General features: G+C 36.7%; 12 protein-coding genes, 2 long non-coding RNA genes and 2 pseudogenes across 38 annotated transcripts; 7 read left to right on the top strand and 9 right to left on the bottom strand.

The window, feature by feature from the left end:
* The first annotated feature begins 20,054 nt into the window (after positions 1 to 20,054).
* On the top strand, positions 20,055 to 26,999 carry LOC112180090 (annotated as a pseudogene).
* A 772-nt stretch (positions 27,000 to 27,771) lies between these two features.
* LOC112177796 (NAC domain-containing protein 67-like) lies at positions 27,772 to 28,896 on the bottom strand. Its single transcript, XM_024316052.1, has one exon. The coding sequence runs from the start codon at positions 28,894 to 28,896 to the stop codon at positions 27,772 to 27,774; it is 1,125 nt and encodes a 374-aa protein (XP_024171820.1).
* Positions 28,897 to 39,590: 10,694 nt separating this feature from the next.
* Positions 39,591 to 42,510, top strand: LOC112178600 (protein SLOW WALKER 1). The gene is made up of 2 exons (XM_024316759.2): positions 39,591 to 41,354; positions 42,087 to 42,510. The coding sequence occupies exon 1, from the start codon at positions 39,664 to 39,666 to the stop codon at positions 41,296 to 41,298; it is 1,635 nt and encodes a 544-aa protein (XP_024172527.1). The 5' UTR covers positions 39,591 to 39,663; the 3' UTR covers positions 41,299 to 41,354; positions 42,087 to 42,510.
* Positions 42,511 to 42,897: 387 nt separating this feature from the next.
* On the bottom strand, positions 42,898 to 46,862 carry LOC112178601 (protein OBERON 2). Its single transcript, XM_024316760.2, has 2 exons — positions 46,256 to 46,862; positions 42,898 to 43,561 (listed from the first exon to the last, which is right to left on the bottom strand). Exons 1-2 carry the CDS (start codon positions 46,837 to 46,839, stop codon positions 43,549 to 43,551), a joined length of 597 nt encoding a protein of 198 aa, XP_024172528.1. The 5' UTR covers positions 46,840 to 46,862; the 3' UTR covers positions 42,898 to 43,548.
* Positions 46,777 to 49,627, bottom strand: LOC112179183 (WUSCHEL-related homeobox 8). 2 transcript variants are annotated; one of them, XM_040510148.1, is made up of 4 exons: positions 49,277 to 49,627; positions 48,168 to 48,527; positions 47,836 to 47,876; positions 46,777 to 46,902 (listed from the first exon to the last, which is right to left on the bottom strand). In XM_040510148.1, the coding sequence occupies exons 1-3, from the start codon at positions 49,467 to 49,469 to the stop codon at positions 47,854 to 47,856; spliced, it is 576 nt and encodes a 191-aa protein (XP_040366082.1). In that variant the 5' UTR covers positions 49,470 to 49,627; the 3' UTR covers positions 46,777 to 46,902; positions 47,836 to 47,853. The 2 variants fall into 2 exon arrangements, with proteins under 2 accessions (XP_040366082.1, XP_024173293.1); XM_024317525.2 differs by lacking the exon at positions 46,777 to 46,902 and having other exon boundaries at positions 47,545 to 47,876; positions 49,277 to 49,625.
* A 13,626-nt stretch (positions 49,628 to 63,253) lies between these two features.
* Positions 63,254 to 64,720, top strand: LOC112177795 (NAC domain-containing protein 17-like). Its single transcript, XM_024316051.1, has one exon. It carries the CDS (start codon positions 63,254 to 63,256, stop codon positions 64,718 to 64,720), a length of 1,467 nt encoding a protein of 488 aa, XP_024171819.1.
* Positions 64,721 to 70,603: 5,883 nt separating this feature from the next.
* On the top strand, positions 70,604 to 71,727 carry LOC112178592. The gene is made up of 2 exons (XR_002927479.2): positions 70,604 to 70,740; positions 71,317 to 71,727. It is a non-coding gene; the product is annotated as an uncharacterized LOC112178592 (long non-coding RNA).
* A 159-nt stretch (positions 71,728 to 71,886) lies between these two features.
* Positions 71,887 to 75,036, top strand: LOC121050803. 15 transcript variants are annotated; one of them, XR_005803939.1, is made up of 10 exons: positions 72,182 to 72,217; positions 72,348 to 72,438; positions 72,585 to 72,632; positions 72,739 to 72,840; positions 73,149 to 73,224; positions 73,429 to 73,482; positions 73,960 to 74,058; positions 74,155 to 74,256; positions 74,435 to 74,498; positions 74,725 to 75,036. XR_005803939.1 is itself a non-coding variant. In XM_040511983.1 (5 exons), the coding sequence occupies exons 1-5, from the start codon at positions 71,913 to 71,915 to the stop codon at positions 73,151 to 73,153; spliced, it is 411 nt and encodes a 136-aa protein (XP_040367917.1). In that variant the 5' UTR covers positions 71,887 to 71,912; the 3' UTR covers positions 73,154 to 73,358. The 15 variants fall into 15 exon arrangements, 2 of the variants coding, with proteins under 2 accessions (XP_040367917.1, XP_040367918.1); XR_005803940.1 differs by lacking the exon at positions 72,182 to 72,217 and having other exon boundaries at positions 72,226 to 72,438; positions 73,435 to 73,482; XR_005803938.1 differs by lacking the exon at positions 72,182 to 72,217 and having other exon boundaries at positions 72,226 to 72,438.
* Positions 75,037 to 79,367: 4,331 nt separating this feature from the next.
* LOC121050836 lies at positions 79,368 to 81,929 on the top strand. 2 transcript variants are annotated; one of them, XR_005804151.1, is made up of 4 exons: positions 79,368 to 79,502; positions 80,027 to 80,136; positions 81,313 to 81,400; positions 81,785 to 81,929. It is a non-coding gene; the product is annotated as an uncharacterized LOC121050836 (long non-coding RNA). The 2 variants fall into 2 exon arrangements; XR_005804150.1 differs by lacking the exon at positions 79,368 to 79,502 and adding an exon at positions 79,738 to 79,939.
* Positions 81,930 to 82,080: 151 nt separating this feature from the next.
* On the bottom strand, positions 82,081 to 85,480 carry LOC112178590 (annotated as a pseudogene).
* Positions 85,481 to 85,607: 127 nt separating this feature from the next.
* On the bottom strand, positions 85,608 to 87,378 carry LOC112178591 (HMG1/2-like protein). Of its 2 annotated transcripts, XM_024316750.2 has the most exons (8): positions 87,232 to 87,378; positions 87,104 to 87,152; positions 86,809 to 86,913; positions 86,543 to 86,600; positions 86,344 to 86,388; positions 86,163 to 86,243; positions 85,998 to 86,078; positions 85,608 to 85,920 (listed from the first exon to the last, which is right to left on the bottom strand). In XM_024316750.2, exons 2-8 carry the CDS (start codon positions 87,142 to 87,144, stop codon positions 85,903 to 85,905), a joined length of 429 nt encoding a protein of 142 aa, XP_024172518.1. In that variant the 5' UTR covers positions 87,145 to 87,152; positions 87,232 to 87,378; the 3' UTR covers positions 85,608 to 85,902. The 2 variants fall into 2 exon arrangements, with proteins under 2 accessions (XP_024172518.1, XP_024172517.1); XM_024316749.2 differs by having other exon boundaries at positions 87,104 to 87,342.
* Positions 87,379 to 100,578: 13,200 nt separating this feature from the next.
* Positions 100,579 to 103,435, bottom strand: LOC112176259. The gene is made up of 3 exons (XM_024314096.2): positions 102,246 to 103,435; positions 101,930 to 102,138; positions 100,579 to 101,044 (listed from the first exon to the last, which is right to left on the bottom strand). Exons 1-3 carry the CDS (start codon positions 102,264 to 102,266, stop codon positions 100,579 to 100,581), a joined length of 696 nt encoding a protein of 231 aa, XP_024169864.1. The 5' UTR covers positions 102,267 to 103,435.
* A 131-nt stretch (positions 103,436 to 103,566) lies between these two features.
* Positions 103,567 to 105,042, bottom strand: LOC112176258 (transport and Golgi organization 2 homolog). The gene is made up of 5 exons (XM_024314094.2): positions 104,786 to 105,042; positions 104,505 to 104,688; positions 104,209 to 104,415; positions 103,924 to 104,115; positions 103,567 to 103,841 (listed from the first exon to the last, which is right to left on the bottom strand). The coding sequence occupies exons 1-5, from the start codon at positions 104,866 to 104,868 to the stop codon at positions 103,707 to 103,709; spliced, it is 801 nt and encodes a 266-aa protein (XP_024169862.1). The 5' UTR covers positions 104,869 to 105,042; the 3' UTR covers positions 103,567 to 103,706.
* A 9,194-nt stretch (positions 105,043 to 114,236) lies between these two features.
* LOC112176256 lies at positions 114,237 to 118,418 on the top strand. 3 transcript variants are annotated; one of them, XM_024314093.2, is made up of 10 exons: positions 114,238 to 114,718; positions 115,195 to 115,282; positions 115,374 to 115,452; positions 115,547 to 115,592; positions 115,697 to 115,795; positions 116,290 to 116,358; positions 116,434 to 116,791; positions 116,882 to 117,030; positions 117,335 to 117,752; positions 117,834 to 118,418. In XM_024314093.2, the coding sequence occupies exons 1-10, from the start codon at positions 114,338 to 114,340 to the stop codon at positions 118,172 to 118,174; spliced, it is 2,028 nt and encodes a 675-aa protein (XP_024169861.1). In that variant the 5' UTR covers positions 114,238 to 114,337; the 3' UTR covers positions 118,175 to 118,418. The 3 variants fall into 3 exon arrangements, with proteins under 3 accessions (XP_024169859.1, XP_024169861.1, XP_024169860.1); XM_024314091.2 differs by having other exon boundaries at positions 114,237 to 114,718; positions 117,335 to 118,418; XM_024314092.2 differs by having other exon boundaries at positions 114,239 to 114,718; positions 115,195 to 115,237; positions 117,335 to 118,418.
* A 9,238-nt stretch (positions 118,419 to 127,656) lies between these two features.
* LOC112180972 lies at positions 127,657 to 134,037 on the bottom strand. Of its 5 annotated transcripts, none has more exons than XM_024319558.2 (7): positions 133,852 to 134,037; positions 131,547 to 131,609; positions 131,060 to 131,105; positions 130,558 to 130,635; positions 130,021 to 130,167; positions 128,499 to 129,012; positions 127,657 to 128,399 (listed from the first exon to the last, which is right to left on the bottom strand). In XM_024319558.2, exons 6-7 carry the CDS (start codon positions 128,943 to 128,945, stop codon positions 127,923 to 127,925), a joined length of 924 nt encoding a protein of 307 aa, XP_024175326.1. In that variant the 5' UTR covers positions 128,946 to 129,012; positions 130,021 to 130,167; positions 130,558 to 130,635; positions 131,060 to 131,105; positions 131,547 to 131,609; positions 133,852 to 134,037; the 3' UTR covers positions 127,657 to 127,922. The 5 variants fall into 5 exon arrangements, with proteins under 5 accessions (XP_024175326.1, XP_024175325.1, XP_040368090.1 ...); XM_024319557.2 differs by having other exon boundaries at positions 128,499 to 129,020; positions 133,852 to 134,035; XM_040512156.1 differs by lacking the exons at positions 131,547 to 131,609; positions 133,852 to 134,037 and having other exon boundaries at positions 128,499 to 129,020; positions 131,060 to 131,287.
* Positions 134,038 to 134,231: 194 nt separating this feature from the next.
* Positions 134,232 to 139,617, bottom strand: LOC112180971 (histone-lysine N-methyltransferase, H3 lysine-9 specific SUVH6). Of its 2 annotated transcripts, XM_024319556.2 has the most exons (5): positions 139,351 to 139,617; positions 137,728 to 139,061; positions 135,805 to 137,682; positions 135,140 to 135,279; positions 134,232 to 134,479 (listed from the first exon to the last, which is right to left on the bottom strand). In XM_024319556.2, exons 2-3 carry the CDS (start codon positions 139,019 to 139,021, stop codon positions 135,845 to 135,847), a joined length of 3,132 nt encoding a protein of 1,043 aa, XP_024175324.1. In that variant the 5' UTR covers positions 139,022 to 139,061; positions 139,351 to 139,617; the 3' UTR covers positions 134,232 to 134,479; positions 135,140 to 135,279; positions 135,805 to 135,844. The 2 variants fall into 2 exon arrangements, with proteins under 2 accessions (XP_024175324.1, XP_024175323.1); XM_024319555.2 differs by having other exon boundaries at positions 135,805 to 139,061.
* Positions 139,618 to 141,819: the final 2,202 nt, after the last annotated feature.

Below are 141,819 nucleotides of genomic sequence, written 5' to 3'. Positions count from 1 at the left end.
AAACTCATATACGTTAGCAATAAAGAAAGGGAATTAAAGGTGATTATACCAAAAGAAGCCAAAAAAATAAAAATAAAAGAGTACTTTAGTCAACCAGAAAAAAGAATAAAATAAAAAAAAGCAAAGTGAATTGAACAAGCTCAAAAATTGAACCTGGGTGGGGTGGCTCATAAATGCAGGCCACCACATTCCCCACTAACTGAACTACAACAGTCCATAAAGCAAGTGGGCGAAGAAAAATATATAACCGATTGTTGAAATCTATATTTATATATATAAAAAAAATAAAAATAAAAAAACTGACTGAGGCCGGAGGCCGGTGGCCTGAGGGGACCTCCTCAGGCGGCAGCCCAGGGCCGGCCTTGCAACAGACTTTCTAGCAATGTGGTTATTCATGAACAACCATTACTCAATGCATTGAGCTTTGGAACATTTAGAATTTTGGTTGTTCATGAACAACTTCCATTCTAATAATTTATTTTCTTGTTTGGAAGGTAACCACAGTTGCGCCATAAATTTGTTGATGCTATAAAATTTATTTGGGCTAAATACTGTTTAGTCCCTGAAATATGCATTCGTCCTCGTTTTAGTTCCTGCCTTTCTAATTTAATCCCAAATGTCCCTGAACTCAAAATTTTTGGTCCAACTGGTCCATTCCCTCCATTTCCTCCAGTTGCTCAATGATGTGTCAGTTATGTACTTGCTAGCTCAGCGCCACGTAAGACACGGAATTTATAAAGTGACGAGAATGCCCTTGCTTCAGTTTCTTCTTAAATTTCTTCCAAAATGGTTAAAAGTTTGACTACAAACCCTCAAAGCAAATCAAACCTGAAAGACACATCCACAAACGAAGACGACCCAGTAGCAAAGACAACAACTTTACCTCAGGGATCACAGCAAAACACGAACATGAAATCTTTTCCTTCATCTTATACGCTGGCACTGAGTATCAGAGATGCCCAAATCAAACACGGTAAGCAAAAACTCTAATTGCAATAATTAAAAGGAGAAAAGATCAAAGTTTCACGAATCAGAGATGTTTCTCACAAGAAAGACATGTTTTTCTTGAAGTCCAGATCAAGAACACTAGCGAAGATCTGTGACGATGGGGTACTCATCTTGAACTAGACAACTGCAAACACCCAACTAATTTGAGTACTCAACTTTCTCAATAAAATCAAAAAGCACTAAAATTTTGCAGGTACTTAATGCACAGGGATCAGAGAGGGGTAAAGAATTGAACTTGGACTTGAACGGCGGTGTTTGAGCCGAACAGGAAAGAGGAATCAGAGAGTCCATGGAAGAAGACGAATTTGCCAGAGAACTCTGACTCAATCTGGCGCTGGAGGCAGTCGAAGCACATTAGCTGCGCCATTTAGAGCTTCTTGATCATATCTCCAATCGCCGAACTGTTGAGCGATTACTTCAATTTTGTCGTTCCATGTGACTAAGTAGGTGAGCCGGTAGTTGATGCAGACGGCAGCCTGGGCAGCAGTGTGGCAGGCACACCTGACGAGAACTTCGGTCAGGTTTCGGTAGCCGTAGGGGTTCTGATGCATGAAGGACTGACAGGTGGTGAGGCCCTGGTAGGTGTTGTTGGCGACACCGAAGTAGGTGTTGGCAGCAGTCTTGAGGGTGTAGGAGGTATTGTTCAGATAGGTGATACCCAATGTTGGGTGGTTATGAAGGCCGGTGAAGGAGGTAGAGGTCGTGGGTGCCTAGAGAAAACTTCTGGATGTTCACTGCGACAGCAAGTGGGCTACTTCCGGGCATCGCCAGACGACGGATAGACTGCTGGTGGATCATTGGAGGCCGCTGAGCACGATGGTGGTGGAGGTGAGGCAAGATGGTACCTAAATATCCACTGGTGGAGGAGAGAGAGAAACCCCGATCTAATTTCTCTCTCCTCGAGTTCTCTCTCCTCGATCTAAAACTACCTTAATAGAGGCCATGGGAATTCTCGTCACTTTACACAATCCGTGTCTTACGTGACGCTGAGCTGACAAGTACATAACTGACACGTCATCGTGCAATCAAAGGAAGTGGAGGAAATTGATCAATTTGACTGAAAATTGTGAGTTCAAGGACATTTGGGATTAAATTAGAAGGGTAGGGACTGAAACGAGGATGAAACCATACTTCAGGGACTAAACATAATTTTTCCCAATTTATTTTCATGAACAACCATTGCTGATGCTATTAAATTGTTAGAAGACTTGGTTTATTTTTTAAAAAAGTATAGAGAATCATATGGATTTACATCTGCTATGATTTTAGCTAGAGAAATTGCACTTGAAATGGAAATATAACCTATATTTAGTGAAAAAAGTAGGACTTGTAGAAAAAAGCAGTTTGGTGAGAATGCAAATGATCAACCAACATTATCTATTGAAGACACTTTTAGGACTGAGTATTTTTTATATATAGTAGATCAAGCCATATCTTCCCTACACAGTAGATTTGAAATGTTTCAATTATATGAAAGTGTTTTTGGTTTTTTATGTGATGTGAAACAATTAAAGTCATTAGTTGATACTGATTTGAAAGTGAAGTGTCTCAAACTTGAAGAGTTTCTCACTCACGATAATGTTTCTGATATAGATAGTTCAGAGCTGCATTTAGAATTAAGATTGTTAGCCGAAATGCTAAACGGAGATTCAGAAAGAAAAACAGAAACACCAATTGAAGTTCTGAACTTTGTTCAAAGATGTGATTGTTTCTCAAATACCATGAGTGCTTATAGAATACTATTAACTATACCTGTGACAATTGCTTCGGCTGAAAAAAGCTTTTCTAAATTGAAACTAATAAAATCATATTTACGATCAACCATGTCACAACTCACAGGAAAGATTGAATAGCCATGTTATCTATTGAAAGAAAATTGTTCAAAAAGTTTAAATGCAATAACTTAATCAAAATTTTTGCATCTCAAAAGGCAAGAAGAGTGATCTTCAACTAAAAATTTCTCTTAGCTTGTTGTTTTTATCGACACTGTTACCTTTTGGTTTGTTTATATAGTATGTTATGTTTTAGTTTATGCTTGCTTTGCTGATTTCTTATTTTTTATTTTTTGCCAAACTTTTTTATTTTATTTTTATTTTTATTTGTTATTTTATTTTTTAAGGAAAGCCTTTCTAACTTTTGCCTTAGGCCTCACTTTATCATAGGACGGCCCTGGCGCCGTTGTCATGGAGATTTTAGCATTGAAACGAGGCCGTTAGTGAACAACCGTTTTGTTTCATTGTGTTAAGAATTTAAGCATTTGACAACAGCAACGTCATTTCGACGGCCTGAGGAACACTCTAATAGTTGTGGTCGTTTATGAACGGCCTATTAGCCTTGGAGGGCCACAAGACATATGTACGAATTGGAAAGGCTTGTATCAGAGAGAAGGCATACGTATACTTGTAGATTTTCTTCTTCTTTCCTCCGGTAGTGAAACTTGGTCATGTTCCTTTCCTCTTTTTATTTGCTCTGTATTTCTGCTCTGTAACTTTTTTTTCTTTTTTTCCTGCTCTCCTCCATTTCTCCATCAATTTAAGGCTATATTTATATAAAAAAAACAAATGGATGGATAGAGATGACATGACTATAGTTGGAATTTTGAAATGATTTGTTATTCAAAATCAAATCCAATCACTTTGACCAACTCCCTTATCTTCCAAGCTCGTCTTTCATATGTTTTCCCACCTTAGAGATAAGTCTAGCTTTGACTTCAAAAGACGATAGGGTGGATAGCTAGCTTCTTTATGAATTTGAATTGGAACTTATTATGCTTCAAAAATTCAACTAACCATCTTGACACCTGTATGTGTTTCCTTCATTGTTGTTTGCAACAAATCATCCATCTTGATTTAAATTGACTCCACAAGGAATTTGTTTTGATGCTTACGTCTGACACATTCAGGTGAATAAAGGCACTTATTATAATTGAGCTATATAAAAATTTTGATCTCAATAAAGAATTTATATGATGTCTTTTAATACCGTACAAGTTGAACATATTGAAAAATGCTAGGTATTAACGTATATCAATTAGCTTTCTTATTGAAACAATTTACAGAACTTTCTTTGAAATAGGTGATGTGTGTAGATGACATGGCATGACACTTATAATTGAGACCACAAATCTTAGGCCTCATTGAGGCCCCCTATCATTGTCCTTAGCAAATTAGTTTGGGCTTGAATTGTAAGTTTATCAACCATATATGTATCTCTAATGAGCTTTTCAAGCTTATCTATTTCAACACAGCCACTTCTTACAATTACCTTTATTAAGCGCGCCAAATTGAAACTCATTATGACTTTTCTCTCTGCTTCAAACCTTCTATCTTCAAGTTCATGTAATTGCTCTTAATCTATATTAATTTTATATCCAGAAGTACCCACTCGATCGTCACTTCAAATTGTCCAACAAATACTGTAGAGGTTCTATAACATCAAATTTCTTTGTATTTATATTATCCCACTCCCATGGAACGTAATATTTGATATCTTCACCAAGATTTTCCTCAAGTTCTGTTATTATATATGCCTTCAGATATAATGATGTTGTACAAAATGACTGCACGGCCAACCACTAATGCATTCTCATCTAATTTTTCACTCATATATGAGTATTCTGAAAATCAAATGCCGATCACAAAATGTTTGTTATCATTTTGTGGAAACAAGTCTTTCAGCCACGTAACTGAATTTTTCACTTGTCATTTATTGTTCGGTCGATAATCTCTTGTTGGGTTATTTTACCACCAGCTGGAATCAAAAATACAAGTTTCCATGTTCGCGCAAGATACTCCGAAAGATTAACCTCCTTTGTGATGATTTTTTTTACAAGAAGCACTTGGGCACTCTAGTGGGATTTAAAGGTCGTCATCTCGGCTTGGCTTGGGGAGACCACGCAATTTCATCATATGAAAAAAACGGCTATAGAAATGCTAAAAGTAATCAGACGTTTATATTTGACCGTATCAGTTTCCTTGTCGTGTACAATACACGTTGCATGAATAACTTGAGGCACAATCATCTTTACTATTTTGAATTATAAATCCGAGCGTTTCAGCTGTATCTTGTTTACAATATTAGAGATTGTCGTAAGCCCAAGTTTCGGATTGAGATACAGCTCTTTCAACTGTTCAGCATATAAAAGTACATCGGCCATCACATCACGTAGAGTTCCTAAATTCTCCATTTTTGTGTTTTTTTTTTTACCATTAATTTGTATCACTATAGGAATATGATATGAGATTTCTCCATCCGTTAGATGCAATACCCTAGGAGAAGGTTTTTTCTTTTTTTTCATTTCACTAAAACCAATCCTCTATCAAGCCTCTACTTAATATTATCTTTCTTCCACGTAGATCTACTACCCTCAAAAGGCTTGTCACAAAGACCACATTCTTTGATGACATTCTTGAAGGCTTATATCTACGAATTGGCCTTTTTTGGTCAGTCACTTTTCTCATGCTGACTTAAAATTTTATTAAAGTCCCTAAAAATTATCCATTGGAGATCCTTAATTTTTTATAAGTTTTGGAGCCACTCCCATGCGCAGTACTACAAATTTGGGTTCCCATAGAATCCTGTCAGCCTCTATTTCTGACCAGTAGGACTTACGTTAACCACAAAATCAAGATAATTGCTTGTCTTATTTAAAAATTCGACATTTACATTTGTTTTCAATAACAAGGCCAGACCAACACAGTTTTCTTTACCGGCTGCTTGTAGGAGAATTCTAAACATTTTGAAACTGTAGTGAGGAAGAGACGTTCATACGACAAGCGAGTCTCTATAAGAAAAATAATTAAAGGTTCATAGATGTCAGTGAGCTGTGACCTGTTGGTAAGTAATAATTCCAACATTGTAAAGGTCATGGGTTCGATTCTCACTTACATATGTAAGGGTTCATAGATAGTAATAAGAACTTTTAGCATATCTATGGCTAAGTTGCCAAGCCCTTGGCAATTCTAGAACAAAATAGTAGAATACTTTTCCAGTTCTTCTTTTTTTCTAACTCCATCAAAATATATTTTCAAAAAGTCTCATCTAACTGGCAGTTCCTCAATCATCTTTTTTACATCTTCTCAATATTAATGTTTACAAAATCTCGTCTTGTAGGCAATCTGTATGAATAATTTGTCTGAGTATTTTGATAACCAAGCTTAGATGCAATATTCTTTAACTCAGCCAAATTCGTTTTTTTTACATGAATAATGGTTATGGTGTATGCCAATGAAAAAAAAAAATCAAACTCATAATCTCAATACAACTCTTCAATCAAATCCAAAATGTATGAAAAGTTGCATTGCTTCAGCAACACTCATTGACTTCAAAAAGATACATAGCTCAAATCCTGAACTTGTTCTAACAAAAAGCTTCCAAACCAAGTACACTGGGCCAATTTCTATTTCATCTTTTTCCCTTTTACCTAGCAGATCAGTTGTTCCTTAAAGAAGAGAGCAACATTTCCATAAATTTCTTGCTCTCCAAAAGAAGCTTGTAGCTTTATCTCACTGTGTTCCTAATGCAATAGACATAGAAATTTGTAACCCAGCATTCAGGGGCTCTTCTTCCATTGTACTGACCTCCTCAGCAACTCTCAATCCACGTTGCGTATGTCTTGCAACAGTTGCCGTGATTTCTTCTCCACATAAACTGGATGTCTTCTCTCCAACTTGTAGTAGAAGAATCCATTCTGAAATTTAGTAATATATGGTACTTCTTGTGCACCAAGAATTGTGATTTTCTCAAGAGGTAAATTTTCTTCACTTCTTTGTAGACCTTAGAAAGATCCTCTTCAGAACGCAGCACGAGGTGGTGGAAACTGAAATGTCTTTTAATTGCCACAACATGGGCCGCCAATATTTTGAGTCCAAATTCATTTCAGAAGAAATCTCGATACATGTATACGGCAAAAGGTTCGCAGTACCTTGGAACAAACAAAAAAAGCACTGGAAGTTTGCTGTAAAGATCATAGTTATCAGAACGCTGCAAAAAACCCGCCATCTTTAGATCAAGATCATCAACCTAAATTATTTTTTCATCTGTATAGCCTTTGTTTTTCTACTCACCCCCATAAAAAATCTTAAGTGTGTATTTGCTAAGAGCAAGACATTGCTTGAACAAATACGTCGTAGTTAACTAGAGGCTCACAAAAAATCTTCTTTTTCTATTTTTTTTCCTTCTTTTTCTAGATGATGTAAAACTAATCGACCAAGGCTCTTATTTATAAGCCCAAAACTACAATTCTGTAGGAACAGAACATCAAAATAAAACTTTGTATTTTTGTTTCCTCATTAGGAAAGGAAAATTAGGATAAAAAACTTTCTAGATTTGTTTCCTATGTACAAAAGGAAAGCCAAGATAAATTTTTTTTTTTTTTGAAAGGCTAGATAAAGTATAAAAAGGTTCTAGTTGGACCTCCAAATTTGTTATTTGGACCTCTCCTACTTATTGGATCTCTAATTCACTTTTTTAAATACTTAAATAGCTAAGTGCAACACCTTCTTACTTTTACAAAAATATCCTTGAACAATTAAATTTATTCTTCAACAATCTTTCGTTCTTTTTTTTTTTTTTATATCTCAATTAATTCAACTAAGAGAAGAAGAAGCATAATGAATTGACCAAATTGCATATTTGGACTAGTCAAGTAAGTCAAGTTTCAAGTATTAACGCTGCTCGTGAGTCTTCCGGGTATTAACTCTCGAACTCGAAGAAGAGTTTTGATGTTGGTTCCCTCAGTTCTATGAATCAATCCAACATTTTGGAGTGTCGTAAGCCATGGAGAATTGAAGATATAAACTTTGAAGAAGGGAAGTAGCAGAAAAAACTGAGAAATTACAAGTATTTTTTGTTACTGTTGCATTCATCTATCCCTTCCTAAAGTTGAAACAAATAAGGAGTAGTTTTGCTTACAAGTATAAAGGCCAAACTTATCTAATTTCATCTTCAAAATATGGGACTTTAATAGAAAACAATAACAATTTAAAATTTTCTACAAATGTATCATCTCGCATCCAAGCATGGGAGATTGAAGGGAGAACATACTTTGAAAGTAAAAAGAAAAACGTCTTTAGTTTGTCATGGGAGGTAAGAAGAGTCTTTTTTTTTTCTTTTCTCTTTCTCTCTATATCCTTATATGTCTTTTTATATGAGTTGACAAAGTCCAATAACTATTGAAAAATGATGGAGGTTCATATACCAAATTTGGAGGTCCAACTAGAACCACCCTAAAGTATATCTAGAAATATTTCTAGATTTGTTTCCTTAATGAAAGGAACTTGTGATTTGGATTAAATCTAGGAATGGAAAATGTTTGTTGGCCTCACATCATGAAATGAGGTCTCACCTAGGTGTCATGTCATATCATAGATAATCATTACTTATTTGTCAAATCATGCCATGTAATTCTTAAGAAAAATACTATCTTATGTTTCCAAAATATAATGGCTCTAAATTGTTTTGGCTTTCTTCTAAAAAAAGAAAGATTTTTTAATTTTTTTTTCCTTTTCTTTTTCTTTCATTACACTCATGCTTAGATTTAAACAACAACTTTGTTTTTTCTTCAATTAAGAACAAAAATAATTCATGTAATTCGATCAATAGATTTGCATAACACACATATGAACTCGAAGTTTGGTAAGAACGCAAATTATGAAAAATATAATGTGAAAAACACATTTATATGGATATGTGTGTGTGTGTGTTTGTGTATGTATGTATTTCGTCCAAAAAAGAATATATATATATATATATGTATATATATATATATGTGTGTGTGTGTGTGTGTGTGTGTATAGATATGTGTGTGTGTGTATATATAGATATGTGTGTGTGTATATATATATATGTGGTTAGTATTGTGGTGTAAAAAGTAGGAGAACTTTTAATGAAAACCACTAATATGAGGACTAATTGATGATTTTTTTGTGAGACTCACTTTTAAATCACATTTTCGCAAATCAAATGTTAGATGTTTAGATATTCATGTGTAGATAATTTATGCAAGTTTTCAATAAACTTGAATTTTCAACAACAATATACGACAAATGGGTGACTCTAAAGTTCAGTACGTTTTCTTTAAAACAAATCAAAACAGTACATGAACTTGTAATCTCGACTGAAAATATGTACATGCCAATACATCCACCGTTAGTCAATGTGATTTTGGTCAAACATTGAGGGGCAAATTAGTCACTCCCTAATTTAGTATTTATAGATTATTAATATTAATAATTAATGAAGACAGAGAAATTAAAAAAAAGGAGAGGGTATTGCTCTCTCTCTCTCTCTCTCTCTCTCTCTCTCTCTACTTCCTTCATTGTACAAGAAGAAGAAGAAGAAAGCTTTTCAAAGCAACGGATTGAGGAAAAGCTCAGCTGCGAATCCAACTCCGGTAAAGACTGCTCCTTTGTAGACGAACGGCTGGAGGCGATTCAGTAGCCCAAAAGAGCTCGGTTCTAACATGTGGCTCGCTGGATAACTGGCGAAGATCGAAGGGAGAGTTGCAGCGAAGGCGGACAAGCTTGGTGCCAGTAGATACATGAGAGTGAAGTTTAGAATGTAGCCGATGACAAGAGTTGAGAAGACTAAATCTGAGCTCGTTGAGGCCTAAATTGGGCTGGGAAGCTATGTCGCCAAGGACGCAAGAGCCTACTCCGACGACCACCTCCATCAAAACCTTGAAAGGAAATTGTGGAGCGGCGGCAACTCTTGATCTCCATCCATTCATAAACATTCCCAGTAGCCCAAAACCCTGAAACCGAGATGTCAAGGGTTTCGATTCTTCATTCTCATCTCCGCAACTCCAATTGCCTCTACCTGCTTAGTCGACGCAGCCTCAGCCGGCACTGTTGCTGCCATTGCTACCATTGACGCTGAATTTTGGCTTTTGGGGTTGAGGGTGATCGGAAGTACCCACTACAAAGTTAGATTGGGGTTTTGTGTTTTGTTTTGTTTAGCTGGAAGTGTGTAAGGTGCGGTCATGAGTGAGTTGGGTTTGTGAGAGTAATGCAGACTACAGATCAGAGCTCCCACTGAGAGAGAGAGAGAGAGAGAGAGAGAGAGAGAGAGAGAGAGTAGAAGATACTAAATTACCCTTAGACAAAATGAATATTGGCATCGGATTAACGGTGTTATTGACGTCACGTACTAAAAGTGTGTCAAGATTACAAGTTCATGTACTGTTTTGATTTGTTTGAAGGAAAATGTATCGAAGTTCGGAGTCACCCATTTATCGTGTACTATTCTTAAAAATTTCCCTATCAATTATGAACATGAACAGTTCATTTTGACAAATTTGATTTGTCAATTGATTTAATATAGTTTGGTACCTTAATGATTATCAATTTGGAAGAAAATTTTCACAAGTGATCTACTCATGCATACGTAAATATATAACAGTTGATTTGTCATAATGTAATCGAACAATGGGTCTCCTAAACCATTGATTAGAAAGTCTTCAACTTGTCCTCACTAAAATGGTCCTCATTAGAAGAGCTCCTTGTTAAAAGTTGTTTGTAAATCAATTTAATAAAACTAATGAAAGGTAACTAATCATCCTTACACTAACATGTTAATTAGGAAAGTCAAAAATTAAGGTGGATCCATAAAAATGGAAAGAAAAAATATTTAAATCATAATTTTAACCTATAAAATTTGGTAATTGAAGTAATATTAAACTCTCTTAATAAATGATGAAAAAACATGATAATAAAGAGTTAAGAGTGCATTTAATAGAGTACCCAATTATCCCGCTCATTGAATATGCGGCGCTCACTGCGGAAAACCATAGATTAGTGTTCGATCTTTGCTCACCACGGCTCTAGCAGTCACCCTGACATCGACGGTCGCAGTGTTTTCTAGGTGGTGCTTGTCATTGTAGCATTTTCTGCCATCAGCTCACCATTTCGTCGGATACATCTGCTCAAATCACCAATTGTCGGAGACGACATCTGTCCTAGTTGGCTCCAGCTCTAGGTTGTAGTGTTGCCACAACTGTCATAGGAATTGAAGAGTTTGATCATCAGAGATGAACATTTTTTTCCTAAAATGTCAGAGCAACAAATGACCCAAAGAAATTCAGAGGTTTGTTCTAGATCGTGCAGCAGAAAAACCTAGGCATCTTGTTTTTGATTGAAATCAAGTGTAGTGACCGAGATTTTTTTTGAAAATTTGTGAGATGGGCTGAGGTTCCTCCATGGCATCATGCACGAGTGCTCATATACAGGAGGAGGAAGGCTAGTGATCTTGTCGATGGATGGGATTGGCCTTTACCTTCGATCACATTCACCCCACTACATCGACATGAATGTTATTAAGCTGGAGGCGGAGGGAGGATGCTGATGGTTGACGGGGTTTTATGGTCACCAGATGCGTATCTCAGGCCGGCGTCTTGGGATCTATTGTGATTTCTGAGTACTATGCCAGGCTCATCGCGGTGGTTAATGATTGGTAATATGAATGAAATCACGAATTCTAATGAAAAGTGTGGTGGTGGTTTTCATCCTGCCCATCAGATGGATGCATTCCTACACGTTTTTGAAGAATGAGCACCAGAAGACTTGGGGTATGACGGTAGTTCATTTACTTTGCAATACTCGAAATCATAATGCCAGATGGATAGAGCAGTAGCCACTCAGAATTGGCAGCTGGTGTTTGGGCAGGCACAGGTGTTTCATCTCCCACCTTTATGTTAGGATCATGTCCCGGTGTTGGTGGAGGCTCGTATTCATGCATCAGTTCACTTCCCTTGCCAAGGAGCAAGGTTTCGGTTTGAAGAGATGTGGACCAAGGATGCGTCTTGTGAGGATGTTATACATGAAAAATGGCAAACAGATTGGGTTGGTTTTGAGAAGTTCCGGCTGCAAGGGAAACTTTATAGTACTAGATTAGGTCTATTGAGTTGGAAGAGAAATGCATTCAGGGCCAGACATGAAGAAATGATACACATCAGTCGGCAGCTTGAACATTTACTTTCTCTGCTTTTTGATCCCTCTGACCTTCTCCAAAGGAAATTGCTGCAAGAGAGAACAGATACTTTGCTTGATTTGGAAGATGCTTTTTAGAAACATAGGGCAAAAACTAGGTGGTTGAAAAACAGTGAAAGAAATACCTGCTTCTTTTACCAACGTGCTTCCAATAGAAAACAACGAAATTATCTGAAGGGATTGTTTGATTCAAATGGTGTTTGGCAGGACTCTCCTGAGGGAATTGAGGAGGTGGTTTTGAAATGTTATTCTCAGCTTTTTAGGTCCTCTAATATTCCGGATGAGCAAATTGAATTGGTATTATCATTTGTTTTGCCAGTTGTTACACCGGAACTGGGCTCCTCTTTATTGCTTGAGTATTCTGCAGATGAGATCAAACATGCATTAATTTAGATGTACCCTAAAAAGTCCCCTGGAAGGATGGTATGCCTCCCATATTTTATCAAAAATATTGGCACATTGTGGGTGATGATATTGTGACTGTGGTGCGTGAATTTTTATCTACTGGTATGCTTTTAAAAGAAATCAATTTCACACATGTTTGTCTGATTTCGAAAGTGAAGTCCCCTACTAAAATGTCTCATCTTGGGCCTATTACGTTGTGTAACGTGGTGTATAAAATATGTGCTGAAGTGTTAGCCAACAGGTTGAATCCTAATCTTGATCAGATTATCTCTCCATATCAGAGTGTTTTTATGCCTGGCAGATTAGTAACAGATAATACTTTGGATGCAAATGAGGTGGCCCACTATCTTTGGCATAAGAGGGAAGTGATAGGGCATAGATGGCTCTTGAGCTAGATGTCAGTTAGGCGTATGATCACATGGAGTTGTCTTATTTGAAAGCTATTCTACTGCAGTTGGGGTTTCCAACCCAATGAATTCCAGTGGAGATGGAATGTGTAACTTCAGTGAAGTATTCATTTCTCATTAATGGAAGTCCAAGGGGTTTTATGTCCCCAACACGAGGTCTCAGGTAAGGGGATTCTCTCTCCCTATATTTGTTTTTTCTTTGCGTTGAGGGCTTCTCAGCTCTTATTCAGAGGATGCATAAGTAGAAAAGAATACTTCAATTCAGGGTTTATTCGATAAATCTATTCATCCCACAATAGGGATATATATACAAATACAAAAGAGTAGTCTAACTCTAATAGGAAACAATGTTTCCATAATTACAGGATATTCTAATTAAATAAAATCCTAATTAGATACAGATTTACAGCAATTCTACACTCCCCCTCAAGTTGGTGCATAGATGTCTATCATGCCCAACTTGTCAACCGAGCTGTCAAATACCTTCCTGGACACTCCTTTAGTAAGAACATCAGCTAATTGCTCCTCTGAGTTTACAAATAGAAAGCGAATAACCTTTCTGTCAAGATTTTCTTTAATAAAATGACGGTCAACCTCCACATGCTTTGTTTTATCATGCTAAACTGGATTATGTGCAATCTCAATGGCAGCTGTATTATCACAATGCAAATCCATAGGCTTTTTAAGCTTATAACCTAGGTCCTTCAAGACATTACGAATCCACAATATTTCACATACTCCATGTGCCATACCTTGGAACTCAGCTTCTGCACTTGATCTGGCAACGACTTTTTGCTTGTTGCTACGCCAAGTGACAAGGTTCCCTCCAACAAAAGTGAAGCACCCAGATGTAAAACATCTGTCCATTTTATCACCAGCCCAATCTGCATCTGTGTACCCAACAACTTCCAATTCATCTTTTTTCTGAAACAGTAACCCTTTACCTGGCGCCCTCTTCAAGTACCTCAAAATACGAAAGACTGCATCCATATGCTCTTCACTAGGACAATGCATAAATTGACTAACAACACTCACAGCATAAGCAATATCAGGTCTAGTATGTGAAAGATAAATCAACCTTCCTACAAGACGTTGATATCTCCCTTTATCAGTTGGAACTTGATCAGGATAGATAGCAAGTCCGTGATTCATCTCAATGGGTGTCTCGATGGGTCGGCAGTCCAGCATCCCCGTTTCAGCAAGTAAATCAAGAACATATTTCCTTTGTGAAAGTGAAATCCCCTTCTTAGACCTTGCAACTTCAATACCCAAAAAATACTTCAGTTGTCCCAGATCCTTCATTTCAAACTCCTTTGACAAATACTTTTGCAATTCATTTATCTCCTTCGGAGCATCCCCTGTAACAATCATGTCATCAACATACACAATAAGAGCTGTAATCTTACCATTCTTGCTCTTGATGAACAAGGTATGGTCAGAATTGCTCTGTCTATATCCAAAGGCTTTCATGGACTTTGAAAATCTTCCAAACCAAGCTCTTGGAGACTGCTTTAGGCCATACAAAGACTTCTTCAATTTACACACCTGCCAACATCACTTGGGTAATTCTTAACACCTGGGGGCATATCCATGTACACTTCTTCCTCCAAATTCCTATTAAGAAACGCATTCTTCACATCAAACTGGTGCAAGGGCCAATCTTTGTTTGCTGCAAGTGAGATTAGAATCCGGACAGTATTAATCTTTGCCACAAGTGTAAAAGTCTCCTCATAATCAATCCCATAGCATTGTGTATATCCTTTGGAAACCAACCTCGCTTTGTATCTATTAATAGTTCCATCTGCATTAAGCTTCACAGTAAATACCCAATGACATCCTACAGTCTTCTTTCTAACCGGCATAGGTACTAGCTCCCATATTGCATTTTTCTGAAGAGCTTCCAATTCTTCATTCATCGTCTTGGTCCATTTTGGATTCGTTAATGCATCCTGCACGTTACTAGGAATAGATACAGTAGATAATTGATCAACAACAAGTGCATGTGACCCAGAAATCCTATGGTTAGACATAAAATTAGCTATAGGGTATTTAGCTTTGGCTTTGATATCTAGTTCATATTGTTTCTTAGGAATTCCCTTGGTAACCCTTTGTGATTTCCTAGGTTCGACACTTTCTAAACCAAAAGACTCATTAAAGTTTAGGGGTACCTGGGGTGGATCATTCTGACTGGGATCTTCAGTTGGTGAGGTAGAAGGGAGAATATCTTGTGTGTGAGCTTCGGATACGTCTTGATTTTGTTTCAAACTATCCAGAAAAATCGTCTCTTCTGTCTCGGAATTCACAACGCTCTGTTCGGCAGTTTCAGCAGTTGCATTCTCTGTTTCGGAATTCACAACACTCTATTCGGTAGTCGCATTCCTTGTTTCGAAATTCACAACACTCCGTTCGGCAGCAGCATTTTCTGTTTCGGAATTTACAACACTCTGTTCGGCAGTCGATTTTTCTATTTCGGAATTTCTACCTTCAAATTGTTCCTCCAAATCTTCCAAGTCTTCAAAGACATCAAAATCAAAAATAGAAATTCCCTTCATAACCTCTCTCCCCTTGAAGGGAAGACTGAGAAGCTCCCCCTGAGTAATATGGCTCAGATTCACGGAATGAGACATCAAGAGATATATGTATAGTGCCAGTAAGAGGATCATAACATTGATAACCCTTCTAGAAGTCAGCATAACCAACAAATATACACTTACGGGTAAGGGGATCAAGCTTGCTACGTTGAGACTTGGGAATATGAACATAAGTTGTGCACCAAACACCCGGGGCTCCAAATTAGGCATAGAAGGGATGGTCAAAAGTGTACGAAGCTTCTGATGAGGATTCTGAAACTCAATCACCTGGGAAGGAGTACGGTTGATAAGATATGCGCTGATTTCACTGCTTCGCCCCAATAGGACCGAGGTACATTCATGCCAAACAAGGAAGCACGAACAACTTCCATCAACTGCCTGTTCTTCCATTCTGCTAAACCATTCTGTTGAGGAGTATAAGAATTGGAGGTTTGATGACGAATTCCATGTGATCGGCAAAACTCAATCATAGGGCCATTCACAAACTCTCCACCATTGTTAGACTGAAACACTCTGATGGATTGTTGATACTGAGTTGCCACCATTTTGTGAAATTCGGTAAACATTCCAAATACATCACTCTTATTCTTCAGTAATGACACCCATGTCATGCGGGTGCAATCATCAATAAACGTTACAAAATACCAAGCTCCAGAAAGAGAAGGAATTTTCATAGGACCCCAGTCATCGGAGTGAATCTTCATAAAAGGAACATGACTTTTATTAAGACTTGGTGAATATGAAATACGGTGACTCTTGGCCAGTTCACAGATGTCACAGTGGAAATCCAAATCACTAACAACTGAAAACAATTGAGGTTGCAGCTTCTTAAGATAACGAAATGATAGATGACCTAAACGGCGATGTCATAACCATACAGCTTCCTTCGCATTCTCTACCCCGTTGATCTGATTAGCTTGTCCCAAAAGATGCTTCTATTTCTTGCCAGTCTCTATCAGATCCAGATAGTATAATTTCCCCCTTCTAACACCATAACCAAGAATCCGTCGAGTCAGAATGTCCTGAAACACACAGAAAGACAGATAGAAGGTCACAATACATGCAAGAGCTAAAATAACTTGACCAACAGACAGGAGATTATAAGCTAGTGATGGAACAACTAAGACAGATTCAAGGGTTAAGGTATCAGATAAAGCAATAGAACCTTCTTCGGTGACCGGAGTTGGAGTACCATCAGCAGTAGAGACAATGTCTTGAGGGGAACGTCTAAGGTTTTTCACAAGACTTGGGTCATTGGTCATATGGTCAGATGCACCTGTATCAATTATCCATGTACTATTAAAAGTAACCTTACCCTTCATACCTGACTGCGCTACATTAGCGGAGGCATTGTCTTGGTAAACTTCCTCTTTAGTAGCAACAGCAGCCTTGCCCAGATTCTTTCTCGGTTTCTTAGTGAAGTCCCACCAATCAGGGTAACCAATCACTTCATAGCACCGCTCCTTGCTATGACCTAATTCCCCACAGATAATGCACCTTTTGTTTGCATATGGATTTGGTTTACCTAGAGGACGGTGTGGAGAAGGTCCTGAGAAGCCTGGAAGAGGACCCTGTTTGTGTTGGGCCATAACAGAAAATTTGGTAGTTACCGAATGCCCCATAGCCTGTTTCTCTGATTGCATCATTGAGGAATTTATGATTTTCATAGGATTGGATTTTCAAGGGTTTCAAGATGGATATGAATGTTTTGGAAAAAAAGGTAGGGAATCTTTCCATAATTATAGGATATTCTAATTAAATAAAATCCTAATTACATACAGATTTACAGCGATTCTACAACATAGTACTGGATCTTTGGTGGGTATAAAAGTGTGTAGACATGCTCCTGTCCTCCACCATGTTTTGTTTGCTGATGATGGTTTTCTCTTTGCTCAAGCCACCCTTGCCAGCTGTTTTCAGCTTCTGGATGTGTATGTTACTACCTCAGGTTAGTTTATTAACTTTGGGAAGAGTAGTGTCTGTTTCAGTCGAAATTTATCTGAGGATGGGCACCATAATTTGGCTAATTTATTGGCTCGCTGGTGCCATATCTGAGAAATATCTTGGGTTACCTATTTTGATGGGCTGATCAAAGAAGAATACTTTTTCTTATTTGAAGGGTTAGTCAAGAAAGAGATTGTCAGGATGGAAAGGGAGGCTACTTAGTGGGGCGGGAAAAGAATGATTGATTAAATTGGTAGCCTAATCTCTTCCCAATTATGCTATGAGCTGCTTTTTATTACCCGAATCTTTTTGTAATGAATTGCAGCAAATGTGTGCTAACTTCTGGTAGGGTGATTCGGAGAATGAAAGAAAAATTCACTGGTGCTCTTGGAATAATATGTGTGCTCCTAAGGAACGAGGGGGTTTGAGTTTTCATAATCTCTATGCTTTTAGTTTAGCCATGTTGGCCAAGCAAGCGTGGAGAATTATTCAAAATCCAAACCCTCTTGTTGGAAAAATTTATAAAGCACGATATTTCCATTCCAAAACTTTTTGGGAGGCTTCTTTGGGGGGTGCACCCTCTTACTCTTGGAAGAGCATTTTAAGGTCACGACCAGTGATTGAATTGGGCTCACAGTGGCAGGTGGGTAATGACAAATCAATAGCTATCTGGGAAGATAGATGGATCCCTAGACCTCACTTGTATCGACCACTTTTTCCTCTTAGTTATCCTACCACTTTAAATGTATTCTTTCATATAATAACAGTTGGAATGTTCCTTTGCTTTAGAGATTATTTCCATTGGAGGATGTGGAGATTATTACGTCTATCCCTTTGAGTTCAAGAAGACCAGAAAATAAATTGGTATGGCATTATGATAATAAGGGTGTTTTTTCGGTGAGCAGTGTCAACATAGTGGCTAAGGATAACTTGGTGCTTCCTACTACGGCAGTCTCTAGCTCATCCTCCTCTGATTCTGTTGATCCATTTTGGAAGAGTTTCTGGAAGAGTAAGGTGTCGGGTAAGGTGAAGTTATGTTTGTTGAAAGACTGCCGTGATTTCCTTCCAACATGAGCAAATCTGGTTAAGAAGCATGTTGATATTGCTCCTATTTGTCCTTTATGTGAGTTTGAGGAGGAGACTACTCTCCATTTGTTTCGTAGTTGCCCAATTGCTATGCAATTCACTCATCACTTAACAAGCATGGTGAGTCATTCATCATCTTCCCCTCTTAAGGAATGGTTGTATTGTTTTTCTGAAACGCTGTCAAAAGACTCTTTTGTCGTCTTTTGATTAAATTGTGGTTCCTTTGGAAAGCATGAAATGACAAGGTTTGGGAACACAAAGTGTGTCACCCTCAAAATGTGCTACTTAGTGCCCAATTTTGGCATGCCAAGTACTTTCAAGCCACTGCATCTCCTCCAAAATCTCCTTGCCCAACGCATGGGTGGAAAAAGCCTAATAGTGGTTGGTTTAGTGTTTGTATGGATGGTGCTGTAGATGTGCCTTCACGTTTAGGTGGTGTGGGTATTGTGATAAGGGATGAGTATGAGTATTTTATCTGTTGGAGGGCTTTGTCTTATGCACAAGTCTTCTCCCTTGCTCAGGTTGAAGCTCTAGCTGGTAGATTTGAATCAAATTCCCTTCTACTTGTGCAAGGCATGCACTCGATTCACTAGTCTACTATTCACTTGAGAGTGGTTTATGAAAATGACCTAATCCTCTTTTCCTAGCTACGAGGAAGTACCTTTACTCATCTTGCTAGGGAGGGGAATCATGCTGCTCATAAACTTTCTCGTTGGGCTTTTAGTAATAGACCTTGTAATGTCTTTTTTAATTATACTCCTCCCATATTTTTTTTTTTTTGGGTTCAAATACAACAAATAGTCTATTATAAGTCGAATTCACGATCTCCACTTATAAAGGAAAGACTTATGTCATTAGACCAAATGGTACTGGGAATACTCCTCCCATACTTGAGGAGATTATCACTAGAGAATGTAACTAATATCTTTGATTCAAGAAATGTAATTTCCTCTAAAAAAAAAAAAAGAGTACATCTAACAATGAATTATTTTCACTAAACTGTTTCTCTCACAATTGAATATTAAATTAAAAACGTGAGGAATACGTATTAATTGAAAGTGTGCATTAAATAATTAGGGATATATCGGTGAGCTGTGATTTGTTGGTAAATTATAATTTCAACATTGTAAAGGTCATGGGTTCGATTCTGTAAGGGTGAGGTGAGCTAAGAGTTTTTATTTTTATTTTTTATTTTTGAAAGGGATATATATTTAAAATTTCTCCAGTCTTTTTGTTGTAAAAAAAAAGTTGGTAACATACTAAAAAATTGAAAATTGAGGAGCCGATCAGTTTATCGTAGTTATAAAAGTCATGAGGTCAAATTCGATAGTTATCGAAAATATTGGGGTTTAATGCTTCAACAGATGAGCTTGACACTCTGGCAACACAACTGTCTCTGGTGTATTCAATTAGGAGTCTATTAGATTATTTTGTATTTTAAAATTCTTTTAAAATTTTGTGATATTCAATTCATATTTTAAAAAGTCGTTATAAATCTGGTGATATTTAAAAGCCGATTGATTTTGAAGGATTTTATTAAATACTTTAAAAGCCCATTGATTTTGAAGAATTTTATTAAATACTTGAATGTGAGGGTCTAGAGTGTCTGGTATAAAGTAGACGTGAGATTTTGATGTATTTTATTTTATTTTTTGTTTCTGAAAGCACCTCACTCAAACAGTAGTAGAGAACGAACTGAGCTCCACCTCTGACCGGCAACTGAACTCCATAGATGATCGTCGGAAAGCTCAATTATTTGAACCACCACCGTCGTCCTCCACCACAGATACTATAATAAATAAGCTCGATCTCCACTCGAGGTTTTATTTTCATTTGATTATATTAATTTCCAATTTTATAATTACGTGCTGCTTGAGATTCTAGGTTTTTTTTTTACTATAATCAAATTTGACGATTGATTCAAAATTGAAGGCTTATTATCTCCCATGGAAATTAGTATGCGATTTCTATATATTGTAACCTAATCGTTTACTATTGGTTAAATTATCAGGAACAATTGGAGAATCAGACGACTGTTTTTCGGTCAGCTCTCTCTCTCTCTCTCTCTCTCTCTCTCTCTCTCTCTCTCTCTCTCTCTCTCTCTTGTGAGTATAACGCATTTCGTATATGTGTTAATAAAGTTTGTTCAGAAACTTAACCATATGTGAATTCTGGTTGGGTGAAATCAGGAATGGAAGTAGATGTGATTGTTTTTTTATTTTATTTTATTTAATGTTAATCGCAGTTAGATACAATTCTGTTGGGTTAGAATTTGTCTTTTAGAGATTCAAGAGCTTCAGGACTTGATTAGGACTGATTAGAACCAATCCGAATGAGCATTGGTTTGGTCGGAGATGACACAGAATTGGAAGACTTGTGTAACCTCACTTTCGCCATTTTTAGATTTCCGACTTTTTTTATAAGTTGATCATGCAATGAGGTCAATACCAACATAAAAGTTTTGATAATGATTCTGATTTTAAATCTGATCGTGATTTTTCATATGGAGTTTTGTGAAGTCAAAGGTTTTTGAGGTTCTCCCATATTATATTAGACTCTGGGAATTCAAGCTTTTTAGAATAACTGATTATTCATCATGGATTAGGGCTTTAGGCTATGACTCTGTGGCTGTACATTTTAACCTGGCACATGTTTATAATCTTTTGAACAGTTCTATTCTTTTATCTTGATCGCTATTAGATGCATTGTACTCTTTTGCTCTGAAGAATTGAAATTGATAGGCTCAGATTTAATCTCAGGTATTCCCAATACCCTTTCTTGGTTGTTGGTCTCATCCTTTGTTTTCATGGGAACTATATGAAGCCCAGGTATTGTGGTCCTCTAGTTAAGCTTCTAGGATTGGGACAAAAACTTGGCGCTATATGCAAGAGTATATAAATATCTTAATCTGTGTGCCACAGTTTTGTCTCATATCTACTTCTTGTTTGACACTTCTTTTTGTACTAAGACTGCAGACTTCATTCCATACTAACAATTCAGCCGCACACCCAAAATTTCTTATATTATTCTTGTCAGCTACTACATAGTTTGTTGATTTTCTCTTTCCAACTTTTTATGTCTTCTATTCTAGGTTTTGCGGAGCAGCAAATTAGTTTTGTGAGAACTGACCAACTATATCATGATTAGGTGTATGGAGTTCTTTTTATATGTTTGTCATTCATGCCACATGATTCTTAGTTGTGGATTTGACATGATGCCATCTATGTTTGTACTTGAGGAATTAAACAACCCCTTGGCTACTGTTACTTATCATTCTTCTGATTCTTTTTTTTTATTATTTTTTAAATTGATAGCCTCAGTCTTGTGTTAGTGGTATTGTAGACAATGTCTTTTTGTTAACATAATCTCTCTTACTCCTTCCCCCTATGATGTTCTTGCAGGCAAAGTTTGCTCAAGATTTGGAAGGTTTCCTGGACTGATTTTAGAAAGAAGGATGATGACACAGTGGTAGAGAGTTACACATATACTACTGATTCCTGTTGTGAAATCAGTGAATCACTATAGACCTTTGGAAGAAAATAGTTTATAAGAGAAAATTTACACTTGAATTTGGTTAGTCTGAGTCTCTCTTTCTCTCTCCGGTCCAACTTCCATTTTCATGGCGTTTCACAGCGCTTCACGCCCTGTCTTATCATCACTGCCGTCTCTCAGCAGCAGAGCCAGGTACTACCCATTGCTTCACCTTCATTCACCAATTTCTTCGTCTCTCTTTTCAACTCTTAATGCTCAATCCCAACATGAATATGTCAAATTCAATCCCAACCAGTCTTCTTCTCTTGACGAACCTTCTGTTCTTCACCAGCTCTCTGTTCTGTTACCAATCCCCCATCAAATTTCACCTCCAAAACAATTTGGCCCCACTTATTCGAATAAGAAGGTAGAATCTGTTAGGGCTGTGGATGGGTTTTTAATGCCCGACCAGAAATTACGTGGGGTTTTTCTTCAGAAATTGAAGGGTATAGCTGTAATTGAGCATGCGCTCGACGATGTTGGTGTGGATTTGAGCGTTGATGTTGTTGCACAAGTAGTGAATAGAGGTTGTTTAGGCGGTGAAGCAATGCTTGTGTTTTTTAATTGGGTGATTAAGAAGCCAAATGTAGCTAAGCATGTTCATACATACCATATAATCCTCAAAGCATTGGGTAGAAGAAAGTTCTTTAATTATATGATGCAAGTTTTGAATGACATGAGGAGCCGAGACATACGTCTCGATTTGGAGACTGTGTCAATTGTGATGGATAGTTTTGTGAGGGCTGGACATGTCTCGAAAGCAATCCAAGTGTTCCGAAACTCGGCAGAGTTCGGGTGGGATTGCGATACTGAGTGTCTGAATGTGCTTCTGCAGTGTCTGTGTCGGCGGTCTCATGTAGTGGCTGCAAATTCATTTCTTAATTCTGTGAAGGGGAAAGTGCGATTCAATGGCACTACGTATAACATTGTTATTGGTGGGTGGTCGAAATATGGTAGAGTTGGTGAGATGGAGAGGACTTTGGAAGCAATGGTAGCAGATGGGTTTAGTCCTGATAGTGCAACTTTCAGTTACATTCTTGAGGGTCTAGGAAGAGCTGATCGGATTGACGATGCAGTTGAGATTTTTGAGAGCATGAAGGGGAAAGGTTGCGTGCCAGACACCATACATACAATGCAATGATCTCTAACTTCATCTCTGTTGCGAATATTGATGAATGTGTAAACTACTTCAAGAGTATAATGTCGAGTAATGCTTGCGATCCAAATGTTGATACTTATACCAAATTGATTACCGGTTTCCTTAAAGCCCGGAAAGTGGCGGATGCACTGGAGATGTTTGATGAGACGTTAAGTCGAGGATTTGTTCCTACTACGGGGACTATAACCTCTTTTATGGAACCCCTATGTAGCTATGGTCCACCAAATGCTGCTATGATGATTTACCAGGAAGCAAGAAAGGTCGGATGTAGAATATCATTGACTACTTATAAGCTATTGCTTATGCGCCTTTCTAGATTTGGTAAATGTGGAATGTTGCTAAACATTTGGGAAGAGATGCAGGAATGTGGTTATGCTTCTGATATCGAAGTTTATGAGTATGTAATCAGTGGACTTTGTAACATTAGGCAGCTTGAAAATGCTGTACTTGTCATGGAAGAGTCTCTACGAAAAGGTTTTTGCCCAAGCAGGCTTACCTATAGCAAACTAAGTAACAAACTTCTTGCTTCAAATAAGTTAGAGAGGGCTTATAAGCTATACTTGAAGATTAAAGCTGCTCGTTGCTTTGACAAGACACAGAGAATTTGGCGTGCTAGGGGATGGCATTTCTGAACTGACATCTCTTTTGTTGCCAAGATATAATCTTTCTTTGCTTCGTACAGCAAGTTGTTGACTTACTCGCTAGAAGAGTCGTTGTTCTAGTAAGTGCATGTGTGACACTCCTAAAGTTTTGGATAAATGCCTGCTTGATACATAAAAGTTCTTATCTTGAGCACTCACATATATCAAGCACTGTATTAGTCATGTATTGCACATAAGCTATAATTTCTGCATGCAGGTATATTTCTCTAGGTTTGCAATTTTGTATTAACTGGCTTTTGACTTTTGTAGGACATTTCATCAGAGATTGGTTTGATAATAGAGCTGTCATCTTATTGGGTAAGATCTTCTTGTATCTTTAATCATTGGTAGTTTTCATAGCAGCAACTCGTCTTTGCAAGTTTCTCAGATGGAAATAGATGGGGGCCTCAAGTTTGTTTAAAATGTCTGGGGCAACTCAATTTTATCTTCATGCAAGCTGTTTTTGAAGCTCCGATTTAGCAAACTTCATACTCAAGTTTGATTTCTTTTGCTATCAACATATACCAAGATTTCTTTTGTATTTGGAGTTCATGAGTTGGCATGAATGGATGAAGATGCCAACATGGAATTTATTAATCTAGCATGCTGTCTTTAGAAAATATCATGGTAAATGTTGAATCTCTTTTCAATGTTTAATAAATGTCATTTTCCAGCTAAAATTGAAGTCTGATTATATTGCATTCCTGTAGGGCAAATGGGAAAATGAACTCTTGTAATGGCAGCAACTTAAATCAGAATGACAGGTGATGATGAACATAGTATCTGCTTTACGACTTATGAAGAATTTACCAAGACTTTTAATGTGTGGTCATTTTGATGAAGAAATTTCATTTGCCTATCTTAATTTCTTTGGTTTCTGATGTACATGAAGTTATATGTGATTTGCTGACCCTGACTCCTCAGATGGTTGGTCATCTTTTCTTTTTTCCCCTTAACACATGTAAACTCCAGCATTCAGGATTGCATACCTGTACACCATCCAGATGTTGCCCGTTCCATTGATGTTACCATAATGTGCAAAACTGGATCAAGGTATCTATCTATTCTGTTCTCTTGCTGAAGCAAATAAAATAGCTTTTGGTTTGGGGTTTATTTGTCGGGTATGTAATTCTTACGAGTAAAAATAATAATTCTTTGCAAATTTTTTTTGGGGTCCCGCTTTATTTGCGAGTATATTTGTGTAAGTGCAACCCATATGCTATATATTGTTAAAAAAGAAAAGAAGAAAGGAATTCACACAATTGATAGGATTCAAGCATTAACCAACTCCAAAGAGACATTCATGCTTAAATCTGGCTGGCTGAAGATGCTTCCATTCATAACCTTGGATGGGAACTTTGTTGCCGATTTGCACCGTTGACTTCCTATACAGAGATTGCAATATCATGGTATCTGTAATGATGGAACGTCTGAGTAAATCCTCAACAACCGATACCTCTCCTTTCAATTTGGAGTTGGCCGGTCTTAAGCTCTTAACCAGCCAGGTTGTTGGGTGTACGGTTGTAATAAGCCTTGTGGCTGAGCTATGTTTCCAAAGCTTCATATCCCATAGCAATTAAAGGAAAACCAAAAAAAGTCATTGAATAGGCTTGTGAATTTTTTTTTTCTGTTTTTTTTTGTCACTTCTTTTTATTTACTTATTAATGGTATTATCCCCTGTAATAAGTCATTATCAAGCAATGATGACCTGAACTGATACTAGTTTTGCTTGCAGACCCAAGGATTCTTGGTCGTTGGACGTAAAACCTTGACTGAGTTGAGGGATAAGATATACTGTTTAACAGATAAGGTGATGGAAAAAGATGGCCAGCAAAATCATTCAGGATGTTTCCTCATAGAAGTAAGAAGTTGAATCTATTTAATGGTTAGTTTCAAATGAAGATGGTCTTTCCACTTAATCCTAGTAAATTGCTTATCCTATGTAGGATAGATTCTACAAAGATCTGAGGATTCCTTCTGCATTATATTATAGTCAATCCGTATATGACTAGCTTAGAAATTTAAGAGATGATGCTCTAAAAAACTAAAAGTGGAGTGTGTTTTAGCTGGAAAATTGCAAAAGAAGGAAAAAAGCAGTTGTATGCAACATAACTGGCTAAAGTTGCCTCTGTTCCAAGCTGATGATATGCACAAGACACAGTTTTGCAACTTGAAATTTCAACATGCTGATATGTCACCATGTACACACCTCTATTGCTTTTTCATGCCCTATAATTTATGCAGTACTTACATTATTGGCTCTCTGTGAAAATCTTCATGATTGATGCATTTTAAATTCTCTTTGACTGCCTTAGGTCAATTTCTTATAGAATCTGTCAGTTTGTCAATAAACCAATCCCCCCCTCAAGAGTGGTCGAGTATGCAATTTATTGTTAGCATTTATGTTGTTCCTCTCTTATGGTGATGCCAATGGAAATGTGGTAGGCAGTCAATATTATACATTTAACTGTATAACAATGTACAATTTTAGATTGTTAGGAAAGAGAACATTACCTACTTATACTTTTACCTTTTGGGTTGTTGCATTGTTTATGTTTCTATGGAAAAGCATAAATAAAGGGTGTAGACCAAGCAGCATTTGAAGTGATATCAGTAATAAGACAATGAATATAACGAGCATGAGAATCAATAATAATTAAGAAGTCTAGATTTCCGACACAAGATAATACCATACACTGACCATGGTTTAGTGCAATGCTAACTTGTGGTAACTAACAATGATCAATGTCTAGTTTTCTTTATACACAATTCCTCTCACTTGTGTTTATAGTTCTGTTCTTATAATGTGGCTATATAACTAATTGATTTCGGGACTTTTACCAGGGTGACTACAGACACACAGTTGTGAATTGTGATTAGAGACATAAGGTTGCTTCATCCAGAGGATATACAGAACAGGGCAGCTTATCAATTGCTCCTATTCCAATTGAAGCTACACGTACAGAAATATAAAGTGTGTTGGATGTATAGTGCAACAAAGTTGACTGTCAATGACAATTGGATATCGGAGAATCCCTGCTACTTCTCCGATAATTGCTACTTCCTTATCAATGTAATCTGAAAACCAAATGTTGAGGTTCGTAGTTATGTTTAATCAAGAGAGATTGTGAGAACGTAATTTGGATTTGTTTAGAAAATGATACAACCGCATTATGTTGTTGTCCATGTAAGGTTGGGAAGTTTTTAATCTTCGATGTTTCCATTTGGGAGTTTTAGTTTTATTAATGAGCAGCGTATGAAGAATCCGTACAAAATGGGAGTTTTCTATTCTAGCCAATGTAGAGCTCCATTGACTAGGCACCCACGCTTATGCAATCTAACAAACTTGAAGTCTTCTACAGTCCTCTGTAAACCCGATTCAAGTGTAAAGATTGCATCAACCCAAAGAACCCGAAGACAGGGAAGTGAAGAATGTAAACTATTACAGGAATGGGTTTGAGAATTTTACTTCTTTTATCACCTTCCAGTCCAATTCCTTTAGTAGTCCATCAACAGTAGTCTAATACAAGTACTAGGTGATGTCAGTTTGAATAATCTTTTTAAGACTAGCTGCATAAATCTTCAGATTAGTTACCATGCCATCTGCTAACTTCTTGAGGTGACATCAAGAGAACAAAACATAACAAAACATTTCCTCTCAAATAATGTTGCACGGTTGCACCTACTGAATTTAGCCAATGGCAGATAATACTATTTGGAGTCTAATAAAAGCTTTTATCAATTTAGTTGAATATGAAATGTAGACTTTTTGTTGTTTTTTATGAAGGTCTGAAGATTTCATTAATACTAGACTTTCTTACAAAAGTGAGAGAACGCAAATATATGTGGCCTCGTTAAAACCTTTTCCGGGTAAAATCCAATTGGGATAAAACCCCGGCCGAAGGAAAGAGTACCACGCGTTCATACATATAACAAATTAAAACAAAATTTACTGACATTGTTGTCAATTAATCTTAAACAGCTAGGCAATTTTCATGCCAATATCAGCTACGATCACCATTGCATTTCACTGAAAAGGTAGTTGTTCTCCTCAGGATTAAAATTGATTGACTCCAACCAATCAGACCAATCTTCATCAGCTGTCTGCTCAACAGTACTTGAGACCTCCACCAAAGACATGGATGATGTGGGAGCAGAGAGAAGGGTGCTGTTTTCCACGTTTTCTTCAGCTGCCACATCTATATTAATACTCTTACCATTAATAAGAACTAGTTCTTCCATGTTCACCATACCCATTTCTTCTAACATTTCCGCCAAGAGAAAGTCTTCCTCCGGCAGCGGATTAAATATTCCATGATCGTCTACAAATGAAGGGCCTGATTGCACCTCGGCTGCTAATTGTTGGAGTCCACCATTCTCCCCACCTTCAAAGCCAAAATCATCTTCAAAGCATTCCAATGACTCTTCTAGTTCAGCTGCGAATGCAGCATCATCTTCTGATGGCATTGTTAGTGGTGCATTACCAATGGATGGCACCGTTCGTTGCCGCTTCGCTTGTGGCTCAAGCAACTCTTCTTGCTCCCTTTTCGATTTTTCTCCATCATCAAAGGCATAATTGTTTTCAAGAACCTCTTCCTCTTCACGTTGCTTTCTTTTCTTTTCGATCTTGGTTTTGGGTTCACCATTCTTTCGTAGTAGACAAAGAACATAGTCTTCCAGCTTTTGTTTATTGTCTCTGAGTGATTGATCAAGGTAGAACTCATACAAGATCCAACAGCCGTTGTGAACCGAGTCATCGTTCTTGTAAGTATATCTTTTCTTCAAGCCAACAACACGACCAGTTTCAACAGATCGTACTGGCTTGCCGGCGTCGTCGCCCTTCCAGGTGCCACTTCCAACATTCCGGCGTATGCGCTTGGCTGTGGAACTCATCTTCTTGTGTTGGGTGAAGAAGTAAATGTCCTTGTTGAGCCTCAAGTCGTGTGGTCTTTTGGTCTTGAAGGCCTCCCATATCTCCCAAGGTTCTTGGTGACCGTAGAGGTCGCAGTCGAACACCACGCGGTTTCTGCCGGGCACGATCTGTCCGCTCAACATGGGCTTGAGGTAGAAGAGAACTAGTTCGTCTTCCATGGGGCAGAACCTCTCGCCAGGAAGTTGATTGCCTCTGCTCTCCTCCATCGGAAATACTTTCTGCATGTTTCTCGATCTTCTCTTGCTTTTCTTGGTTTCGGAAAGATTTGTTTATGGAAAGAAGATGAGTAGCTAGGTTTTGATGGATAGAATTGTTTCTGGAAAGAAGACGAGCTGGGGTTTTGATGGGTTTGGAAACTTAGGGCTATAGTTTATAGAAACTTAGGGCTTCAGTTTATATAGAAGAGGATTATAAGCTTAGTTTATAAGGAAGGTTTCCTCTGGAGCACAACACCAGCCTATGAGCCAACACGTGTCCTCGTCCTGGCCCCAGAAGTACTCGTACAAAACGACGGCGTTGGGGCACCTTGCAACTCACCGCCTAGCATCTACCTATGAGCCAACACGTGTCCTCGTCCTGGCCCCAGAAGTACTCGCACAAAACGACGGCGTTGGGGCACCTTGCAACTCACCGCCTAGCATCTAAAGATTCCTCCAGCTCACTCCTACCCACCCAATGGCAGAACTATTTGGGGCCGGAGTGGGCCCTGGCATGCAGGAAACATGGTCCTTTGCAATAATACCTCCTAAACTGAAGATATTTCTTTAGATTATTGTTTAAGCAAGATTGTTAACTAATACTCACAGAGTCTCAGGTATATATAGAATACGTACATATTGGAAACTCTCCTAACTCTAGCCTTTGTCCTGAGAACATGGAAAACATGGACACTTTCTGCTTGATTTTACAAATGATCAACAGGTCTAGAATGCTGTTACCATTCCTATTACAATGCAGAATACTCTTTCCCTGGATTGGAATAAGAGGTGGATTATTGCTAATTTGAAGCAAAAGAGGTGCTTCTCTAGAAATAGAAGTGGAATACTTTCTCTGTTTTTTGCTGCTGGTATATTTGGAAATGGAGGTGCAAGAGTATCTTTGACCCTGATTTTCCCTCATATATATATTTCTGAAGTCATTATGAATTATGCAATTATGCAACTGAATGGAAGAACATAAATTGTAGACCTGTAGGGCAAAAGAGTTTGCTGTTAAATTGAATTGTTGAAGTAAGCCTGGGGTGGGAAAGTTTTAGCTGAATGCATATATATGTTGATGGCTCTAAGTCTGCTACTGTTTTAATTAGTGCAGGTGGTGTCATTACTCATTAGAGACGAAACAGGAGAGTGGACTAGTGGTTTCATGGCCAATATTGGTGCTGGGTAAGTTATACAGGCTGAATCTTGGGGCCTTTACTATGATCTCCAACATCTTGAGGTGGAGTCTGACTCTGCAAGCTTGATTCACATTTTGCAAAATGAAGATGTCAATCTGCATCCTCTAGGTACCTTGCTTCTTAACCGTAAGAAGTTGATGAATCAGTTTGCAACTCTGCAGCTCAGGCACATTCACAGAGAGCAAAATGTGGTGGCATATGTAATGCTGAGGCCTGAGGGTGTATGTACTTTTAGTACCCTCCGACTCTGGTGATTGAAACTATTATGGATACATTTTTGGTGTTGCCAGGCAGGTCAGTTTGTTCTCTCTCTCTCTCTCTCTCTCTCTCTCTCTCTCTCTCTCTCTCTGCTGGGATTTTGGGAGCATTGTATGTGGGAGAAAAAAAAAAAAAAAAAACTGATGTTGATGATTACAAAATTTCATTTCCACAAATATAATTCAAAGATTGAGAGGAAATATTTTGTTGCTCTTGATGTCAGTTAACAGATGTTAACCAATCTCAAGAAATTTATATATGCAGCTAGAGTTAATTTCCAGTCTTAAAAAGATGTCATTTCTAACATTATTCAAAACTTACATCACCTTGTACGTGTATTATACTACTTTTTGATGAACTTCCAACCCTCAATTATAAAAGAAACAAAAAAGGGGTATTGGAAGGTGACAAAAGAAGTATAAATATCAAAATGATACAAAATATAATTCAGAACATCAAAACCATTCCTTGGGTTGGTGCAAGCATCTAATAATTTCCATTCTTCGCTTCCCTCTTCCCGTTTCTGCAGACCAACAACAAGATCTACTCCCTCAATTATAAGTCAAAACTTCAAACCGTTTCAGTACTAAGAGTATCAGGCAGAGAAAACCAGGAAGCTCATGGTCGTGTTCCCACCATGCAAGCAGTCAGTGGAAGAGAGACGAGAATACTCTCGATTCAACCTCCTCTCTTTACTGTTTAGTCGAAGATTTGTTCCACAATCATAAACCTTTTATCTACAAGAAAAAGATCAGTCAAACCTCATTTACAAAATTATTGATGATATAATTTTTTTTCAACATTTCAGGACTAGTTTCCATACCAAATTGAATGCAACATAACGACCTCTCCACAATTGCTGCCATGCCTTATGGTCTTCTGTAAATGGTATATCCTTCCTTTTTCTCTATAATTGGTACGTGAGAAGTGACCACAGAGTTGGCACATTCTGCAAGTCTAGGCAGTAAGAGAATGGAGTCACTCAACTAATATGAAATAATTACTAGAAAATAACCAAGAAAAAGAAAGAGCATTTCATGTTTGCAACCATTTACCAGTGGCAAAAGAAAGAAGCATCTCCTGGTCATAGTCATTTTGATCATCGTGATTGCGATGCTGCATATATATATATATATATATATATATATATATATATATATATATATGATCATAAAGCAAAACAGTATCAGAGAACTCCTTCTGCATCTTAACTGAGAGAATCGAATTGCATAAATAGTTATGTCCATTTCGTCATGACTAAAAAGAAAACACCATTTTAAGAGTAATGGATGCATTGGTACATGTTCAAGCCAAACCTCTGATGATTTAAGCAACCTAAAAGTAAAAACCATCCTACACTTCATTGTTTTTTTTTTAATTTTTACAAAAAACACATATAGATGCATGCTTTGTAGTTGATATACTACAAGCATATAGTTAATATATATGTAATGTATAACTACAGCCCACATGCATGCTCAGGCATGAGAGCTCATATGAAACATGAAAGAGACATTTTATCCTTAGTTTCAGTACTTCATGTTGATACGTCTATAGGGAGAAGTTTATAGGGTAAAGTAAACCATATTGAAATTGTGACAGGTTGAGTCATTTGACAGGACTTAATTTATCACCGATTCACAACACTACTAAAGAACAGGCCTATGGGGACACACTACAACTGTTTCTAATCCAAGATTAATTACATAAAAGAGTAGCCACAATGCCACATACCCATGTAATAAAAAAATCAATAGTTAATAAATTCTGGAATAAAACAACAAAGTAAATATTCATGCACTTAGCACCTAGGACGACATTACCTGTTTATTTGAATTCACAACTTCTTGTGCCGTTTTGATCATTAACTAACTTGTTGGTTTGAATACAACAGGCTGCACAAATACATAAATGATAAGATGGTCACTATGCAGAGATTAATTGCTTCAGCAATGAACCAATCTCAAATAAACTAATTCCGGAATTGAAACAACTGTCAGATTCTGGCTCATCTGGCCAGTAACCAGTAATCATAAGTCAAAAAATAGAATCAAATAAGAGATCCAACTTTTCTTACTGCATGTCAATTTACCAAGACATGCATTTTCATCATTCAGTAATTCACCTAGATCTATCATGAGGATTGTAATCAATGAGCAATCCAAGTACAGACAGCAAATAATAATATTATCCAACAGGAAACAGAAGAAGAAATGGTAGGTAAAGGAGGAACAAAAGATTATGAGAAAGTAATCTTAGAAGAGAAGGACTCTCACTTTCAGGTTTCAGCAGCAGCTGCAGCATTTCCCGCATTGTTTACAGCTTTTGGGTTGCAACTCTCTGATACTAAATCTAATTTTTCTTCTCCTATAGCTGTTTTCCATGTGAAAGCTTTACTAATTTCAGGAACACTGCACTTCCTGCAAGCAACCATGATTTAAATATTCACAAAATTTCAAGTTAAGCCAAGTGTCTAAGAAGTACTTCTTGGAATCATGGCATGGTAGACATTAATCATCGCTTTAGTGCAGTTACCATGTACAGGTTAGCAATGCAATAAACCATCACCAGTGTGGTGGTGTTATCTTCTGTCAGATATCCAGACTTCTTAGTGTTAGTATTATTGATTCTCATGCTCGTTATATTCATTGTCTTATTACTGATTGACCTTCAAGTGTTGCTTGGTCTACAACCTTTATATATGCTTTTCCATAGAAACATAAACAATGTAGGTAAACAATCTAAAATTGTACACTGCTATACTGTTAAATGTATAATAATAGACTGCCTACCTATTGAACATATATGTCCATTGGCATCACCATAAGAGAGGGACAATTAATATAAATGCTAACAATAAATTGCATACTCAACCACCCTGGAGGGGGAGAGTGGTGTGTTGACAAACTGATAGATTCTGTAAGAAATTGACCTAAAGCAATCAAATAGAATTTAAAATGCAAACAATCATGAAAATTTTCACACAGAGCCAATTATGTAAGTACGACACAAATCATAGGGCATGAAAAAGCAAGGTTTGTACCTGGTGACATATCAGCAGGTTGAAATTTCAAGTTGCAAAACTATGTCTTGTGCATATCATCAGCTTGGATTTGAGTCAATATTGAGCCAATTATGTGCATACAACTACTTTTTTCTTCTTTTGCAATTTTCCACCTAAAACACACCACTTTTTAGTTTTAAAGAGCATCATCTCTTGAATTAGTAAGCCAATTAGATATGCTGGAGTTCTAGTTCATTACTTCGTTTACTAGGAAATGAAATAATGATCAGGACTTTATTGGCTGAAGCTGATTAGCCAATAATACATCCATTTGAAATGTTATACCCAATAGTGACCCAAATATTCAAAATCCCTTTTTGTTTCTTTCACAAAAATAAAGATTGACAATGAATATATGCTTGATATTAATGGACTATAGAGTATATAGAACAAAGGTCAATGAGGTTTTCTTTCATGCAGGCGGGTCTGCAGTAAATCCAATACAACTTGACTCAAACCTACATATATATATATATATATATATATATATATATGACTGAAACGATTAATGGTGATACGAAGAACTAAAACAAAACAGCTTAGCTATATCATCCCTCCGTTGATTTTCTATTTGAACAGATGGAATCTAGGTTTGGAGGAGGAGCAGACCTCCTCCATGAGCCCCGAAATCTTGCAGGATGGTTCAAGAGGATATGACCTCCTCGACGAGCTCCTCCGTGAGCCCCGGAATCTTGGGGCCAGTGAGGCATTCCCAAGGCCAGTGACCAGCTGAATGACAAAATATACAAGACTTGAGAATAGCATATCCTCGCTTGGAACCTCTCTTGGAACAGCACAGCTCACCAATCTGGCCACAGCCAATGCAAACTATGTCATAGTAAGGGCCAACAACAGTTTTGTGTGGTGGGAGTTTATCTAGCCATGGGCACTCTCGATCATCGTGATTCTCATCCATGTTACCACAAACACCACAGCCATATTCATAATCCCTAACTTCTCCATCTTCTTTTATTGTAAGGTTAGAGCTTGTCTTTCTTTGAAGCCTTTTCCGAAGCTCCGCGACTTCGGCTCTGTTGTTCAGATTCGGTATGTGGAACTTTCTATTTTCCTTCTTCCATCTCCTTCTCGCTTGAGCTGCGAACTCGACGGCTTCGTCCTCTGGTATAATCAAGCGCCTACTTGCATATTCCTCGTCCATAAAATATAATTTCTCGTCGGTTTTTTTCTTTGGTTTATATTCGACTTCGACTTTGTCGTTCAGATTCAGTATCTCGAGCTTTCTTCTTTGTCTCTTCAGCTCCGTTCTCATCTTAGCGAACTCGGCAGCTCTGTGCTTTCGTACTAGGGATGTACTTACCATTGCGCTTTGAGTTTTGTCAGTGTGAAGAAGATGCACGGCAGTTTTTGATAACTTAAGCAGCGGGTTTGGCCCTTTATACTAGGACAATGCAAACCTTTTTCACTTTTTCCAAGGTAAATAGAATTAGTGTCTTAATAGGATTGACAATCCTATTAGTACAAGGAAGGAATATGTTTCCTAATCTTATAGATGTAACTTACCTATAATCTAGTTAGTAATTTCGCAAACTGATGTATTTTTGAATAAAACATCCGTTTTTCATTCCAAATCTAAAGATTAGGAATAAAACACATTTTTGAATAAGGAATATGTTAGTCCTAATCTTATAGATGTAACTTACCTATAATCTAGTTAGTAAGTTCGCGAACTGATGTATTTTTGAATAAAACGTCCATTTTCCGTTCCAAATCTAAAGATTAGGAATAAAACACATTTTTTTTATACTAAATGTATCAAACGTGAATTTTATGTATTTCCATATTTTATAATTGAAAAAAAAACAGACATTTAGCTTTTCAAGGCATTAGATGTTGAACTCTCCAACACGTTTTGGGTTTCCCAATTGTACATTTTAAAAGACTCTACGAGTCTAGTACTCTAGGTTTTAGTTTCCCAACTCATTTCCTCAATTAAATAGTTGAATATATTTTCAGTTATAAGTTTTAGTCATTCAATCAATCATCTTAATCCTCTAGCACTACACCAAAAACCTCAACAGACGATGCTTCTCACACAACGAAAAAAATATTTTCGTCGTCTATTGATGGAAATTGCTTCATACAACACGTGTGAGAAATTTTCGTTGTACAAGGATGTTATAATTCAAAAAATTTTAGATAGAAGAATTCTTACAAAGAATGTTATGTTGTCTGAATGAAAAAAAATAGTGGGACATTTTGCCCCTACCGGCCAACTTATGTCCTCATGCTTGCAGAGTGGCAATTTGTAGGCAGTTATCTTATAGCTAAGAATGTGAGGTTGTTTAACAATGTAAATTAACGATGCTTTACTATCAAGCAGTTAAAGATGCAATGCTCATTTTTTTCTTTTGTAGGTCTTTGACTTTCAAGCATGCACCAAAGGGACAACATTAATTTTTTCTTATAAAAATTATAGTTTTGTTGTCGAGATGGAGTCACGGGAGATGTTTGAAGCTGATTCAAAGACATATATCGCAGGTGAACATTTGAAGAAGTTTGAAGTGTTTGGCGACCAAACCTGCGTGGCTTACATTGAGCATGTCCAAATTGGCAAAGAGTTTATTGCCCATGTTCGTGGCAGCTCAAGGACGTTAAGCGGAAAGTGACTATTCCTGAAGTTGTTACATTAGGGTATGATTTTCATCCCAAAAGTGAAAGCAAAACTGATATATTTATCAGAGGATTGTTGAAAAATGGGGTAATGATTTTAACTCTGATTTTTATTTTTTCTTTTGTTGTGATATACCCGAATAAGCGAATGTTTTCTCTTTCAATTCTTTCATGTTATCACTAAACTTTTTTTGTTGGACTTACTGATTTGCTGCTTATCTTAAGGTCAATGCTATATTTTTTTGGTAGTTACCCCTTGTGCATCGATTTTTAATCGACTACAATACGAAAAAAAATCAAAAATGAAGAAGACATGCGTGATTTTCAATTCACCAGATGGTTTCTTTGCAACGGGCTCTGGGCGGAAAAATGCAGAAATTGTCTTTGCTGATGTCAGGAACGCTTCATGTTATCACTAAACTTGTTTGTTGGACTTACTGATTTGCTGCTTAGGGTTAATGCTATATTTCTTGGTAGTTACCTTGTATGCATCGATTTTTAATCGACTACAATACAAAAAAAATCAAAAATGAAGAAGACATGCATGATTTTCAATTTACCAGATGGTTTCTTTGCAACGGGCTCTGGGCGGAAAAATGCAGAAACTGGATGTGAGGAACGCTTCATTCTTCAGAAACAATTAGTCAAAAGGGGTATGATTGAAGCGTGTGTTGTAAATGAGATGACTGGACGAGTTATTTCAGTAATTCATCTTCAAACAAGTAAAGCAAGTGATATACACTACTACACAAAAATACATTAATGGCGTTTGAAAAACGTCATTAAATCTATTTTTAATGGCGTTTTTAAACTCTATCCCCAGACGCCGTAAATACCTTTGATAGCAAACACAATTACTCATAATACCTTTCGAGTTCCAGCAGGCTCTCGGTCAATCTCTCGATTTGCACTTGTATTACCATTTACTTTATTCTATGTAATCAATGGAATCTACATAAGCATTCTAATAATGCCCCTAAAACATAAGAATTGAAAAGAAACATATACATGAATATATACCTTGGAAATTTCAGCTACATTGTCCACACTTACATCAACATGGTCATTTGAGTTCTACATAAATAGTAGTCATTTGTTGATTAGCCATTTGATTATTAAAAAAATGTAACATTATTTTGAGTAACTTTTTTAGCAAATTTTCTACCTAAAGACTTACCAAGTTTATCCCCAACTTGGAAGTTATTATACTCTCCAACATTTTTGTACGCTCATTCATAGCCTTTAGTACGTGTAGCCTCTAGTTTTTGATATTTTGCAACACTTTGTGGTTAAGCATCTACCTTTGAAGGTGTAACCCCTGCTCCAAAACCCCTAACATGACTAGGGCGCTCCTTACCAAGCACTTAAGTCAATATATCCTCTTTTACAGGAACTGGTTCATCACTAGGTAGATTCTCATCAATCTTAGCTTGTATCTCAGCCTACACACAAGCATCAAGACATGAATCATGTATTACTATTCAGAAGTATGCAAGTAAAATTTAGGACGATGAATATTATTATATTACATACAATTTTAGCAGCAACAGTATCATTTTTGCTTTTCTTCTGCTCATGTCCCTTAATCCATAGTTCTGGCCTCGTCAAAGGCTTATTAGGATTTTGCTTGTTTTGAACAAGAAACAAATAGCAACATATTCCAAAAAGTAAGAATGAACTCTATAAGGATTGTTAATTTCAGACATATTATTTGCTAAATGAGTCTAAGCCTGACTTACATATTCATCTTCCAACCGTGCATACCATTTTCGACTCATTGTGTGGGTTAGAGTCTGCTTTGACCTTATTGTTCTCATTTTCTCTTTTTTTTTCCTATATTAATATGTATATCATGTAAAGTTCATATGAAATTTAAGCTTAAAAACTATCAATCAAGCAAATTGCATATAATCACTTATTTGACATGTGTTCCCGCATGAATTGATCCCACTCTTCTAAGTTTACATCATTGGATTTAAGTTTGGCAAATAGATGTGTTCTCTCTATGGATATCACTAATTTCCAAGCAGCAATCGAGGATTCAAAACTCGAATATATGGACATACATTTTCGGCACTTGTGCCATATCTATTTTATTGTTATGAATAATGCTTTTAATTTGTTGGATTATCTTTGGTGAGTTATCAACAAAGTTATTTATTTCATACATGTGATCCATTAAATTAATTTTATGATTAGGCATGTCTTGTGGGGAAGCTTGTTTGATGATAATGCTACTACGCACACCGCACTCCGAGACTGAAAATATTTTCCAAATTTATTGCCTACTCATACTTCTGTGACAACAATATCAGGCCAATCTAACCTAATAGAGGGTCATGGCAAGCCCACTTTATGGTGTCCAATGCTACTGAATTTACCATTAACGAGACCTTGTACCCTCCACTTTCCAGACAAATGTTATTAATTTTAAGGATATTCGAGTCAATGGTTATCATGTTGAAACCATAGGAAAAAAAAAAGTGGAATATCTTTGGATAAACTCCAACTTGTATGGCCAGAAGCATACATTAGAGAAACTAAGATGCCTCTTGAGAGGTTTTCACATAACCTCAATTAGACCGATTGAGGCAAATGACATAGTTAGCCAGAAGCTATCTAATTCGAGCAACTACTTGCTATGCTATGACATGACCTTTTCAGACACCCAAGTTAAAGTATGATGCGCCATATATCCTAAATTCATCCCACGAGCATTCCCTTACTAATAAGAATCTTGTGTTTAGCAACACACTATGCCAAGCTGTTTGCTGAGAAAATTGAATGTAAGATATGCAAAGACTGTATCACCTCTATATTTTTGTATATTTTTCCTCTCATTTTCTCTTTTTTGTTTATGAAATTTTTATATACACATCCCAATTTGTTTAATACACACCCCAGTTTTTTGAACAATTTTAAATCTCAAATTTACCCTTTTCTCAACTAATACAAAAAATAAAAAATTATCTAGGTTCACGAGAAGAACACAGCGAGTCCACCAACAAGCAATCATGCCAAAATTCATTGTCAAAGAAGAGATTTAAAAACCAAACTATTAGCATCTAATAGAAACCCAAACGGTTTTTAGTTTCCTCTACGCAGCAGTATCCATCTTGAAGAGTTGTAAATGTTGTTGTCTTATTGATCAAGCTCAAACCTTCAAAACTCTTTATATTACAGTACATACAAGAACATATAATGTTCGGTCATAATTTCATTTGGAATAGTGGCAAAAAAACAAAAGTCATGCACTAGGAACTTGAGCATTGGAAGAACTTCAGATCACAGGACCAAAATAATAGTATTGAATTGGAAGAAATTCAATAATCAATCATTAATCAAAGAAAAATAGAAAATAGGCTGGGATGCAAGAGAAAAAAGGAGAGGAAGAGAATAGGTTGTTATTAATTGCAAAGGGAAGGGTTCGGAGCAAAAAATGAGATGACGGGTGTGTATTAAGAAAAAAAGGATGTGTATTTATAATTATTTATTTTGGTGTAGCAAGGGTATATAGGACATGTTACGGCGCCGTTTGGTGTATCTCCCATCTAAACTCCAAAACCCTAACAAAGAAAATTGCTTAAACCCTTCAACGCTGAAAAGCCTAGAGAAGCTTGTTCAATGGCGGAACCCCAAATCTCCAAGACCTTCCCGGTGAAACCGAAGCAAAAACCCAAGCCTCGCACCCCAAAACAAACCCCAGAATCCAAGTACTGGTCCTCCTTCAAAACCAAGCAAATCCCTAATCTCATCGCCTCCATAAACTCCCTCACCTTCTCCCCCACCGCCCCTCACTCCTTCGCCGCCGCCCACTCCACCTCCCTCACCCTCTACAACCCCCAAAGCCAATTCTCCCGCTCCTCCAACATCTCCCTAAACGACGTCGTCTCCTCCGCCTCCTTCCGCTCCGACGGCCTCCTCATCGCCGCCGCCGACCTCTCCGGCCTCGTCCAAGTCTTCGATGTCAAAACCCGAACCCCCCTCCGGAGGCTCCGGTCCCACACCCGCCCCGTCCGCTTTGTCAAGTTCCCCGTCGCCGATAAGCTCCACTTGGTCTCCGGCGGCGACGACGCGGTCGTCAAGTACTGGGACGTCGCCGGCGAGACCACGATTTGCGACTTTCTAGGGCACAAGGACTACGTGCGCTGCGGCGATTGGTCCCCAAATGATTCCAACATGTTCATCACTGGGTCGTATGATCACACAGTGAAGCTCTGGGATGTGAGGGATAAGGATTCGAGCTCCGTGACGGAAGTGAATCACGGTAAGCCGGTGGAGGACGTGATGTTCTTGCCTTCCGGCGGGTTAATTGCGACGGCCGGAGGAGATTCGGTGAAGATTTGGGATTTGATTGGAGGAGGGAAGTTGGTGTATTCAATGGAGAGCCATAACAAGACGGTGACTTCGATTTGTGTTGGGAAAGTTGGGAAGCTCAGTGGGGAAGAGGCTCAGCAGTACAGGATTTTGAGTGTGGCATTGGATGGTTACATGAAGGTTTTCGATTACGCGAAAATGAAGGTTACTCATTCAATGAGGTTCCCTGCGCCGCTCATGTCAGTGGGGTTTTCGCCGGATTGTATGACTAGGGTTATTGGAACTTCGAATGGGATAATATATGCTGGGAGGAGGAAAAACAAGGAAGATGTGGAGAGTGGTTCTGATGAGGAGCTTACCAAGTATGAAAGGAGGTTGAAGAAGTTGGGTTCCGGGAATGCTTTGGGTTTGGGGCCTGTGGCGGAGGAGCCACGGATTAGGGTCTTGAAGCCTACTAGTTTTCGGTATTTTCGGAGAGGGCAGTCAGAGAAGCCGTCTGAGAGAGATTATCTGGTGATGAGGCGGAAGAAAGTGAAGTTGGGGGAGCATGATAAGCTGTTGAAGAAGTTTAGGCATAAGGAAGCTCTGGTGTCTGTATTGGGGAGGACTAAGAATCCGGAGAATGCTGTGGCTGTGATGGAAGAATTGGTGTCGAGAAAGAAGTTGCTGAAATGTGTTTCGAATTTGGATTTGGAGGAGCTCGGAATGTTGCTGATGTTTTTGCAGAGGTACTCGACCATGCCAAGGTACTCGAGGTTGTTGATGGGGTTGACAGAGAAGGTTATTGAGATGAGGGCTGACGACATTAGAGCTTCTACTGAGTTGAAGGGTCTTATTAGAAACATTAAACGTGCTGTCGAGGAGGAAATACGAATACAACAATCTTTGCAAGAGATACAGGGTGTTATTTCTCCTTTGTTGAGGATAACTGGAAGAAGATGAAACTCTCTTCTCAAGAACCATTTATGAGGCGGCTGCTCTGTGTTTACCTGCTTCAGGTGTCTTTATCTATTCTGTTTCTCTAGAATCTAGTGTATTGCAATTTTGTTTCTTTAAAATCTAATGCACGTTTATCTTCTTTCTTAGTTTGAATCTGGGTTATCCAGATAAAGAAATTGTGAGCTCAATACTTCCTATTCTCCAATGCAGTTTTGCCCTTGAAATGTGCTCAGCGAGTTGTGTATCCTGAGAATGTTTTGGTTTACCAACCTTTATATGAAATGATACGGGTTTTGTTTCATATTTTGCACTCACAATTGTTATGATTAACTGTCTGTCTGGTTCTTTGGTCGTCAAAGAATGGTACACATTTTCATGTGAAGTAGAGACATGGTTGTAGTTCTGTTCTCATGTTTCCTCTTAATTTTTGGTAAATAAGATGGCCAAAGTCCAAAAACAATAAAACTACAACTTGGCTACAACACTATGAATCCTCGAAAACCCAGAAGCATCATATAGAGACAATCATCATCTTTGCAGCTGCCCATAACTGTGGTAATTAAAGTTGATCCTCATAAAGAGGAATTTAGATACTCAGAACCACATTTAACCTCAGGAGCATGATCACCAGTTGTCCAGGGAAGTAACCCCACTTCAACCACAGAACCAATCCAAACGTTAGCAGAAAAGCCTAGAATCCAAATGCCATTTGAATCCATAATACCACCCCAGCACCAATCCAAACATTCCCCAACTTCTGTAACATTAATGGCATTCTTTTTGTGCTGCAGATTCCTTGATTCCTTGATGAAAGTAAATCTTGTCAATATTTCATTCTAGTTGAAGAGTGCATGGTCCCAGACAGAGAAGGTTTTTGAGATGAGGGCTGATGTGATTACAGCTTCTAATCCGTTGAAGGGTCATGTTAGAACATTAAACGTACTGTTGAGGAGGAATTACGAATACAACAATGATTGCAAGAGATACATGGTGATTTCTTCGTTGTTGAGGATACTGGAATAAGATGAAACTTTGTCTCTCTTTGTTTATCTGCCTGAGGTGTCTATCTATTCAGTATACTGTTTCTTTGAATCGTGTATTGCAATTTTCCTTCTCTAGGATCTAATGTATGTTGTTTCATTCCATCTCTTTTTCTTACTTCAAATCTCGGTTATCCAGATCAACAATGTGAGTTCAATGCTTCCTATTCTCCAATTCGGTTTTGGTTTACCAACCAACCTATATATGAAATGAATCAAATAATACAGGTTTTGTCCCATGTATTGCACTCGCAATTGTTTTGAGCAACCATCTGTTTGATTTTATTTTATTTTTTGGTCTGAACCTGTTTGATTCTTTGGTCATCAATGAATGGTACATATTTACATGTGAAGTAGAGACGGTTCTAGTTTTGGTTCAGGTTGCCTCTTACTTTTTGCCATTTTGGTACATAAGATGGCCAAAGGCCAAAAAGAGCAGAGCTACGAGTCTACGACTTAGCTACAATAATGATTTCTCAAAAACCCAAAGGCATCATCTTTGCAGCTGCAAAGCAAACAGAATCACATTTAACCTTAGCAGCATGAACACCAGTTTTCCAGGCTAAGTTTAATCCTTGAAACGACCCCCACTACAAGCACAGAACCAGTCCCAAAATTAGCAGAAAAGCGTAGATTCCAAATACCATTTGGATCCCTAATAACACCCCCAGCACTAAGAGATTCATCCCCTGAACTTTTACTTTCATCAGTATTGAGCTTGAAAGTATAAATAGTAGGAGGGCACCAATGCAAAACAGTGGTCATTTCCAATTTTGCCTGGGAGGAATTTCCATCGTATTGCATTGCAGCCAATTGGGCAGGTGAAAAAGCAGCACCAAACATAAGTTTACATCTCCACTTCCAAATATACCACAAGCTGATGCAGAAAGTAAGAAACCAAGGAGTAGATTTAGAGTTGTGAGCTTTAGCTTTCAGACAAGCAGCTAGCCAGCGAGGCCTCAAAATCTGAAGATAAAGTAGAGAAAGAAACATTATAACCAAGCCTGATCCAGATTTGTAGAAAAATCTTGCATCCTCGAAATAAATGATCAAAAGACTCAATGTGCAGCTTGCATCTTGGAGAACTAGGATCACTGGATAAACGTCACCGGATCCATTTCCATTTTTCAGAACCTTGGAACAAAGAGAGGTAAGCATTTTTCACAGAAAATTTACCATAGGCATTCAAGTTCCATATGGATCAATAGAACCGCTACCACGGAATCCTGCATGAGCATAAGCAATTTTGTAGATGATTTCTTGTGGATGGAACTGAATCAAATTACTAAGATTGCAGCCAGAAGAAGTATCGTAATGCTGAACAGGTAGCATAGTGTCACTCGCGGATAGTTAATAGTTGATAGTCAACTGTTAAAGTGCACAGGCAGCCCAAGTGTCATGCCAAAAAAAAAAGCGCAGACTTCCCTTCACCTATGCTGTGTACTTCAAATTTCATACATTTGATAAAATACAGACCCCATGGACACCTCTATACTTTGAGGAACAAGAAGAGTTGGAATATTCACCTGCAACAGGCTCTTGTCCTTCAAATATTTGGAGAAAGAATTTCATGCCATAACTCTTTCTCCTTTTATAACATTCTCCAGCAGCTGTGTTTCTAGTCTTCTACACCCTAAGCCCTTAGGTCTACAAACAGCATCCCAATTGACTGAATGCACCTTGGCTTTTCTTCAGCATGTCATCTAAATGGGAAAGTATGGTGACCTTATTGATGCTACTGTCATTATAGTATGCGTTTTCTGCATTAACCTGCATGGCTGAATTGCCAATATAAGGGCATTAAGTTTTTTCATGTCTTCAAATTAGTTAATGTAACTTACGTCGGTTGGGCTCTTGATCTTTTACGTTTCATTTCAACGAGTCTTGCTTTTAATATGGCTGCATTTTGTGCTAGACATTGTTCCATACTAAAGCATAGTTTCTTGTATCTGTAATAAATGGATGCCCCAATGTTTCTATAGTACTTAGAATCTTAACATTCGTTTCTCTGTTACCTGGATGTGTTCCTTATACATTAGCCTAATTTCATGTATCTTGTTATTAATTAGTGCCACTCTAATACACCGATACTAGATTTCTAATTCGACCGTTCTATCCACTCCTATGCTTATCTTAACTTTACTCTTTGGTTTATTTGTTATTCTTTTGAACTAGGTAAGTATTTGATTTCTGTATCAGTTATTGACCATGACAGACCTTTAGATAACAGGTTTTACTGAATATGTATTTTAGCATCGTTTGTTACCTCTGGAAGTTGAAAAAATATTGTGTTTAAAATTATATATGACTTCCTCAGAATCATAAATTGAAGTAATGTTGCTAGGTATATTTCCACATGTTGGGAGTGAAGTACATTTCCAAAGTTCTTGTATATTTCGCCCTTAGCACAACATTCTCAATTAAAATGAAGGAACAATCGAAGACATGGGATGGAAGCAAAGTTATTTATAATGTTCATGGGGAGAATCGGGATCTGTCACTGGGTAGACTTGAGTCTACACTTTTTTTTTTTTTTCTTTGAAACAAAACTCTAGTATTTCAAATTTGATGAAATGTATCTCTCACAAGTCACAATCACAATGCTGTGTCTTGGATCACTGGCATAGCCTAATTATGCTATTTGCTGAGTTTCCCTGTATAGATTTTTACTGTACTTTGACCATCTTAGTTTCGATCTTGACAGGATATATCAGAACCCTGTAATCATGTTAGGGCTACCAGAAAAGCCTTCTGGACATCTCCAAGTAATATCAAAGCTTCTTTAGTGTTCAGGATTGACATGTTCAATTTCTAATTAAGCTTTTTACTGTCAATATGCCTTTGTGTTCCCCAAGTTCTGTAGCATTACTGGAATTCTTTTCGTTCTGTAGATGCCTTGATTCCTTGATGAAATTCAATCTTGTAAATATTTCCTTTTAGTTGAAGAGTGCAATTCAAATACAATGGTAGCACGGTATTGAAATGCTTTTGGTGATTGTATTAAGATGCTTAGGCAAGAATGTGATTACGGTGAAGAATGTTGATTGTTGTGACAATTGTGAATTTTAGCATGATGCGCAAGTAAAATGTCAGGATGATTTTGCTGGTGGTGAATTGGCATGAGTGGAAAATGCAGACAATTGCAAGAAAGTTATTGATCTGAAATGCAATCTACAGAAAAAGTCGAGGTAATATTGATTCCCTGATCAATGTTTTGTAAATTTTGATTGTGGATTTCCAACTCAAGTTGAAGTCTGATTCTAGTGCTTTGTTCTTGGGCTTACTTCCTTAAGCAGAGGGTTAATGACTGGACTTGTGTGCATAACTTAGTTGCACATATCTGCCTGTTCATATTTGTTATGATGATGACTGACTGCTGATCGAAGTGTGGCTGCTTTCTAAATCTGAGGATTAGTGACAAGAATGTGGACATATGATCGTGTAGCACACATATCAGCTTGGGGAGACGTCAAAGATGAAATGCTGTTGAAGTTAAAGTCTCTATAATGCTGCATAATGCATAATAACGGAAGAGGCTTATATCTAAAGCAGAGAGTTGACTCCACATCTGATTCTATTCTACATTTCTACATAGATGCAGATGATCATGTGCTGTTTTAAACTATTTACACTGCGATTATGAGGAGTCATTACTAAGGAGGCATCAACTGGTTTACCCTCTGCTATGATTTCTGTCTTCTATAGGCTTTTAAACTTGAGGTGTAATATTTCAAACAAGATTCCTGAACTCATTTGGCATTTTCATCACCTTCATTATTTGAATAGTTGATCGATGTTCTTTTTAGAAACCATAAATATTCCTACCAAGTCATTAAACAAGAGTCACCACATTCATACTAGATCATCAAAGCAAGTAACAATCAAGACAAACAACTGCAGAACATACTAGAAAGCATTACCAATTAAACTCCGTCTTAGGAGTGTCACTGTAAAGCAGATCATCCATTTTCGAATGAATCAATGTCTGAGCAGGACCACCACCACCACCACAGTTGTTGGATGCCTGTGAATGTTCTTCGAGTTTAATCTTCTCAATTAGATACTGCTTCTCTGCCGCGGCTTCCCTCAATTGTTGTTTCAGGTGGCTGTTAGCATATTCTTCTTCCGACACAAGAGCAATCTTCTGGAGCCTCAGCACCTCTTGTTTTGCCTCATTGACCTTGAGTTGGAACATATCAGCCTCTGCAAGTTTAAGCCTCACAATCTTCTCCAGCTGTTGGACTTGCATCTTCTTTTTGTGCTTCTCCAGCATTAGTTCTTCATATTTCCTGGTCTTTTCCAGAAGTTCCCTGTCACAAGCCTCAACAGCCATTCGTGCTCTCTCGTACATTCTCATCTTCTCATCATCATCAGCTACCATTTCCATCTTCACCGTGGCAATCTTTTGCGGGGCCATCAGCTGTTCACCCACCTCATTTTCAAGGATCTTTGGAGACTCTACATGAGGCTCAAGCTCTTGGGGAAACATTGAACGGTTGATCATGGATGCATAATAAAACTCCTCAAAAATGTGATCCTTGTAAAGTATGGTAGAAATTTATTCCTCCTATCAAAATGATACTAGTTTAGATACTAGTACAACTGTATAAGGCTAAACTAGGAAGGATATCCAATACCATAATGCATTGAAAAATCAAGGATTACAAATGTTTTTCCTAATGTATGCCTAGTCACTTAATCGACTCCTGATTACATAATCAAAGGCCAATTAACTCATCATTACATAATCAATGTCTCATCCCCTTATAGACACGTTATTGAGTCATAATTGCATAATCTACTCCTAATCTCCCTTTAATCAAAGCATAATTACAGAGTAATAATTGGTAAATTACTTTAGTAACCAAATGCATACTCTGTACTTCTATAGTTCATCCGGCTTTTAACATCTTACTTCTATAAAAGTTTAAATGTTTTGCTTGAATGACCATGGCAGTTTTGTTAATCCCCATGTTTCAGAAGTGGAAAAATAGTGGTCTACAAGTCATTTGCAGTTGGCCAAGTGTTTATTTATTATTTGATGTTTGAATTCATTCTACTTTAACATAAATTTGAAGTCCTGCATCACAATATTATAGCTTGTCCACACCCCATTAACATACATTATGCAAAATGTATACTAAAAATTAACTTATTTTGCTGCACTATCTGAAATAATATCAATGATTTTGAGAAACCCAGTTCACCAGAACCAAATTATAAGGATAATACATTACACCAACCATAAATTTAAATCTATCTGCCACCTAAGAGCTAATGAATATTACCAAAGAATGGAACTTATATTCTTATTTGTATAAACGTAATGTTTGCAAGTAATCTGTGGTTCATAAGTTTAATATTATAAAAGTCTGCTCTAATATAGCTACTGCCCATTAGCCTCAACTTTCATAAGCTTCAGCTAAAACACAGAAACAGAAGAACTTCAAAACGATATCATCCAACCACGTCAACTCTTCAACCACGGAAATAACTGTACCTTGGTCAAAATTCCACATTACCATTTGAGATTCTCATATCCTGCAAAGAAAACCATTTGGAATATAAGAACAATATGTGAGTTTGCATCCAACTGTATTGATGCAGACATGCATCTATTTCATATTCACACCAAACAAATTCAACGGTCAATATCGCTTGCAACACATTGCAAACAACAATTAAAATGAAAAAAACAAAAAACAAGCAGTAGATGTAGAGTAATGATGACACTTTCAAGACTCAAACTGCTGGAATCTTATACTACAATGTGAAGGGAACGTGGATTATTTTCTATATGTCTGCGCATCTAAGTAAAGAAATTTTCAATACCTGAATCAGGACTTTGAAAGTACATGTCTTCCGGTTTTGTCTTCTTATCCTTGGGAGAAATAACTTCGGGCTCTAGATCTGATTCTGTAATGTTCCGTGCTGGCACCGATTGCTTTCTCTTTGAACGAGCTCTTCTGTTCTGGAACCAATTGTAAACATTAGTTTCGGTAACTTGGCCATGTTGTGAGAGTTCTATGGTAATCTCTTTGACCCTGTGCTTTCCTGGAGTTCCATTGGCTTCATCATAGATACGCTCAAGGATTTCAAGTTGCAAACTTGTTGGCGTCCACCGCTGCCTTGCAGTTACCTTGCTGCCACCAGATGCCATCAAATCGCCATACACACTTCCCATCTTCATTCCTGGACCAGAAAGACTGATGAATATGACAATATATTTGACAAAACCCTTCACAGATATGCACAAATTATGAAATGAAATTAAAGCATATCACAACCTAAAGAGCCACCAAACTCAGTAGTCCAAACAAAGTGAATCAAACAACCTTCATTAGAACTTAACTTCACGAAATGTAAATGTAAAATAAATAAAAGGATGGCTCAGAAGAAACATGGTCCCAATGCCAGAAACGCTTCGGCCTACAATAGTACTTAAGGAATGGGAAGAAAGAGCGGAGAAACAAGAAAAAGAGAATGCAGGAAATTAACAGCAAAGAACAGAAAGTGCAAGTGAAACCAAAACCAGCAAAGTCCAGAAATCACAATACAAATACATTGATTTCCACCCTTACCACATGAGTACATGACTCATGACTCTAGATTCAAAATGGACATCTTCTCTTCTCTCTAGGACAAAAAAAACGACATTTGGTTTACGATAGAACAGAGCAGAGCCAAAGCCAACCTTAACAATTGCTTATTTAACATGAAAGTCGATATAATCTTTGCATGCTTCACACAATTCCCAGAAAGCTAAACAACATAGCAAACCATAAACCCAATGAAAACCAAAATAAAAGGTCCCCATTGTGCACTTCCACTAAACCCATAAAACCCTGTCTACAATAACACTAGGCATAAACTGCAAAACCCAGAAACGTAGTTGACTTAATCAAAGGTATAGTTGTTGAAAGTTTGAGTAAGAGAAGAACCAGAAAGATCCTGTTGGGCAGTGAAGGCCTTGTGCATATCAACAAGCTGCTCACAGATGACGGCGTAGACGGCGATCTGTTTCCGGAGTTGCTCGACTTGGTCGTCCGTCATGACCTTCCTGCAAAACCCATCTGGGTTCTGAGTCTTCAGCTTCTCCATTTTCATTGCCAACACTCTTCTCTGCCCCTCCATTCTCGCTTTTGCTTCACCTTACTTAGAAACCCATTTTCTATGCGTCTGAATTGGGTCTCTATTTATCTAAAGAGCGAGAGAAATGTAGAATGCAAGTAATGTGGGATGGGAGGGAATGTTTTTGTTGAGGAAAGTACCAAAAAGGTCGAAGGAAAAGCGTAAAGAATGGAGTCTGTGGTGTTTTGACCGGGAGTAATTGTTGTGGGCTTTGTAAGATATGACTCATATGACAGCTTCAGACCAATATTAGAGAGGAAAGAAAAAAGAAAAAAAATATTTTGATTGGGATTTCGTAGTGGTTATGGTGATATTATTGGCCCTCGTGACTCGTAGTGATTTTTAATTGGTCTCTTAAATTATTATTTTTTTTCTTTTTTAACTCCCTCTGCATGGTCCTCATCACATTCGAGTAATATTATTGGTTGAGACCACCACATACCAGTGCCATGTGATACTCCGCGACTAATGCTCTGATCGATTACAGGCAAAATCTCCTCATAAATCTCATTATTATACACAAAATCTGTTTGATTAACTAAGAGGATTGATTTTTTTTTTTTTTTTTTTTTGTTACGTACGGAGGGCTAAAAGCCCAAAATACTTGCAAGTAATCTGTGCCTCTGTGGTTCATAAGTTTAATATTATAAAGGTATAGCTACCGCCCATTAGCCTCAACTTTCATAAGCTTCAGCTAAAACACAGAAACAGAAGAACTTCAAAACGATATCATCCAACCACGTCATCTCTTCAACCACGGAAATAACCGTACCTTGGTCAAGCTTCCACATTAGAGTTAATTTGATTTAAGTACAAAACTCACACTTCATATTAGATATAGTTCAAATAAATTTTTTTCTTAATCGCGGTCCTATAACTCACCTGCCACGTTGGATTTGTTTCATTTTCTATCTTGTTGATTCAACGCCTAAATTTTCATTCCTAACATACCCTTATTTAATATATTCTACATAATAAACAGTAAAAATCAATTAATCCTAAATTATTGCAATCTTGTTAATGTAAGATTAGCAAATTTAATATGTTGACTTTAATTAACATTATTAGATCCTTGATTAAATTCAAAAGAGAAATCTTTATATATTAAGACATTATTTTTTCTTGCTATTGCCTATTACATATTGTCTCATTCTCCTTCTTCTTCTTCTTCTTCTTCTTTTCTATAGAATCATCTCTTTTTTCCTCTCCTTCTTCCGTGCATTTCTTCTTTCTAATACATACTTATGATTTTTTTGTTTATTTCTTTTTCTCTCATATATGTATTTTTTGTGTGGTCTCTCCCTTCTTAATTCGTTTTTAGGTCTTACTAACATGATTTTTTCAATTCACAGCTACCTTTATTATAAGTTTGGTAAAAAGTTTTTGCTTACGTTTGATATGAATCGATTATGGTGTAATATGTAACATTTGCCATAGAATTTGATCAGACATTTTTATTTCACATTTACATACCTTATTTATAGGTAAGATTTCACAAGTTTAAGAAATTTCCAAGTTTCTCTATATCTCTATATCTAAGGTTCTCTCATTATCTCTCACTTTATCTTTCATACCTTTATCTTTTAATTAGGTATAGATTTTTAAGTACATATTTGTACCTTTTGATTAGATTGGTAATATATTCTAGAGTTAATTTGATTTAAGTACGTCCAAAACTCACACCTCAAATTGAATGTTTTTGTTGAGGAAAGTACCAAAAAGGTCGAAGGAAAGGCGTAAAGAATGGAGTCTGTGGTGTTTTGACTGGGAGTAATTGCTGTGGATGCTCATATGACAGCTTCAGACCAATATTAGCAAGGAAAGAAAGACAAAAAAGATATCTTGATTGGGAAATTATAACATGGTTCCGGATGATAGTACACGTGGTGGTCAGGGTGATATTATTGGCCCACGTTACTCGTAATGATTTTTAATTGATCTCTTAAATTAATTTTCTTTTTCTTTTTTAACCCTCTCTGCATGGTCCCCATCACATTTGAGTTATCTTATTAGTTGAGACCACCACATGCTAGTGCCACAAGGTACTCGGCAACCACAGAATAATTACTCTGATTGATTATGGGCAAAATCTCCTCGTAAATCCCATTATTATACACAAAATCTATTTGATTAATTTAGAGGATTATTGAGGTTTTTCGATCCAAGTCCTTTTTGTTATATAAAAGTTGGATGTAGTCAGTGCATCTTTTCTTGTTAATTGCGGTCCATTTACTTTTTTTAATAGTCTATTTTACCCACAGAACCACATAAGGTAAATAATTCAAAATTCACTAATTAAATCACAATTTTAGCTCAATTTTAAATTTCAAATTCAAATTCCAAAATCTAGAATTCATCAATAATAATTTTCAGACATATAAGATTAAATGCATTTCTATGAAATCAATATATACCTAAGATATAGGTATCGAATACTTATGTAATAGACAATATGTAATAGAAGAAGAAGAAGAAGTAGAAGAAGAAGAAGAAGAAGGAGAATGAGACAATATGCAATAGACAATAGCAAGGAAAAATAATGTCTTAATATATAAAGATTTCTCTTTTGAATTCAATCAAGGATCTGATAATGTTAATTAAAGTCAACATATTAAATTTGCTAATCTTACATTAACAAGATTGCAATAATTTAGGATTAATTGATTTTTACTGTTTATTGTGTAGAATATATTAAATAAGTGTATGTTAGGAATGAAAAATTTGGGCGTTGAAACAGCAAGATAGAAAATGAAACAAATCCAACATGGCAGGTAAGTCATAGGATTGCGATTAATAAAAAAATTCATCCAGACTACATCCAATATTCCAATATGGGGTGTGAGTTTTGGACTTAAATCAAATTAAGTTTTTTGATCCAAGTCCTTTTTGTTATATAAAAGTTGGATATAGTCCGCGCATCTTTTCTTGTTAATTGCGGTCCATTTACTTTTTTTAATAGTCTATTTTACCCTTAGAACCAAATAAAGTAAATAATTCCAAATTCACTAATTAAATCACAATTTTAGCTCAATTTTAAATTTCAAATTCAAATTCCAAAATCTAGAATTCATCAATGAATAATTTTCAGACTAAGATTAAATGCATTCCTATGAAATCAATACACCTAAGATATAGGTATCGAATACTTATATACCTACATTATAGGATGAAAAACTTTAGAACAAAAATTCAAACATTATTACTTTAATTGTGTCTATATAATAGGTATGTATTTAAAGTTGTATAGTAGAGATTTGACCTACACATAAGAAGCAGAAAAATTAAACATAAAATATAGGGTTAAAGTCTATTTAGTCCTTGAAGTATGGCTTCGTCCTCATTTCAGTCCCTGCCTTTCTGATTTAATCTCAAAAGTCCCTGAACTCACAATTTTCAGTCCAACCGGTCCATCTCCTCCATTTCCTCTGGTTGCTCGATGACGTGTCAGTTATTGGTTTGCCAGCTCAGCGCCACGTAAGACACTGATTTTGTAAAGTGACGAGAATGCCCCTGTTCTTCCTTCATTCTCTTTACACCCAAAATCCACCACCACCGAGTTTTCCACCACCACCACCGAGCTCTTCACCACCACTACCAAGCTCACCATCCAAAAACATCCTCAGATTAGCCCCAAAACCTAAGGTCTTGTTCGGATATGGTGATTTGGGGTTGATGGTTAGAACAACGATTTTACGCCAAAGATGGATCCAAATCAAATTTCAAAAGAACAAAGCAGAAACAAATTTGAGTGTTTATGAAACAAATGGAGTAAAACGCTGTGAAAAAATTGAACAATCGGAACAAGAAGATGAAATCAAATAGGAGACTCAATCAAATAAGAGCAGCAGTGATTTGTGCCATGTTGAATACCCAGATCGTTCAAAAATCAAACAGAAAGGAAGAAAGACGAAGACCCAGATCGTTCAAAGTGCCATATTGAATATGTCAAATCTGAAGCTTTTTTCTGATATAAACAACAAAAGCCACAAGAAAATACTTCACCTTTTGCAACAAAAAACCAATTTCTTGAATCAAAATCCCTCAATTCTTGCATAACCTTGATCAAGAACTTGGGCTTTTTCAACAAAAATAGGAACCATTTCTTCACTATTATTGCTGCAGAACAAAGAATGATCAAGACAGCAAAAGAAGAAGAAGCAAGCTTGAATGTCGCCGTAGCATCATCAGAGATTAAGGAGCAGTCCGGGCACTCCCACCGCGCCGTCAAGGCCTGGTGCCTGGCAATGTGACACAGAACCTGGAAATCAATCTTACTATATGTGCCTCACCTGCACCACTATCGTGCTCAGCGGCCTCCGACGATCCACCAGCAGCTTCTCTGTCGTCCGGCGATGCCCAAAAGTAGCCCACGTGCAGTCGCGGTGAACACCCAAAAATTTTCTCTAGGCACCCACGACCTCTACCTCCTTCATCGATCCCATCCTCCCATCCTCTCTTCTCCGAGTAATCATCATCATCATCACACATCTTGGTCTCTGGACTCTTTGTGATTCTGGGTTTGTTTACAAGAGGGATGGATGAGAGAGAAACTGAATCTCAGATTCTCTCTCTATGGTCGACAAACTTCAACAATTGTCACGGCTCACCACTGTCACCATCATACTCGTCGGCGTACCCACCGACTAGCACCAATCAAACCACCGCCATACCATCACCCCTCTCCTTGTATCGAAGACCTGGATAGAGGGAGAAAGAAGATAAGAAAGAAGAGAGAGGAAATTTTGGAAGAAACTGAATGAGGGGCATTCTCGTCACTTTACAAAATCAGTGTCTTACGTGGCGCTGAGCTGGCAAACCAATAATTGACACATCATCGAGCAACCGGAGGAAATGGAGATGGACCGGTTGGACTGAAAATTGTGAGTTCAGGGACTTTTCAGATTAAATCAGAGAGGCAGGGACTGAAACGAGGACGAAGCCATACTTCAGGGACTAAATAGACTTTAACCCTAAAATATATTACCAATCTAATCAAAAGGTACAAATATGTACATAAAAACCTATACCTAATTAAAAGATAAAGGTATGAAAGATAAAGTGAGAGATAATGAGAGAACCTTAGATATAGAGATATAGAGAAACTTGGAAATTTTTTAAACTTGTGAAATCTTACCTATAAATAAGGCATGTAAATGTGAAATAAAAATGTATGATCAAATTCTATGGCAAATGTTACCTATTACACCATAATCGATTCTATATCAAATGTAAGCAAAAACTTCTTACCAAACTTATTACCAAATGTGAAATAAAGGTAGCTGCGAATTGAAGAAATCATGTTAGTAAGACCTCAAAACGAATTAAGAAGGGAGAAACCACACAAAAAAATATAGATATGAGAGAAAAAGAAATAAACAAAAAAATTAGAAATATGTGTTAGAAAGAAGAAATGCACGGAAGAAGGAGAGGAAAAAAGAGATGATTCGGTAGAAAAGAAGAAGAAGAAGAAGGAGAATGAGACAATATGTAATAGGCAATAGCAAGGAAAAATAATGTCTTAATATATAAAGATTTCTCTTTTGAATTCATTCAAGGATCTAATAATGTTAATTAAAGTCAACACATTAAATTTGCTAATCTTACATTAACAAGATTGCAAATTTAGGATTAATTGATTTTTACTGTTTATTGTGTAGAATATATTAAATAAGGGGTATGTTAGGAATGAAAAATTTAGGCATTGAATAAGCAAGATAGAAAAGGAAACAAATCCAACGTGGCAGGTGAGTCATAGGACCGCGATTAATAAAAAAATTCATCCCGACTACATCCAATATGAAGTGTGAGTTTTGTACTTAAATCAAATTAACTCTTAGGTTTTTTGATCCAAGTCTTTTTTGTTATATAAAAGTTGGATGTAGTCCGCGCATCTTTTCTTATTAATTGTGGTCCATTTGCTTTTTTTAATAGTTTATTTTACCCTTAGAAGCAAATAAGGTAAATAATTCCAAATTCAATAATTAAATCACAATTTTAGCTCAATTTTAAATTTCAAATTCAAATTCCAAAATCTAGAATTCATCAATGAATAATTTTCAGACATATAAGATTAAATGCATTCCTATTAAATCAATATACCTAACATATACATATTGAATACTTATATACCTACATTAGAGGATGAAAAACTTTAGAACAAAAATTCAAACGTTATTACTTCAATTGTATCTATATAATAGGTACGTATTTAAAGTTGTATAGTAGAGATGTGACCTACCTAGACGTACGAAGTATGAAAAATAAACATAGAATATATTACCAATCTAATCAAAATGTACAAATATATACATAAAAACCTATACCTAATTAAAAGATAAAGGTATGAAAGATAAAGTGAGAGATAATGAGAGAACCTTAAATATAGAGATACAGAGAAACTTGGAAATTTTTTAAACTTGTGAAATCTTACCTATAAATAAGGCATGTAAATGTGAAATAAAAATGTCTGATCAAATTCTATGGCAAATTTTACCTAAACAAAAAAATCAGAAGTATGTGTTAGAAAGAAGAAATGCACGGATTAAGGAGATGAAAAAAGAGATGATTTGGTAGAAAAGAAGAAGAATAAGAAGGAGAATGAGACAATATGTAATAGGCAATAGCAAGGAAAAATAATGTCTTAATATATAAAGATTTCTCTTTTGAATTCAATCAAGGATCTAATAATGTTAATTAAAATCAACATATTAAATTTGCTAATCTTACATTAACAAGATTGCAATAATTTAGGATTAATTGATTTTTACTGTTTATTGTGTAGAATATTTAAATAAGGGTATGTTAGGAATGAAAAATTTAGGCATTGAATCAGCAAGATAGAAAAGGAAACAAATCTAACATGGCAGGTGAGTCATAGGACCGCAATTAATAAAAAAATTCATCCGGACTACATCCATTATGGGGTGTGAGTTTTGGACTTAAATCAAATAATTTTTTTACATAGTACCTATGAATATGCTATAAATAGATAGATAATGTCAAATTTATTGATTTCCATTTTCAATTTAATAGGGAGCTGCACTTGCATGTTTTCTGGCGGTTTCAGGATACGGTGCGAAAGAGGGTAGGTTTCTTCTTGAGATTGGCTTTAAGGATGATTCGAGACTCCTGGAGTAAGATAATGTTATGTAGCCCAATTACAACGGCGATTAGTGTGGTTAGAGGTTGGGCTCTATCAGCTCATGGTTTCTATGACTGCGCCGGTTATGCATTTGGGGTTTGAGTAGGTCATCTTCTCGATCTAGTAGTTGAGGTTTTATGATGTCATTATCATATTTGTAATAGATTGAATTTGGGACAACACTTTTTTGAGGAATCGCCTGATTGTATCAAGGGAAGACTCTTAAAAGATAAAGAGGGTCTATTGAAACCGAGAATTGTTCTTACTTAGTTAGTATTTCAGGCTTTTGGCCCTTCGTAACAAAAAAAAAAAAATAGATAAGATTAATGAAAATTTTTCTCTTCTCTTCTCTTCTCTTCTAAAATAAAATAAAATAAAATAAATAAAAAGTTTTCTCTTTTCTTCTCTACTCTTCTCAATAAAAAATAAAAATAATGTTTAAATTTTTGTTCTAAAGTTTTTCATCATATAATGTAGGTATATAAGTATTCAATACCTATATCTTAGGAGAAAGGATGAGAGGGCCTCCAAAACTTGTGGAGCTACCCGAGCAGGCGAAACTTAGGTTTCACGTTGGCGGCTGGGAGCGTCGTGCTCTCCTGACCAGACAGAGGCGGGTGAACGATGGCGTGGGCTTGGAGAGGTCGTGGTCTTCTTTGCAACGACGTTGGAATCTCGAAAAATCTTTTCGAAGGCTCCAGTTGAGTCAAGGCTCGACTGAGGGTGGTTTTATGAATGTGCATTGCTGGATCGGGTCGAAGCCGCAGCGTTGGTATCGGCGCGACTGGAATCTGAGTTGGTGTGGCGGCTTCAGCTGACCAAGATTGAACTCTCAAGTCGGGGCTACTGATGTGTTCAGTGGCATCGTGCTATGCGGCTATGCCGCGCTTCGTAGAGGCAGCAGGAGAGCCGGCTATGACTGGGCTGGTCATTGGGACTAGTATGTTGGAGATCAGTGTACGTCGAGAGGAAGAAGACGATCCGGAAAAAACGGATGGAAGCCCTAGTTTTGAACTAGGGTTGACTACTAGCTTGACTGGACTGGCTTCTGGCCGGGTCGAGGACTGGGCCTAGGGCAGGAAATGGGCCAAAGGCAAGGACTGGGCTGAAGGCAAGGAATGGGCCTATGTGGCTGAAATCTGAAGCTGAGGGCTATATGCTGCAGGTTCTCAAGAAGAGATCAAGGAGCAACCTAATGCCGAGGTTGTTGGCTACTGAGGAGGCTGCAGATGGTGCTGGTTCCAACCCTACGGGGAAGGTACTTGCACTTTCTTAAGTCCCCCAAGCTTCTAGACATTCTGGACTCAAGCCTTTTAAAGTTGGGGTATTTTCTATAAGCTTTTCTAAGATGTTTCTAGTTGATATTTGTACCACAATTGCGTGACTGACAGATTAGACTAGATGAATATTTATTCCTTAGAGAGTGAGACTATTCTTGCTTAGCTTAATTAGGTTTGTTGTTCAGCGAGCGTCCCTTTAGATCTTAATGAGTTTAGAGTGGCTTAGATAGGTTATCCGGTTTGTCCTGGTTTTTCTTATGTAAGTTCTGTTAGACTCTGGTCTGTTTCCTATGGCTTTGATATCTAATAACATCAAATCCTTTAAAAAAAAAAAAAATTTACCTATATCTTAGGTATATTGATTTCATAGGAATGCATTTAATGTTATATGTCTAAAAATTATTCATGGATGAATTCTAGATTTTGGAATTTGAATTTGAAATTTAAAATTGTGATTTAATTAATGAATTTGGAATTATTTACTTTATTTGGTTCTAAGGGTAAAATAGACAACTAAAAAAAGCAAATGGACCGCAATTAACAAGAAAAGATGCGCGGACTACATCCAACTTTTATATAACAAAAAAGACTTGGATCGAAATACCTCAAAAAATTAATTCGATCCGCAGTCATTTCGACATCAAACAAAGCGGTCAACCCCTTATTTTCTTATACTTCCCAAAGAGGAGGTGAACCATGAGGAGATAAACTTCTCAAAATTTTTACATTAGTTGATACAGCTCATACCCCCAAAAGTGTGAGAGCTGACAGATCGAAAAAAGAAGTTGCAAGTGAGCGGTTATGAGAATATTAGTTTTATGTGATATTTAGGGTTTAGGGTTGACCTAGAATATCGAGACCCAAACGAAGACGAAAATAGCTAAAATTTTGACCATAACCATTTCTTCTTATCATGATAACATCTAACTGTTGATTTTGATAAATTCTATTTCCTACACATTGATCATGGAAGGTATACCTTTTTATACAACTAATAATTAAGTTAGACCACAGCTATAGACATATAAAAAAAATTTGCAATCCAAAAAATCGAAGTTGGAAATCGATAAATTTAATTGACATTACCCATCTATTTATAGCGTACTCATAGATACTGTGTAAAAAAATTAATCCGATCTGCCGTCATTCGAGATCAAACAAAGCGGTCAACCATTTATATGCTTATAATTCCCTAAGAGGAGCTGAACCATGAGGAGATAAATTTCCCAAAATTTTGCATTAGTTGATATAGCTCATACCCACGAAAGTAAAAAAAATTAATCTGATCCGCCGTCATTTCGATATCAAACAAAGCGGTCAACTATTTATATGCTTATACTTCCCTAAGAGGAGTTGAACCATTAGGAGATATTTTGAGAAGTATTTTTACATTAGTTTTATGTGGTATTTAGGGTTTAGGACCTAATAGATTGAGGGTCAAACGACAAAGCAAAATAGCTGAAATTTTGACCATAACAACTTTTTTTTATCACGATAACATTCAACAGTCAATTAATTATTTCCTCCACACTGTTGCTCAAGGAATGCATACTTTTCAACATAACTAATAAACATGTTGGACTATATTATTAGACATATAAAGATTTTGTGCGATCCAAAAATCGAAATTGAAAATCGATAAATTTGATACTACCCATCTATTTATAGCGTACTCATATGAAAAACGTATATTCCTTATATTTATTTTCTGTGGGATCATATATTACAGAGTCCTTTCCAGCCGGAATCACACGATGAGCTAAGGCCTACATTAGAGAGATCTTGTAAGGTATAATATTGGTATAATGTTCATGAGCTTAATCCAAGGTTTATCGATCCCATATTAATCATCACCCATATTGTTATTGGCATAGATTTGATTGTACTGACAATATATTTTTGATAGTTCCAATTATTAAACATTACTCCGTACACAATATGGATAACTTCTCAAATTTTTCCTCTGCCAAATCAAAAGAAACGATTTCTAGTTGAGATGTATCATTGGCTATTAAATCAAGAAAAGAAAGAAACATGCAGCAAGAGTTTGCACGAGAAGAAAAATAGAAACTGTCTATGTCACGTCCCTGATTTTTAATATAAATAAAAATTGATATATAATCCCATAATTATACATGCGCGATCGTTCAGCAATCAATACAAAATACATGGAGACATCTTCCCTTTACAGCAAGTACATATTGATGCCCTGAACCCACAATTTCAAATATTGACCCGCTCCACAGAGTCACATATTACACAACTTACGAATTAAATTGTCATCACAAAATAAAACGTAGATGCTCCTCAGAGCTTACTACATAGCGGAAGTCATAACAATGGCAAATCCAACAAAATTTGCTTCTTACCCGTTCAGCTGCCAACAAGCTACCTCAGCTTCAGCCACGATTACCCTAACCTGTAGGATTAACCCCTACACCATAGAATGGTGCACCGGGTTTCCACACAACAAATCCGGTAAGCTTATGAAAGCTCATATGAATAACTCATGAACATCAATCAACATCTCACACAAATCAGCTTAAGGAAACCATGCAACCATGATTCATTCTAACACTCCATAACCTTTCCATCGAAAAGACAACATAAATCACCGTTGTGACAATGTTCTATTTGCTAACTTAACCATTAAGAAGCAATTCAAGTCTCATCTAGACAATAAAAGAAGAATACTCTCGGAACTCTCCTTTAAACTACATACTTATGAGTCTCCAGCAACCTCGACCGTTACCCCCATAAGCTATAATGGCAGACATACTATAGCTCTACTGAAATAGTAACCACTTGTCCAGCCACAAACATGATTACTTATTTCCTACCTTGGTCACCATCTGTGACATGTGATTTTCAGACCCCGTCTGGTCTTAGAATCAACATTAAGGTCACCATCTGTGACATATGATCTTCAGACTCCGTTTGATCATAAAATCAAACATCAAGGTCACCATCTGCAACCTGTCACCATCAGTGAAATATGATCTTTAGACCCTGTCTGGTCTTAAAGTCAAACATTAAGTAGGTCACACCCGACCTAGAAACGTTACAAACATCTAGTTTCGGCTTTCCCAATCCTTGCTCACCATCTGTGACCCTTGGTACAAAGACCAATACATCTAAAATGAGTCACGCTTGACTCAAAAATGTAACATCAAGCTCAATACTTTTCAAACAATAGAAAACAACTTTTTCCACAATATTGTTTCCTGAAAAGTCACATTCAACAATAATATGAACACTATCATGCATATTATTCATCACACATCATCCACCAGAATACACACACACACACACACAGGGCCCTTCTAGTGAGGGATCCCTTTTTTTGGTCTTTTATAGGGATAGGCATTAGACCAACTTTTTGATCATATTTTCATATCGTAACCGTTCAGTTTTTAGGTCCTAATGTATAGATCACTTCTGCAAATTTTCAGCTAATTTGATGATCGTTAAGGCATCCAAAACTGCAATTAACCATTATAAACACGAACAGTTCCGGTTCAACAGATTCGGTCCGTTCGTGTAAATTGCAGTTTTGGATGCTTTAACGATCACCAATTTGGCTAAAAATTTTCAGAAGTGATTTATACATTAGGACCTAAAAACTGAACGGTTAAGATGTGAAAATATGATCTAAAAGTTGGTCTAATGTCTATCCCTATAAAAAACCAAAAAAAGGGATCCCTTAGTGGAAGCCCTATATATATATATATATACACACACACACACACAGAGTCATTCGCTAGGGAATGCCTACTAATACTAACTATAGTTTGCAGTTAAATAAATAACGTCAAAACAATAATGGTAACTCCGTTCGTAAATGAACTTTGTGAGATTACTCACCTCGAAACTCTTGTTGCGTCTTCAATATAGAACAAAGCAGTCAATCCACAAAATAACCATCCAAGATACTTCATTAAGTACCTAATCACATACGGTTCCAACTTAGTAACGATTCACATTTGATTTAAGTTCGAAACCCCTGTTTTGAACTAAAATCCCCAAAGTGGCGCCAATCGAGGAAAAACCACATCCGAAACCTCCCAAAGTCTCCGGAATACTTCCACAATCGATATGAAACCGTAAAAATCATAACAAATCCATACGAACTCCAAAATTTACATATTATATATCAAAACGCTTGTATCAACGAGTAGAACATATACAACCCAAAAACAGTTCCCTACATGGTCGGAAAGCCATCAGAACGCTGCCACAGACAGTGGCGCACCGCCGCCGGCCAAAACTCAATATTTCACAAAACTCCCAACATCAAAGCTATTCATCTAAGCATGCTTGTGAATTTTCATAACTAGCTCGGAGTCAGAAAACAAGCAAAAAGGGTCGAAAACTACCTCACAAGCTTTGGATTTTTGCTCAATCCGAGTTGAACCGATTTCCACGTAAATCGATCCAAACAAACACCATAGATCGATCCAGAAGGCTCCCACGAAGCCAAAGAACTTGAAGCCGTGCCGTTGCCGGAGCTACGTTTTCCAGTCGGGTCCGAAAACACCAAACTGCACCGCCTTGCTATGCCGTACACGGTGGATATCGCCGCTATAGGATGTCACAGAGACGACCAGATGGAGGAGACGAATCTGCTGACCAAGTTTCACAGCTAGAGTTCGCCTGAAAAGTCGGGTCTGGTCGCCGGGTTCGGGTCGGGTCAGACTGAAGGTTTAGTTTCTGAAGGAGTCAACCGAGAGAGAAAAGAGAGAGAAAAATGGTTTCCGGAAATGGAAAGTGGAATTATGAATTCATTTTCTGATTTTCCATATTTATACTAAAATAGAAACTTCTTCCGATAGCCATAACTTTCTCATACGAACTCCGATTGATGTGAACCACATGTCCATGAACTCGTATCAATGCACTCTACAACTCTCGAGAAGGAAGTTTTCCTAGAATCCCAACATATAAAAAGTCAAACATCACACGACCCCCTAAACTGTGAAATTCGAATAATTATATGTACGAAAACCATTCCACTTCACATAAAACTTACGAATAAAGCACAATAAAAATTATTCGTACAACTGGTCTATTATTAATTACCAAATTAAATAACAGAAATCCAGGTCATCACAGTCTATGACTTGGAAATCCAATTGGCCCACGTAATATAATATATGAAAGAAACGCTACTTTCAAGTAGGTTCCTTAGCGTCCAAGCCATTTTCTATAAATTGAACCATCTGAAACCTACTCATATCTTCTTTGTAGCAAAAGTCATCTGGATCCCTAGCCATAAGTTTCTATAAACCGATTCATTAAAACCCCAGCTAGCTACTCGTCTTCTTTCATAAACAATTCTTTCCGAAACCAAGAAAAGCAAGAGAAACATGCAGCGAGAGTTTCCAATGGAGAATAGCAGAGGCAATCAACTTCCTGGTCAGAGGTTCTGCCCCATGGACGATGAACTAGTTCTCTTCTACCTCAAGCCCATGTTGAGCGGACAGAACGTGCCCGGCAGAAACCGCGTGGTGTTCGACTGCGACCTCTACAGTCAACAAGAACCTTGGGAGATATGGGAGGCCTTCAAGACCAGAAGACCACACGACTTGAGGCTCAACAAGGACATTTACTTCTTCACCCAACGTAAGAAGATGAGTTCCACAGACAAGCGTGTACGCCGAAATGTTGGAAGTGGCGCCTGGAAAGGCGACGACTCCGGCAAGCCAGTACGATCTGTTGAAACTGGTCGTCTTGTTGGCTTGAAGAAAAGATATACTTACAAGAACGAAGACTCGGTGCACAACGGCTGTTGGATCTTGCATGAGTTCTACCTCGATCAATCACTGAGAGACAAGAAACATAAGGTGAAAGACTATGTTCTTTGTCTACTACGAAAGAATGGTGAACCCAAAACCAAGATCGAAAAGAAGAGAAAGCAACGTGAAGAGGAAGAGGTTCTTGATAACAATTATGCCTTTGATGATGGAGAAAACTCGAACATGGAGCAGGAAGAGTTCCATGAGCCACAAGCGAAGCGACAACGAACCGTGCCATCCATTGATAATGCACCACTAACAATGCAATCAGAAGATGATGCTGCATTTGCAGCTGAACTAGAAGAGTCATTGGAATGCTTTAAAGATGATAATGCACCACTAACAATGCCATCAGAAGATGATGCGGCATTCGCAGCTGCACTAGAAGAGTCATTGGAATGCTTTGAAGATGATAATGCACCATTAACAATGTCATCAGAAGATGATGCTGCATTCGCAGCTGAACTAGAAGAGCCATTGGAATGCTTTGAAGATGATAATGCACCCTCAGAAGCTCACGCAATTGGCTTTCAATTTGAGGAAAATGGTGGACAGCAACCATTAGCAGCCGAGGTGCAGGCAGGCCCTTCATTTGGAGACGATCCTGGGATATTTAATATGCTGCAGGAGGAAGATTTTCTCTTGGAGGAAATGTTAGAACAAATGGGTATAGAAAAGGAAGAACCAGTTCTTAATGGTGTGAGTAGTAATATAGATGTGGCTGAAGACGTGGTAAACAACACCCTTCTTTATGCTCCCACATCATCCATGTCTGCGGCCTATGATGGTTGCAATGATATTCCATATTTATCCTCGGAAAATGGTTGCATTATTGATCCATCTGGAAGCAATAATGTTTGTGGAGGATCGATTGGCTTTCAGGATGGTGCATACTGGGTTGAGTCTTTGGTGGAGGTCCCAACTGATGAGCAACAAAAGACAGCTGATAAAGATTGTTCAGGTTTGTTGGAGTCGATCAATTTTAGTCCTGAGGAAAACAACTTCTTTTGGAGTGAAATGCAATATTGGTGTTCGTAGCTGATCGACATTGGCATGAAAAACTCTTAATTGCCTAGCTGTTAAGGTGAATTGACAACAATGTCAGTCAATTTTGTCTTAATTTTCTGTATATAAAACACGTGGTACTCTTTCCTTTGTTCGGGGTTTTATCCAATCGGGTTTTACCCGGAAAAGGTTTTAACGAGGCCACATATATTTTGCGTTCTCTCACTTTTGTAAGAAAGTCTTATATTAATGAAATCTTCAGACTTTCATTAAAAATGAAAAAAAAAGTCTACATTTCATATTCAACTAAATGGATAAAAGCTTTTATTAGACTCCAAATCGTATTAATTACATGCAATTGGTTAAATTTGTGAACCAGTAGGTGCAACATTATTTGTGAGGAAATGTTTTGTTCCTCTTGATGTCACCGCAAGAAGTTAGCAGATGCATGGTAACTAATCTCAAGATTTATGCAGCTAGCTAGTCTTAATTATTCAAAACTTACATCCTTGTACTTGTATAGTTGTATTAGACTACTTTTGATGGACTATCAATTTCTAACCCTCAACTATCAAAGGGGGAAACAATTTGGATTGGAAGGTGATAAAAGTAGAAATCTCAAAATGATACAAAGTATATTTACGAACATTAAACCCATTCCTCTCGGTTGATGCAATTAGCATGTAATAGTTTCCATTCTTCAGTTCCATCTTTTCTGGTTCTTTGGGTACGTTGATGCAATTTTTACACTTAAATCGGGTTTATGCAGGAATGTAGAAGGCTTCAAGTATGTTAGATTGCATGAGAGTGGGTGCTTAGTCAATGGAGCTCTACATTGGATAGAACAGGAGAACTCCCAAGTCCCAATTACAGTTGCACCTTCAATTTGTACAGATTCTTCATACACTGCTCATTGAAACCAAAAATCCCAAATGGAAACTAGATGATATTGAAAACTTCCCAACCTTACATAAAAACAATACAATGCGGTGGTATATCATTTTGTAAACAACTCCGACTTATGCTCTCACAATCTCTCTTAATTAAATATAGCTATGAACCTAGACATTTAGTTTCAGATTACATTGATAAGAAGGAAGTAACAATTATCTTAAAAGTGGCAAGGATTTGCTGGAATCCATTTGTCATAGACAGTCATCTTTGTAGTACATGTAGCTTCAATTGGAATAAGAGTATTTGATAAGCTGCCCTATTTTGTATGATGCAATCTCATGTCTCTTATCACAACTGTGTGTCTGCAATCACCTTGGTCCCAAGTAGAAGTCTTGAAATCAATTAGTTAAATAGCCACATTATAAGAACAGAACTATAAACATGAGTGCAGGGCCGGTCCTGAGATTCTAACGGCCTGAGGCAAAGAATTAAAATGTGGCCTCCTATATATATGTGTGTGTGTGTATTTTTTTTTTTTGCGCCAAATAACAGTATAAAATTATGTATTTTGAATAAAAGTAAATATGAAATCAATAACAATACAAAAGTATATGAATATTTATTCCTTGCATAAAATTCTGAATTACAAAACTAGGTAAACATAATTTTTTTTTTGATGGCTGGAACCCAGTGGGAGGCTAGGCCATCACGCCTTTAAATTTACAAAGCATCACTTAAACCTTGCTCTTCTCGAATTTTTAGGTTAGTTTTCCATAAGAAGAAGGAAAAGGAATAGTTATTCATATGGAAGAAGGAAAGGAAAGGAAAAGTTTATATGGAAAAGGAAAAGGCCAAAAAAAACAATTACTTTCCCATAATTGATTGAAAAAGAAAAAAAGACAAAAAGGAAAAAAAAAAAAAAACTGAAAGTGAAGCGGCTGGGAAGTGGCCAAGTGGGAATTGAAAGGCCCCTTAAGCTAAAAATTTTAAGAGAGAAGGCCAGACCGTGATTCGAACCTTGGTGGACAAGGGAACAGTTTGGCTTCCCTTCCGCTGGAGCAACGCGCGGCTTTGTGCTTATTACAGCAAATAGTAATATATATACTATTTTTAGCTTATATACAGAAAATCCAAATTCTGGAGGCCCCCGAGAGCCGATGGCCTGAGGCGGCTGCCTCAGGCGGCAGCCCTCAGGGCCGGCCCTGCATGAGTGGAGAGGAATTGTGTATAAAGAAAACTAGGCATTAATCATCGTTTTAGTCCAGTTACCACAGGTTAACAATGCAATAAACCAAGGTCATTGTGGTGGTATTATCTTGTGTCGGAAATCTAGACTTCCTAATGTTAGTATTATTGATTCTCATGCGTGTTATATTCATTTTTTTATTACTGATATCACTTCAAATGTTGCTTGGTCTACAACCTTTATTATGCTTTTCCATATAAACATAAACAATGTAGGTAATGTTCTCTATCCTAACAATCTAAAAGTGTACGTTGTTATACTGTTAAATGTATAATATCGACTGCCTACCTATTGAACATTTCCATTGGCATCACCATAAGAGAGGGACAATAAATAATGCTAACAATAAATTACATACTCAACCATCCTGGAGGGAGAGATTGGTTTGTTGACAAACTGATAGATTCTATAAGAAATTGACCTAAAGCAGTCGAATAGAATTTAAAATGCATTAATCTTGAAGATTTTCACATAGAGCTGATTATGTAAATAGATACAAATTATAGGGCATGAAAAGGCTATAGAGGTGTGTACCTGGTGACAGTATAGATATCCAGCACCAAGTTAAAATTTCAAGTTGCAAAACTCTGTCTCTTGTGCATATCAGCAGCTTGGAACTCCTGAATCAGATCATTCGAATCCTGACCACCAGAGTAAACAAGCAATAGTTCCTTGGGATAGATGGGTTTGACGTCAGTGTTTTCGCCCTCGAAACTCTGTTACTTTTTGGAAATTTCTTCATGGTAAGCTTTTAACAGATGATCTCTTGCTTCAGCGAGATGCTTTTCTTTTGCTTCTATGTGCTCTCTCTGTCATGCATCTGTTAAGACAGCCCACCACCTTTTTTTTGGGTTATGGTGGTTTCTGCTGCATGGTTGCTAATGAACTATAGGTGTGTTCCATATATGTCCCCTCTCTCTTCTTGTATTTTCTTTTCTTTTATTAATAACATAACATAGAGGGATGGGCGGTGGGTTCCCGGTTGCGATAGCCCCCTTTCTTTCGAGATTGTGGGTGGGTGCCAGTCACCCCAAATTGGCTATCGCAGAGGAACTAATATCACATAATCCTCTATTTAATTTTATTAAAAAAAAAAAAAAAAAAAAAAACAGCTTGGAACTGAGGCAAGAGCCAGTTATGTTGCCTACAACTGCTTTTTTCTTCTTTTGCAATTTGCCTAGCTAGAACATGCTCCACTTTCTAGATTTTAAGAGCATCATCTCTTGAATTTCTAAGCCAATCAAATATAGATTCACTATAATAATATATTGGAGAATGATCCCTCAGGTCGTTGTAGAATGTGTCCTACATTTTTCTTTTTTTTGGTTGAACAGATAGTTCCATTAAGGGACGAGCTCGGAGAGCCAAGAAAAAGCCCAAAACAGTTTTACAAACAAATTAGAAAAGAGTTGACGTCTCCACCTAATTCAAACTGAACCAGGTACCAGAGAGTTAACTGGACAAAAGCAAGATTGAAACCAGCTGATTAATTGCCTTCTAGCGGAGGGCATGGAAGGCCATCAGTCTTCAGTTCAGTACTCGAAGTAAGGATGGTGGTGGCGTATTTGCCCATCTGTTTAGACCCACCATCCCTTTGGCAAGCGAAGCCGCAGTGTGACCGACTGAATTCGCTTCTCCGGGGATCCAATCCCAGCATATTTCAGAGAACTTGAGGCTTCTTCTTCTAATCTCTTCAATTAATTAAAGGGTAAAGTCTTCCAAACTCTACACTTTTTTCTTTGATTTGATGTCTGTGATCACTCCTAGTGAGTCCGATTCCACATTAACCTTTGTGAAATTGTGCTCCAAAGCAGAATTGATGCCGTCCAACACAACCATTGCCTCTGCAATAGGGACGGAGCTGCAGCAAAGCCACCCATCACAGCACACTGATGGTGTAGATACTAAATTGTAAGAACTCAGTAGCCATTTATCTATTGTTGTGACACTTCTTTTCTCAATTTTGATACCAAGTGGTGACCCAAACCATAATAGATCAACCCAAGAACATAGAAGTAGGATATATGTTCAATAGATTCTTCATGATCACCACAAATCGGGCAGAGAGGTGATGAGGAGATTTTCCTTCTATACAAATTTAGAAGGGTGGGAATGGCCCCGGATATAGCTCTCCAGAGAAAATTTTTGACTTTTGGAAGCGTATCAATTTTCCAAATCACTTTCCATACATTTCTGTCCACTATGTGTGAAGAGTGACTAGAGCTAGGGATGGCTCTGTGTCTATTGGAGTGCATCCAATGATAACCAGATCTAACTGTATAAGCACCATTCTTGTTCCATGGCCATATGAGGCGATCAGAACCTTCTTCATTTGAAACTAAATAGGATAAGCATTTTAATATAGGATTAAGTGGAAAGACCATCTTCATTTGAAACTAAACACTAAATGGATCCAACTCCTTACTTCTATGAGGAAATATCCTCAATGATTATGCCTTTCCTTCGCCAAGGTGAGTATCAGTAATTCAGTACACAATCAAATATGAATAGCAAAACCAAATCACTAGAAGTAGAAAGAAGCCACATAACAATCAGAGAGTTTTAGGGGGTATGTTGTATTCAATATGGAATTCCAGACTTCATATGAAATGTTTTCAAGTAACAGGCTCTGAGAGTTCATGAATTTTTTTATTTTCTATAGGAAACTCGTTGAGTCCTACAGAGTCTCCTAGAGTTAAATATAACTTTTACAGATCGAAGTTGTGTATATTACAGTCAAAAAATCGATGTCACATATAAATGGAGAGACTGTGGAGAAGTAGTTATCCTCAAGCTTGTCAGATGCACTTGCCGAGCACAAAATCTGATCATTGACTATATCAATTTGTTCCGCATGCAAATAGTCTAGATTCTGTATTAAAACAGCATATATGGTTCGTTTGATGAATGATTGGCAAGATTTCAATTTGAACTTTATTTCCAAAATACTAATTTCTCTTCAAACATTATATGTGATCCAATATCCAACCTAACACAATATCTCCTTATCACATTGCAGACTAATTTACTTCTGCAATCCTGACATTCCGGATTGCAGAAGTAAAAAGCATATTTATTTATATCAATAAATATTTATGGCACATAGTGAATGATTGTATATATAAAAAAAAATGCCAGATTGTATTTTTTTTCTTTGCTGCTGTGTCCATTAGTTGGTGCTAGCATTAATGGCATATTACTTTGCTTTATTGAAGCATGTAGATTGCTTCTGCAATCTATATCAGTCAAGTTTCTTGGTATTTAGTTGAAGCTCGTTTTGTTTTAATGCACAAATGTTTTCTTTTAAGAAATCTGGAAATTAACAACATGTCAGAGCTCTACTAAGGTTGGTTTTACTACTAAGGAGCCTCATTGTAGCTGGTATACATTCCTATTCCATTAACACACTTGAAACCCAAAGCCCTATTCCAAAACCCAAAACCCTTGATGCTGTATCACAGGTTTACTTACTTTGAGTTTGTTGGTTTTGTTCTGATCTGTTCCCCAAGTATTCATAAACTCTTCTCGGATATTGCTTCTTCATATTCGTTTGTACTTGCAGTCAATTTTCGTTTCTTTTTCAGGCTGAATCTAATTCATCCGTGTAATTTAATTTCTTGGGAAATTTTCCTTTTATTTTTCCCGTTACATGCTCTTTTGGGGTATTTGTTCTTAGTTTGCTGGGATATTCCGTATCTTCTCACGTTTTGGAAGTCTATGTCATATCTATTTAGTTAACATTATACATTGCTAACTATTTTTGTATCAATATCCTAGCTTTTGGAGACAGCACTGGAAGAATGTGGTGATGGTTTGGATTTAGCAATAAGAAGCTTGAATCAGCTATACTTTTGTTTGGCTGCAAATAAATCTGGTGTGCTGTCAAAAGCAGGTTTCCAATCCCAGCCTGGAGGTATGGATAGTTTCTTTTCCTGTTATCTTTAGTCAATGAATTGCTTGCTTTATCTTTTTATCAATCTCGGTGCTCATGTGAATAGACGTATCTACTTAATTATGCATCCCATCTCCATGAACTGATGTAATTGCATTGAACTTTTTTTTAATAATGCTTTTTGTTTGCTTAGGATAGTGTAAATTGAGAATAAGTGTGAAGGGTAAATTATTGTGTACTGGTCTACATATAACTATATATGCATAAAGAACATTTCGTCACTTCATTTACAGTTTGAGAACAAGGTTTTAAACCAGCTTTGTCCATATCTACCTATATGACAGTTAATGAAAATATATGATATCTCTTAAATACATCAACACTAACTATATCCTGCATATCTACCTCATTTGTTCAGTCACCGTGTTAGAAGGAAAAAGAAGCAGTTAATCCCTTTTTACATACACCTATTCGATTATACACACTCTTGGCACATGTAGAGGGTCAACCGAAGGTCAGCATATTTTCATGATTTTTAAGTAAATTGCATATGAATTCATGAGTTAAATTGATTGTGGCATACTAGCATTCATGCAGGGTGATAAAATGTCCAAGCCTGAACTATTTGTGATAGCAAAACATCCAGGTCAAAACCAACCAAGAGATTTGTTTGGAAAAAAAAAATCCATAAATACCAGTATATGCAATGGTGTTCATCATTCAATTGCAAAATATAATTTAGAGTCCAATTGCAGTTGGCTGCAAAGATGTTAGTTGGTTGCTTGGCTTATCAAGTTTATCTTTCGATGTACATAAATATCTACTGTGGTTAGCATATCTAACTTTTGAAATCTAGCTAACTTATTACCAGATTTTTGAACATGTAAAACAATATATAATATATAATGTAGCAATGTATATAAACAATGTTTCTAAATTTAGTAGCATTGAATCAAATGATATCGCTCATATTCCCGCAGCATCGCGCGGGTTCACTTTCTAGTTATACTATATATGAAAGATGAGTTTACTATTCACAACTATTCATGTAACAGTAAACTGACGATTTTACTCTTGCTATGTTCCATAATTACGCGCTGCCATTTGTCTTCTCCCCAATTCCAGATTCGTCCAAGTATAATATCTCCATTTGTTTTCTTCCCACATTCTGGATTTCTCTACACTTCTATCATATGTCCTCATCATATAAAGTGGCTCAATCAGTTGCTGGTTTCTTCGGGAAGCGTCGGCAAACACAATTTCTGCACTGTTTCAGATTTGCAATCACCATCAGTTGTGTCATTCATCAAATAGAGTTTGGCTTCCTTTCGATAACATTAAGTCGTCAAGATTATCAAGTTGAGCTATCGACCAAAATTCAATAAAGTTTGGGTTTCTATTTTCAGATTAGAGCTGATGAAAATTTTTTTCTTTTGGGATTTTGTTGTTCGTCGCGGGGGGGGGGGGGGGAGAGAGAGAGAGAGAGAACAGGGGGAAGGTATTTTTTGAATCTCGAATTTTTTTATTGAAACTAATTCTGGGTTCTGTATTTTCTCTTCACCCGTATCAGATGGGTTTTGTATTTTCTGGAGCATAATAGGGTAATGTTCTGATTTCTGTGATTTCAGGAGTCTATGCAAAGGAGTATCTGGATTGTTCTTTTGCCTCTATTCCTGGTTTTGTTGCTTGGTGTTAGTTTGGTGTCCTATTGTTATTCTGGTATGTAACTTTTGTGTTCAGATTATTGATTGCCCCGTTATTTTTTTTCGGTTTATTTGAGGTTATGCATTGTTATGCTTGATTGTCAAGATTCGTGCTTGCTTGATTGTTGTTTATGTTGTGGTTTGTTTCATTTTGTTGTGCAGATATTGGGAACAGTGAGCGATCAAAATCTACAAATTTTCTGGACTCAGGTATAAATGTTTGGTTGAAGTTGTTAATGCAGTTTAAAAAGTTTTGTTGAATGTTATTTCAATATGATGATCTAAAAATTTAATTGGATTACATATATTGTTGAAGTGATGGCATCTACGAGCACAACGAAACTGGTTAAAAGATTGTTGGAAGGAGTATGTAAATCTAATCAATTTGATCAAGTTAATTCAAAGAGATGGAAAAGAAGTGGGTATATTTTCTTATGTTGTTTTCTATTTGAAAGCAGCGTATTTACTTTAATTTTGTTCTTGAATGAATGAGTTTTTCTCCTTTTAGCTATTTTTTGTTGTATGAAGGTGTACTGCCTATATATTGTTTTGTTGTGGTCATGGTTTGATCTCTGTAACGTAATTAATCTACATTGAGGTGAGTTAATCAATGATCGTTGGCAGGTAGCAAAATCATTGAATTTTTGTTTGTAACTTAATTTGTAGTGTATAGGTTTGAATTGTACCCTGTTTTATACAAATTATAGCTGCTGATGTTTTTTACAGTATGAAGCGAACTATTGCACGATACAACAAGGGTGATGAGTCTTCAGAGACCGCTCTGGTAGAATCAAGGGCCGAGGTATTGTTCTGAATTCTTTTTTGAGGTATCTACAATTCTACATAGTGATCTGAGGTTTGGTGCGTCTATTTGAAAGCAGAAAAAAAGGTAGATATATAAATAAAAATAGCTGAAATGACTTGCCCTTTAAAAAATATATATATACTACAGCCGGCCCTATGTGCAGAAAAATTTCAAGACATTTGACAAAAGCATCATTATTAGGTGCAGGAGTGTCTGCAGTAGCAGCTCTTGCCATGATGTTTTTACTTTGGAATGGTAAGTAGTATCTTTTTAATTGGTTATTTATCACTTGATATTACTCAAATTCAACTGAATGGGCATGATGTTAGTATAATGTTCTGTAGAAAAGTCTTTTTGTTAATTTCCTTTTCTTTTCTCTTTTGACAGTTTTTTTTCCTTTCCTTTTCGACCGTTCTACATTTCTTTAGTTGACATACATTATCAAATTTTATTTCCAATCTTTTGTGGCCAATCTGATGATGATTATTAGTTGGGAGCTTCTCAAGTATTTTTGTTTGTTAATAAAGGGAAACAAGAACTTCTAAAATCCGAACATAAGTAACAGCTGCATAAGACCAAACACGAAGAACACAGCGATACTAACTAAGCCATAGCTATGCAAGCATTTTGGTTTGCTATTGCAATAGCCAGCAAATCACACAAAGCTACATTAATGCCATGCCTTACATGACAGATTTTGTAGCCTTACCACTGTGGTTGCAATTTTTGCAGCCCTTGGATTTTCAGTTAATGCCATGGAGATTGGGGAATAAGCTTGAGCTTGAGCTTCATTGAATTGCTATGTCCTGCTCATGATGAGCTCAAGTTAGAGTGAGTTTTAGAATAATACTGAATGTCCAATTAGCTTGGCAGTATTGGTCGTTTGGTGCAAAAGTAACTTTATTTGTTCTTGCCTCACCATCCCAGACATCATTCACCATATGTATGAGTTCAAAATCCCTCTGCGAATTTCAGCATTGGTGGATAACACACAGTCACATCATGAAAAGGAAATTAAGATATACTAAGGTAATTATAGAGAAGATTGAGTTAGTGAACACTATTTCAAAAAACTTTACTCAGTGTGATTTTATGCGTTACACTAAGTAGTAGCTATGTTTACCTTAGTAGTTAGTACTGATAGCATCATTTCAAATGGGAGAAAATCATGGATTAATTTCATGATTTTCATCGTCTGTGTTTGCAGGGATCCATTCACTTCCCAATTGTCATGACTGAGACACAAAGAGGAAGACTTGAGAAATACAAAGGTAAAGTGTGCTTATCCAGATTGCACATTTTACATGAGTTTCCAGAACCTTCCTACACCATTCATCCTATGCAAATAGAAGTTGTCTATAGATTTGTAAACTTTGGCATTAATAGTACAGGATGTACTCCTTTTCTAATGATTGCTATTGTATAGTATATTTTTGGAGGATTTATTAACGAGGTATGTTCAGAACTCTAATCTACATGCCTTTCTTTAAAATACAGGCCACTTGAATAGATGATGATACTTGGAGCATCTGTCAAAGATCTGAATGCCTTTGCTTGGCTATCAAGAAGCTTGAAAATACCTTTGCTCTCCCTTTATATATGCTCTCTCCGGTTAGACAGTAAAAATTGAGAGAGAACCACAATTTGCTCTTAAAGGCTTGAAGAGTTGTTGATCTATTATTTGTGCTAATGAACTAAAATGCTGTTACTTGAATCATAGAAAGTGAGGCCAATGTTCCTCTCTTCACTTCTGTAAACAATTCACTCACAATTCTAACTCCCGCAGCAATGCGCGGGCAAACATTTCTAGTGTATAATAATAGACTGCCTACCTATTGAACATATGTGTCCATTGGCATCACCATAAGAGAGGGACAATTAATATAAATGCTAACAATAAATTGCATACTCAACCACCCTGGAGGGGGAGAGTGGTGTGTTGACAAACTGAAAGATTCTATAAGAAATTGACCTAAAGCAATCAAATAGAATTTAAAATGCAAACAACCATGAAAATTTTCACATAGAGCCAATTATGTAAGTAAGACACAAATCATAGGGCATGAAAAAGCAAGGTGTGTACCTGGTGACATATCAGCAGGTTGAAATTTCAAGTTGCAAAACTATGTCTTGTGCATATCATCAGCTTGGAACTGGGCAATTTTGAGCCAATTATGTTGCATACAACGGCTTTTTTCTTCTTTAGCAATTTTCCAGCTAAAACACACTACACTTTTTAGTTTTTAAGAGCATCATCTCTTGAATTTGTAAGCCAATAAAAAATGATGGAGTTCTAGTAAATGAAATAATGATCAGGACTTTATTGGCTGAAGCTGATTAGCCAATAACGCATCCATTTGAAATGTTATACCCAATAGTGACCCAAATATTCAAAATCCCTTTTTGTTTCTTTCACAAAAATAAAGATTGACAATGAATATATGCTTGATATTAATGGACTATAGAGTATATAGAACAAAGGTCAATGAGGTTTTCTTGCATGCAGGGTCTGCAGTAAATCCAATACAACTTGACTCAAACCTACATATATATATATGACTGAAGCGATTAATGGTGATACGAAGAACTAAAACAAAACAGCTTAGCTATATCATCCCTCCGTTGATTTTCTATTTGAACAGATGGAATCTAGGTTCGGAGGAGGAGCAGACCTCCTCCATGAGCCCCGGAATCTTGCAGGATGGTTCAAGAGGATATGAACTCCTCGACGAGCTCCTCCATGAGCCCCGGAATCTTGGGGCCAGTGAGGCATTCCCAAGGCCAATGACCAGCTGAATGACAAAATATACAGGACTTGAGAACAGCATATCCTCGCTTGGAACCTCTCTTGGAACAACACAGCTCACCAATCTGGCCAGAGCCGATGCAAACTATGTCATAGTAAGGGCCAACAACAATTTTGTGTGGTGGGAGTTTATCTAGCCATGGGCACTCCCGATCATCGTGATTCTCATCCATGTTACCACAAACACCACAGCCATATTCATAATCCCTAACTTCTCCATCTTCTTTTATTGTAAGGTTAGAGCTTGTCTTTCTTTGAAGTCTTTTCCGAAGCTCCGCGACTTCAGCTCTGTTGTTCAGATTCGGTATGTGGAACTTTCTATTTTCCTTCTTCCATCTCCTTCTCGCTTGCGCTGCGAACTCGGCGGCTTCGTCCTCTGGTATAATCAAGCGCCTGCTTGCATATTCCTCGTCCGCAGAATATAATTTCTCGTCGGTTTTTTGCTTTGGTATATATTCGACTTCGACTTTGTCGTTCAGATTCAGTATCTCGAGCTTTCTTCTTTGTCTCTTCAGCTCCCTTCTCATCTTAGCGAGCTTTCTTCTTTGTCTCTTCAGCTCCCTTCTCATCTTAGCGAACTCGGCAGCTCTGTGCTTTCGTACTAGGGATGTACTTACCATTGTGCTTTGAGTTTTGTCGGTGTGAAGAAGATGCACGGCAGTTTTTGATAACTTAAGCAGCGGGTTTGGCCTTTTATACTGGGACAATGCAAACCTTTTGACTTTCTCCAAGGCAAATAGAATTAGTGTCTTAATAGGATTGCCAATCCTATTAGTACAAGGAAGGAATATTCCTTTTTTGAATAAGGAATAAGTTATTCCTAATCTTTATAGATGTAACTTATCTGTAATCTAGCTATATACTAAAGATGAGTTCCACTGTGCCACTGTTCCTAAGGCAACAGTAAGGAACAGTTCAGGGGCTTAGGAACAGTTCGTGGGGCAGGAAAGGACGGTTCTGCCCTCTTTGGAGATATTTTTTGTTCTGCTGTGCATCGATCTAATCTTCTTCTCTCTTCTAGAGCATCTACTGGAATCTCTGACCTCAAAATCCAAAAATCACTCCTTTGAGTTTGGAGATACAGCTGTGGCCATCAAGCTGTCCGATAGAAGCGTAGCATCAGGGTCAAGTGTCAACCCCATCAATCAATCAGCCTTTGAGATACAGAGATTGGGTTGAAAACGAGTACGAAATCTCACCGTCTACGGGTACTGGGGAATCTCACTGTTTTTGCTTCTTTCATTGATCAATCTGACCAGGTAATGGTCTTCGTTCTTGATACTGCTGTTTTGGTTGTTTGGTTCAAAATATCAACTTGATCTGACCGTGTAATTGAAAAAACTGAGTGTTCTATCAATTTATCTCTTTTTTTTTTTTTTTTTTGGAAATTGTATGAATATCAATTGCATCCAATTGTTGATTGTGAAAGTGATATTGGCTTAATCCTTGATTCTTCTTCGTGAGTGTTTCCGAAGAGTTAAACATGAGCAATAGAGAGAAAGAGAGAGTGAGGAGAGGAAGAGAAAGAAGATGCTCGGTTTTTTTTTTCCCTTTCAGTACTAAAGGGTACAGTGAAGATTAAATGTTTACAGAGATTAGGGGATTTACTAACCTTCTTGATGAATCCTTGAACTGAAAAGTAGATCTTCACAGACTTTTGGTGTGGTTTCCTGATTCTAAACTTCATGGTTAGCTTGGAACACTGCCAACAGTTGAGATGCATTCATTCTTTTGTCTGCTAAGCTCACTTTTTTGTATTTTTCTGAGGGCCCTCCAGTCACAGCTTGACTGTTGTTTATAACTGGGGCATAGTAAGATAGTGCCACTCACAGCCTTGCCATGTGATAAGAGGCTCTTCCCTTTTTTGTGCTGCCTTTCTACTGGGGATTCTATTAGGAATTGTTTGATTATTGGAGCACAAATTATTTCATTTATTTATTTTTCCTTTTCTGGTATTGGTTTATTAATGTGCCTTTCTACTTGGGATTCTATTAGGAACTGTTTGAAATTGTTGTTTAGTTTGTATGAGTTGTTTAAAATCATGGTTTTGATTGAGTTTTGTGTTTCTAAATTTGGTCTATTTTGTGTATTAGCATGTAGGTCAAAGTAATTTGGGTTTGAGTTTGCGTTTGAATGAGTATGTATATATTTGTATGGATGTGTTCTATGGAATGAGTATCTATATATATGTGTTATGTTCTGTATATATATGTATTTAGTAATCTGCAAGTAATGATTTGATTGTTTGCAGATTGTTCCTATTTGGTATAGGTTGTGGTATTGGTTTTTTTTCTAACATTAAGATGATATAGCTTTTTGTGCCATGAGTTGATTCTGTAGTTTTGAAACAAAATTTGTGCTGTGATGCATATGTCAGTAAGGAGAAGAAATATTGGTTTTGAGGTCTTGAATATAATTTGATTCACAGCTAAAGGGTTTTATGGGAAGTTGCTAGAGATTAAAGAGGTGGCTTCTTAATAGGTGTAAAATTTGCAATAGTTGGTTTTCATGAATTGATCATTACGTACAGAACTATGCATAATTTTTTTTTTTGCCCCCCTTTTTGTTCTTGCTATATAAACTTTATATAAACTGTGATCAGATTAATTTTATTAGTTTTTTTTGTTCCTCTTTTGCAGGTTCTATGCAAAAAAGTGTTGCTGTCATTTTTTTGCCACTGTTTGTTTGTCTATTAATCAAGACTACCTCAGTCTACTATTGTTATTGAGGTAGAAAATCTAAAGTTTATTGGATTATATTGAATAACTGTGGTAATATTGAATTTTCTGACTACTGCTGTTTTCTTATGTAGACTCTACGAACAGTTTGGCGTTTAATTTCTCAAGTGGTTTCAGTTCAGGTATGTAATTTGAAAAAAGCGTCCACGTTTGTTCAGGTATCTTTAAAGATTTTTATTTGTTCAGTTTGTGTTTCATTGTACTAAAACTGTGGGTCGTTTGAATGCAGTAATGGCAACAAAGAGTGGAAAAACAAAAATGAGGAGAGTTTTATGAGATGATGATGCAGAACATCAGAATACTTGGGAACAGACAGAGAAAATACCTAATGATCAAGCTTTCACTGCTGTTTCTCATATGGACACTGATCGTGAAACTATATCAATAAAGCGAAGACAGGGACGGTTTTGCCCACATTTGAGATTTTTTTGTGGTTCTGCCATTGACACAAGGTGCTTCCATTGGTTTCATTCTTTCTTCTACGGCTGTATAACCAAGAGAGAGTGAGAGAGGGAATGGGTTCTGCTTCCCGCATCTAGGCCGATTGAGGGTTAAGGGACTCATCCAATTCGCAGTAGCATCATGTTATCAAAATGAAAATTAACTAAGAATCAACGAGTGTGGAAGAGGAGGGTTTTACTTGATGTCCTGCAAATATTCGTGTTACGCTATTTGCAGAGAAGAGTGTGCAGGCTTGCCATCGCTGTTGAGATCCAAAGAACAAGTCTCCTGTAAGTAGATTTCCTTGATTCTTCTCAGTTAGTTTATGAGTTCTTAATTTGGATTGGATTTTAAAGTTTCAGTCTTGATTTCAATTGGGTACTTTTTGATCTTTGATTTCTGCTAATTTTATTCAATTGGGTATAGCATGAGAAGTTTAGGCATATTTGATCGAGTGAGTGATTTTGTATCATTGATTTCCTATTATAGTTTTCATAATAATGGCTTTTGGGTTTTCAGAGGGCAAAACCATTTGGCTTCTGCGGATGAAGAGAAAAAGAAAAAAATGAGAGAGAAAAAAAAAAGGGAGAAGAGAACAGAGGAAGAAGGACAAAATGAAGAGATTCACAGGAAGAAAGACAATGGGAGAGAGGAAGAACAAAAGAAAGAAAAGAAGTGGTTCTCCCTCTGGCGAGTTTCCTTAATGCATGTTTTATAGAAAGAAGTAGTTAAGTTTATAGAAAATTGGATGCAAGTGTTTTAATTTTCAGTTGCAACGGGATTAGTATTGATGCTTTGAATTGTGATTTTGCAGGGAGCAAGACGATAGTGGATCAATGCGTTTGTGCTTAATGGAATGAGCTTTTTTGTTGTGTGAATATACTAAGCATCTAATTAATGGCCAATTTGTTGATTCTGCATCAGGTAATAGTTCTTCTTTTCACTGAAAGAAATGTTCTATTATTGTTTCCCAATGTTCTAGCTGTTAGTTGTCCAACCTGTAAATTCACAATAGGTTATTTCTTCATTTAGTATAGTTTCAAACTTTCAATTGAAAATTATTTCTCTAAAGGGGTAGTACTTACTTAGAATGAAAAACATCACTCTAATAATCATTCTTTTATGTAACTGAGGGTCTGGGGCCACCAATCACTCAAACATGTTATACTATTTGCTGCATTGTAGAAAAGAATTGGTCAGAGGTAGCAAGGGAAGATCTTCAATAGGGAATAAGACAACAATTTCAGATAATGGTGCTTCAATCTTTCGTAGATGATGAATCAAGCTATCTTCATTCATTTTCATCATTTATGATATCATGTAACAATAACATTTTGGAATGCGTTTTGTGAAACAAATTGCAATTGGTGAAAGTTCAGAATGAACCTACATATGAATAGGTTATGTGATTTTTTAGCATTTGCTAAAAGTAGGCACAAAGCCAGCCTTTATATTTTGTTGGTATGTATATTCCAACTGGATGCTTCAAAAGATATTATAATGGTATATGATATCCTTTTTTGTCTAGCTCAGGCCTTACTTCAATCCAACAGTGTATATTTTTGGTTTAATCATACTTACCTATACTGTATCGGTGTACATAGATTTGTGATACTCCACGATGTTTCCTGAACCTGCCTTCCCTGACTTCATTTATCCTTGATAGTTATTCTGAAACACCTCATGGGGAGTCAACCGACATTGATAACATTTTGGCTTCAATCAAGGATCTTTGAATTAACCCATATATATAGCATTAGAAAGTTCCTGCCTAAGGTTATTATGTTCTTGGACGCTCTGGTGGAGAATCTAAGCAAGGCATGGCTTTTTGTAATGGTACACCTCTCATGGCATTGAATTTCTAATGGAGTTATTTATATGTATGTTTGTAAGTTGCAAACAAATGAAAAAGTAAAACTCAAAATTTTGATAACCCAATGTACCAACTGCAGCTTATTGCATGAAAATTTTTCTGCTTTATGTTTCTGGCTTTTGTTATTTGCTTTGGTTCTTAGTTTTTGCTTTATTCATCCAAATGTTCAAAAGTTATGTTTTGATTTGCATAAATGACTAAGTGGCAACTTCCAACTTTTACTACAGATTGATCAGTCTTTCCAAATTCACTGTAATTGTGAAAGCATGCTCGAGGGTGAGACTAATGAACTCAAGGTATTTTGACTTTGTTAAGGTATTTCTCATTTCTTTTACTTGGGATACTTTCTTCAATTTCCATATGATATTTTTTTTTGGCTATACTTTCTACAGTGCTCATATCCAATTCAATTTCGATGAGTATGATCGAGAACTACTTTTTAAAGTTTTTTGGAGTCTATAAAACAAAAATAAGATGTTATCCATACTATATTTAATGACCTTGCACGTTGTATATTTTAAAAAGCAATTCAATGATGAGAGTTATGTCAAACTAATAAATGAAAATCCCATTGTCATGGTTACCGCCCCACTTTACTCTTTGCAGTAACTTCTATCACCGCATGCTTAGCATTTCCTTAAAGCTCGGGTAATCCAGATTAGTTACTAACACATTAAATTGTGCAATCTTAATCTGCAGTGGGGCGGTGGGAGACTACCAAGAGCATATTGGAGGTATAGGCCATGCTAGAGATGTGCCTCTCAATTTATATTACATCTTTTGTAATGTCAAGAAAGTGTTGTGCAGGGTTTGTTGATTGAATTGTATAAGATTAAGGATTCTATCCTTGGGTTAAAAATAAATTTGCTTCATCTTCTAAACTTATTCATTTCAAACAGTTCCTATTGTTATTAAGAACAAAGAGTCAGGGAGAAGACTTGCTCAAGTTTCATCTTGTAGTTTGTGTTCCTTGCATACCGAAACCCTGTGCTGTATTTTGAGAGACTGTAAGATCTGGGATCCGAAGTTCATTCCTTGGTTATTGGTAATCTGCAAGTTCATAATATATGGAATTATGGAGTGATGATATGCCTTGGTTCTCTATTTTGACTTTTGTATGTTGGTATTTTATATAAGTTGGCTTGAATCATTTAGCCATTTAATTTCTGCCATTTCATATAGAGAATGTAAATCAAAACTCTACACAAGACAGAATTCACTTAACTGAGTAACTAGGCTTCTGAAGATACAGGTAGAAGAAAAAATCCCTTCTAAAACTATTAATTTCAAAAAGATAGAAGTAAACCTTAGCTACTACATAAGAAGATTGCAACCTCTGCTCTATACAGTTTAATTATAGCTTGTTAACAGGTTCGATTCCGAGCAGATTAAAACATGATTTCCTCATCACTAAGGCTGTTGCTTCACAAAGCAACAGTCTACTTGTTTCCTGTGAACTCCCAACAACCTTGCAGTCTTCATAGAACTTAGTGAAGATTTCTGATAAACTGTAGAGGTAGTCAGTCAAAACATTCGGCAATAGAGTGGTGCAGCTCTCCTCCACAGCCTCAGAAAAATTTAGCAAATGAAGCGCCAATTGCCGTTCCCCAACATGATCCAGCACAATTTCTCCTGTTCTTTTCAATTCCTCTATGTTTCTGCCAGATTTGCTCATTATAGAACAGATCCGAGCATGAGCATAGAGCAAGTAAACTGCAGTGTTTCCCTTATCATTTAGCATCTGATCAAAATCGAACTTGTATTTGCTACATCTACTATTCTTCAGGTCAGCATACTTAACAGCACCATAACCAACAGCCTCTGCGGTTCGCTCAAGCTCATCTTATCCCACTTTTTACCTTTAGCTCTACCCGCTCAATTAGAGCTGCTTTGCTGCGGTTCTTCGCTTCATCCAGTAAATCAACTAATCTAACCACATTGGCGCAGCGAGTCAGGAGGGGTTTGGCATCTGCTCCACAAACAAGACCAAAACCAACATGGCTAGCTTTTGGATATAATGACCTGCCTTCATCAGCTGGGAGCCAACCTGCACACTGAGCTGCCTTGAAAATCTTATGCAAGTGATCCTTCTGGGATGTCTCAATAATTACCAGTAACATATATAACCCACTCAGCTTTCTCTTCATTTAGCTGATACCAAAGAGCTGCCAAATCGGTTGTCGCATAGTTGTAGCCTCCATCACTCTTCACAACAATCAGTGGAACATTACAACCTTCAATAGGGATCACAAGAGGTCCTAAGTTGCACTTTTGCATTGCACTCTTGCTTTTCCCTTCCTCATCCATTGTCCTTAATCAACAACTCTTTGTCAGTCAACTCCTTTAAACCCCAGGAATATACTGGTTGTAAAAGCTTTCTCCCTTTTCCTCCAACTCAACTCCAAGGCGTTGATAAATCTTCTGAAATTCTCTCCGACTAGTTTCACAGATTTGCTCCCACGCCTTGCGGTACTTGCGGTACTTAGACTTCCCACTCTGAAGCTTAACCACTGCCTTTCGTGCTGACTCCTTAAACTCGGGATCACGTTTAAATCTATCATTGGCTTCTTTATACAAAACCTGCAGATCTCCAATGGCTATTCCGCTAAAATCTTCCTACTCCGGGTACTTTTCCACAAGGGACTCGATCAAAATACCAAACTGCGTTCCCCAATCACCTACATGATTCCTTCGAAGAACTTGAACGTTCGAAAACTCAAGCATGCGTGCTATTGTGTCCCCAATGATGGTGGATCTCAAGTGACCAACATGCAACCATCTCTTTTGCTATATTCGGAGACGAAAAGTCCACCACAACCCTTTTCATCTGCAGCTGCGGCGCCCATGTTTCAATGCCATCAACAAGCATCTTCTGTAATCTTAGCCATCCAACTCTTTGACAATATAATATTCACAAATCCAGGCCTTGCCACAGAGCATGATTCTACGATTTCGGATTGTGGAAGGTTTTGCATTATGGCATGCCCAATAGACTCAGCGTCTTTAAACTCATTGCCCTCCTTTGAGTCCTTTCCTTTGATTTTGGTCCATAAAGCCATGGCGTTGTTGCACTGATAATCGCCATGTTTCCTTGTGGAAGCTGCAACAGACGGGTTACATTCCCCAGAGACTATTGCTTTCAGTGACTCTTCAAATAGTTTTGCTAACCGTCGCTTTACATTCCCCAAATTCTGTGCTTCCATAGCTACAAGAATGGGGTGTGTGTATGTCGGAGTTAGAGATTGAGAGCAGAACCCCTCCTTGTTATATCAGCTTTCTTCACCGATTAGTAAACCCATTCCTGTTGGTGGTTGGCAATTATGCCTTCTCTCTCTAACCGACAAGGATTACAGGTAATCTACATCGATAAGGATACCAATCTTACTATCAAAAGTGGATCCACCTATTGTGCTTAATCTGATGCAGTGGAGGACAATTATCAATTTATCATCCTTTAGTTAGGTCCTGATTGCAGACTCCAGCTACAATAAATACCCCAACATAAATTGAGAGTGGAAAAAACAGATGCAACAAGTGATGTAATCCAATTGACCAATACCAATATAGCAGTTGCCATGCCCATACAAGGTTTTACTAGTTGCTGAACAATAGTGCTGAAATTAACTTTTGACCATACATCTCATAACCATAACATTTCATACCTATAATACTGGAACACATGCTCGACAAACAAAAGTAGATCGCTGCAAACTCATCACAGAAAACGAACAATTACTAACTCGTACATGCTATGCCCAAGATAGTCTGATAATGAAAAATGCCAATAACATTGAAACAGAGAGCAACACCAGCATCCTTGATGGAGTCACAATGGTTATATTGCAAATCCCTCTTCAACAATATCTAATATAAGTTTGACTCAAACTTAAAAAAGAGCAAAAAATTTACAGACCTATGTTATTATAAGAGACAAATATTGTAATCCAGGAAAAGAACATGATCAAGTTCAGGTAAAAGCAAAGATTACTTCAATCAAGTGCAGCCTTTGCAGATGTTAGAGGACTTCTATCAAACACATAATGCAAAATAAAAACCCAATGGTTTTGATAGATATTTCATAACAGATTCCACAACTGCAAGTGTCCCACTTGAGCTTAATAGAGAAAGGTCCACTGAATAGAGAAAGGTCCACTGAGAAGGTTAGGGTTCTATAAATCCTACAATGCTAAAATTCACTACATAAAAGCATTTTTATGTTTATTTCAGCGGTGGGAGGGCTGAAATGCTTTCTATTACATTTTCAAATTTTTTCCTACAGGACCACAATTTTTAGATTACATAAAAGTATATAACTTCCACAATTACACAACATGACCCACCATAGCCATGTCAATAAATTTTTTATCACATTCATGTTTAAAAGCCATCAAATCATTAATCAATTAAAACTTGCAACTAGCTCACAGGAATTAATGTTATAATTAATTAATCGTAAAGACTTGTTATAATCAATTATAACAAACAAGAGGTGAGAAAAGCAGAGGGTCAACAGGAATTAGAATTCATATATCAAATCACTGCATTATCATAAGAATGTAAATCAAACAGTCTAGCTGCTCTACAGAAGATAAATTCACTTAGCTAAGTCACTAGGCTTCAGAAATTACAGATAGAGCAAATCTCCCTTCTACAACTATTAATTTAGAAGACAACAGACAATTAGATAGAGGGAGATGAAATACATTTTCCTTAAAGGAAAGAAGGCGAAACGAAAAGTAACATTGAATAATCGAACCATCACATGGAATGATCAAACAGTCACAAGCTAGATCCCTAAGTTATCCTTGTGCCATTTTCTACTCATCATCATCCTCCTGAAAATGACAAGAAAAGAAAATCAACAACTCCACTGATAAAATAAATAATCACAAAAGAATGAATGGAAACAAACCTCATCACTGCCTTCTTCATCTCCATCCTCATCATCATTCACCTCAGATCCTTCTTCCTCCGCTGCAGTGTTGCCTTCAGCCTGATAATCAAGCACGAACCAATAAGGATAACAATCTTATGTTCAACAGAAAAGGAATGCAGCTACAAATTACAGAGGAATTACCTGTTTCATGTTATAAGCCTTCATTAACTTCTCATACTCAACCTTCCTCTTGTCTGACTTGGCCACATAAGGTGCCTTCTCCTGAATTGTAAAAATAAAAGATTTTAAGTAAAAGCAGTCTGCACAAATCAAAAATCGCAATGTAACACCACGGGTCCAATGATTTTCACGTGATACTTACAGCCTCAGACATTGACTTCCATTTTGCACCAGCAGCTTTGCCCACCTGAAATTTAAAAATTAAACTTTTAGGATTTACTGAATAGACCAAGAAAGTACCATACTGCCTTTTCATTCTTCAAATTTCAAAGTACAAACAGCTCAATGTACTACTCGTTGACTGGCAAAGTACATGTGTATCGAATAAGCAAAATACTCACAGCGGAAACTGCTTTGTTGTTGGGGTTTTCCTTATTGAACTGCTTCCTGAACTCTTCCCTGTAAAGTCATCAAATTAATTAAATTTTAAATTTTAAAAAAAAAAAAAAAAAAAAAAAAAAAAAAAACACAAGCAAAAAGTTTGACCACAAAATATAGACAAAATCTATCAAATCTAACAGGTTCAGAAGCAAGGATAAAAGCTCGAAAGCATATTCAACTGAGCAGATCACAAATTGAGAAGAAACAAAAGTCAAGAGTTGCTTACATGAAAACGAAGAAGGCACTGGCCGGCCTCTTAGGCTTGTTAGGGTCCTTGGCCGCCTTCTTACTCACTCTGGTAGCCTTAGCAGGCTTCTTATTCACAGCAAGCCTACCACACCACACAAACAAAACAACCAAATTAACAACAGAAACCACAAAACCAACGCGATTCAACTCTATAAACAAGCGCGGAGCCACGAGCACTCTCAGATCTAGAACACGAGGCACCAGCGCAAGTGAGTTTCGAGCATGAGCAGCCAAATTGAACAAAAAAATTGACCGAATTGAGAGAGACTTACTTGGAGTCGGCTTTCTTGGTGTTGGATTTGCCTCCTTTCATGGCGATTCCTGCAGTTTGAAGATCGGATCAGCTGAAATTGAAGCGAGAGCGTTGGAAAACCGATGGCAATAATGGAGGGGGACCTACCTGGTTGGTGTAGGGTTAGGGTTTGAAGGAGAAGGAGATAGAGAGAGAGAGAGAGAGAGAGAGAGAGAGAGAGGTGTGTGTGCGTGTGGAAATGGAAGGGACTTTGTTTTTGTGAGACCCAAAGGCGGAGGGGTGGGAGATATTATTATTAAGAGAGAAAGAGAGAGAGAGAGAGAGAGAGAGAGAGAGAGAGATTTGAGGGAAATTGAAATTCAATTGCGCACGAAATGAAAACGTAGGGGTTTAGGCGGGATTTTAAAATTCATGCCACCTCACTCATCCACGACCTCTCTTCCCATTGGATTTCCCCCGCGTTGGACCTAAGCTTAGCCTTCGTCTTTTGCTTTCAGCTTTTTATTTCCCTTTGTTTTTTTTTTTTTTTTTTTTAAATAGGAAATCGACACCGAACATTACGGTGTAGTGCTTTTTTTGGAGTTTGGTGGCAAAGGTGCTATTCCGGAAAGAAATTAGTTATGTTAGTTATGCATTGGAAGTTCTGTGTCCGGAATATGGAGATACCACATTTATTGTTAAGAATCAAGAATGACATATCTCAATGTTGTGTATCCAAGAGGATAGAACCATTCTCCATTAGAGATTGTTTCTTTATAAGAGCATCTGCAGTTTTCCTTGAGATTGTGCTTAAGATATACTTTTTCAACAAAATTGTATTGCTTATTATCATAAATGGTACCTTAACTTCATTTATTTTATCGATTGTACCTGAACTTCAAATTTGATCACAACTAATACCTGAACTTATCTTTTTTCTTATCGATAGTACCTGAACTTCAAATTTAATCACAACCAGTACCTGAACTTTTCAATTTCATTTCTTATCACTAACTTCCGTTAATGTTCTATTAAAAACTGACATGTGCCAAACATGTGACTCATTTTTCAAATTTTCAAGGATAAATTTGAAAAATTACCTTTTTTCTTTCTTTTTTTTGTAATATCACTTATTTTTACTTATACTGTGGCTATAAAAAAACGAGACTATTAAAAAGAAAAATTTTCAACTTCAATTAAAATATGAATGACTAGAAAAAACAAATTACGAAAGTTTTGATAAGCTTTTGGTTTTAAATTTTTTGTTTTTTTTTTTTTAATGAAAAGAGGTCAGCCCATTATATATATTCAACAAGCAGTACAAAAACGAAACACCTCTGTGGGGTCGACAGAAATAATCGTTCCTTAGAGAACCCTAAACACCTATTCTATTACAAGAACAAGCCCCAGGCCACCCCGAGTACACCCACCTTTTAAGGAAAATAACGCACCTTTATTTCAAACAAAAATCAACCATCCTCATAAGCAAATACTAAAATGAATCCTCAGAGAAAGTGATCTTTGCGACCTAACAAAATTTAAGCAATAACGGAAGTAAAGGATGAGCCCTCATCCTGCATCTCCAATGCTAGACTAGCCCAGGCCCTAGAAATGTTTTATAGTTTTATTTAAAATGTTTTGTTTGTATGTATAAAAAAAATTAGTTTTTTTTGAGATCTTGTTTTTAAATTTTATTTTCATAAAAGGGTAGAGATACATTTTAATTTCTATTTTAAATGAACTTATATTTTTATTAACATATTAATTGATCAAATATCTAGTAAACAAAATTATTTAAATGAGTATTTTCGTGAAACTACTCTTGAATATAGGTCATGTGCTTTGTACATGTCAGTTTTTAACGGAACATTAACGGAAGTTAGTGTTAGGTACCATTTGAAATAAAATCGAAAAGCTCAGGTACTGGTTGTGATCACATTTGAAGTTCAGGTACCATCAATAAGATAGAGGATAAATTCATGTACTATTTGTGATAATAACCCAAATTGTATTTCTGTGACTATTAGAAGTTAACACTAGTTTTTCTAGCTCTGGAAACATCCTCAAAGTCTTCAACAAAAGCATTGGTAACAGGATTTAGAGAGCATTCAAACTCAATGACTTCATAAGCATGTAAGGTACTATCTTTTGGCGCGCGAGGCAGTTAGCAACCATGATGTTTTCCAATATGCTTGAAAGAGAAGGATTGGAAGCTGCCAATTAAGTTTCTACAGCAAGAAATAAGAGACAAAAGGATGAAATTAAGGAGACATCAATATTCAGCACAAGCTTAACAAGAATGGCATAATCAAATTCAGCTTTAAGATTTCGAATGTTACATTCTATAGCAAGTTTAAGGCCATGAAATAGCCCTCAAGCTTCAAGATCAAGAACCTCACCAATACCTAAATTAACTCGAAAACCTTTTATCCAATTGCCTGAAGAGCATCTACTAGTTTCTCCAATACCAATTCTTCCAAAAATACCATATTTAGAGCTATCAACATTGAGCTTGAAGGCTCTAGCAGGAGCCAGGAGGTTTCATCCAATGAAGCATACTAAGACGATAGATCTTGATCAGGGATACTTATGTTTAAGCATTGCTCAACTCTTTAGCAGCAACAACAATAATAACTATAGCAAGATGTATAGGTCTTTGAAACTTTTTTGCAAAAACAGTTTTTTTCGCCACTTCCAAATTATGAGCACCATTATAAGTTTAGATCACTCATAGTGCAAATGAGTATTTAACTAAGGGAAAAATTTATGGTATATTAATGTACCAATACATCAAGTAGACTACTTCGATACAGAGATAGACTAACTCGATATAGAGGTAGACTAATTTGAGATCAAGTTAAGCTAGTCTACTTATTCATGGAGTTAGTCTACCTCTATTTCAAATCTAGTCTACTTGATGTAACGATACATTCATATACCGTCTATGAACCCTTAACTAGAGTGCAATCCACTCTCCAAATTACAAACCCACACTCCCTTTAATTTCTTGAACTAAATTTAATTTGCCTCCTTTAAATTTAGGTCGAAAATTGTGTTAGTCCTTGATTATTATTATTTTTTAATCATGTGCACTCCTGCACTTCCCAAATTCATCTTCTGTGTCCAATCCTCAATGCTCCGTCTAAATGTGTCATCAAATGATTATGTGGCACCGACAGTCTGACACCTTTGTTAGTAGTTCAACCCACATAAAGGGCAAAATGGATAAACCATACAATGCGTCATCTTCTTTAGCCTGTTCATTGCCGAGAACTACTCCAATCTCAGTCTCAGCCCAAAAGGCAGGCAACCCACTTAACAAAATATACAAGATCACTCATGTACTCCACACATCTTATCCAGGCCCACAGTGTTTGCACAACACCTCAAGGGCAACATAGTAAGGACTGTTGAAAATTTTGATTGTGTATTTCAAAATATTTTGTGTAACTCCCAATGCTTTGAAAAACTATTTACTATACATTTATGCTTAACCGTTACTAATTCCTTATGGTCATAATATTAGAGCATATTAAGGTTACGGGAGTTACAATATTCCAATAATTATCTTATTAAATTTGCATCATATCTCTAAGTATTTTCATCTACTATATATACATGTCACTTCTTGCTCTTACACACACAATGAAATTCATTATCTTCTATAGTTCTCTCCTAGCCATTTCTCTAGTGAGTTCATACATATTCTAGAGTGTGCTTTGTTCTTGCTCTTCCATAATGCCAAAGGAAAAAATCAAGCATTTCTAGGATCCAAGTTTGCGAGTGTACGCTTACAAGGATTAACGGTTGTTGTACCCTGGAGGGTAGGGCGCTATAAACCTGCTACACTGAGACATTGTCTCCGAGGGGCGAAATCTACTCTTAAGGGCAGTGTTTACATGCCTCAACCACAAACTCTTTTTAAATGATCTGTCTTCCTGAAGCCTACAAATCCAATAGATAAGTGTTATGATTCTTGGTATTTTAGTCTATTATCACAATGAAATGATAATTGTTATTTGTTATTAATATATTGTATTTATGTGATTTTGTAGGAGATGAAATCCGGTGACGAAAATAGCATCCATCGACCAAATTTTCCAACAAGGACTACCTCGATCCAGCACCCAATCGTCGACACTATACTGTGGCAAACCTCCGCTAAATTCAACTTTGAGCTTTTGGCAATCTCTTCAAATATCAGTGAACCTCACATCCCAGTGATGAGATTCTTGAAATGAATTCGAAAACACATAATGAAAAATAGTGTTGGGGACATAACGACGTCGTCCTTGAAGTTAAAGAGGCAGTGGATCAACCATTGGAGGACTCGGCTATTCAGGTGGTAGTTGTCCTCGTGGGTGTGGAAGTTGAAGACAACGAAGTCGACCCCAAGGAACTTGATGACGAATTATTCTTGGTTATCTCTGTAACTTGGGATTTTTGTTTTTCTGTTGACATCTAATTTAAAAGTCATAGCCTCTTTTGAATGTATGAATTTTTAGCTGTTGGGTAGGCCTGGAAAGATTTTTCTTTGCATGTTTTAGGACCTTTTTCTGGTTTTTGGGATGAGATTTGATCTGGGTATTTAGTGGGTGATTGAATTTTTGTGTGTTTTTATCCTTTTTATTACAAAGAGAGAAAGTCACAAACAATACCCAAATTTTAGGTCATTCATTACAATGGTACCTCAACTTCATAAACTATCACTTTGGTACCTCAATTTCTTATTTTTTACTACAATTCATACATGTCGTCTTTAACGCTGTTACGTCAAATCACGTGCGATTACGTGTACTTTTTTTAATGGTATTTTGGTCTTACTCTCTCTCTCTCTTCCTCGTTCTCTTTACTCTGTTGCTTGTTCTGAAATTATGCACACTCTGCATAAACTAAAGCTAATAGGTTCCATCACTTCCGTGAGTGTCCACCTATTGTAAATCTAATAAATTACCTTCATTAGTGGCGTATCATCCTTAGCTGCAAAGATGTGAAAAATAATTTAGCGATTGTAAGAAAGAAAAAAAGAAGAAAAGCTTGCTCCCTGCAATTAGATTCTGGTACCTATAAAAGCATTTATCCCCTCAGAAAGATGAGATATTTTCCACACAAAGCTAGCTTCCCTCATACAAGATATCCTGTATTTAGGAGCAGTATTATTGTTTATTGTTTTTCAGCAATGGGTTTTGGTCTTTTATATGCTTTAATTAATACGCCAAAGTTGGATTTGGTCTTTTGTTGTTTTATGTTGTTGATTTATCTTTAAGCTATTATGGGATTATGGCTTTGATGGAGTTAGCATGTAGGTTGATCTTCATTTTTTTATTGAGATACCAAATCAAAGCTCAGTAAAATCTTTGTGTTTTGGGTTTTTAATTTTTAGCCAATTAGGGGTGAAAATTATATTGGAACAGTTTTTTTAATGATTGAGTTGCAAATGGCTGCTCATGAAGACTCTGGTAATAAAATTGGGGTGTGTGTTTTGGATCAACGGCTCAATCAACCCATAGATGAGGGAGGTTAAGAGATTGCAGCAAGAGAGAAAGCCATGATATTCTAAGATTGAGAAGAAAGGAAGCTTTGGAGAAGAGGAACCACGTCCTCCCCATAATACCCTTAAAAAAATGGCACATGGTAGCCCATGTGATTTTACTTAACACTGTTATGAACGGAGGTACTAATGCTAATCAGAAGATATGATTTCAGGTACTGAAGTGATAGTTATAAACATGGGGTATGAAAGTTTAGAATGGCTTAAAGTTTGGGAACTATTAGTAACATTTTCCCTTACAGAAATAGAGATGGAGATGGAGATGGGTTTAGGTGGTGGGGTTTCGAAAGATGAAGATAAGGCCACTGCAGTTTTAGGCACTCGGGCTTTCGATTACTTGAGTTCGAACTCTATGTAATTACTTGACTTTTCTTTATTAATTTCTTGTAATTTTATTAAAATTAAATGAAGGATCAGTTTGTACAATGTGTTATTCTTGTGCCTTGTTTTAATGTTAATTGTGAAATAAAAATATTTCTAATGAATAATTACTCGGAACGTTTTGTTTTCGAGAGCTCAAATGTTGACTTTTATTTGTTATGTTTTTGTGAAGACTTTGTTCATGGAAGTCGTAGAGCACATAAATATGAGTTCGTAGATATGCGGCATGTTAACCTTCCTTGGAACTCACCGTGCGGCGGGTCGCCGATGTTGCCCGATTCCAACAACTTTAGGTCCCAAAATCGACTGGATTTTGTAGCTCCGTTCTTGCTCTTTCCATCTACACTGGTCTTGAAGCTTGATTCGACCTGTGCAATTCATCATTACTTGCAAGGGAGGTTAGTGGTAAACAATCTAAATCCTAATTTTCATCCATTTGATCACTAGTTTAGTTTAAAGTAATTTAGTTTATATTTGAGCCTCTAATTGTTTTCAATTCAAAACTATCTTCAAAAATCAAAATCAAATCACTACTCCATCTTGCATATCTTCACCATGAGCCTAGATTTTCTTGTGATTCTAGTTCGTGATTGTACATTTGCATATTCTAGCTCTCTAGGTTCACACCCTAACTAGTAAAAAGAATCCAATCCTCGTGGGTTTGACAACCTTTCTTAAATCCCTATACTATTACTTGTACCCCTTCTACTTGAGGGTGACTATTTGGCTAACAAAAGGTGATTAAGATGATGTCTTAGATGATTTGAGGATTGTAAATAATTATAAGCATTAGCAGCTTTGCCATTGATGACAGTTGTTGCTGTCACTGAGTGTGATAATGGTAAAGTTGAAAAATTATAGATAAGATTCTAGGGCTGGGTTTGCTAAGAAATTTGCTAGATACATTTAGAAAGACCATATAATTATATACTGAAAACTTTAGTTGGTAATTAGTAGCTCTATTTTAAAACTGGAGAGCCCTTCTAATGAGGACCACTAAAATGAGGACTAGTTGATGACTTCTGTGTTAGACCCACTTTTATATCACATTTTCGCAAATCAACCATTAGATGTTCATGCAATTTTTCAACTAAATCGTTAAGACATTCATAATCGTGATTTATCAGTTATGAACATGAATGGTACGTTCATGTTTGATCGATGTGGTATGTCCATTGGTTTGATCTAGTTTGATACCTTAACGATTAACAATTTGGAAGAAAATTTTCAGAAATGATATACTCATGCATACATAAACATCTAATGGTTGATTTGCGGTAATATAATAAAAAAGTGGGTCTTCCAAATCGTTGATTAGAAAGTCATCAACTAGTACTCATTTTAGTGGTCCTTATTAGAAAGGCTCCCTTAAAATCCAAAGTATTGATTTGTAGTTATTGGTAAATCCCTCTTTTTAAAAATACAAGGACTGTTTGGGTCGTATAAGAGCTTCTTCGTGAAGAAGAGCCCTGAACCACTTTTTATTATTGGGGGCAATAATATCTCCGATGATCTCTGTGGGGACATTTGGCGAGGTTTCTAGAGATCGGTGATCGGAGTTCGGCGACTATTGACTCCGGCAGCAGGTGATCGGATTCCCACAACCAATGATAGAATTCCGGCTACCGGTGTCCGGTGACTTCTCTCTATGTGACAAAGGGAGGGAGGGCAAAATTGTCTAAAAAAAACAATATTTAATTGGGTATTGAGGAAAAAAAATATGTAATTTATTGGGTACGTGGGTAATCTTATAAGATGTTTGGATAAGTGAGTTTAGTGTAGCTTAAATTTGAGTAAATGAACATTTTCCCTACAAAAATGTAGTCTTTACCTCAATGATTCCTCCAACCTGAATAACTTTGCTAGCAATAGATAGCACTAGAAATACCACCCCCGCTTTGCTGCGGAATTTTTTCTTGTGAGTAAATTAGAAAAATAACATACATAAGGAAAATCATTACATTTCATTCAAATAGTGAAGTTTAGCTGCAGTCTATTCGAAAGGAGATGATGCAAACATGCTCGCCGCACAAAAAGGCTAGCTATGCTAGTTGCAGCTTTACAAAAAAGATATAAGAGATAGGTTAATCTATCAAAAGGAGCTGCTGGAGTGTATTTAAGGAGTCAGTTTGTACAAAGTACTCCAGTTGGTTGTTTCAGTTGCAGCTTTGTAAAATGCTGGTGTTGGTTCAAAAAAGTGACGGCTCCGATTGGAGTTGTAGTTGCAGCTGCACGAAATTGATTAGTCTAGAAAAAGCTATATAACATAGATATTTCAATTCAATTGTTTTTTCTGTTTAGCAGCTGACAATGCTGCTGCTGATGATGATGTAGTTCCATGTTTTTCTGCTTGCTTGTCACTGTAAAACAAAGAAAATACAGTTATCTCATCAAAATTGATAAAAGTTGATTCTTCAAAGTGAGATAAGCATTAGATGAACCATAACTTTAATTAATTCTGGATACAAAAACACTTGGTCTAAATTTGTAACCGGTAGTGCAGATTCAAAGAGACTATTAATATATATTAGTTTTAATGTTTAATCAAAATTGATCATTTCACTGAAACATGCTGCATAGAGTTCACAGACTATTAATATGGATTAGTTTCACTCTGTTCTCTTTTGAAGGAGAGATCATGTTACGGGAAACCGCTTTAAAGCAACAAATGCAAAGCTCACTAGCAACGGATGCCAAAGTGCATGAAGGCAGCAGCAAGGAAAGTAAATAAAGAGAAAGTTGAGAAACCAAAAACTGCTAGGCAAGGAAGAAGGCAGCTAAATGTAAAAAGAAAATGAAGAAACAATTAGATGATTGCTTGTTGACCTCAGGCATGGGACAAAACTACGTAAAGGTCAGGACATATATGAAGAATGCCTAGCTAGTTAAGGTTTATTCTAGAATCATATGCATATTCTTTTCTAAGTCTGTATTAATCAGCTAAACTTGGGCTATATGCATGTAGTCATAAGTGAAACATATTATATCGACATTCCCATTCCCATTCCCATTCCCATTAAACAAAAAGTTCAACAATTGCAAACATTTAAAAGAAGCTTGCCGAAAAAAAATTATAACAACTCATAAATTTGGAAGATACTGAACAAATAATTTCCTCAATCCTAAGTAAACCAGATTATCAGATATATGTCTAAAACTGTTTGGAGTAGATAATGTACTACAGGAAAGATTGACAACAGAAACTGCACATGTTTTCTTAATTGTTTGGGTTAAATGACACTAAACATGGTTTTTAAAAGCCAATTTCCTACTATTCCATTTATCTTATACAGTTTTTTTTTTTTTTTGGGTACAATTATACAGTTTTACTTTGGGGCATAATGATAATAGTAAAAAGATATACCAGTGCTGATGGTATGCCATGAGAAATAAATCATATAGTTTTATTTATATTAGAAACCGAATGAAACAGTAAGTACCATATCATTTCGAATAGATAAAGTAAACTTCAGATTATTATACCAGTCCTTATTGTGGTGTAGTATGCTTCTAGAAAAGATCCTTAGATTGCTTCGTTCTGTGTAAGAGAAACGAGACATAAAAAGTATCTGTTAGCTAAATGATGGTAATTGTTGAGGTATGATAATGGGTTGCTGCTATAATTAGATTGCGAACCAAGGTCTTGAATGAAAACAAAATTGCACTTCAAATCAGTATAGGTGGAAAAACCCTGGATTACTGAGTATCAGCAAAAAATGGAAAAAGGCAAGAACAAAAGTGATGAGATTTCTTGTTGCTTGTTACTTGTGCTGAATATATAAAGGTACCAAGCATGGAGTGCTTAATTTCTTTTCTTGCACTGTTATTCATAATTTTCCTCGTTCGCCTTTCCTCTGTCCCATTGAAGTTATAGTCGCATTACTTTCCTTGACAATCACACAAAATTTATGATCCTATGAATATTACTGGTCTTTCAATCCAAACATTGACACCCACATCGAAAAGATCAATCAAGTGGCACAAACAAATCAAATAAACACTATGATCATACTCACAATACTTGGTTTCACACCATATAAACAAATTGAGAGTGTAATACCTTCAATGTTTCGGCGCAGACCAGCCTTGATTTCTTCATGGCTTCTTCCTCCCTTCCAAAGAAGAAAACAGACCTATATAATTGGCATGAATAATAGGAAATCTGTCCAATATAAACAAATTAAGAATGTTAGAACAAATTGAGAATGTTAGAACACAGACCCACTATACTTGATTTCTGTCCAACTTAATTTACTATTACTTTATTCAAATCAGCCAATTATCTTACACATGAATCTAGAAAATGTATACTTTGATATATAATTGGCATTGTATACCTTTAAGGAGGTTTCTTTCAATTGTCAAAGTGAGACTAGGGATAGCTCCATCTTTGCAATCATAAACAGAGAAGTTACAATACCAAATTCCACACATGAACAATTGAATCAGATGAGCTTCAATTAACGAAAGAAAGAAATAACAAAAACTCTCACCTACCCAGATAAGTGCATCAACTAACCCAAATTGGTACATAAATAGATAACTATAGCATTTTGACATCATAAATGGAATTGAAAGACTAAAACTTCGTTACATTTTTCACCAAAAAATAAAAAAAAACCTGAAGCAATTACAGCAACCTATCCTTTCCTAGGTTTATCCATTTGAACATTTTCACACTAACTCAAGAAACCAAAGCAATTACAGCATTCTATTATTCATCCCATGATTAGATTCATACCTTGAAGCTATCGCAGTCAATTACCTAAATTTGAAACTATAGAACAAATAAAGTATATAGAACATAAAAATTAATATCATTTCAAAACTAAGAACAGTAAATCATCCAATTGAAAGAACAATAGTAGTGAAAGTATAGTTAGCTTATCTAAACCTCCATCCTAAATCCATTAAACACCTCAGAGTTTCTAAAAATATATATATATATATATATATATATATATATCTATTATGTACTATTACTGATACTCAAGTACATCATTCAAATAATTAAGCTTGTCTTCGAGTAATGGAAACAACTTCATTCCTATTAGTGGTCACTGGTCAGAACCCGCATATTATATGTCCAATATTTTTTCCCTTTGATCACTTTTATGCTAATGTCTTTTTTCTCAGTCCCCCCCCCCCCCCCCCCAAGTCTTTACTAATGCAAGAAAAACTGAATAACAATGGATGAATATAGAAGTTCTGTACTTACGGTTCAAATTTCAGAAGGAAAGAGTTTTGGATGTATTTGAGTATCAGTAATAGTACATAGGGCACTATTACTATATTACATATTTGAATATAAATAGACAGAGGCTCACCTTCTCAACAGAAATGACTCCCAAAGCAATTGAACTGTAATAGTTGTGAAAGACTTTCATTAGAGATCAAACCTGTTTTACTTGTTTTTGGCACACAACTCTGTTTTCAGATTACAACCAAGATCCAAACTTCAACCTGTTTTCAGATTACTCTGTTTTCAGGTAATAATAATGTGAATTTCTCTCTTTTCAGTTGTTCTGAAATTACCCAAAAGCAAAAACTCACCTTCAACCTCCTCAAATCAATCACTCAAACCCCAAACTGCAGCAGGAACAATACCCCTTCAAAACCCAAGCCCAGGTAAATTGAAAACTACTTAGATTGGTTCTTGAACAGAAAATACCAAAACGGTGATGTATGATGATGGAGGTAGGTTGAAGATAATGGATTGCATAATCTTTGGTATAATTCCCATTTTGTGCCCGCAGACTTTTGCAAGGAATGGTATAGGGTGGCTTTCATGGTGCTTCCTAGTAGTACAAGGAGAAGCCTGCCCAAGAACCTTCGCTACCCGCGGCAAGCAAAGCTTCCTCTTTATCTCGGAATCAACCAATTCTTGAACAAGACGAGCAATGATTCCAGTGAGCCCTTACAAGGTTCGACCTTCGAGACTTCCTTGGCCCAAGAGAAATGCTGTTAAGATTGGACCCATATCTAAGCAAGTGTACAAGAACCCCAAATGCCCTTGTTGGTTTGGCAAGGGAAATTAGAAGCCTTGGAGCAGATAACGATGTGGGGATAGTTCTGAACAAGAGGGTTCAGTTTCTGCGAAAAGGGTCTCTCTCCATGACAATTCGGGAATTGGGTCACATGGGGCTTCCTGAGAAGGCTCTGCAGACCTTCTGTTGGGGTCAGAAACAACCTCAGCTCTACCCTGATGACCGGATTTTGAGTTCGACAGTGGAGGTCCTGGTGAGCTGAAACTGCCGTTCACTAGTTCTGCAAGTCGTGGTGTGATTGGGGCAATGGTGAGAGGTTTCATTAAAGGAGGAAGTACGTTTGCATCTAGCTTGGAGGTGTGTTGATAGCGGAAGATAATTAAAGGAAGCCCTTAAATATATCAACTAATTCAGCTTCTCAATTTGTAGTTCAGTCCGTTACTTCGACATCTTGTGGTCAATATAGATCTCAAAAAACCAAGGTCCCCATTTTGTCTTGCTGTTATTGCACCCCTGCTCCTGGTGTCATAATGTCCCTGCATTGAAATAAGTAAGCTATAAGGTACAATTTGTATGCTTTTCCAGTGGAGTGTCAACTCAACACATTTGGAGCTGAAGTTAAACTCCCAGTGAAGTGCACATAGACAAGGTAATTTGGTTCTATCAGCTTTATCTCTCCCCCTTACTAGGTTATCAATCATTTCTTTCACAGCTGTTTCACCTTTCCAAACCTTTAATTCACTTTTGTCTTTCTGGCTTGTGCTTGATCATTATTGTTTTTCTTCTTCAAATTTGGTCCGTTTTAGGCTATTTCAGTCTTTTCTGTATCTGAGAATTAGACAACAAATTTGAGGTATAAGTAGCAATGCGGTTAATATTCTGATTCATTAATGAGCAAGCATTCCTTAATAGGCTAAATTGGGTGTCCTTCATACTTGTACGCCTACCATTCATTACTTGAAAAAAAAAAAAAAAGGTCTCTTCCAAGAATCGAAACAGAAAACATAAGAGATAGTAAAGAAAACTAACATCTAATTGCTGTATAACTTTCTAAGTTAGATAATGTAGTTTAGTTTGCTTTGTCTGTAGATAGACAGTGGAAATACATAACTGTATTGATTTGTATGTTGTATTGTATTACCCTTCCCACTGTGCTGGCATTTATGAGTTGCTAAACTTCACTTAAGAAAAAGAGATGACTAATTCATATCACAAACAGATACAGATAGTGACATTGTTAAGCAGTGTGAAGTTCTCATTCAGAATGGTTTCAGTCAGATATTGTATCTTTCCTATCGATGACTTATACGAAAAAGCATGATTAATTGTCTTTCGACGAAGACTGGTTTCAAGAAGAAGAAGAAGAAGAAAAAAGAATTGTTTGGGAGCCGGAAGCTATTCAGTTACTCATCAAAAAGAGTATACCCCAAAAGCCTGGAAGTTTGAATAGACAAAGGCCGATCCCACTTTCAACCTTTGAGACTTCGTACGCCAGAAGAACATATTAACATGGGAGTGGGACCTGCATCAGAGTAAGTCTGCTGAACCCAGATATGCTTTCAAGTTTCAAGGAAGTGCAGATGAAGATGTGGCAACCTAAACAAGTGAGTTCAATTTCACTGAAAAGTGTCTGTCTCTCATTTTGTTGTGTTCAGAACGCCTCAGCTCTACCCTGATAACCAGATTTCGGGTTGGACAGGTGAGGTGCCATTCAATTTGGATGCTTTCAGTTGTTTGGCTGGTGGTTGTGTGAGATGGTTCATTAGAGGAAGCTTTCACTAGCTTGAAGCTTGTATTGCGAAGGATAGGGAAAGAAGATCCGAGCATATAAGAAGTAGCTAACACTGAAGCTTGGGAGGAACCTTGATAAACACTTGCAATGTTACTGGACAATCTTGGAGAAAGAGAAGACTTGAATTTAAGCCAGCAGCAAAAAAGGTCCGTCTCTCTGTGAAAATCTGGAATCAGTTCATATGGGGCTCTCTGATAATTCTCTGAAGTTGTGTTTTTTATTTCCTCAGCTGTACCCTGATGATCAGATTTGGGTTGGACAGGTGATATCCTGCCAAGGAAATGAACTCAATTCAATTTGGACACTTTCATCGAGGCAACATTTAGACAGTTCATTATAGGAAGCTTTCATCTAGCTTGGAGGCAGATAGCCAAGGATAGTTAAAGAATTCACTTGATGTATTGCGAGATTTGATTAAAATTCACTTGGTTTCTGGGAGTCTGGCAAAAATGTTTGCTAGGAGGTAGAGATGGCATCACTCAAGTGAGATAAAGGAAAAATATTTCAGTTGTTGCAGTGCAGAGAGAAAAGGTTTGCTTTTCTAAATTCCAAATTTTCTGTTATAACTTGTAAATTGTAATTACCAATTCCTGATGCATGTTTGTTCATCTTCACCTTGTGAAGTTTCAAAGACATCAAAAACATTTCAATCTCAGCTTGTTATTCTCTATGACTTGCAGAATAACATTTTTTTTCTTTTATCCAACTTACAGAATTACATAATATTTATGGTTCTGTTTTTATTTTATTTTATTTTTCTGTGCCCGACTTACTGCAGCATCAAAAGAATGCATGCATACAAGTTAAAAATGAGCATATCTCTAGATTAATTTTAAGCTTTGTCTATGGATTCTACCTACTATTTCAGCTTCTGAATTTGGTGATTCAGTCCTTTACTTACACATATTGTCGAGATAGTTCTAATGAAAACTCAGGGTCCCCATTTTGTCTCACTGTCACTACAGCATCTTGAAGTTTGAAACTATATGGTTTATTATGTATGTGTAATTAAAATATTGAATAGCTAATACTGTTAACCAGCAGACTATCAACTTCAACAAATATGGAGCTCAGTTTATGTTCCATAACTTTGTTCTTCGATGTTTGATCGAGGACGGAAAGATGAAATCTAATATTTAGATGTTATGTTCAAACCTTGTGCCAGGGTGAGTCAAGCTTTGCATTGGAAAGCATATGAATGCCTGGAGAACCTCTTGAATGAGAACTGGCTTTCCTTTTGGCCTGTTGGAGAGGTAAACCATGGTTTTGGACTGAAGACCTGCGAATATCATGATACTGGTGAGTGGTGAGTGGTGAGCCGCTTTAACCAACTCCTTTGAAAATTCCTTTGGACTCTTCAAGCTCTGCCATAGTTTCAGAATTAATCCAAACAAACCGTATCATAATTTGAAGATTGCAGACCATTAAGAAAACTACATGATAGACATTAGTATAGTAGTGACACTATTACCTTAAGACAAGCCCTGTGCATGATTTATTGCAGGCCAAGGTTTGGAATGCTAATCTTCTCAGGGCTTGTCTTCCTATTGATATTGTTGATCACATCATCGGTATTCTCATTTCTCTTTGAGGAAATGCTCACAGAAGTGTCAAGAGTGGCACGTCTAAGGGAATGTTCTTTGTTAGGTGTGGAACTTTATTGCAATTGCACCTCACTATAGGTCGAAAGGTATCTGGAATCTTCCTATCCCACCCAAATTGAAAAAAATTTCTAGACTTTTGGTTCAAGGTAGACTGCTGAGAGATGAGCGGAGATTTAGGAGATTTAGGAGCAAGCTTAATATGATCCTTCTTGCCATTTCTGCCACAGGAAACAAGATTCTATGCTTCACTTATTGTTGAATTTCCTGAAGCTCAGCAGGTTTGGTTGAATGTTAGCATTCCTGCTAGAATGCCTCCTTCATCTACTCTAGGATGGACTGAAAAGCTTGCTGCAAATCTCAAGCAGAAGGATTGTTTGTTGAGGGATATTACGTAGCTTTTATTTTCTGCTTCTGGTTCACATGGAAGTGGAGCTGCAAAGGTGTGTTTGACCCAAACTTTTCTCTTCCTCATATCATTCCTGCCCCTCTTTTTAATTATGCTAGTGAATGAGTTGCTGCTACTAGTAAGAGTGCTACTAAAAAGAATGTTCAAATTGAGATGCTGGGCGGGTGTAAGCCTCCCCAGGGTATTAGTAAACTCAATGTTGATAGGTGAAGATCCTGTGCTGGTGGAGTAATTAGAGATAATACTGGTGCTTGGATTAGTGGTTTTCTGCTCCATATTGGTCCTAGGGATGTGCTGCAAGCTGAAGCTTGGGGTTTGTTTCATGGGTTGGAGTAGGCTTTTGAGTTGAAGATCATTAAATTAGATGTAGAGTCTGATTCTGCGGTGTTAGTTGATCTCATTCAGAGTCGAGATGCTGGCAGTCACCAACTTGGGACTTTGATTGATCATCGCAGAATGTTGATGGGAAAATTCTCCTCCTTGCAGCTGAAGGATATTCATAGAGAGAAATGGAGTGGCTGATATCCTTTCCAAGAACAGTGTGACTAATGCTCAGGGGGTTTGCATTATCAAGAGGCCTCCTGCTGAAGATATGCCTCCAATGTAACCAAAAAGAAACAAAAAAACAAAAACAAAAAAAAACTGTAATGACCAATTACTGATGCATGCTTGTTCATGTTCACTTTGTTAAGTTTAACAAAGACATCAAAGACATGCTCTGTCTTTCATATATTATTCTTAGTTTTTCATTCTTAATTAATAACTCATAGAAGTACATAATGTTTAGGGTAATGTCACTGTATTTTTCATTGTATTATTTTGTGCCAGTCTTTCTGCAGCATCAAGAGCATGCATGCATACAAGTAAAAGAAATGAGCATATCTCTAGTTTAACAGTAAACTTTATCTATGCATTCCATCTACTATTTCAGCTTCTGAATTTGGTACTTCACAGTCCTTTCCTTCCAAATGCCATTATCAAGATAGCTCTCATAAAAACTCAGGTTCCCATTTTGTCTTACTGACACTGCAGCACTGCTCCTGGTGCCATAGCGTCCCTGCATTGATGCTTAAAAGTATAAGGTTCAATTTGTATGCGTAATTGGAAATCTGGAATGTTGAATAGGTAGTAGTGTTTACCAGTGGAGTGTCAGCTTCAACAAATATGGAGCTCAGTTTATACTCCCAGTCCAGTTCACATATACGAGGTAATTTGCTTTTATCAGCTTTAACTTTGTCCTTCATTAGTTTTTGGATCAGTTCCTTCATTGGTATTTCACCTTCTCCATACTTGATAAGCTCTTTCTGAAAATTTAGCCGCAAGCGCTGAGCCTGCAGGAAATGTAGTCCATAATTTGGTTCTTAGGAATATGATCAAGGATGGAAAGATGGATAAAATATAAGATTACGATGTTATGTTCAAACCTTGTGCCAGGGTGAGTCAAGCTTTGCATTGGAAAGCACATGAATGCCTGGAGAAACCTCTTGAATGAGAATAGGCTCTCCTTTTGGTCTGTTGGAGAGGTAAATCATGGTTTTGGATTGAAGATCTGCCAATATCAGGTTAAACCCATTATACTGGTGAGCCTCTTTAACCAACTCTTGTGCAAATTCTTTTGGACTCTTCAAGCTCTGCCATAGTTTAAGAATCAAACACAAAACAAACCATATTATAATTTGAAAAGTGCATGATAGAATTAGTATGAGAGTTAGACTTTCACCTCTAAGAAAAGTACAGGCAGGTCTCCCCGGCTCTTTGCCTCCGGTGAGGTATGAAGCTCGAGCACGTTTGTAAGCAAAGCAACTCTCCCTCCTCTTGAACAAGCCAGCCATGTCCCTCCTGCAACCTCATCTCTCCCGCCTAATATCTCACAACCTTCCCACCATCCTACCGGCTTCGTAGGCCTGTACATATTTCAAAAAATAACAAAGCAAATCATAGGCAGTAACCCATGAATAAATAACAAATCAACGATCTTAGTCAGGTCATTTCATCACTTGCCTGTTGTGGTACTCATCTCTGTTTTGCAAGAGAAGGAGAGGGTACAATGGGTGGTCTTGCCACATGAACACTGCTATACACATATTTCTAGAACTCAAAAGACTCAAAAGAAGTAATGGTGCTGCGATACTGGTTAGCTTCAAGTTTATTAGATTAATTACTTGGCACCTATATATAAGTTCTGTCCAAGACTAGGGGAACTGTGTATGCTCTCTGGTTTATGTATAACCGGCGGCCAAAGCCAACCTAAGCATAGTCAGCTGCATTAGGGGTCGGGCAGATGGCGTGCATGTCTGAATCAGTGAGTCCATTCATCCTTATCTGAGAGGTCCCCAGTGAATAATTTAACTTTCAGTCACTGAAGTTGGTCATATGGTTAAGAGAGTCATAGTACGGACACATAGATTTCCTATTCCACAAGTACTCTTTAGGCCGTCGAAAACTTGGTGCCAGCGTTTTAGGACTTGCTGTAGATAAGCACTGGCGATCCTAGTTTTGGCTGCTGAATTGAAAATTGTAAAAGACAGTGACCGAATTAGCAGGTAAGCATAAATAGCAGTTTAAGGGAATCAGAGGCGCCGCTTCTTTAATGATTTACTATTATCTTTTGGATAAAGCATGTGGCGTTATCCAAAGGTGACCCATCTCACTGTAACACTGTTCATGTCATTTGATTGTTAAGCTCCATTTGCGAGTATTTTCTTTGCTTGGAAGAGAAGCAGAGGTGATAAATCAAAGCAAATACAAACAAGCAAATTAAAAACATGAAACGTTGAGGCAACCAAAGACCGAATCAAAGGATTAGGGTTTTCACTCTCTAGCAAAGGCGCAAAGAACAACTGTGCAAGGGTACATATACTTTAGACGGTGAAAAATATTAAAACATGAGAAAATCGTACTATAAGAATGAGAAGAAAGATTCTTAATACTTAAGAGAGAAACTATGAACACTTTGTACACACTCACAATGTTTTGATTGAAGATGATATTTTGTTTTAGAAAACTGTTAAGTAACTTTTTAATTTTTTCTTCTTTTTTCGGTTTTTTTTTATCACATCAATAACTCATATGCAACAATTAGCTCACCAAACTCACAATGTCTCGCTTGCAAAGGGGAGATTTATACCACTAAACCAAATGGTAGTGGGCCTAAAAATAATTTTCAAAAAATAATTTTTAAAAACAAAAATGAGAAAACGAGATTGTAATTTTCAAATTTGTAAAATGTGTTTGATAATTTAGTGGAGAAAAAAACATATTTTTCATATTTTCTAAACTTGGATAAGAAAAAGTGAAAACGTCAGATTGTTGTTTTCAGTTTCTCTAAGTAAAAGTTGAAAGTATTTTCTATTTTTATTTTCAATGCACAAAGATAAATTGATTAGGTTTCTATTATAAATCTAGCACATATAAAGTTAGACTTAGATATGCTCGTGTTCTAAATCAACGAGCTCAAGACTCTTCCTCTGGAACAACTTCCGACCCGCTCATCACAAGGAACTTTAGGAAGCAAGTCTACAACTTATGGATCTTTCTGCAAAAATGTGGAATTGGTCCCGTGAACCTTGAGTAGTCCCCTTGTTTCATTGTTTTCCCTCCTAATTAAATAGACCATGTAATTCTATTTTCGCATGTGAAAATGAATTTGAAAAAGATGATTTGGTTCAGTTATGGGTAGCAGAAGGCTTCATTCAAGCTCAAGGAAGACAAAAAATTGAAGACGTTGGAAGAGAGTACTTTGGTGGCTTGTGTTCAGGGTATTTTTTCCAAGTTTCAGATAGTAGTCAACCAAGATATAAAATGCATGCCTTGTGAACCTTGAGCAATCTCTTTGATTCGTTGTTTTTCCTCTTAAATAGACCATATAAATTTCTTTGTCGCCTATGTCCATTCTAATGTCCAACTTGGTCGTTGGATATGCCGATATTTCTGAAAGTTGAAAATTGTGATGGTTGGCTGCAAGTAAAATAATGAAGTGCGTATTATAAAATTCAAGAAAATAAAAACAGAAGGTGTATGTAAATGGAAGAATCAATATGTATTAACACTTGCCTCGTACACATCTGGTGCCTAGTTCATTATATCCCAACAATTGGTGATGTTTCCATTGGGATCCAATAGATCATAGGCGTATGCAGAAGCTTCCATCAAAAATATATGTCAAAAATTAGAGGGAAAGATATTTTAGAACGAAATATACTCTGAAGCCACTTACTACATTCTTCAAACTAGTGGACATGTGTGTTTGTGTTTTCATGTGCCGATGTGTAGCTCTATTGGATTTTTCTACTTGTACCTTAAAAGAAACCCTTTAAGCATGCAAAAAGTGCAATTGCAAGACGAATTGATCATTTTTCATATGTCATAACCCTCGGTGGATTAAATATCAGTCAAATAATACAACCAATGAACAATTTACATGCAAGTAGTATGGTCACTATAATTTTGTACCCGGTCAAAACTGAAGGTAAAGGAGAAACCAGCTGGTTGTTGGTCAGATGTTGTTCTCAAAATATTCCAGATATCTTAAAAATCAAGAAATTTTGTCAATGTTTAGAGAATTATCCATGAGGTAATCCTAATATTATGTCAAATTCTCTAGTTACGCCTTAAAATAAAATGCTCGTATGTTTTTATGTCATTGGAAAAATATTATTTTGTTGCGCCCACATGGACATAACGAAAAAAATAAAAACATGTACATGCTCATGTAAGAAAAATGTTCATGAACAATGACTAGTTAATTTACAGTAATTTCAAAAAGTTCATGCATAGAGAAGGGCTAGAAAACATCAAACTAATATTAAATGAAACTGGTATAGAGGAACAAAATACAATTTGGGCCAAGTTGAAACAAACGACATTTGTACCATCAGTAACCGACTTAATGAAATGAGGCTCTAAATATGCACCTAAGTTATCACGCCACATCTTCTTTGTATTATAAGAGGAACCCTAGAAGAAGAAAAATGGGCGAACACCCAAAATCGTAATTTCTCATTCATGACCGGCACATAATTTGGAATCAGTTTTGTTCTTCCAACTATGAGCTCTGGTTGAAATTTCATTTATCTTGAAAGTAAGGAGAATTTGATATGATTATAGAAAATATATGGATTAGAAGAATAAAAACTTTCACAATTGAATAATAGAATGAAAAACAATTGGACTTGTTAAAGGCTAATAATCTAATATAGGTCTATTTGGGATTTTTGAGTTTGAGTTTTGAATTGTAAGGAAAAAGATGAAGAGAGGACAACGTTATAATTGTTGTCTATCCCTAAAAATTTCGTTCTATTGCATAAATGACGTGGAATGCTTAGGCCATTACATTGTCGTATAGACAACATGTCAGTTTCAGATCAATGTCAAAGTAAATCTCAGTTTTAACAAAAGATTTGATTCATTAACATATGTGATAGGTAGTTGAATGACAACAAAGCGATATACATCTAGTATAACACAAGGTATATCTTTTGTTAAAAAATATATTGGTGACATGGAATGCTTTGGTCATTAGATTGCCAAAGTAAATTTCACATCAATATCCAAGTAAATTTCAGTTCTAACAAAATATCTAATTCATTAACATATGCGATATGTAGTTGAATAACAAAAATGCAATATACATCTAGTATAACATAAGACATCTCTTTTGTTAAAGAATGTATTGGTGCTCCAGGGCATGACCATCACTTTTATTTCTGATTACCAAAAAGGCTCGGTGATTATTATCGTGAGGTTGTTTCTTGACTCACCACACTCTTATTATCAACTCGTTAAGAAACTTTATTATCGATTTTCAGGTGTCAACAATAAGATTCTTCGTGCAAGCACTGAAGATAAATTTATGAAGGTTGCTTATTCACATACTACAAGCAAATATATTAAATACTTGGATAGAGTAGGTAACCCAGAAAAATATAGAGATTATGAGAATCCTAAATGGATTACCTGTAGAGAAGTAGTGTCGTACTTTATTTGATGAATATATGTATGTGAGATGAGAAATAGTATCGCTGAATCGCTCAATGTTTGGATAAGAGATAAAGCGTGATTTACCAATTTTTGATATACTCGAGGTCATTCATAGTAGGAAAATGGTTCAAAATTCTAAAAGAATGGTTGAAGAGAACCGATGGACAACTGTTCTTACTCTTACTATCCATGGATGGAAAACCTTGATGTCGGAAGATATTGGTTTAGTGATTATAAGGCACACTTCTAGCTAGTAAGTTTAATTTGGGAAGTCTATAAGGTTACTGAACTTAATGGTCAAAGACCATTTTCTTTTCTTAAAAAAAGAAATCGAGATTGAGAATATGTGACGGTTCAGACTAGAAAAAAGATATCCGAACTAAGAATCCTTAAAAAAACACAAACAAAAGGATTAATAACAATAAAACAATACTTGTTAGAGGACTAAAGTAAAACTAGGACAAAAAATAAAACCCTAGACAATCGTTGAGTCGTGTCGCCCCTTAACATGAAACCAGATACGAAACTAGCCCTTAAGCGCAACAAACCACCACCAACAAGAAGCAACATCGTTCGACGCCACTAACGAACTCAAAAACACATACCAAGGATTCTCTAGTCACCAACACCACAATCATCTCAACACAAAGAAAAATTGTAGATGACCAAGATCAAAATTTGTAGATAACCTCGCCATGGCCTCATTTTCGGCAAGAAAAGAGAATCTCCTTAAATAACCTAATTCAGTACTGCTCAAAAACAAAAAAGTTATATCTAAGCCAAGCTATACTACCTAGATAGAACCAAGGTTCTAAAAAATGCTAGGCGCTAGTTGGGCTGTGATCCGGGGATTAGCGCCTAGGGGCCTAGGAGGGGACTAGGTCCCGCCTAGGCGGGGACTAGGCGGTTTTTATTTTTAATTTTTTTTAATTATTTTATGACATAAATTAAATAAATAATGAATTATTAATTACATAATATTATGCATGCTTATTAATAATACATGCTTATTAATAATGCATAACTTATTCTAACCTATTAAGTATTAATTGATAATGATTTTCTCAAAAAAAAAAAAGATTAATTGATAATTATAGTTGTCATCTGCCAATCACTAGTCACTACACGTCTACACCTTCTTTCTCAAAGGGAAAAGAGCAAAAGAAAAACCCCAACCACTTATCTTCCTCATCTATCACGTGGACTCTTCAATAAAAAAAAAAAAAGAATCTATCCTCATCTGTCTTCTTCCTCATCTATCTTCTTCCTCATCTATTTTCTCTCATCTTCTTCTACAGTCCACAAATATAACACGCCCAAGAAATTCAACCCAGAAATTCATGAGACAGAGAGATAGTGTCAGTCAAGGACTCAAGGTCCTCAAGGAGAGAGGTTGTGCAGCTTTGCCGGAGAGAGGGAGAGAGGTTCTGCTGAAGAGAGAGAGAGAGAGAGAGAGAGAGAGAGAGAGAGAGAGAGAGACGGCGACAGAGTTTAGGCTTCGACTTTGAGACTTTGAGTTCGATCGATGTTTTACCCCATTTAAGTTTGAGAAGAGAAAAAAAAAAAAAAAAAGGCAGTAGGGCTTAATCGCACAGCTCCCAGCGCCCAGGACGACCTGCCTACTCCGCCTAGGCCGCCTAGGCTCCGCCTAGCCTGACTAGGCGGCCGACTTTCAGCCCGGCGCCCAGCTCGATCGATTAGCCTAAAATCCAAACGGTATAGAGGCGCCCAGCTCCTAGGCGGCAGCCTAGGCCGATTTTTAGAACCTTGGATAGAACACTAGACCTATAAAGAACCGTTGAAAAATCTCACCTAGCTGCCAAACACAAGCCAAATAGGCATTCCATCTTCTAATAATAATGGGTCCACCCTATAGAGGTTACAAAGTAATAACCTTACAACTACAAAATTAGTAGTTGAATAAAAAATTTATGACTTATGACCATAGAGGCTGCGGAAAGACTCTGGAAGGTGAATGATAAAATTCTAGATTCAGGATAGTAGAAAGTTATGGACAAAGACATCAGGATGCGAGAGACTTGAAACCACCATTGCAAAAATGCGCCACCATCAAAAGGGTCACTAGAATCAAGTTACAGTCAAAGACAAAACGAACCATGAGACCTAACCCTCAATGCTACTCATTTGTTTATGCTTGTTAATCTAACTTAAATTTTTTCATAATACTCATCTTACAGTTGAGTTTAAAAGTCATTATTGAGTTCTCATTATAATGTACTCATTGGAAATTCTCCTTTTTTTTTTTTGAAATAGAAGTTGAATTCATTAGATCTACAACAAAGAAGGCTGTAGTCTACCAAAACTTACATAAGAAATCCGGCAAAAGCCGGAGCAACCTACCTAAGCTAAAGCAAACCATTAAAGATCACTGGAACGCTTACATTTAAGCGAGCCTATACAAGAATGAAAAAACCTCACCTCTTACGGAAAAGAAATCATCCAACTAGCCCTTACTTGCTAATCACGTAATTGTGGTACAAGCAAGACACTAGAAACGTCATAGAAGGCTCATAGAAGTTAATCAAATCTCACACAAGCTCATAACCTAATACATTAGGGCCCAGATTGCCTTGACCTGAGCCCAAGCCTGGAGGCTCAAGCCTAAATCAATACTTGATTAATAGGAAGAGTCCCCTGCCCCATCGATCAACCCAAGGTTGAGCCCAAACCTAGAGACCGAGGCCCAAATCCAAACCAATAGAGGAGGAGCACCACTGCTCGCTACTTCTTTGTCGCCATCACTGTCCTGTCCTCCAACGACACACCGTTCGAATAGCTCCGGTGGCCGGCTGTTCCAACCATGCATCACCATCTCGAGAAAAGACCGCTAAAGACTCTGCCTGCTACTTTAGCGTGAGTTTGGTGCCACCGCTGCCCTTCATCAGATAACAAATCCTCCGAGCACGCACAACCTCGATCTGTATCACCTAGTCGTAGATCGACTCTGCTCCCCACACCGATCAGCTATCAAACCGATCGGCAAATATATAATCTCTAAATCCCGCCACCAACACCCCAAGAAAAACTCAGAGGTCCAATTCGAGATTCCTGCAACACTGGCGACGAACGCTCAAAGACCAAATTGGCCTACTCAACCCGAGGTGGGGGGAGACTGTTGCTGCCTAAATCTGTTGTCGTCGCTAGGTCTCGAGCGCTAGGGTTCGTTCGCTCGCTTTGATCTAGAATGAGCAATATTATGTTGAAAATTTCTATTTCTCCCTTTTGTAATATACTTTTTGAATAGAGTATTGTATAAAAAAGTCATAGAGAGTATTATCTTACCCATAGCCTTAAATTTATATCAACAAACTAGAATGAGAGAATAACGAGGATGTGTATATAATAATATAAAAAGAAAAAATAAAAATAAAAAAGAGTTTTAGCTTGTGTGAATAACACCATAAATGTAAGGGAAAACTTTCAAAAAAAATTTTGACAACAACTTTCTAATTTTGTTTCTCTTTACCCCTATCTTATTATCTACAGGTTCGATCACCGATCTCCTCTACCTCCCATCACCCTTCATTGACAAACACCTCCTTTGACAAAGCCTTGGAGCACCTTCAGTGACTCAATTGGCCAGCTCCAACGGCAACAGATAATTGTCTCCAACATGGTGACTTTTGGTGAAAATCAATTGAAAAATTGTATGAAATTTGGTTGTGTCCATCAAAAGTAATGGTGAAAACCATATGAAAATCATGAATATGACATTTTAAAATGAAAATCCCATATTAGCAACTACTCATCAAGACTTCGTACCACTTTTGGTTGATATTTTTCGCTAGGTGTTAAGATTTGCATTAATGTTTGCATCTTCAAAACAAAGATCTTGAATAGAGGATGAGCTCAAAACAAGTACAAATTGATTTTATCTTCTCTCTTTTATCGAGGTGTAATATGATGGAGACAAAGAGTGGCATCCGTTGAAGAATTGTTTCTTGGGTGTCAAATTTTATTGATGGTTTAGTCCTTGGGCAATATTTGACGACCTCAACCTATTTAGATATGAGATGGAGCATTTTTTTTCTTCTCTCTTTTCTCTTGCAACAAGGTAGAACATACAACCTATGAGTGTTTCTATTGGGATCTCAAAATCTGCTTGCTTGACATCACTCTATTATGAATTATTAAACGACATATATAACCTACTATAAAATGACTATTAAGGACAACAATTATACCAAACAAATTTATTTTTATTTTGCCAGACTTTCGAATTCAATAATATTAGATTGCATTTTTTATTATTTTCCTTATCTATTTTCATTTTCCAATTTCACTACATACTCATTAAAACATTCATATATATATATATATATATATATATATCTAGTTTTAATTACTATGATTAAGAATTTATGATCATGAGACATAAAGATGTATGATATATATGTTGAACGCATATTGGTGATGAAGAACAAAATAAATCATATTATGACCTAAATCTAAGTCTATCCATTATATTTGTAAAAAATAAAAATTTAAAAATTTAAAAAAGCTAGCAGTTAAATTAAACTGAAAAAATATTTAAATAATTAATCATGAGGTACATAAAATAAGAAAAAAAAATTAATGAAAACAAACAATTATGGAAGCAATTAAACTCATCTTTAATGTTCAGAACATTCCATTTATAAGCAAGGTCTAAAGGTTTATATAGCAAATTTTACTTTTCAAAAAGCAAATAGGAGGTGTAAAGAGCATCCGAGGTCAAATGAGAAAATGTGGAGGTCCCAATAGAAAAACAACCTCTATATGCTACTCATTTGCCAACTGATCAACATGATCTATAGATCTTGATCTCAAACAACCCAAAGACATCTTATTTCATTTATTAAAACCCTCATTTACAGTCCTCTACATCTAAAACTAAGATGGAAAATATTAAAACAAAACAAACGCCTTCTCTAGAACCAAAAACTCAACATGCTTTGAAGAGCGTACTTAACGAACTTTCTTAACCAAGCTTGCACTAAAGTTACGTCCATAATTTCTAATCACGACTCTAATACCTTTTAAACGGTAGAGATGGTAGAGATCAATATAAACTTTGCCTACATTCAAGTTATAAAATCCGATTGATTAGGGTTACTATTTAGATACTTTAAACTTGATGAGAACATTTTTAGTGAAACAAGGTAATTTACTAGTGAAATTGTTGAGAGCATAAAATTTTTGTTGCATCTGTCACGTTATGTGCGATTCTGTGAACAAAAAGGAGAGCTCCAATCTGAACTCGCACACCTCGAGAGCACTATTCCTAGATGACAAAAGCGGAACACGTGTCGGCTGGCCCTCCCACCTCACCTGACCCCCACGAGCGTGCGACCCACGCACCAATCCCCTCTCGAGTCTTTCCCCAAAGAAAAGATAAAAAGGGCAAAAAGAGAGAGGGAGAGAGATGAGAATTAATATATGAAAAAGTACAGAGGGAAAGAAAGAGAAAAAAGAAAAAGAAATAGGGATTAGAAAGAAAACAAAGAGATAGAACTGTAGAGAGAGAAAGAGGAGAGAGAGAGAGAGAGGGAGAGGGAGGGAGGGAGAGAGAGAATGGGGGAGGCATCAGAAACGACGATGACGATAATGAACAATCAAGCCCCTCCTAAAAAGAAGAAGGGCCGACCTTCGCTTCTCGATCTCCAGAAGCGCTTCCTCCAGCAGCAGCAAAACCCCCATTTCCTCAACCCTAGCGCCGCCGCCGCCGCCCGCCCCGCCACTCGCCGCAGCGCCAACCCTAACGCTCCTCCTCCGCAGGACGATGACGACGACGACGACGACGAGCGCGCCAAGAAGAAGCACAAGCTCCTCCTCGGAATCAACCACCAACACCACAATCGCAAACCGACATTGTCGCCGTTCAATTCCGGCCCCTACGGCTCCGATTCCAATGCCGACGACGACGATCCGGACAAGATCGGATCCAATCATACGGTGATCATCGACCTCTGATTGATTGATTTGATTTTTTGTTCTCTGTGTGAAAAGTGAAAAGCTTTTTTATTTATTTATTTATTTTTTTGGGAAAATTGAAAACGAATCGAGGTTTTATTTAAAGAGGGAAGTAAAAATTTCAGAGCTTTATGGGGATTTTCGCGCGAAAACTAGGAGGTAGGGAATTATTGGATCAAAGGGGTTTGACTTGTCAAGTCTTTTGGACATTCTTTAATTTTTTAAATTTTATTTTATTTAAATTCAATTTCTGGGTTTCGGTTTTCTCTTGTTTCCTAAATTAATTCTTTTTTTCTTCTTCTTTATGTGAATAATCGGAGGCCCTTTTATGTTCCATAACAGGACGGGGAAAAGCTTGAGTTTGTCTTTTCTGCTTTAGTTTGTTCAATGATTGCAGGGTTAAATTTATATTCCTGGGTAGTTTGAGCACTGACAATGGTCTAATAATCTGCTTGCAGAGCCAAAGCGTGTTGAAAGCGACTGACAGTAGCAGTATTCATGGTATCAAACTTGTGTTATCAAGTCCCAATTCATTGCTCAAAAGTGGTATCTTTTATCTAGATATCTATATATATATATATATATATATATATTCTGGTAGTTAAATGTTAATGAATTTCCAACTTTTTGTGGACAGGGACGCAGGTGGAGTTTGGTCCCACTACGCCTTTGCCAGACAAAAAGTTGTTGGTGTTCATCCTTGATAGGCTTCAAAAGTAAGTCCTCAGCTGCAAAGTTATGCATCTTTTCCCCCATTGACTAATTTGAAATGGGTCTTCACTGGTTTGCTTCCCAACTTTTTCTGTGCAGAAAGGACACTCGTGGAGTGTTTTCGGAGCCTGTGGATCCAGAAGAGGTGCATGTTCTGTTGTTGAAAGTGCTTGATATGACTTTGATATAATGTTTTGCTTGTCTTTTTGTGTACCCGTTTGCTGATTTGATGTTAACATGTTGGTTCAGCTGCCTGATTATCATGAAATCATTGAAAACCCGATGGATTTTGGAACTGTCAGGGAGAAACTGGATCAGGGAGCCTATGCCAACTTGGAACGGTTTGAGGTTTGTATTACAATCTCTTCTCTTGCTTACTGTTGGACAGTTACGTGTTTATGGAATGAGTGCTGCTGAGATGTGGGTTTTGAATCATTGATAACTACAACAAAGAGTGATAGCTGGGGAGGGTGCTTTTTATAGTAATGCAAGGTAACTTAATATGTCTGGGTAAATAGGAAACAAGTGGCTTTTTGATTCAAGATTGAGTATGCAAATAATGAAGGACTAGGAGCAGGAACTTGATGACAACTTATTCATTGGCTTTATTTCTCAACCGTCTATTTAGGAAACTGTTTTCAATATTTGGCATCTGAATTGAAAGAAGATATGCATTGGTTGTGATTAGATTCAAGAGATTCTATTCTGAGTGAATCAAGCTCCTATTACATCTTGGTGTCTGCGACGAAGCTACAATTCTCCACTTCTGGTTTTGTTTTTTTAATAAGATTGAATGATGTTCATGTGGAAGGAATTTAAAACCTATTTTCTAATTTTTGCAGAAAGATGTCTTCTTGATATCTTCAAATGCAATGCAGTATAATGCACCAGACACGATTTATTTCCGACAGGTTTGGCCTTGTTCAACTTACATTTCTTACGATTTAGGGAATTGGTATAGGTTCACATAATTACTATTGCATCAGGCACGGTCTATCCAAGAACTTGCGAAAAAGGACTTTGAAAATTTGAGGCAAGACAACACCGGTGATGGTGGTGAGCCCAAACCAAAAGTTGCCAGGAGAGGCAGGCCACCTGGCAGCAAGACCATGAAAAAGTCGATTGACTTGGCTCCAGTTGAACGTCTTGGTCCTCAATATTTCTCAGAAACGACTCTTCCCCCTGGAGGAGAGACTTCGAGCTTGTCCAATAGTTACAATTTGAGAAAAGGACCCGCTTCATACAAGTTTAGGACTGCTGATGCATTAAACAGAGCTCCACATGGATCTCTTGGTGGTGATACTAATGCTAACTGGTTGTCTGAATTGGAGAATGAATTTCCGGGTATGGGATTTAAACTAGGTCTGTTTTATTTTGATTATCTAGGTTATTTAATAAACACGAAGCCTAATTTTTTATTTTCTTGTATTGCAGCTTCAGTATTGAGGAGCGTGCTAAGGTATGGAAAGAAACAGTTTCCAGTAGACGAGAACAGACGTGAAACCTATAGGCAGTCTCTGGCTTCAGAACATGAACCATCTGAACTTACTGGTCTCGAAGGGGAGTGGAACCAACTTATGGCGGTACGTATATTGAGTAATTTCTTGTATTGTGCTCTAAATGTGGATACTGGACTGCTAATGTGCTGATGATGGTATAGAGGTTGCAATGAGACTGAAAATAAGATAATGAACTTTAGTATGGAAATTGTAGAATGTACTCGTCTAAATTTCTTTGCTTGGATCTAGTTTTGTAGCTCGATAAATGGCTTTTTTCAACTGCAAACATTCTATGGCCTGACAGTGACTCAGATATTCTTCTTTTCTATCTCTGTCGGATTTATAACATGATTTCTTATTATTATATTATTTCTTCTATATAAACCAGGTAGGTGTAGCTGCGGAGGAGCATGGTTATGCAAGAAGTATGGCTCGATTTGCTGCAAATCTTGGACCTGTTGCTTGGAAGATTGCTTCTAAGCGGATAGGAAGTGTTTTGCCTATTGGAGTTGAGTTTGGTCCTGGATGGGTAGGAGAAAATGAGTCATCAAGGTTGCAGCAGTTTTCATTCCGTCAGGGAGAGGATAAGGTTCAATGCAACCCTGCATCTGATGACCATAAAGACAGACTTCGATGTCAAAGTACATCAGGCCTAAATTCTGTTGCAGATAGATATTTGCTGCAAAACGGTGTTAACATGGAAAACTGTAGAGAATTCAATTCCCAAAATGGGTTGGCATCACTTAACAGTGGTGTTAGTGGGATACGACCTGTGCCTCCTTTCCAGAATTCCATGATTCACTCTGGTAATCCTGGTTTGAATGGTAGGTTTTTGTCTAGTGTTTTACCTCAACCTGAGAATGTTAATATGCCTGCCACATTAACAGGGATGTCAAGTTCGACCAACACTTCAGTACCTTCTCATCATCAAATGGTCGGCATGTTTTCAGAGAGGAATATGAACACACAGTCGATGCCTATAGGCGATATTGATTCAAATGAAGCCAGATCAGAAATTTCAAGTAGATCAAGGAATCCCTTAGCCCAAGCACAACCTCAATTGGCGTATGGTGGGGAAACTTCTTGGCAGGGTTTATCGATGAACAATAAACAGGTTTCTTATTCATTACCCCCGGACCTGAATGTTGAATTCGGTGCACCAGGCTCTCCCAGTTCTCTTATTCAAATTGGCATGCCACAGCAACCAGATTTAGCTTTGCAACTTTGATTACATGGCACATTGGTCTTCTTCTTTTTTCCTTCTATTTTTCTTTTTATAAAGTGAAATTATAGCGAAGGTGGACTCTGAATGCCGCAAAATCATTACAAATTTACAGTAGTTGAGAAAAGTTTTGTACAGTTAGTAATTTTTTTGTTGAAATGTATTGTTTCAACAATAATCCACTGTGGGTGTACTGTCAACATATTATTCAATCGATTAAATGAATGCAATGAATAGTTCGGTTGATGAATTGGAGTCAGGCCCTTTCATTCAGTGGTAATTGATTAGGTGGGATTGGGAAGGACACTAATCTACAAAGCTCAGTTTTTTCAAGCAAACATTGCCCGTGCAGATGCAGGTTGCTAACTGCTAAGTGAGCACTTATCACCTGAGCTATATATTTTAGAATGTGGTTCCATAATGAAGACTTATTGTTCACATCTACTTATCCTGCTGACTATGCCATCAAATTCTTGGAACCTACATTTCGCCTATCAGAGTTCGAGGCAATAATTCAGAGTGAGAGTTAAGAAACTCTGGTTATTCACTGGACATGGGGATATATAGCAGATAATTTCTCATTTTTTTTGAAGGGATTTCATCGAACCGAGGATAACGAAGGCCGAACGAGCCAATTCGTATTAATGAGTGATCACATCGAGACTTCGAGAGGATACAGTAGCCTAAACGACTAGATCAGTAGATCATAAGCCAATTGGATCATGCTTCCACGAAAATTTGCTCGCAAGTTCTTTCTTTGGAGTTGCCCTATAAATCGTATGCAGTTACAATACCTGCCCTATTTATCCTTTGATCACACAAGTGAGTACATGCATCTTTCAAAAATCACATTTGCATATCCATGGATGAATATGCAGATGGGATCTCACACGAAGAAAGCAGTTTTTGAACAGAAAACAGTAACAAAAGGCTCTTAAGAACTTGCAGAAGGCTGCAAACAACGAAAACAAGTTGAGCATCAAAGGAGGAGGTATGCTTCTGTTAACACGGGTTTTTGAGCAGAGAAAAGTATAACGGTTCATCACCACTTCATCTCCTAAACAACCAAAAGTACAGGTCCAAACAATCGGACCTTGAAAGAGCACTTGACAATCCGATACCATTCTATCTGAGATAGAGGGCAGCTCTGCACATGGTCGTGGGAATATCAATGCGTTTGAACTTTGAAGAGATGATCATAAAGCAGAAAGAAAGGAAGGACTGCATAGCGCTTTTCTTATTAGGATTCTTATCATAATAGATTTATTTATTTTTAGGATTCTTTTAAGCATAGAGATATCAAGTAATCCTAGTCCTAGTTATTCTAGAATTATCTTAGCCTCTCTATATATAGAGGCCTTTGTAGTCTTTAATTTACAGGTGTTTTTCTGTATGTTCAGAGTATAGGAAGATCACCCCCTAAAAGTCGAAAAGAAAATATAAAAGGGTATAGTAGGTGTCGCAAGATTATGATTTGGCAAGATATATTATGTAGAATAGAAATAAAATTTGTATTCGTGACATTTAGGATTTGAGGTCACAAATCTTAGGCCTCATTGAGATAAGCTTTTTCATTGTGATATTAAATTACACCACAAGAAATTACTAATCAATTAAAAAAAAAAAAAACTCTTAGCCCACCCCACTCTTACATTTGTTGTTGTTGTTGTTGTTGAGGTAGGGCCAAATGGCTGCCCTTAAGCCATAACCATTAATGAAACCATAGAATACAAGGGGGGGGGGGGACATAAAGCCTAAACCCCAAATAATAAGAAGCCTTAAGGGAACATTCTGAAATAATATCAGAAGTCTCTACTAATAATGTGTATTCAATCACGCACCAACTAGCAAAGAATGCACAACTGGCTACTCCATTTGCTTTACAATTTTGGCGACATACCGGAAAGATAATGCTCACACGGAACCATAGTAAACTAATAATACCAACTTTCCCACTATGTTGCCACCGAAAAATAAATTCGGTGACACTTGGCTTCATTCTGCCACTAGGAGGCTGCAACCATTTGACAATGCAAGAAGCTTGCCACCGCCCTAGGCCAGACACGGCACTCAAGGTGCATAAACCGGGACAGCGTCCACCTCGCCCTACAAACCTAGAGTAGGACATTATTATGAGCATAAAGCCACTTAAAACTAAAAAACAAATAATAAGCATAAAACTAAAGGCAAAATAAATGGGCCTTATATATGTCAGTGAGAATCGAACACATGACCCTTACAATAACTTACCAATATGTCACAACTCACCGACAATTACTAATCAATTTAAGAATAAAGGAAACTTAAATTACATTTTACATCACTGTGTTGTGGTATTAATCGAGCTTCACTTTGAAGTTTCAATATCAACACCAATGTCTAAAATTTAATTCAATGCTAAACCTTTGTAATTTACAATTTCTTTCTAGGAATCAAGATGTGGCTACAAACAATTCAGAGAAAATATATTGTGAATATAAACAAATACCGTAAGCACACTGATTGTCCCAAATTGGTGAGGTTGAAGTTTCACCAATTTAAGAAAAGAGAAAACTATTAAATTGCATTTTACATCCCTATAGTATCAGTTGAGTTTCACATTGAAACTTCAATGTGAGCTCTAATGTTTCCAATTCAAGTCAATGAACATCCTTCATTTTTCACGAGTAAAGATGTGGTACTCTTGAAACCCATGTCTATGCTGGCGTGGATGGCAAGTTTGTGCTACATGACTAATTAGTATTATTTCATTAAGTTGTCTACATGGCATCAATACATTCACGTGGCACAATCTTCACTCCCATACCAGCACAAGCATGACCTACATAAGTGACGCATCATTGTTTAATACTTGACCAAATTAATGAAAAGCTTACTGTGGGGACAATGCGAATGATTTCAAAAAGAGGCTTTCTCAATTCCTCAAATGCATATTAGTGTGAAATCGGGAAAATACCAAGAAGATCACTACCAAGTAACATTACACATGAAAACCACAACAGAAGCAGAAGATTTTAACAAAACAAAATCAAACCAAGTTTAATTATAAATCTACTAACCTAAGTAGTAATAAAGTAGTGTTTCTGAAAATCTGGACCAAAATTGTCTCACATCATCCTCACGTTGCCACCATATTGGTAATAATGTTCAAAATATTTCGGCAAAACTTCATAAAGCTCGTTATTTATTGTCCATTGTTCTTGTTGTTGGCAATTGCTGTTCTTATACCAGTACGCTCGAAACAAAACATTGCTGATATGAACGTCTCATCCTCTAGTATTAATATAGCGGTTAAACACTTCGGATGAAATGTCAATATTTAACACACTGCAATTGCGACTATGATCCATCCATCCGTGATGAATCTTTGAAAACATTTGAAGTCGATCATATGATGATTTTGTGAATGCATTGTCCAATACAATTTGGACAAGTCGGTTAGGAAAACTGAAAACATAAAGTGTATACGTTAATTAAACAAAAAATGAATAGTTAAAGGAGTATATTGGCTGTTTCGAAACTTGAGAAGATATGGATAATTTAGAAGACATTTTTAATATAAGAACATAACAATTCAATTACACATTTGTATTAGATAATGCGTTTAAGAAGTCATTCAATTCTTGCCATAAAATGTCTAAGAGAACATTTTTCTCAAGGATGCTACTAAAATTTTAGAAGTTTTTTTATGACCATCGATTGTGTATTGGATTGTTTAAGACTACCAACGATATTGATAATATACCAATTGTTGTCAATAACAACATAGTTAGAGATATTAGAGAGTGATAGGTGAAGCAATCTGCTTTTGTGAATGTTATTCACAGATTTCAATAGCTTGCCATATAACACAGTAGGATAAAATATGTTAGTAAACTTTTATAGTGGAGTGTGTGCACATAGATATATTTAGGCACAAATAAATGAGAAAGATAGCTATTACTAACCTGATTTGTGTCTTAATTACTAAGTGAGGCAATTCATATGCATCATTAACACTATTGAATTTGAACCATCTTAGCAGCCAATCTTTTAAAGAGTAGTAGAACCGGTCATAGAAAATAATATGCTGGAAATATTCTCACAATATGAGACGTACTTGGGTCTAAAAACATTTTTATCACAGATTTTTGTGCTTTAAGTGAATATAGCATGAACTTTTTTGAAAGACACATGTTCAGTGTATAGAGCATTCTGCATTATCAAAACCACAACAGAAGCAGAAGTTTTTAACAAAACCAAATCAAACCAAGTTTAATTATAAATCTACTAACCTTAGTAGTAATAAAGTAGTGTTTCCGAAAATCCGGACCAAAATTGTCTCACCTCATCCTCAATGAGTTTTACGTTGCCACCATATTGGTAATAATGTTCAAAATATTTCGGCAAAACTTCATAAAACTCGTTATTTGTTGTCAATTGTTCTTATTGTTGGCAATTGCTATTCTTATACCAGTACGCTCGAAACAAAATATTGCTGATATGAACGTCTCATCCTCTAGTATTAATATAGCGGTTAAACACTTCGGATGAAATGTCAATATTTAACACACTGCAATTGCGACTATGATCCATCCATCCGTGATGAATCTTTGAAAACATTTGAAGTCGATCATATGATGATTTTGTGAATGCATTGTCCAATACAATTTGGACAAGTCGGTTAGGAAAACTGAAAACATAAAGTGTATACGTTAATTAAACAAAAAATGAATAGTTAAAGGAGTATATTGGCTGTTTCGAAACTTGAGAAGATATGGATAATTTAGAAGACATTTTTAATATAAGAACATAACAATTCAATTACACATTTGTATTAGATAATGCGTTTAAGAAGTCATTCAATTCTTGCCATAAAATGTCTAAGAGAACATTTTTCTCAAGGATGCTACTAAAATTTTAGAAGTTTTTTTATGACCATCGATTGTGTATTGGATTGTTTAAGACTACCAACGATATTGATAATATACCAATTGTTGTCAATAACAACATAGTTAGAGATATTAGAGAGTGATAGGTGAAGCAATCTGCTTTTGTGAATGTTATTCACAGATTTCAATAGCTTGCCATATAACACAGTAGGATAAAATATGTTAGTAAACTTTTATAGTGGAGTGTGTGCGCATAGATATATTTAGGCACAAATAAATGAGAAAGATAGCTATTACTAACCTGATTTGTGTCTTAATTACTAAGTGAGGCAATTCATATGCATCATTAACACTATTGAATTTGAACCACCTTAGCAGCCAATCTTTTAAAGAGTAGTAGAACCGGTCATAGAAAATAATATGCTGGAAATATTCTCACAATATGAGACGTACTTGGGTCTAAAAACCTTTTCATCACAGATTTTTGTGCTTTAAGTGAATATAGCATGAACTTTCTTGAAAGACACATGTTTAGTGTATAGAGCCTTATGCATTATCAAAACCACATGAAAACCACAACAGAACCAGATGATTTTAACAAAACCAAATCAAACCAAGTTTAATTATAAATCCACTAACCTTAGTAGTAATAAAGTAGTGTTTCCGAAAATCCGGACCAAAATTGTCTCACCTCATCCTCAATGAGATTTACGTTGCCACCGTATTGGTAATAATGTTAAAAAACATTTCAGCAAAACTTCATAAAGCTCGTTATTTGTTGTCTATTGTACTTGTTGTTAGCAATTGCTATTCTTATACCAGTACACTGGAAACAAAACATTGCTGATATGAACGTTCCATCCTCCAGTATTAATATAGCGGTTAAACACTTCGGATGAAATGACAATATTTAACACATTGCAGTTGCGACTATGGTCCATCCATCCGTGATGAATCTTTGAAAACATTTGAAGTCGATCATATGATGATTTTGTGAATGCATTGTCCAATACAATTTGGACAAGTCGGTTAGGAAAAATGAAAACATAAAGTGTATACGTTAATTAAACAAAAAATGAACAGTTAAATGAGTATATTGGCTGTTTCGAAACTTGAGAAGATATGGATAATTTAGAAGACAGTTTTAATATAAGAACATAACTTATCTAAATAAAGGAATTTTCTTCTCAAAAAAAAAAAAAATATAAGAACATAACAATTCAATTACACATTTGTATTAGATAATGCGTTTAAGAAGTCATTCAATTCTTGCCATAAAATGTCTAAGAGAACATTTTTCTCAAGGATGCTACTAAAATTTTAGAAGTTTTTTTATGACCATCGATTGTGTATTGGATTGTTTAAGACTACCAACGATATTGATAATATACCAATTGTTGTCAATAACAACATAGTTAGAGATATTAGAGAGTGATAGGTGAAGCAATCTGCTTTTGTGAATGTTATTCACAGATTTCAATAGCTTGCCATATAACACAGTAGGATAAAATATGTTAGTAAACTTTTATAGTGGAGTGTGTGCGCATAGATATATTTAGGCACAAATAAATGAGAAAGATAGCTATTACAAACCTGATTTGTGTCTTAATTACTAAGTGATGCAATTCATATGCATCATTAACACTATTGAATTTGAACCACCTTAGCAGCCAATCTTTTAAAGAGTAGTAGAACCGGTCATAGAAAATAATATGCTATAAATATTCTCATAATATGAGACGTACTTAGGTTTAAAAAACTTTTCATCACAGATTTTTGTGCTTTAAGTGAATATAGCATGAACTTTCTTGAAAGATACATGTTCAGCGTATAGAGCCTTCTGCATTATCAAGGGGGGAATTAAAGACACCTGTTTTGTGTCACCATTCTAAAAAAATTGGGTTCCCACTGATGTAATGGAGCTGGTACTCTACTATAATGGCTTCGAGAACCTTGACTTCAAAAGATTTATAAGAAACTAGATATATACAGTCATAAATATCTTTATTTTTAATTTGTCACAAAGTTTTTAAGGTTTTAAAGCTTGGTTTTTGCAACACACTTAACATAAAATGGAGAAGATGTGTGTCACTGTTAAAGCAATTTATGCTACTTTTAGATTATATAAGATCTTGGATGAATTGTCGTTTTATAAATAACAAAAAAAAAAAAAAAAAAATCCTTTTTGGGAATAAAAAACGGCGTTCAATGATCATCTTAAAAGTTTAGAGGATGAAATAGTTGTATTTGCATGTGTTTCGAAGCAATTTTAGATATGTATGTCTTAGATATACATAGAGCAGTATGATTTGTAAAACCAAGACTCAGTGGAAATTTAATAGAAGTGAAAAATATTAAAACAACGTGAAATCGCTGAACAACTATTATTGGGAAGCATTTATAACCATGAATTACTATTGATATAGAATAAAAATTGAAAAATTGTCATTTCTAACCTCGCTGCCTCGCTAGGGTAGACAAGGCACTTAGAATGCAAACATAGGCACAAAGCCCGACTTGTCCTACTGTATTAAAGTAGGAACATATTGCCAACAAACAACAACAAACTAAAAGCAAAAAATAAAACTTAAGAGGCCCAACCCAACTTCCACTCAACCAACCCTGTAAGGAACATCAACCACCACCTCGTGCGGTGCCACTGGAATTGAACCATTGTCATGACACTTCGCCATAACCAGCAATGATCACCGGTTGACGACGGAGGCCTAACCCCCAAGCAAGCCAGATCGAAGTCTGATCCAGATTACATCTCAAGTCTAGCCTCCAACCGTTCATCAGCACTCCAAGAATCCGAGAGCATTGTACTGCAATTCCTTACTTGCTACAACATAACCCATCGTCCGTAACCGGCAACCATCCATCGTTCCTTGCTTGCACAAAAGGACCTGAGAAAGGCCAATCCGGAGAGATCTGTGATAGGAGCATAAAAATGTGACGTTTACATTGTTTATTTCCCTATGTTATGCTATCATTTTCTCTTTATTCTATTGTATTTATGTTTGTTTTGTTATTTTAGGTCTTTGATGGAGCAAAGGAGAAAATAAAAGAGATAAGCATGTGAGATGCATGTATTTACTAAGGAAAAGATAGAAAACGCAGAGGACTTGCATTTGGCACAACAAAGGCATGTGCAAGGCTCTACATGTATGATGGAGAATTTTAACCCAGATTCAGTGAGGAAACTTACTAAAGATCTTTGGGAAGAAAAATAAAGGAGGAAACCCTAAATAAATAGGGAGGACATCACGCCATTCTCTCTCTGTACATTACCTATCTCGCCATCATTTCTTTTCGTCCTCACAAAAGCACGAGACAGAAAATCGCATCTACACCCATTTTGAAGTTCTCTTGCTTTCAAGGAGCGTTAAGTGATCATAATTAAGAGAAGCTACACAACGAATTGTTTCCAAGGAGTTGCTGTAGCTACTATCTTCTCCATTCTCATACATTGCTTCATTATATACAAAGGGGTAATGAGATGATTAAGAGGCTTATACAATTCAATTAGCTTGAGAGAAAATCTATGGTCGACCTATATTCTCTTTATAGTCTAAAATAGAGTTTCAACAAACGTGTTTGAACTGAAAGTAATAGAGATAAAAGAAAAGGGGCAAACAGTACTTGCACAGTAGCTACCACATTCCAAGGTATCATGCGACATCTAAACTCCATGACCGCGTACAAGTAGTATTTATGATTATATTTAACTATAATCTGCAAATTATTGTATTTATATGGGAGTCATTTGTATCTAAATTCTTCAAGGTTTTTTTTTGCTTCCAAGTAAGAAGCATTTGTGTTTCCTAATAGAGAGGAGAAGTCAATTTGAAAGAAGAATAATACGGACATACACATACGGTCAATTCGAGGGGTTTGATAAGTAAATTTAATAATTGAAATTAAAATGTAGGGTGTAATGAGCAAGTAGGGTGAGCAAAGTAAATGATAGGAGAATAATACGGACATACACAGAAATTTTGAACTGGAGTTACAATTAATTGTTATTGAAGGATTGTCCCCAACGTTTACAGATAAAAATTTAGTGCACTCCAATATCTCAAATCAAGCCACAGCCACTGAAATATTGAATTGAACAATATAATTGATGTAAAGGGAATAAGGGATGGAAATTACTAGTTTATCATATGATGTTGCTCGAGGATAGCAGCTACTTGATTATACAACCACATATCATACTTTCATAGATATATCATTCCCATGAAGGTTAACAACAAAACTGGAGTGGCAAAAAACATGAGTTTAAATCATTTCTATCATACAGCAGCACGAACTTTCTGTGGTGGTAAAGCATGTCAAAATCCTGAACTGTAAACATAGCGACTGTTTTGTACTATTTATCTTCAGTTACTCTATTTTTCCCTTCTGAATTGAATTGAAGTAGCAATTGGGGAGAGGGCTATAGCTACAGAGACCAGACCAGGAAAGACCCTCAGAAATTGCTGGATTCTTATTTGCATCGTCACTTTCCAGCTTGAAACTGTTAATCATCACAGAGAGTTGTACAATATCAAGAACTTTATTTTGTGATGTATAATTCAACTTGGATCATCACAACATTACGTAGCAGTGTGCAAGGAAGAAAAAGGAAAGCTAACAGTATCATCACTTCAACAACCTAGTTTAATTCTGAACATTGAATTCAAAAGTTATGGTTCAGGCGGATAAATAAACAAATTTACAGAACTACTCTTAGTTATCTACAATCAAATCCTACATTCATGAACTTAATTAAACTTTGAAATCAGCAAATTGAAATAAAAGAGGTCAAGAAGAATTATAGAGGTAGATGGTGCTCAAGTACTCTGGCTATAAATGTATCTATTATGCCCTGGCAATAGCATTCATTGTTTGCCATTTGCTGATTCCATTTCTTTTCTTACTTCATGAAAATTGGAAAGCATCAACAATCGCATGTTAGCAATCTCTACAAGTGCTTCCAGCGCAGTTTCGAATGAGAGCTGAGCCGCCCGTAGCTTGGGGGAAACCAAAGCGCCAAACACCGAAAGTGATTTAAACCGCTCCTTCTGAAGTTGCTGATGATGGTCCTCTTCAGCTGTAACAGGGGCTGGATCTCCATCCTTGTCCTTTCTTTGTCTTAGCTGCGGACTCACATCTCTATGTGGAGCTCCATTTCCATTATCCGATGAGGCCCATTTCAGCAATGTAAAATGATGAATTTCCCCTAACCCTGCTCCTGGATTGGATTGTTTGCTGACTTGCAAAAAAGTAGCAGCTGAGTGGGGCTTCATATCCAACACTGCACTGCTCACCCGCGACCCACCCATTGAATGGCGCGCACTCGCTAGTTGCAGCCATCCCTGTTTGTGTCGGAGTGAGATACCAATTTCATGTTACTCTTACAATATAAGTCAAAGAAATGCATTGAAAAATACTGATAAATTTTAGTGAAATTATACCTGCCGTAGTGTCCAAGACAATGAATCCATTAGGGTTAAATACCCATCCATTGAATCCAGGAATTGCAATGCATTTTCATTGAATTTAGGGTCTCCCAAGCTATCTCGTCCTTCTTCTTTCAAGCTCTGTGATTTAGGCTCTTCCTCTTCCAAGCTCTGTAATTTAGGCTCTTCTTCTTTCAAGCTCTGCGATTTAGGGTCTTCTTCCAAGCTGTTTAACTTAAGGTCTTCTTCCGAGCTGTGCGACTTACATTCCTCTTCTTTCAATCGCTGTGATTTATGGTCTTCTTCTTTCAAGCTCTGTGATTTAGGATCTTCTAGTGATTTAGAACCGTCTTCTTTCAAGCTCTGTAATTTAGTATCTTCTTCTTCCAAGCCCTTTGATTTAGGGTCTACTTCCAAGCTCTGCAATTTAGAATTGGCCTCTTTCAAGCTCTGTGCTTCCATTGAGAAATATTCAGTAGCACAACCTCTTACTTATAGATTCCTAAGCCATGGAATAATTTGGGGTGTTCTGCACATCAGAATTTTCTTACTTAGCAAATATTTTGCCATCGAATAAATTCAATCATCAATTTAGTTTGCTTCAATATTTGTTTTTTTGGGAGGTCAAAGATACTTCCCATGGAACCATTAGCAAGTCCGATAATGCTTACAGCTAAGTTAAAAATATCCAGCACCTCAGTGAGGAATACTTAAAGAAACTAAACAGAAAAGGAGGGGGAAATAGCAACAAAAACCAAGTTGTTCCTCTAAGAAGAAGACTCCTGCTAATTGAATAAATCATCTACACCAGTTCAGTTCATTCAGGGGATCTATAATCACCTTTTCTTTTTTCTTAAACTACAGCAGCATGGGAAGCAAGAAAACGCTAGCTCTTAAAGCCGTTGTCATTTACATCCGAAGAAGAAGAAGCAAATATGCAAAACAGCTTAGCTAAACATGCACCTACAAGAGAATCATACAACATGAACCCCAACCAGAAATTTGCAGCTAAATATCAGCTCCACAACTTCAAACTAACAATCATAAATGTTCAGACAAAACAGACTATTGCCACCAACAAATACCCCAACTGTTCCTTCAGATAATTCTCCACGCAACCCAATGACCACATTGTTTAAAGAACGACAATAGAAATAGAAACACAAACAAAAAAAGGAAAATCTCAGAACATTAACCATTGTTATGTCTGTTTCCTACCCAAAACTAAGCAATTTGTTGCAATACAATAAAAAAAAAAAAAATCAATACGCTCAGGCACACAAACCCAATAACAGAAAAATCTACAAATTGCACATAGAAGCAAATCAACAAACACATCCACTACAGACCCAGTACATGCCTACATGATCTCCAATCGATGTCTATAAGCTAACAAGAAATACCCAGAAACCAACCCAGCCATCCCCAATCTCAGGGAGTTGTGCATCGGCGACAAATAACCAAAAGAAATTAAAAAATATATATATAAATATCCAAACCGAATCATATAATGTGAAAAACAAAAAGGGTGGCTGACCTGAGGAGAGAGGTGGCGCCACAAAAGAAAGTTGGAAGAGGGGGAGGAGAGGTTTCTGATGTTGTTGGGGAGACAAAGATCCAGTCTTTTCTCTTCTCTGAGGAGGAGGTGGGAGAGAATGAGCACACAGGACAGACTAGTATAGGCCTATTTTTCCGAGTACAATTATTAGAAAACCGGTCATTCATAGATACTAGAAATTATGCCCGCGCTTTCCCGCGGGTTTTGGAGCTAACACAATGTTATGTAAGGACTAAATTCAGAAGCATCGAAAATATAGTTGACATGATCATTATAGTAACAAAAGATTAAGTCTGTTTTACAACAAAAGATGAAGTAGATCATGTTCTAGTAACATCACCACCAGTACAGATGTTGTGGTACTTGTTCATGCAGCATTAACCTCGGCATTTCTGTTATACAACTTTGGAAGAAAGTTCAATGAGTTGAGGGAAACAAAACAAATTTTCTGATTTTGGAAGTATTTTAAGGAAGCAAGGAGTTAAAATGCATTCAATGCACAAAAAATTCATGTACCAAAAATTTTCTACACCAATTTTTCTGAGCTTCCTGCTTACAGTTTCCACAGTGAATGTTCTGTCTGAGCAGACAGCTCTGCAAGTAACAGACAACCTCAATTTAGCAAATTATAACCAAGAACTAAAAGTAAAAACAACACAGGTACTGTACTGATATGCAGAAAACACGTGATGTTTCAGGCCTACTTCCTCAAGATCTAAACTCAAACATCAAAAGAGCAACATGAAGCAGAAATACTTATGTGTCCAAATAAAAAGGTTATACTAAAAAACAAAACCCATGTAGATTCACACACGGTACAGAAATTTGTTTAAAAAAAGGCACCACCATAACATCAAGTGCTAACCTATATTTTTCGAAATTACCGCCTATCATCCTGTCAAATTTGTTTGATATGACTCAGTGAAATACAAACAAAGCTTCACAAGAAGAAATAAAGAACACACGGCAAAAAAAAAAGAAAAAAAAGAAGAAGAAGAAGGCAGCAACAGAGGAGTACCTACTTCGAGATTCTAATAACTTTTGCTAGACTGAAACTCCTTTACCTGTATTGGAACACAATACAGTATATATGAGGAATGGAAATAAATAGTAAAATGAATAAGTGCAGAAAGCGGCAAAATATACAAACCAAAGAACACAAAGAAGAAGACGGAACACTTTCGGATGCAACTAAGAATGAAGTTTCTTCTATATATGCAATGCAAATGTGTACGTTATAATAATTAAAAAAAAATGCCTTATGAATATCATGCCTGTGATGTGGGAGGTGCCATTGAAAATTTACTTAATTTTCATGGTCTTCAACAGAAGATTGGTCAGCAGAAAATGACCTGTACAGACCACTCCATTCAGATTACTGAAAATAAACCTTATCCATTCCAATGGATGATTTGCTGAATCGAAAATCAATTACTGAACTTTGATAAACTTCATTCATCAATCAAAAACTCACAAAAACTTGGAGGGAATGCAAATCTAAGTACCTGCCAGGTGTTGTAATAATTAAAAAAAAAAAAAAAACTCTAGTATGAATTCCTTGAAAAGCACTGCACAAAGAAAAAGGAAGAGAGCAGTTAGTGAATCTACAAACAGCCTTCAGTTATGAAAACCAATTATTCCTGCCCCCAAATTTATCAGGTAGGCTGCAACGAAAACTCTAGCCCTAACTAATTGGGTATCAGATAATAATCAAAACCAAAATCAACATCAAAAGCTCTAAACCACATAGATATTAATTAATGGGAATTGGGATGGAGTCTAAACTTCTTCAGAAGCCCTTTTCTGTTCTCTAAGAGGGTTTTGGGCTTTATATCAAATGTCAAATTTCACAAACTTAATGAAAAAAGTTTTCGTCTACACGTATACTTTTGATAATTTAAAGTTAACCGCTTAGAGAGTTAGCTGCCCTCTATCAACCCGAAAAAAAAAAAACAGAGCCTTAAGCACACAACACAGAAAGTAAATAAATAAAGAGTACTCATAAATAAATGTACCTACAAACCCAGAGCAGTAAGTAGAAAATTTCAATCCATGTGCATTTCCAGAGCAAAAAATCAAACAAAATAGATAAGAAAGTGCTGTTGATAATAATGAGATACCAGACAGTCTAAATGACTTGAAACAAAAACGTAATATTCTTATTCCAAACTACAGTTTTAATTCCTCTATGCAAGAAGTCAATTGAATGCCTTCAGAACCTAATATATAAATCAATTAATGTCATTACAAAATGGATGTATGCAATTAAAGCAAACATATCAATTCATTTGGTATCAGAGCTGCAAATGTATGTGTATAGTTCCAGACTTCAATATAGCAAGGAAATAAAGACCACGTGGTTATCTTGACAATCACATATTGGTCTAATTATTGGTAACACAGGCATATAGATCAAGTTGAAAAGTTTGGAGTGAATGAAATGAATTGTACACTTGAATAAGAAATAAGAGATATAAGATCCCATATAAGAGATTATGTCCTGGTTAGCAAAACCCTGACAATTAATCAGATTGCATAGAGTTATGATAATCATATTGCATAGGGTTATGGTAATCAGATTGCATAGAGTCTAAACAATTAATCAGATTTGGAAAAAATTGAGCCTAAACTTTTTTGCATAGAGTCTGCAAAAGAAAAACAGAATAATAATGAGATTTTGAAATTAATCATAAAACTATGAAAATTAAGCTGAATACAAAGTTTATAGAGCGAGAAGTAAAGGAAGGGAAGGAAAAAAAAAACAAACAATGGAAGTCTTGAAACTCAGATTCAAAAAACATGTAAGATTTCATCAGATATTACTTGCATTCTATGATGCACACTTTCCTACCCAATGATCAATTGACGAAAAACGTAAACATCGCAAAGACCAATCGCAATATCTTACTATAAATACAACCTTTCAATTATCAATGAAATTCCAGAAATACAACATTTCAATTATCAATGAAATTCCAGTAATTACACTACATATTATCAGCAGTATCAGAAATCAAGGTTTCAAAAACTCACTCACTTTCATTCATAAACTGTTTCTTTTGCTCACTCAATTCCAACATATTATCACCGATATCACATATCAAAACCTCTACAACTGAATGACTTTGGTTCTTAGACAGTTTCCTTTACTAATTGAATTCTCAACCAAATGTCTAGCAATTCCCCGACATTTCGTTTCTTCCCTCTAAACTTAGATTACAAAACAAAGTAATTCACTTCCAAACAAAAAGAAATAACAATGATAAAGACTGGCCAAATTCTTCTATTTCAACTAAAATTTGATTAACCAAAAACACTAACACTTGTTTTCATTATTCACACATTTGTTCTAAACCAATAAACCTCATTATAAATTTGGTCTCAAAATAAAAAAAATGAATTCCCAGCACAAAAGACTCTAAACAAATAAACAATTCTCATAGTACATCTTAATTCCTCTACATGAGAGAAAAAATTACAAGTAATTTCAGCATCAACGAACTATGTAATGTTGATAATGTAGTTAAGCTCAAAAAACACACAAATAATTTCTGCTATTCATAACTCCTCCTTTCTGTTCTAATAAATATGCATACCAAAAGCATGATCACTATGATATCCATTCAAACTCAAAAGTGTTTTTGTTATTCAAATCTTCATACAAAAATATATAAAATTGAAAAACAAAAAAAACCCAATCAAGAACACAAACTGACACAGCTAATAGAAGCCCAAATCATACCAAAAACAATCTTAACTTAATAGAACTGAAAAAAAAAAAAAAAAAAAACCAATCAAACACATACATACCTCTTTTGTTCTCGAAACCTACCTCCTAAACTCGATCAAAAGCTTCGGAAACAAACCCAAGCCTAGATCACACAGATGATAATCAAAATCTTCCTGAAAGCTCCCGCCCAAATCTCTCTCTCCTCTCATCACTTAATAATTATTCACAGACATCAGTGACAAAACCGTAACTAAAAAGAAAGGCCAAGGGCAAAAGAGTCTTTTCACATAAACAACCAAGTTAACGGTTTCAGTTCCCGATCGATGAGATTGGGAGGCGAATCATCCAATTCCGAACGATGAGGATGCCATGACTCTTGTCGATGAAGAATTGTCATTATTTTTTGGTATTATTTTTGAAGTTCTAAAACTGAGAATCTCAAACACTAATTTAAACTGAATTTTGTAATAAACTTAATGTATCAATTGAGATATGAACTCTTGTCAAAATATTAATAACAGAAACAAAACTAGATCTCTGAAAGATGTATATGTCAACTACAACTTTTATTGGAAACATTGCAGGTCGGTCTTATCCGAATTCACCACAAGTCTACAACATCACGCTTCATATAAACTTGTCACTGATCAAATTCGCATTGTTTTTGGCCTCCAACATGGTTTCTTAATACAAAGAGGATTAAGTGATCTGCAAACAAAAAGTGAAAAGATTAAAATTAAACTATTGATGAATTCAGATTCAAAATTTACACGCTGCACAGTAAAAAAACTTCAAATGTGTTTGCCAATTTTTTTATGAATGACCATAAATGCACTGACTAATGAGAGTGAAGCATAAATGCACTGACCATAAATGCACAGTAAAAAAACTTCAAAAAAAATTCATCTCTTAATTATTTTTGAATCAGAAACAATGAATCTATAAATTAACTAGAGAAAACATGGTCACCCTGGTTTCTTTCCAGTTCACGACAAAAGATATCAAAGTAGCTTCTTTTCTTACTCATTTTTGAACATTTGATGCAACCAATTGAAACTGAAACATTGATCCATCATTGAAATGAAACAATTAGATCCCAACGCTAGATGAAAAATTAAATTAGTCTAACAGAGCCATCAGATCAAGATCGAGAACACGTTCAATAGACAGGTAGAAAAAGAATGATATGTGGTAGTCCAACCAATAACTTTTCAAATCTAAACAAATAACAAGATGCAACAAAGAATAACTGTGTAAATTCATCAAGAACAACTTGCACAAGAAAACACAAAATCAAATTCACATTCAGAAGAAAATCACAAGAGAAAATCAAGTCTCACAAACGCAAAATCATAATCGAGTCCTCACTGTTTGATTATTAGGGGCATGAAGCCAAGGATAAGCTACAAGAATAGCCTCCAAATTCCCTTCATAATCAGTGTCCTCAAAAGCCACAGTCAACTCCTTCTAGATCGAAAGTCAAGTCCGACTTGGCTGCTGCAAACTGCCTGTAAATTAATTGCATGAGAAAACAGCAGTAACAACTAAAGTAATAAAAGAAGTGAAGAAAGCAAAGCAAGTTTCAGTATGTTTCCATAACAAATTAATATCTTTCATATTATCAACAACACCCGTTTCTTTTACTCAGTTCACCTTCAGCAAACAAACAAACAATATCTAATGTTTTCACATGTAATCCTGTTGTCACTATCTTCCAAGCACTCACAAAAACTGAAGCAGAACAAAATCAACAAATGAGAGAGAAATGATTGTATTGTGATTCAAAGACTCGGGAATATCAATAATAAAACTAATGCATGAATGAAAAAAAAATTTGAAAAAAGAATAATAAATACAGCTATGACATTATATAAATGACCGTTTAGAATGAGAAAAAGATAACCAAATTAGCATTCCAGCTGCACAGACAAATCACACAATGACATTTACATGCGTGAGTAATTGTATAACTGTTTACAAAAAGCAGGCTAATAATCTGTAGAGAATCTTAAGGCATGGGAGCAGGAAATCACCTCTTTTCTATTAATGCAGAATTCTCCTGTGAAGTCTACCTCAATACAGCCTGCCAGTGCACTCTGGAGAACCGCAATAGCAATTCTTCTTCTTTATATTGCCATTGGAATCATGAACCTGATCCATTATATAATTGTAATGATAAGTCAACTCTTGCAACGGAGGAATGTTCTCAGCGGCAAAGAACATAATGTGAGGAATTCTGTTGTCCTCATGATCATAAAGGACATTTTGGGCATAAAGATTAGGGGAACAACTATGGTTGATAAATCTCCCCAAATTGCCTTTCCGTGCAGCATCAATGGTGAAGCTACCTTCCTCCACAACTTCATAAGAACTTGAGTGTGCATCAGGCATGAGTGTCGAAAGTCCATCCCAAAGAGAATTATCATTGTAGTTATTCCCAATATCAAACAGATACTCATCATTACCAGCTCTTGCTTCAGCTTCCTTCTCTTCAAGGAGCTCTCCTATATACTCACAAATAAAACTTCCTGAAGGAATGGAATTAAGGGATCTCACCCCCCATCCCATTGATTTAGTTTTAAAAATTTCAAGATGAAACTTGATACCATACTGGCTAACTCTATTATGGCAAGAAGGAGGACACTTGCAAGAAGGACCACACTCATACACAAGGGGCTTAGCTTCAACAATAGCCCCATTAAAGTTAAATGGGATCTCACCTCCATTCTTAACTGCACAAGAACATTTCTCAGAGTCCGAGCATCCAGCAGTACAGCTACAACCCTTGGGAGGAAGCGGGCGGCACCAATCAGGATATATCACACTAGTTATGTATTCGAATGATGGAGGTTTCTCATCGTCTATGGTATTCATAGCACAGATAGGAATTGACTCTTTGCCTCCTGAAATATCATCGACACAGATACCTTCACGTATTTGAAATTTTTTGGACTTCTTCAGTTCTTTCCAAGCAAGCTCTGGTTGACCCCCAATTCTGTCCAGCTGAAACTTATAAACCAGCTTATTATGAGGCCCCAAATCTTGCCAACATTTCTCTACCAAATATAGCCCGTCATAGACATATGTCCTAGATTTTCCATCTGATGATTCAGACCCACGAATCACTCTAACAGGATTCTTTTCATGCAGACTATTCTTCAAAGCAAGGTTTCCCCGTTCAAGCTTCTGATCTTCAGGTTCCTTTTCTGTATTTATCACATTTCCTCCTTGGCCTGTATAAATCAAGGAACTTGAATTATCCAAAGCATCAGCATACCCCCCTGATGCAACAATACTGGTAGCAAGGATTGTCCCCCCATGCCTAACATAATCTATACCACCTTGAATTTGGCGGTGTAGGCCAATCATATTAAGTTCCACTCTATAATGAAACTCATCACCGACTTCCACTCCTGGAACAGCTCCCAAGATTTGTTTGCCAAGATTTACGTATTTTCCTTTTTCCTTGAGGATCTTTGCTGCTTGAAGATCAAACCTTCTGCGGGAGTTGCCTCCTTCCTTTGACTTCGCTTCATCCTCCTGCAAGAGCTTCCTATAAACAGCTTGAAAAAGCCGCAATGTCTCCCTCACCTTGTTTCGGGTGACAATTGCACCATCATCACGAACTTCAATGCTTGAACTAATCTGACCAAAAGGAGGAGGGCACACATGTGTATAACATGATATTGGAATCGCATCCTCATCCCTAATAACAAGCTGCTGGCTTGTACCTTGGGCAGTAGAATTAAATCCTTCTGACTCACATTTAAAATCAGGTGTTTTTGGTTTGCATTCACTTACACCACCACCTGGGTTTTTCTGTTTTCTTTCACTCATACCATCTGTTTTCTTCCGTTTTCTTCCACTCATACCACCATCTGGTTTCTTCTGTTTGCTTTCACTCATACCACCATTTGATTTAGGTTTCTCGACCTCTTTTGCCTTGAGCCATGGATAATTTGATGCAGCCATCAAACCCAGTACAATCACCCTACTTTTTTGACTATTTCGCCCTCGACTGTTCTTCTCATGGTATACCACAATCTGCTTCCCCACTTTCTTCTCTGAATGTTCAACATCCTCCCTCGTCCCTTGACATCCATTGCTTTCTTGAGGAGGTTCAATGACATCTTTTCTTGTATCTTCTGAAACCTCATTGATCCCAGAATATACAATGCATTGATCTTTTCTCTCCATTTCTTCTACGGCATGTCCCTTGTATTCAGTTTGAACTCCACCTCCAGTTGCTTCAGAAACATTCCCTCCCAATTCATTCTCGTGAAACTCTTCCTCCTTAACGTCATCCTCTCTGGCTTGTTGCTTGATGGTATTCATATTTGATGAGGATGGTTTGTCACCCATATCCGACTGCTCTTCACCAAAATTCCTGGCCTCCGCGGCAGCATTCCTTCCGCAAAAAGGAGGGAAGTCCCGAACAGCTGAGACATGTCTTCGAGGAGGATATCTTCTCGCTGCAGTCTTTTCCTGACCATTGACATTAGAAACTGAAATGGAAGAAGAGTTACTATTTGACAGCACAGGAACCATCTCTTCATCCGGTGTAACCACACACACCAGATGAGGGTTCTTTGACAAATCAGATACTTCATGCTCTAGGGCTGTTAATTCAACTGTTTCCACAGTACCAACAGCCCTATTCATCAAGTCAGAATCACCACCCACCTGACCAGCTGAGAGGATCAAGTTTACAACTTTTTGTCCATCATCAGTTCTATCCCCGCTAATCAACTTCTCAGCCTGATCATTAGTACCAACAGGACCTGCCCCTTCAACAATTGTCAAATTGTTGCTTAACTGATGCGGATTCTCCCGCAAATCAAATACTTCATCTTCTAAGGCTGTTCCTCTCACAACTGGCTCCATATTCATCAAGCCACTATCATCCACTTCATTTCCATCATCAATTCTATCCCCAGCAACCGAGTTTTCTATCAGTACACTCTGAGAAGCACCAGCAAAAGCTTCCAATTCACTGGTACCCTCTATTGGTACATTCTGAGAAGTACCAGCAATGGCATTGTTTAAGGGAACATTTCTTCCACAACCCGGCGGAAAATCACGAACAGCAGAGACTATTCGCCTCTTAATCTTAGCCGAACTGGGGCGGTAAGAACACTCACCAACTTCCATTGGCTTCTTGCCTAATCTTGCTTCAGAATGACTGCCATTAAGCGATGCTACTGTCCTAGATGATGAGTCCAGATGCGGGTTCGCCTCTACAACCCCCATTCCAATTCCCAGTAGTCCAATACAATAAATTCTCAACAACCTAAAAGCATACAGTAATCGTTAAAATCACAGTGGTCAAACAACAGAGCAATTAAGCAAAAGCTGTAAATCCCAGAATGCTACATACAACAACAAGAAAAGAAAGAAACCAAGTTAAAGCCACAACTACACAACTCAATTTCTCACTATGCAAAGCCGAAACAGGTATTTAAAGATTCTAAATTTACAGCAGAGAAATCCAATTCAGATCGAATTGACGAAATTGGTTTCGAAGAAGAAGACCATGCATCCACACAAGGCAGCAGTGCGAACAAAGAAGAAAAGAATACCTCAAAACTTGGACAGTGAATAATAATATCAAAGACTCCAATCGATATAGTAAAATCTGGGTGATTCCTGTTGTTGTTGAGAGTAAGATGAAGGAATCAAAATGGGTCAAAGCGATGGGACAATTGGGAGATTGATCTCCATTCCCAAGTGGAGATGGAGATTTGCGAAGCTCAACTGGACAGAAGGTTTCGATGCGGTAAGAAGACACGGATGACGTAAAAAAACAGTTTCTTTGCTTTTCTTCTGTTGTTGTTGTAACAATTCCAGTGGCGGGTCCACAATTCCTGAAAAAGGATAATTGGGCAAGAAATATAAATAAAAATATTTATACAAATTTTTATTTCAAAGGAGTACATGCTAACTTTTGTACTATTCTATGACAATTTTGTACTTCTAATCTAACAAAAACACCTCGCCTCATGGACAATTTATTTTACTTGACTCTAGATGCGGAGCAAGCAATTCTGAGAGTAGTCTAAGAAATTCTTATTTTATTTTCATACTAGACACCAAACACACCCTATGGGGGTGTGGATAATAACATGAGAAGTTATTCCACAGAATGTGGAGAAAATTGCTGCAAATATTTTGTTTTTGATTTTTAATTTTTTTTTAATTTTATTTTGTTTTTCTTTTATTTGTGAATTGATTATTTTGTCTTTCTCAAATATTTGAGTTCAAATGTTTTTTAATATTTGAGGAGTATTTTGGTAAAAAATTTCAGTTTAGGAGAGCAAGCTCTCTTCTCTTAATAATAGTATAGATTTATACAAATATTACTTCATTTTTTTGTAATATATATATATATATATATATATATATATGTATACAGATCCTATCCAGAGCGGAGCTCCGCTTTGAAAATTAACGTGTGAAGTTAGAGTTTTTGGTCACTTTTCGGTCGCATATCCACATCTCGACCGTTCAGTTTTTAGGTACTAGCGTATAGATCGTCTCTGCAAATTTTCAACCAAAATGATGATCGTTAAGGCATTGATAACTGCCTTAAAGCTAGTACGGTTCAGGTTGACAGATTCAATCCGTCCATTGGTTTAAGCGAGTTAGATACCTTAACGATCATCAATTTGGTTGAAAATTTGCAGAGATGATCTATACACTAGTACCTAAAAACTGAACGGTCGAGATGTGGATATGCGACCGAAAAGTGACCCAAAACTCTAACTTCACACGTTAATTTCAAAGCGGAGCTCCGCTCTGGATCGGATCTGTATATATATATATATATGATTTCATTTTTTTTTTATTTTTTTGTAAAAATGTCGATCCGTCAAAACATGTATTACTATTAGTAAGACTTCCTATGTCCATTTGTAATACTCTTGATCGATTGAACATGAACTTTCTCTGGGGACGCACTGAAAAACAGAAGAAAATTCATCTTGTGAAGTGGGATACGGTCTGTAAACCTAAATGTTATGGTGGATTGGGTTTGAAGAAGACATGTATGATGAATCAGGCGTTGTTAGCCAAAACTGAATGGAGGCTTCTTCAACAGGAACAAGGGTTGTGGGCTCAGGCTTTGAATAAAAAAATATCTTAAAGATGATTGCATTATGCAGAAACTCTCATCACATTTTCCTTCTAGTTCTAGTACATGGAAAGGCATCCTTTATGGAGCTCAATTGCTCCCTCAGGGGTCTAAATGGAGGATTGGATCTGGTACGCAAGTATCCTTCTGGAATGATAATTGGACAGGTCTTGGTGTTCTGTCTGCTATAGCCTTGAAGCCTATTCCTCCCAATCTTGAAGGGCTAAGAGTGTGTGATGTTCTCGGTGATGGTGGATGGGATTTACACTGGGTGCAAGAATTTTTATCTGAGGATGTGAAATTAAAAATTCTGAGTTTGCATGCAGGAGGTATTCGAAGTGGTGATGACACGATCATATGGAGGTTATCTCAGAATGTTAATTTTTCTGTTAAATCTGCTTATCACTCTCTGTTTTTGAATTTGGAGCCTCAACCATGGCCATGTAACTTTATTTGGAAGCTTCAAGTTCCTTCTAAGGTGAAAACCTTTTTATGGACCCTTGTGCATGATAGATTGTTAACGAATGAAGTCAGGGTTCGTAGAGGTTTGGCTATAGATACTCGTTGTCCAAGGTGCGGCTTCCCGCTTGAATCCTTGGACCATCTCTTCAAAGACTGCACTATTTCTATGAGGATTTGGTCTGCCCTCCACCCTACAAGTGAGTTCTCTTCCACTTACAACCTTCCCTTTAATGATTGGTTGCTTATCAATTTAAAGTCCTCTGTGAGAATGCAATATGAGGTTCCTTGGTGTTGCTATTTTGCTATGGGGCTTTGATATATATGGAAATGGAGGTGCAACATCATATTGGATCATACTTTTAAATTTCCAGTTTGGCCTTCTTTAATTATTCATCAGTTTACAAGAGAATATTTTGAAGCAAATAAGATTACACATGCTAAACCTTCACGACAGGTG

This window comes from Rosa chinensis, chromosome 7 (genome assembly GCF_002994745.2).
Source record: "Rosa chinensis cultivar Old Blush chromosome 7, RchiOBHm-V2, whole genome shotgun sequence".
Classification (NCBI taxonomy): Eukaryota; Viridiplantae; Streptophyta; class Magnoliopsida; order Rosales; family Rosaceae; genus Rosa; species Rosa chinensis.
The sequence above is the reverse complement of the archived record's forward strand: the minus strand, read 5'-3'. Positions and strand labels throughout refer to the sequence as shown.

What these genes read in the sequence shown, in the direction of transcription:
- LOC112178591 (XM_024316750.2), bottom strand. Translation starts at nt 87,144, where the DNA reads ATGAAAGGAGGCAAATCCAACACCAAGAAAGCCGACTCCAA. An exon ending in ACCAAGAAAGCCGACTCCAA is followed by an intron (nt 86,914 to 87,103) that starts GTAAGTCTCTCT and finishes GTGGTGTGGTAG; the next exon opens with GCTTGCTGTGAATAAGAAGC. An exon ending in ACAACAAAGCAGTTTCCGCT is followed by an intron (nt 86,389 to 86,542) that starts GTGAGTATTTTG and finishes TTTAAATTTCAG; the next exon opens with GTGGGCAAAGCTGCTGGTGC.
- LOC112178601 (XM_024316760.2), bottom strand. Translation starts at nt 46,839, where the DNA reads ATGATCAACCGTTCAATGTTTCCCCAAGAGCTTGAGCCTCATGTAGAG.
- LOC112180972 (XM_024319558.2), bottom strand. Translation starts at nt 128,945, where the DNA reads ATGGAAGCACAGAGCTTGAAAGAGGCCAATTCTAAATTGCAGAGCTTG. An exon ending in TGTCTTGGACACTACGGCAG is followed by an intron (nt 128,400 to 128,498) that starts GTATAATTTCAC and finishes CGACACAAACAG; the next exon opens with GGATGGCTGCAACTAGCGAG.
- LOC112176256 (XM_024314091.2), top strand. Translation starts at nt 114,338, where the DNA reads ATGGGGGAGGCATCAGAAACGACGATGACGATAATGAACAATCAAGCC. An exon ending in AGATCGGATCCAATCATACG is followed by an intron (nt 114,719 to 115,194) that starts GTGATCATCGAC and finishes ATCTGCTTGCAG; the next exon opens with AGCCAAAGCGTGTTGAAAGC. An exon ending in AGTGGAACCAACTTATGGCG is followed by an intron (nt 117,031 to 117,334) that starts GTACGTATATTG and finishes TATATAAACCAG; the next exon opens with GTAGGTGTAGCTGCGGAGGA.
- LOC112177795 (XM_024316051.1), top strand. Translation starts at nt 63,254, where the DNA reads ATGCAGCGAGAGTTTCCAATGGAGAATAGCAGAGGCAATCAACTTCCT.
- LOC112177796 (XM_024316052.1), bottom strand. Translation starts at nt 28,896, where the DNA reads ATGGAGGAGAGCAGAGGCAATCAACTTCCTGGCGAGAGGTTCTGCCCC.
- LOC112179183 (XM_040510148.1), bottom strand. Translation starts at nt 49,469, where the DNA reads ATGGAGGGGCAGAGAAGAGTGTTGGCAATGAAAATGGAGAAGCTGAAG. An exon ending in TGCCCAACAGGATCTTTCTG is followed by an intron (nt 48,528 to 49,276) that starts GTTCTTCTCTTA and finishes TTTCTGGTCCAG; the next exon opens with GAATGAAGATGGGAAGTGTG. An exon ending in CTTTCAAAGTCCTGATTCAG is followed by an intron (nt 47,877 to 48,167) that starts GTATTGAAAATT and finishes TTTTCTTTGCAG; the next exon opens with GATATGAGAATCTCAAATGG.
- LOC112180971 (XM_024319555.2), bottom strand. Translation starts at nt 139,021, where the DNA reads ATGGGGGTTGTAGAGGCGAACCCGCATCTGGACTCATCATCTAGGACA.
- LOC112178600 (XM_024316759.2), top strand. Translation starts at nt 39,664, where the DNA reads ATGGCGGAACCCCAAATCTCCAAGACCTTCCCGGTGAAACCGAAGCAA.
- LOC112176259 (XM_024314096.2), bottom strand. Translation starts at nt 102,266, where the DNA reads ATGCACAGGGCTTGTCTTAAG. An exon ending in TGCACAGGGCTTGTCTTAAG is followed by an intron (nt 102,139 to 102,245) that starts GTAATAGTGTCA and finishes AAACTATGGCAG; the next exon opens with AGCTTGAAGAGTCCAAAGGA. An exon ending in TTGACTCACCCTGGCACAAG is followed by an intron (nt 101,045 to 101,929) that starts GTTTGAACATAA and finishes TTTCCTTGGCAG; the next exon opens with GATATCACCTGTCCAACCCA.
- LOC112176258 (XM_024314094.2), bottom strand. Translation starts at nt 104,868, where the DNA reads ATGTGTATAGCAGTGTTCATGTGGCAAGACCACCCATTGTACCCTCTC. An exon ending in AGAGATGAGTACCACAACAG is followed by an intron (nt 104,689 to 104,785) that starts GCAAGTGATGAA and finishes AAATATGTACAG; the next exon opens with GCCTACGAAGCCGGTAGGAT. An exon ending in TGCCTGTACTTTTCTTAGAG is followed by an intron (nt 104,416 to 104,504) that starts GTGAAAGTCTAA and finishes AAACTATGGCAG; the next exon opens with AGCTTGAAGAGTCCAAAAGA.
- LOC121050803 (XM_040511983.1), top strand. Translation starts at nt 71,913, where the DNA reads ATGTCCTCATCATATAAAGTGGCTCAATCAGTTGCTGGTTTCTTCGGG. An exon ending in TAAGTCGTCAAGATTATCAA is followed by an intron (nt 72,078 to 72,347) that starts GTTGAGCTATCG and finishes CTGTGATTTCAG; the next exon opens with GAGTCTATGCAAAGGAGTAT. An exon ending in TACAAATTTTCTGGACTCAG is followed by an intron (nt 72,633 to 72,738) that starts GTATAAATGTTT and finishes ATATTGTTGAAG; the next exon opens with TGATGGCATCTACGAGCACA.